The 137,740-nt window shown below is 40.5% G+C and overlaps 5 protein-coding genes and 1 long non-coding RNA gene across 8 annotated transcripts; 1 reads left to right on the top strand and 5 right to left on the bottom strand.

Annotated features, from left to right (window-relative positions):
- Positions 1-1,372: 1,372 nt before the first annotated feature.
- Positions 1,373-3,182, bottom strand: sst7 (somatostatin family member 7). Its single transcript, XM_040047942.1, has 2 exons — positions 2,467-3,182; positions 1,373-2,088 (listed from the first exon to the last, which is right to left on the bottom strand). Exons 1-2 carry the CDS (start codon positions 2,569-2,571, stop codon positions 1,861-1,863), a joined length of 333 nt encoding a protein of 110 aa, XP_039903876.1. The 5' UTR covers positions 2,572-3,182; the 3' UTR covers positions 1,373-1,860.
- Positions 3,183-5,137: 1,955 nt separating this feature from the next.
- srm (spermidine synthase) lies at positions 5,138-8,114 on the bottom strand. The gene is made up of 8 exons (XM_040047941.1): positions 7,915-8,114; positions 7,480-7,600; positions 7,311-7,403; positions 7,070-7,223; positions 6,866-6,949; positions 6,514-6,659; positions 6,237-6,359; positions 5,138-6,132 (listed from the first exon to the last, which is right to left on the bottom strand). The coding sequence occupies exons 1-8, from the start codon at positions 8,043-8,045 to the stop codon at positions 6,115-6,117; spliced, it is 870 nt and encodes a 289-aa protein (XP_039903875.1). The 5' UTR covers positions 8,046-8,114; the 3' UTR covers positions 5,138-6,114.
- Positions 8,115-14,945: 6,831 nt separating this feature from the next.
- On the bottom strand, positions 14,946-27,348 carry exosc10 (exosome component 10). Its single transcript, XM_040047940.1, has 25 exons — positions 27,147-27,348; positions 26,456-26,592; positions 23,951-24,074; positions 23,759-23,863; positions 23,411-23,570; positions 22,990-23,098; positions 22,821-22,896; positions 22,621-22,731; positions 22,352-22,495; positions 20,746-20,936; positions 20,479-20,635; positions 20,146-20,294; positions 19,930-19,980; positions 19,673-19,784; positions 19,477-19,524; positions 19,324-19,399; positions 19,124-19,224; positions 18,944-19,036; positions 18,783-18,851; positions 18,360-18,465; positions 18,200-18,273; positions 15,614-15,794; positions 15,425-15,489; positions 15,261-15,337; positions 14,946-15,168 (listed from the first exon to the last, which is right to left on the bottom strand). The coding sequence occupies exons 1-25, from the start codon at positions 27,270-27,272 to the stop codon at positions 15,138-15,140; spliced, it is 2,673 nt and encodes an 890-aa protein (XP_039903874.1). The 5' UTR covers positions 27,273-27,348; the 3' UTR covers positions 14,946-15,137.
- A 2,618-nt stretch (positions 27,349-29,966) lies between these two features.
- Positions 29,967-73,785, bottom strand: LOC120743843 (contactin-3-like). Its single transcript, XM_040047765.1, has 23 exons — positions 72,258-73,785; positions 69,585-69,724; positions 68,687-68,822; positions 62,523-62,698; positions 60,611-60,706; positions 60,246-60,449; positions 59,295-59,397; positions 58,433-58,617; positions 57,426-57,562; positions 56,284-56,413; positions 55,646-55,796; positions 55,234-55,361; positions 53,789-53,958; positions 52,328-52,445; positions 47,202-47,360; positions 42,044-42,193; positions 41,870-41,940; positions 40,997-41,231; positions 40,408-40,517; positions 38,789-38,975; positions 35,749-35,861; positions 35,453-35,621; positions 29,967-34,596 (listed from the first exon to the last, which is right to left on the bottom strand). The coding sequence occupies exons 2-23, from the start codon at positions 69,637-69,639 to the stop codon at positions 34,499-34,501; spliced, it is 3,081 nt and encodes a 1,026-aa protein (XP_039903699.1). The 5' UTR covers positions 69,640-69,724; positions 72,258-73,785; the 3' UTR covers positions 29,967-34,498.
- A 7,783-nt stretch (positions 73,786-81,568) lies between these two features.
- LOC120743614 lies at positions 81,569-84,074 on the bottom strand. Its single transcript, XR_005698242.1, has 2 exons — positions 84,028-84,074; positions 81,569-83,254 (listed from the first exon to the last, which is right to left on the bottom strand). It is a non-coding gene; the product is annotated as an uncharacterized LOC120743614 (long non-coding RNA).
- A 3,491-nt stretch (positions 84,075-87,565) lies between these two features.
- On the top strand, positions 87,566-136,473 carry LOC120743765 (neural cell adhesion molecule L1-like protein). Of its 3 annotated transcripts, XM_040047595.1 has the most exons (29): positions 87,566-87,773; positions 105,379-105,541; positions 105,909-106,017; positions 106,117-106,304; positions 106,407-106,529; positions 108,508-108,678; positions 109,026-109,064; positions 109,212-109,323; positions 109,429-109,610; positions 109,748-109,882; positions 110,408-110,548; positions 112,249-112,360; positions 113,393-113,556; positions 113,881-114,046; positions 114,393-114,517; positions 114,686-114,790; positions 116,822-117,019; positions 117,160-117,230; positions 117,340-117,562; positions 118,385-118,500; positions 118,907-119,111; positions 119,316-119,438; positions 121,175-121,360; positions 127,171-127,233; positions 127,683-127,796; positions 128,079-128,240; positions 128,568-128,699; positions 129,719-129,791; positions 135,432-136,473. In XM_040047595.1, exons 2-29 carry the CDS (start codon positions 105,460-105,462, stop codon positions 135,643-135,645), a joined length of 3,834 nt encoding a protein of 1,277 aa, XP_039903529.1. In that variant the 5' UTR covers positions 87,566-87,773; positions 105,379-105,459; the 3' UTR covers positions 135,646-136,473. The 3 variants fall into 3 exon arrangements, with proteins under 3 accessions (XP_039903529.1, XP_039903530.1, XP_039903531.1); XM_040047596.1 differs by lacking the exons at positions 127,683-127,796; positions 128,079-128,240 and having other exon boundaries at positions 87,569-87,773; positions 128,568-128,744; XM_040047597.1 differs by lacking the exons at positions 127,171-127,233; positions 127,683-127,796; positions 128,079-128,240 and having other exon boundaries at positions 87,571-87,773; positions 128,568-128,744.
- Positions 136,474-137,740: the final 1,267 nt, after the last annotated feature.

Consider the following 137,740-nt stretch of genomic DNA (forward strand, 5'->3'; position numbering starts at 1 on the left):
TCAGGATTTCTGTGGACTGTGGAGTAATGAAATTTAGGAATTGCCGTTTTTCATTTAAGTCTCTCATTTATGTTAGTGAGTGTAAAACTCTGCTAAGCATTGAGCAATAATTACTGCTGGCAGAGAAGTTCAAACGGCCCATTCTCCGTGGGTTAGTTGGGTAAATGTTGTTTTGATCCTTCATATGTACTTTGTGCTGCTAATGTGCCATTTTCTACCAGCCAAGTCTCAAATTTGAATACAGAACCACAGCAACTAAAGTATTCCTCATGCTTACAGTTTTATCATTTATGTAACAGACAGCTCGATGTGATCAGCATCAGAGTTTAACAAGTTGGCAAAACTTAAAGGAAAAGCCAGGGCAGTTAATTTTAAAACCCTTGAGCGGGCGAACATAATAATCATCAAAAGGTTCTCCTGTGATTGTTGCATTATTCAGCAGTGCTCTCTTAAACTGTTTGTTTTTGTTGCTCCGTTTTTATGATTGTTCATTTATTCACGTGTGAAAATAAACGGTTCGCTTGAACGGGCGCGAACAGCAGGACATTTCACCTGCATGTCATTTATCACAGGAAATCCATCAGTTCGCTAATAGGGGCCGTGGGCCCGAGTTGGAAGTCGATATTTGATTGCGGCCAGCACCAACTTCACTTTTTCCCTAAATAAGTGGTTAAGAAAAACTCATTTTACGGTGGTTGAGCGTGCCTGAAGGGCTGGAGGGTGTGGAGCAGTTGTAGCAGGACTGATTGAGAACTGGGCAGGCGTGCAGCTGACTGGGAGTCAGAATCAGAGAGAGTATTAGCAGGTTGATGGAGGTCTCGCTTCATTATCTTAACATGCAACCAAAGCCTTTTCTGGGCTTTTTCTATTAAACGCTGAGGTCAGACTGTCATCAGTGCAACATGATTTTTCTTGCTTATATTGACTTTACGCTCTTTTCATTTATTTCCTTCATTTATTGTTTTTTGTTGATGTGCTTTGACAGCCGTTCTCCTTTTCCCCCCACTTTGCTCATAATATTCTGAAACAGAGTATCATGATTGTGTGAACACGGGAGGAGCTTCTGATTTATATACTTTCCTATTATGCTGACATGTTTAACGATCTGTGATAAGTCACTGAAGCGTCTCCCTCAACCTGTGGTGAGGAATTAATAAGGACTAATACTCAAGCTACTTTGACTTAATTCACTTACGGTATAGTTTTATTTATAGATGAGTAAAAGGCTATTAATTTAAAAAGAAAAGGGGGCAGTTTATTCCTTTTTTAATGCTTCATAGTTATAGAAAATCCGGTCTTTGTAGCAGTATTGCTGCCCCTGGTTATTATTGTGTGTATGCCGGTAAAGTAGAAAGACTTAAAAGAAAATAATGTTTGATGTGCTTTTGAAAAAGAAGTTCCGTATCCACAGGGCACAGCTGCGCCTTAATGTTTCTTAGAAAGAAAAATATTCGCACACAGGAAAGCCGTGAAATATTTCGATTATTTTAGTCGCAAAGAAAAACACAGCTACAACACTTCTAAGAAATCTGCCTTTGCATTTGTTTTACAGAAGCAGGAGAAGGAAAATTTGACCTTCAAAAAACAAAAAGTAATTAACTGTTATCACCATTTTAAATATTATATCCATGCTTTATTGTTGACCCTGAAAGAAACTGTTACATACATTGTATACATAAATAGATACATAAATAATTAATATTCAAACAGACACACTGTCTCAGTGAAGTCCATCGATGTTGCATGTGTGACAGGTGTAGATGATATGTATAGCTGAGGTCTACCACAGTTTATGTAGAGCTGGAACAGAAGGAGTACCGGAGGCAGGCGGAGCCGAGTGGGGTTTTTTTTTGGGCACTGTTAGCAGGAGGTGAAAGTTTTCCAGAAGAAGTTTTTACAGGGAGCTTTGCGGTCACGCTGGGGAAGCGATAGCCTGTTATACACAGCTCTCTCCTCCAGACGAGACTCCAGCGGCTCCTCAAGCTCCACAGGTGTCGCTTCTCCCGGCAGCATGTTCGTGTCCAGAGCTCCATCCAACAAGCCAGACACCAGCTTTAGGATCAGCTCCTTGCGTTCTTTGCTCAGCTCCTAACCAGGAATCAGAAAGTAGAGATAATATTATCACGGAGGAAAAATCATGGAAGTGTGACTTTAAAACACTTGTCTGTGATGCTCACAGATCATTAATACTTTTCCCATTTTAAATTATATATACTGACAATATTAATCATGTCAGTTAAAAGCAGTTTTAATTCAATTTTTAAAAAGCCATTTTTAAATATCTTACTATTTATTTACATAACCACAGATTTTGTTTTATTGTAAGTTACATTTTTGTTTTCAAAATTCGAATCATTCAAACTATTTCCCATGTAGTAACTGGATACATTTATTGATAATTACACCTCAAAGTCATAAAAAAAAATACCATCAAACTAATATGAGCAATACGAACAATCTCCTCACCCTGTTCACATGGATGGGGCTCCTATCCTCCACAGGAAGCACGGCAGCTGCTCTAACGCTGAACACAACCCCCATGAGAGCTGCTAACACCACCAGGAGCTGCATGCTGTGACAGGAGTGCAGGTGACCGACCAGAGCTACAGTCACAGGAGCAGGAGGCTCACAAAGACAGTGTGGCTGTGTGTGTCTGTGTGTGTGTGTCTGAGCAGGAGAGTCTGAGCAGCTCAGACTAGCCGGAGATCCAGAGAAGAACGGTGGGGAAGAAAAAAGTGGAGTGCAGTTGGTGGCAGCTGCTCAGAAGATTTGATGTTTCTTCAGCTCTACCTCTAAAGCCCCTCACTCTTTTATACGCCTCTACCCCCTTCGTGTTTGCCACTGACGTAGAGGGTGGTGGGTGTATGACGGAGGGTGGAGGGTGGAGGGTGTGCGCGCGTGTGTGGATGTCGTTGGGGGTGTGTAGGAGAGCATGAAAGAGGAGGAGAGATGAAGAGGTCAGGACACAACAAATGGAACCGTTTAAAAGTTAACCTTTTTGACAAATTGTGAGATGGCTTGCGTACATGTGATTCATCGGGAGGAAACATCTGCAGCGCACGACGACGTCAATCGCCCGTTACCAGGTTTTGACATCAACTAATGCGTTCGCAGTTACGATAGACAATCTCAGAGAATACCTGTCAGACAGGTGGACGGACAATTCCACAGCTCATCTAAAGTGTGATACCAACGGATATGCCTGAACCATTTTTAGCACTTAAATAAAGCGGCCACATTTCCCTGTAGCAGGAGTCAAAGTAGATCTAAAAGAGATACAAATTGACCATGAGCCAGCTTATCTTCCACTCCCAACACAGGCCGCTGTTTGGCACCCTACCCCGGGCAAAATCCTATTCCTGTCATATTGCTTCTATATGCCTCTTTGACACCTGCAGATTGCAATTGAACGGTCTGACACTCGCACTGACTCGCCGAAATCTCTTCAGGAAATGCACATCACCAATCTCGTGGAGTTAGCATAGCTGTTAAAAAGGAAGCAGCAGTGTTCAGTAGTTTAGTGCCGATCCATAAGGATCTTGTGGTTATCTTTGCATTAACATGGGCCCCGTGATTTGATGCATGTGGCGTCTCTGAATCGAAAACGAATTAATGTCCTTTGCTTCACAATGGATACCAGACGCACTGCACAAGAAACGGATTCTAAAACTGCCACTGAGGTTTTCTACACAATACCATTAACTTACATTATAAGTAAAAATTAATTCCTCAACTCTTTACACAGGTTTAACTACTAATCAAGTTTGCTTACATAAAAAGTAATATTTTATAGGTCTAATATAGTGACATAACATAAACTTATTTACCAAAGAACACTATAAACTGTATTTTATGGCTTAACAAAAAAAACAAAACATTTAATACTATATATATTTAAAATGTGTACGAGGTAAATGTCTCACTGAAGTTAATTATGCTTTCTTGTCTGAGATGACATTGTTTCAAAGTGTGTGAGAATCTGCTGTCAACCTGTGAGACGTTTCATGAAAAAGCACAATTAAGTTGAGTTTACAGGATTCACTGTTTTGCTGCTGGCAGGGAACATGCGGCGCTCGTATTCCCGTATGCCTCGTTTGATATGTTCAAATGGATTTCTCATGCTTCCACAACAGTCTCTGGGTTGATTTCTGCAGATCTGAAGCTGGCCCAAAGCAAATCCAAAGATTAGCTGACTGTTAAAAATTGTTATATTGGCAGTTCAGTGTGTTTGAGGAATATACAGCAACGTCAGCTTAAAGGGATCTGCAGATGACACTGCAAGAGACTTCAAACACTTAAGGAACCCCCAGCGACTACTATAGGTGCTCCAAGATTGCATTAATGTACATTAAAATCTCCATTTTCATTATTACGTGTTGTTGAGTCACCACCTCAACAAGTAACTGAAATAGATGGCTGAGAATTAAGTGACTCACAGATCATATAAGGGTTTTATGCTTTTGTTATCAAACAAACAGGTGAATCTGTACACGTGGAAACAAGCCACCAATTTAGCTGTAGAAGAAATAAATTTTAATGTCAGTCTATTGTATTCCCAAGTTTTGTTCCTGTGGTATGGAGATTAAAACCCAGTCAAATTAAAAATTCATGGCTGTCGCTTCATTGGTGCTAACACAAGCCCATAGAGATGTGCTTCATTTCCTATATTACAGTATTAACACTCACAAGCACAAATTATCTTTATCATCCAGCTATGGGCACAGCTCCTGTGTAAAAGCAGCGTGACAACATAGCACTGAACTGCAGGTTGGTCCCATTATAATAAAAAATGAAAAAAATATTGGTGAAGACTGAGCTTTTGCACAGTAGTTTGAGTTGACGCAACTGAATGGTAAGTTCCACAGTGACACTTCCCATCATGAAACACCAAATAGCTCAGAGGGCCCGACTGCTTTTTACTCTAATTCAAAGAATTTCACCAGTATAATTCCAACGCGGAGACAGGCCTAAAACATAAAAGATTCGAGGATGCCACCTGGTGCCTGAATACCAAAGCTGCACGTGTCTCAACACTACACTGCTCCCAGATCCTGCTCACCATTTGCAGCAAACGGCACCTTGAAAGCGTGGTTGGAAAATGCAGACCTCGAAAAACAAAACATAACCCAGCCATTGATCCATTAATTTTGCGTTACCAGTTTATTACAGTTCATGATTCTTATAAAAAAGACAAATTCATTCATTCAGGTATAACAACATGTCCCAGTAAAGAGTCAAGGTAGCCATAGCTAACAGTAAATCATGTCTTACATTAGCTCAAATCACTGAACTATTACATTTCCATTTAAAGAAACGATCTCACATCCTGCAGTCAGACTCTTACACAGTACACCCTAGTAATCAAGACCCAATACTGCATGCTATAACTGCATAATGAATTCATATGTTAAGACTATTCGTGGACTGGACAGCTCTGGTAACATTTCTAAGTTTGCATGTAATGTGATCTCTTTACAGTATTCGATAACTGACGCTCAAAGCTGAGCCTTAACTAAACCAATTAGGTGCTTTTTTGTTTTGTTTAAAGGGATCTTTTTCCATTTAGCTTCTGAGTAGGAGACCATAAGACTGGTAGGTTATGCGCAACCAGTTTCAGGCACTATAGGGTTTCTGTGTAGTGGACAGTATTCTGAACCATGATTGTGACAAGATATCAAAATAATAAAAGGTCACAAAATAAATGTGCAGTAGAGGATTACATACACCAATCAGACACAATAAAATTGAAGCCACCTGCCAAAGTATTATTCACTTGACCTGTAAATGGTAGATCGGTTCCTATACGCCATGTAACAATTACACATGTTGTGCTATGTGTAATTTATTGTTTTACAGTAAACAGAATTAAAAACAAAAACAACATTTCAGAATGAGGTTAGGTTTGCTTCACAAAATGCAGATAAGACAATTACATGAAGTACTGAAAGACAACACAAGAGTGTGCAAGACCGGCTCAAAATCAATATTTTCTCTGAACTGAAAATCTTGGGATGACGACGTTTAACTACGTAGAGTTCAAGAAGCCATCGAAAAAGGTTGTTTATCCATGTTCTAAGGGTTGGCTGAAGGATGCACATGGCCCTTTGCTGCTGGTCATGCTTCTCTGAGCACCTGTCAGACAAGACACCAGGTGAAATGCAGAAAATACCCCTCGGCATTGTGTGGATTGCACTCCCAAGTGTGGGACAGACTATTAAAATTTGAAACCAACTTACCTTTCTTGCAAACTCTGGGAGAACGAACGACGCTTTGTGAATTTCAGGGTTGTAATATTTAAGGCTCATACTTTCCTTCTCTTCTTTTGACAGTGCTTTCACTGGTTCCCTGAAATTTGTTTCCTAAAAAACAAACAAGGCACAAGGATGATCAGGGAGAAACTGTTATGCTATGGAACATTTCTGCATTTTATTTTATTTTATTTTATTAGGCAATCCAAGAACACTTGGGGAAGTGTGGTGGATGACAAACTGAGAATGACAGTTTAACACCTACAGGATTTTTACTGCAGAGCATGAATCCAATTTGGCCACTGGGATAAGTTGGAATGGTGCTGTAGGCGTAGTCCACCACAGGGAATAGGGTTTTGCAGAAGGTCTGCATCTCCTTTATCAGCTCCAAATGGAGCCACTGACACTCTCCTGTCAGTTACAAAAGCAAGAGGCGGGGAGAGGGGGGGGGGGGAAAGTGTTACTTTCCCATCTTTTGGCATTACTCAATCTGAAGGGAACAACTCAACAGAAAGTAATCCATTCACTAACTGAATAACAGTAACATCTTCAGCAGACTCAAAATGTTACTTATTAGCCAGCTTTTAATGCACAAGTCCAGTGAAATATAAACTTACCCTGGGAACAAATAATTCCACCACTTCTCAATGCTGCCTTCATCAGCTGGTAGTAAGACTCCTTGAACAAGCTCTCAGCAGGTCCTGAAATAACGATTAAAGAGATTCTAATTGAGACTGCCTCCTTAAAGCGTGTCCCGTATTTGTGTTGTTTGATTAGTTCTTTGGGCACACAAGGATTGTGGGACTTTAAGCAGCACCTACCCACTGGGTCTGATGAATCTGTTATTATTATGTCAAAGGCGTCCTGATTCTGCTTCATGAATTCAAAGCCATCACCAATGTGGAGGGTGAGCTTGGGACTGAAAAACCCTTTGGCCATCCCTGGCAGGAACTTCTTTGACACATTAATCACATCCTAAAGAGAAGACAACATAAAAATGTCATCAAAGGCAGCAGAGAGGACAATCCCTACATCATAAATTAACAGAGTTGTTGCTCCTACCTCATCTATCTCACAAAGAACCGCTGATTCCACCAGCGGATGCTTCACCACTTCCCTTAGCACACCCCCGTCTCCGCCACCAATGATGAGCACCTGTGAAAATGCAAATATAACAGTCACAGCTGGAAATATCCCGAATGTACTGTTGTTTCACATTTACCAGAAATACCTTCTTAGGACAAGGATGGCTACACAGGGGAAGGTTTGCAATCATTTCCTGATAGGCAAACTCGTCCCTCTCTGTGCACTGGATCACTCCATCCAGCACCAGCACATTTCCGTAGGTTTTGCTGGAAAGTAGCATTACAGCACAGCATGAGGCAACAGGATCACTTTTACATAAGAGCTTCCGTAGGATTCAGATGTGTAACCACATGCTTAGTACCATTAAACAAATACATGTACCGCGACTTAAATGAATCTAGCGTTACCCTTAAAGTTTACACTAAAGTTTCAATGACATGCAAATCACGAGCCAAGCTTAAAAAACGTCGTATCTTTCAACCATCTGGGAAAAAAATCATGCTCTAGGTTGCTCATTCAGTGCGAGCACAGCTAACAGCTAGCAGCGTTAGCTAAGTGAAGTTAGCCTCACTGTTCTCACCTCTTGAAAACCATAACATCTTGAAATTTGGATTTCTTGTGGTAGAGGACCTCCTCTACTTGGAGACTCATTGCTTGCCCTGGCCATAGCGTACAAGACTCTGTAAACCATCCATCTTTAATGTGGTCCATGACAGCTGCCTAACGTGTTTGGAAGCGTGGCAGTGAAGAGTGACGACAAACACATTGCCTAACCGCGAGACTTGACGCCCTCTTCTTAAAGCGAATGGGAGGGCGCTGACGTAGCTGGGTCTTCACGACGCTAACCAATTGCGTGGCAGGGTCTCTCGTATAGTTTGTTTGACTTCACATCGGCCGCACGGCCCTGTATGCACGAGCTGAGCAGCCCACGTGAAGCGCAACCAAGTTGGCGTGTGAACACACCCGTGAGTTTGGACACCAGGGTGCGGGAGACAAGTGTATGCCTGTGTGATAGTTTCAAGGAAATTTAACAGTCAGTTGTTATGTTCACGAGTACTTTCCAGGGGCGGATCTTGAAGGGTGGCATGGGGTGGCATGTGCCACCCTAAAATGATCTCTTACACCCCTAGTGCCACCCTAGTTTTGCGTATGACAGTGTTGTTTATTAAAATAAGATTAATAAGAACATTTAACAGTGAAGATACATTCTAAAACTCCTTTGAATGAGCGTGCGTGAAAAAAAAAGTAGTACTCCACCCAAAACCTTTTGAGCAAATGCAAAAGTGGTCAAAGGTCTGAGTTTGGTTCATTTCTGCCTGTAAAACGAAACACTGTAAAGTAATAACTGTGCTCTGAAGCTTTTTTCAATCTAACTTTCGGATTGTGTCAGTCAAACATTACAGAGAGAAAACTTGTCTTAGCCAAGATTCAATTCACTCATATTCTAATTGTGACAGAGCTAACTTCACACAAATGACTGCATAAAATAAGAATAAAACAACAACAACAAACAACTCTAAACACTGTTCACTCTCTTGGGCAACTGCCTCTAAACTTTGGCAGTTACATGAACTTAGTTATATAAACAAGACATTGAAGGCTTAACAGCCAACACAACCACATTGGCTGTCTTGTGACAAATAGTGGTTGAAGGAAAGGGGTGCTGACCAAGTTGGTAACCAGCATGAGGAGGAGGTGGCAAGCCATTGCAGCTGTTTGTGGTTCTTCCACATGCAACAGAGGCCCCTGTTTGTTCAATCAATAAATTGTTAAATTGTCAGTGTGTCTTGTTTCGACTGTTTCGACTGTAATCATCCAATTCGGCACAGACGACACCAAACAAGGTGTTTGACATTCACGGAGAAAATATGGAATTTTTTCATAGGCGCAACCCACAAATGAAATTTTCCTTACAAAGGTGGCACCGTTTAAGGAAAAATAAAAACCTGGTTTCCAACGGTATAAGATTTATTGTAAAGAAGCATCGTTACAATAGAGTAATAATTGACCAAACATGAATTTTGTTACTTTTTGTGTTAAGTTTAGATCTTCTGTCCTGCTGGGTTGAAGATGCCTGTGTTAAAATCTATGTTTTAGAATTTGTAGCCTCGTTGTAGCAACACCCACCTTTTAGAGTATGGTTCACTGTCATGCAAAGACATACAAGAAATATTTATTTCCTTTTATTGTTTTGTTTCTTTCAAACTTAGACTTTAATACAGAAGACATACTGCACAAGAGCACCAAAGCTTAAACAGTAAATTTACATCATGTTTATTTATATATCAACATACCTGCATATGACCGGCTGACTATGGAAACTTGTGTCTGACACAGAATTTGTATTTTTATTTATTTATTTATTTATTTAATTTGCTGTGACTGAACAAAAACTGGTCAGTTTGGAGGTATTTTTCTTAGTAAGTCTCAGACCAACCCAAACCCTAATCCTAACCCCAATCTAACCAGAAATGATGTTAGTTACTTACTTGGATTAATTTCAATAGCATTTGAGTTTAAAACAGTAAAACGATTGTCTCAGACTGAAATGTCAATATCTGCAATTCCAGACATTCCAGTTCGACATCAGAACGGCCACTCTAAATGGACTGTGAGGACAGATCTCAGCTGTTATACTGCACAAGGCAACAGTGCACTCTTAGTCTGTTTACATTAGGCTCAGTATCTCCATGACAGAGTGTTATACCCAAAGGCAAAAGTTAGCTGAGCACACAATTCAAACTTGTCTAGGTAAGCCAAGAAAATTTACAAAAAAGTTCAAAGCTAAATAAAAAAAAGGCACCTCAATGGCTGCTGGCAGAAAAATGGAAATCTAATCCTCATACTCTAATCCTCAAACACAAACCTGAAATTCACACAGGCAGAGGCGTTTTATTTAGTTTCCTGTGAAAGTATGTTTGTATCTGTTTAAACAAGAACCTGTCATTGCTCAACAGAAAGTAAAATATGCTAAAGGGGAGCAAACAATTCAAACTTGAAGGGGCAAGCAACGAAAAATGAAAGCTAAGATCACAATCATATTAAAGTTTGTAACCTTAAGTCCATGTGATCCAAAGGTGCAGCGCAAACATATTGCTTGCAGTCTGTTACCAATAAAGCATTTTTAATGGTGCAGGCCAACTAAAACACAGCTAATAGGACAAGACATAGTACTAGATGTCGTATCAAAGCCTGCTGTTAGTGAAACATAAGATTCATTGTGCTGAAAATGAAAAACAGCAGTTATTTTATTATTTATTTTTTCCATTTGGGCCATGTGGTGAATTTTTACTTGACTCTCAATGTAAAGCTTGGGACCGCCAGTCAGACATTAATGAAAGGCCCCCTTGCGTCAAATTTGACATCTTCTCGCAATCATTTGTAACTAAGTTTTTTGTGACAAGCACAGAATCTGTAAAGGCTCACTGGCCATTTCATTAGGCACACCTTGGTACTATGAAGCTGGATCCTCTTTTGCTTTCAGAGCTGCTTTCTTTGCAGCGCAGATTCAACCATGCTTGGAAATATTACTCTGAGGTTAATCTTCCATTCCACATCATCCCACAGGTCCTTTCTTGGACTGAGATCTTGTGATTTGAGTACAATGAACTAAGTGTCATGTTCAAGAAAGTAGTTCGAGCTTTGGAACATAGTGTGTTATCCTGCTGGAAGAAGACATGAGAAGATGGCTATACTGTGGGGTGGACAACTTCTACTAAAGTCTGCCAATAAAATATCCTTCACACCATTACACCACCTCTAAGTCACCATTCACCAATTTTTGAAACTCAGAACAACCCATCTGACTCCAACAACCACGCCATGTTCAGAGTTACATATCATCTTTCTTCCTGATGCTCAGTCTGAGCTTCAGCAGGTTCTTTTGACTTTGTCTACATGGCATGTTATTGGTTGATTAGATATATTAGATGGATGTAGATATTATATTCTTTTCCCAGTGCTTCTCTACATAGTGTTGGCCCTAATGTTTGTTATTTCCAGAGGTTAAAATAAGCACTAAGTCAGCAAACAAGTTAAGTGTGCTCACCTTAATTCATGTTATAAACCCAAATTTTCAGTGTCACGCAACAGTAATGGGACTGTTTACTGCAATATTTACATTTTGTAAAACCTGTAAAACAACTTTAATGAAGTCAAATTTATTTGTTGAGGAGTCGTGGAACAGTTTATTGAAATATATGCAAGCCTCCATGGAAATACAGAATACAAGGCATAAACAGAGTCTGGGCAATTCTAACAATCTTGAAAGTCAATATTTGTTATGACCACCTTTATTCTTTTACAGCCTGATCTTAGGCAGCTGTCTTGTAATTTGTTTAAGTAGTCTTCAGGAATTGTTCTCCAGGCTTCTTGAAGGACATTCAAAGCTCTTCTTTGGATGTTGGCTGCTTTTGTTGCATTCTTTGTCAAGATGATCCACACTGCTTCAATGACGTCAGGGCCTGGGCTCCGTGGAGGCCAATCCATGACTAATAGTGTTTCACTGTCTATTAGGGCTGCCACGATTAGTCGACTAGTCACAATTACGTTGACTATTAAAATCGTCGACGACTAATTTAATAGTCGACGCGTCGTTTGAGGCTTTGTAAGATCCCAAAAGACGCAGGAATAAATAGTAGGATTTAAGAGTGTAATAACGGACTGAAACAGAAGATGGCAGCACTGCATGTACAAGGATGCCAGCTGCCGTTAAACCCCGAAGAAGAAGAAGAAGCTGTGTCCCAGAATTCATAGCGCGGCCCAGCTCAGTTGTCAACAATGGCGGCAGCTAGTCAGTTTTAATATTACTCTTATTATTCTTTCTGGGTCACAAAATAAACGATTAACATATTTTCAGGCGAGAATGTAGCTGTGTAAACCTCAAATATCTGCTCAGTTTATCAAGACACCACATATATTCAAAAGCGCTCCGACGTTTTCGGAGACGTCTGTTACCCACCAGCTAGCTCGATAGCTAGCCGGGGGCAAGGCTCACTAGAGCCGGTGAGAACACCGGACTCCCGGCAAATCATTTTCAAACCCACCGCCGTCTTTCGCTACTCAGGTTAAACATTATATATAAGTCACTTAGATAACTTAAAAATGTTATTGTTTGGCTTTTTTTTTTTTAGTATTTTATTGGTTCCTGATTAAATCGGTTTGGCTGAGATTAAAGTTAGAGTTTTTACACAGCTGAATAAATGTCAAGCAGATTAAACTCCATCGAAACAATCTGCAAGTGTCATTAAAATTTAATAAACTCTCATCTTGTCTTTATTTTTAGTTAGCACATACCTTAAACACTTAAAGCTGTAAGCTAATGATAGTTTTAAAAGAGCAGATGCATGCTGGTGCAATAAGCTGTATGTTTTACGTCCAATGGATGCATGATCTGATTAGTCGACTAATCGCAAAAATAATCAGCGACTAGTCGACTATCAAAATAATCATTTGTGGCAGCCCTACTGTCTATTTCTCTATCCACGTATGGTTCTGCTGCATTGAGTGTTTGTGATCACTATTATGCTGAAAAATCAAGCCAACCACATTCTTTCCAGGTAGTATTGCTTGGTGGATCAAAATCTGATGCCATTTTTGCACATTTATCCATTTTAAAAAGATCCCAAAACCACAGGCTCAAAATGCTGCTTGAAACCATGATCGCCCATCTGTTAAACAGATGGCTGCAGACATTCATTGTTGTACCCCACTCCTGACCTCCTCTGTACATACTGATGACAATATGGACCAAAAAGCTCAAATATTTATTCATCACTCCATAAAACCTGTCAACTGATCATTTCAGGCCAGTTCTTGCATAATTTGACATAACTCAGCCTTTTCTCACGGTTTCCCTTAAGAACGGCTTCTTGACAGTCACCTTTCTACTGAGACCATTCTCGATGAGGGTTCAGTGAAGAGAAGAGGGATCAGCTGAAGGTCCAGATGCATCTCAGGTCCCGTTTCAGGTCTTTACTGGATTGCTTTCCTATTTCTTAAGGACCTGCCATTCAGATACTCATCATCTGCTGTAGACAGTTCTTTTTTTTAGGCCTGAAATTTCTTTCATGTTTCACTTGTCAGGTTTCTTGTCAGTTGTCTGTTATGTATATACGGGTGACTTCTTAAAGCTTGAATGTGTCATAGGCCAGTGTTAAGTGGATTTACAGCCAGAAATAAAACATATTCCTTTAACCGTCAGGTACAAAGACTGAACTGTAAATGGACAATGACAGCCAATGAAAAACGTAGAAAGTCATTCAGAGATTGAACGATCCATTCACTTAACCTTATCAGCATCGAAGGGGGGCTACGATAGGGCAAGAGGAGGGTATACCCTGGACAGGTCGCCAGCCTGATGCAGCAGGGCTAACAGAGAGAGACAAACAACCATGTGCACTCACATTCACAACTATGGACAATTTCGATTCACCAACTAACCTAACCCCACAACCTGCATGTCTTTGGACTGCCAGAGGAAGCCAGAGTACCTGGAGAGAACCCCCAAAACACAGGGTGAACATGTAAAACTCCACACAGAAAGGCTTCAGCTGAGTGAAATTAGCTGAACTCAAGGCTTTCTTGCTGTGGTGCAACAGTGCTAATCGCTGCAGCGATTAGTGCTGCCCTCTTCAGAGACCTTGGGGAACTATTGAACAAAACAGCTTTAAAAAAAAAAAAAAAAAAAAAAAACCAAACAAACCAAGAAAGTTTGGCTACTTGGAAGCAAAATAGGAAGAAATGAAGTGTGGCTCTAGACTTTTGCACACTAGTGTCCACCATTTTTAGTTCATTCTTAACAAATGACTGCACACTTCCTTCCATCCATCCATCCATCCATCCATCCATCTTCTTCCGCTTTATCCGAGGCCGGGTCGCGGGGGCAGCAGCCTAAGCAGAGAGGCCCAGACCTCGCTCTCCCCAGCCACCTCCTCCAGCTTATCCGGGGGAACACTAAGGTGTTCCCAGGCCAGCCGAGAGATATAATCTCTCCAGCGTGTCCTGGGACTGCCCCAGGGCCTCCTCCCGGTGGGACATGCCCGGAACACCTCACCCAGGAGGCGCATCCTTGTCAGATGCCCGAACCACCTCAGCTGGCTCCTTTCGATGTGGAGGAGCAGCTGCTCTACTCTGAGCCCCTCCCGGATGGCCGAACTTCTCACCCTATCTCTAAGGGAGAGGCCAGCCACCCTTCGGAGGAAGCTCATTTCTGCCGCTTGTATCCGCGATCTCGTTCTTTCGGTCACTACCCACAGCTCGTGGCCATAGGTGAGGGTAGGGGCGTAGATCGACCGGTAAATTGAGAGCTTCGCTTTTACACTCAGCTCCCTCTTCACCATGATGGACTGGTGCAGCGTCCGCATCACTGCAGCAGACTGTACACTTGTAAAATCAAATCTAATAAAGAAGCTAAGCTCGGGAACTTTTGAAGTAAAGCTCTAGATTGATGCTGACACTAGTGCTTCAAAGAACACATGCAGCATAGTCCACACAAGCTAAGAAGGATAATGACCAATTTTATTAACTATTTATTAACTATTATTTTAATATCTGAGTTGGTAGTGATAATTCTACATAATACTGTTGCACAAATAAAAAAATAAGGCAGGGTTTACTTCTAAAACAATCTTTAATTAGGAAGTGTGCGCAGATAGAAAAAGACACTTTTTGATTCAAAATTCATTAAATTCTGAAATCCTGGATTTTACTTGGCTGCACAACAAGGACAAAAAAAAGACAAACACTGTTTCTGCAGGGTGAAAAGGTTTTAAAATGGAGACAGAAAATAGCATCAAAGACAGCCTATCTTTTGGGCCAGTTGTGCCGGAATCCTCTGTAAGGGGGAAGAAAAGGACAGAGTGGTTAATATTCTGTGAGTTTGAATTAGCAAGGCCAGAAAAACCTCTGTACGCTGAATATATTTACCGATCCGATTTTCCAGGCAGGTACGACATACTTCGGTTGCCAGCACCAGTGTTGTTTTTCTGTCCCTTAGGAGTTTTCTGTTACACAAAATGTAGCAATTCATTATTAAACATGAATATATTTGCATGTGGTTCGGTTAATAAATTATTTTAACAGAGCCATACTTTTCTCTTAAAATCGTGGGCTTGCCGGTTTGGATCAAACTGTGTGTTATCCTTTGATGTGTTACCTGTAGAAGAAAAGAGAGTGCACAGAATTTAAATTGTTTTTTTTTTTAGATTTTAAAACAACTGCAAATGAATGAAAAATAAGCCGTGGTTTCACCCAGTGTAATAAAAAAATGATATGCGTACCAGCAAAGACTTTGAGGTCTGACTGACTGTAGTCAAAGGGCTTGAAGCTGTCTTGAGGAGTTACTTCTGTCTTCTGGGGTTTCTCTGCAGATTTCATTAACTTCTTGCTTGGTTTGGGAGTCAAGTCTCCAACCTCACTGTCGACTCGCTCTCTTTTCTTTCCGCCGGCGTTTGATGATTCCTAATTAAATAGGTCAGTAACACTGCATTCAGTAAAATACAAAGAATGATCACTTTAATGAACACCTCTGTAAATGTAGACACTGTCAAACTAGTTAGAGTTTATCCCCAGTCTTGAATGCATGTGACCCCTTATTCTATATCTGATGATTTTTAGTTCAATGTTTTGCTGTTTAAACTTTTCACAGAGAACGGTCAAATTATGCAAAAATATCCAATGACCAGACTGCTTTGAGCTGACAGAAAGTCCAAAGAAACAAACAAAAAAAAAACCCCACTTGCTACAACCAAAAGAAGAGCATCTCTGAAAGCACAGTATGTTGAATCTTTAGGCAGATGGTCTTCAGTAGCAGAAGACCAGCAAACTGGCTACAATTCACTGAGGCTCACCAAAACTGGACAACAGGAGATTAGAATAAGACTGCCTGGTCTTCATTTCTGCCTCGACATTAAGATGGTAGGGTCAGAATTTGGTGTAAGCAACATGAAAGCACACATCCTTTGTATGAACATTTCAGGCTTCTGATGGAGGAATGGAGTGAGGAACATTTTCTTGGCACACTTGTGTTGATGATCCGCATATTTAATTTGGCCAAGATTTTATTCTGGATGCTTCCTGACACAACCCTCCCCATTTGCCACCATGAATTGGCACTATGGAGTACACTTCTTTGTGTGAAAGAGGAAGATGCTAGGGATAAGGTGATAAGGTGCTAGGGATAAGGCTGCGCAGAAGATCCTCTGTGACAACCACTAAAGGGAGGAGCTGAAAGAAAACGAGTACCACCAGCTGAGCATGGTTGAAATGCCACAGCCTGAGTACTGCTGCTGACTATCTCCACCTCTTTATCACCGTACTGTACTCTCTTCTGCTTCCAGCAGGACAACACAGCACGTCACAAAGCTCAGATGTTCAACATGACATCCTTTTGGGATGTGGTGGAACACGAGCTTCACAGTGCAACATGCTCTAAACGCTCTGCTGAGCTGCATTTATGCTGTGCCACCAAAATCTAAGAGGAATATTTCCAGCACCTTGTTGAATAAAAGGTGGATAACAAAAGAGTTGAGGCAGTTCTGAAGGCAAAAGGGGGCTAGGAAGGTGTACATAATGTAGTACCTGGTGAATGTATATATTTATGGTGTATACAAGCCTACATAGAATCTGTCTTCTGACAGTTTGCTTGTTACGAGTCAGCTGTATTAAGATTGGAGAATTACATAATGTTACAACGAAGATTATACGTTGTTTTTACTCCAAAGAAGCAGGACACTTGGATTTAAAGCTTACAAAATGAAAAGATTATTGTGAATAATTACCTTATAACCTAAAACACACATTTCTGTTTACATTGAAAATGCTACAGCAGTGCTTCCTTAAGCTAAACTGTTAATTTGCATATTTTATTTCCCAAGAAAATTAGTCTATTCAGCTCATTTCATTTTGCTCACTAGCAAGTTGTATTTTTCTCATGCCACTGTTGGTGAACAACCAAATCACTGCACAACCCTTTTGTAATATTATTTATATCACAGCAGCAGGAGCTTCCGAAAATCACTGAGCTTTCTTTCAAATAATTAGTAATTAGACAAGAAAACTTCATTGCCCAAGTGCCAGCTGAAACTGACAGTTAGCCGAAACTGCCAATGTTCTGCTGAAGTTGGCAAGTTGACGACTGTTACTTTCAAGCGTTGCTGCCAACATCTCCGACTACGATGCACGCCACCAGATGGTGCCAACGTGCTTATATGAGGGTGCCAATTCAGCAGGGAGTGCCTTAAAACCAAGTTTTCACTGAAACAGTCATCACACAGAGGATTAGTCTGGTGCACGCCATTAGTGTTCACTCAAACAAATGATGGCAAAGCCTCAGATGGTGAAAGGTAGAGGGGACAGAGTATTTAAAAAAGAAGGAGGAAGCACTATGGTGGAAAGACTGTGCATGAGTAACCAGGTGGGTGTAAAGCAGTAATCCCAGTAGATGGGCTTTTGGGCAGAAAGGAGCTATTGTCGCTCTCCAGGGGAGGGGAAAAAAAATAAAAAATAAAATAAAAATCACGTGATAAGTAAAGGATGAGTCTCTTAATGCTCTAGTCCCCCGCTGCGGATTCTGTTTCCCCAGACACATCATGTGACAGACATAAATATTAAAAGGCCACTTCAATGCCAGTGCTGCAGACTGGTAAAAGTGCTTTACTCGCTTATGAGTCACTGTATTTATGTGCAGAAAAACCAAAGGCATCATCAGAAAATGGGGGGCAGAGCAGAGGGTTAAACTGGCCATTAATGTAGCGGCTTTAACATGTTCTTGAGCGAGTATAACTCAGCTCTCACGCCACAGGGACACCGAAGCCCATCTAAAGTTGAAAAGAGAAAATGGCAGGAACAGAAAGTGAGTGACTCACTGCTACTTGCTGGCGAACTGTGGCGACGTTCTTGAGAGACTCCTGATAACTCTGTTTAGCCTTTGTCCTTTCCTCTATGGAAGTCAACATTAAAAACAATGAGGAACATGAATTATGGGTGAAAGAAAATGATCAATTTAGAGTAAATTAACCCGGTTACCTGTCTGCTTTTTTGCCATTTCTTTGGCTTCCTGCTTGGCTTTCTTCTTGGCCTCTAATTCAGTCTGTTGCTGTTCAACACTCTGTAGTTTCCACCTTTTACTGATCTGTCAAGGTGAGAAGTTTGTAGTTGTGAATGTTCAAACAGGGACGAGGTTTAAAAAAAAAAAAAGAAAAAAAAAAAAAAAGACAAAGAAGAAGAAAAAAAAAAAAAAAAAAAAAGACAAAGAAGAAGAAAAAAGAAAAAAAAAGACAAAGAAGAAGAAAAAAGAAAAACGAAAAAAAAAAAAAAAAAAAAGATGAAGAAAAAAAAAAAAAAAAAAAAAAAAAAAAAAGAAGAAAAAAAGAAAAACGAAAAAAAAAACCAAACAAAAAAAACAAAAAAAAACAGGATATGGATCAGTGAATAGAGCTCTTTGATTACCTCGAATATTTTTGAAGACGGGTCAAACTTGGCATTTTTGTTGACGTGCACATCAGTGGAGGGTAAATACTGAAATCCCAAAAGGAAGACAAATGAATACTGAACCTCAAGTTCGGTGGCACACAACCAGCACCGAGGGTAAATCACTGCCTGCCTCTTACCATTCTAAAGGGGTTTTCAAAGGACTCAATAATATGTCTGGCTTTCATCTGAGCCGCTGAGCTTGACTCCTGGTCATCCTTTATTTCCACCTCCTTTAACAAAAAGCAGAGATCTCACATTTCGCACCACAGTTACACACAAATCATCTCACTCTGAATAAACTAAATGTTAATCTCCACCTCAAACAGTGTGATTTTAGCTGATGCCACGAGACCGCTTTCTTTCTGTACATCTACGTCCTCATCCTCTGAGAACAGCATCCCCTGCTTAACTGGCAGATCTGAAAAAATAAATGAATGGATGCATCAATACAAAGCCTAATGGGCTGAAATCTGCTATCGTTTGAGCGATGCAAAGCACACACGAGCATGAAGCTTACCATCAGCAGAAATTTGAGGGGGGTCGCTCTCGGAAACCCTGGATGTATCATGGGGACCAAATAACGGGACCTCAGGCTGGAAAATGATATAAAACCACATTCATTTCACCTGCAGTCATTCAACCTCCAAAATCAACTGGAATTTAAGCAAACCTTTTTAATGGGCGTGAGTCCTTTCTTCTTCTGCGCTGCAATCTCAGCCTGTGTGAAATGCAAAAGATATTGCAATATTTGACTGATCCTGGTCCCTCAAATCATCAGTGACATCTCAAACATTGAACTTATAATACCAAGAGGGGAGAAAAAAACCCCAAAACACCCCCCCCTGCTGCCACTCATCTTTCCTCACCTTAAGGAGGGGCATTTCCCTGGCCTGCTGCACTAACAAATGGAGCTCATTGATGTACTGCCTCACCAGTGGGGGCACGGGGTTACAGCAGGCAATGATGCCCTGAGGCTCCCTGAGTAGGTAAAGACAAAATACTGAGCTGGAGGTTATGAATAAAAACATTAAATTCATCTGCTCCACAGTGAAAACAACAAGAACCGGAAAAAAGAAAAAGGAGAAAAAAAAGAGGAAAGAGAAGAGAAATATAGTCAACTTACCTTGGCAACTCCTCAGATATTTTGATCATCATGTGAGTGGGCAGGACGTATCTAAACACACAGGTAACACTGGATTAAAACATGTTACGACTTCCAAACCCTAAATCATTTGGACTGTAATATGTAGCTGGACAGGAAGGATAAGCTAGAGAGAGGGAGAAAAAAGCTCCAGCAAATTTCCAGAACAAGAAGTCCATCCATTTCCAGGCAGCCTACCCGGTGCTTTCATCTTCCTGCCTGGCCAGTTTGTCCCTCCAGGCAAACAGCAGTCTGAAGGCAGTGAGCTGCTGGGTGTTAAAAGACTTTTTCTGCTTCCTCTGCAGCTCCAAATATGACTCTTCTGTGTAGATAGGCTTCACATATTTCTGTTTGGGAAGAGAGGGGGGGGGGCACATGGCGAATCGTGACAAATGTCAGAAAATCTTGGGAGGTCATGGTGTGGAAATGTAAAAATTATGGAAGCATTAAAGACTCCAATGGAACTATTAGAATTGAACAAGACTATTAAGGAAGTGTCACTTTAATCTTCATGGTGTATGAAGTGCACACCTTGAGGGAAATGCTGCTGCTCTTGTTCCAGACACTCTGCAGCAAACCAGGCTGTCCGTGGTTGAAGTCGAGAAGCTGTACCCTCACGCAGTCGTAGATATAAAGAAGGTAGTGGGTGTCTGTCCGGGCATACTGCACCATCTCATCTGGCAAGGGGCTATGTGGACAAATGTGGACTATATTTAATTCCCCCAAAACAACCGTACAACGCTTGAAGCTAAGTGAAAAGTATAAAACTATGCATTCAATAACCAGGAGTCACCATACCGAACCCTCCAGTCAGCCAGCTGGTAACGTTTGTCAGAGTCCACGTTGCAGAAGTGTTTTAGCAAGTGGTCGAGGGAATGCCTGGCCAGGTTGAGAGCCCGGCTTGCCTGATGTGTGTCAAAAAGGTTGACAACATACAAGCCAAAGTCCCTCTGGAGCCATTCGATGTCAGAATCTGCACCGTGAAAAACCTACGAACAAAAAACCATGAAGTGTTGAAACCTCACCGGTGCAGAACCAGCTTATTTAATAAAGAAAAACAATTAAGACTCATTTTATATCTATATATTTTCTTTTGAAAAAAAGTGGAGACATGCTATGTAACATTTGGATCATTTTCGCAAATCTTTCAGTGGTTTAAAGCCTACGCACCACACTTTTTTCACAGGTGTCCTACAGTGAGTGAGTCATGTCTGCTCCCACACACACCGCGGGACGCTTGCCAACTTTATCGGATGTGTTTGAAAATAATAAGGACACCTCAAACAAATTCCGGCTCAGGGGGGTTTTAACTTTACAAACTTATAATCATTACACTGGTGAAGATTCTTTTTTTCCCCAAAAGGCCTCCATGTAATATCAAAAAGGAGATGATGAGATATAGCCCCAAGGAAGATATACTCCCTTGGGGCTATTTTAAGTGCATTTTCAGTTCTGAGATGTGGGAAAGTAATGGCTTTAAAAAACAGAAAGACAAGTAGTTAGACCACCAGACTGCTTCTCTTTAAATATGTATTTCACATTACAGGGAAATCATTCACATGTAGGTACAAACACCAAAAACTGGTATGTAAACCCATTTATGATTACTTTATTGATAGAGCTCATAAGCTATTTATAAATCCCAACAAGGTATATGATTTCTTCCCAAGATACAGTAAACTGGACTTGGCTTTTTGAATGACCTTAGTGTCAAATCATGCACTTTTAACCAATCAAAAGTCATATCAGGTCAATTCAATTTTATTTATATAGCGCCGAATCCCTACAGCAGTCACCTCAAGGTGCTTTACAAACAAACTGGTGATCATAAGGTGCCTGCTGGTGTGACAGTAAATTATTTTTCTGCCTCTTTGTGTGGGCCTGTTTAAAAAGAAAAAACACTTAAAGAAAAAGAAACTGATAACAAGAGCTGAGCAAAGGGTAAAAGAGTCTTCATGAACAGAATGCATGAAATTCACTGAGTTGCACAGGAATAAATTGGCACCAGAAGGATGTTAACTGGCTGAACCTAACTGTATGCATCATAGTGCTACCAAAGCTGTAAAAGGCAACCCTTGACCTGCATGACACACTGGTGCTGCAATTGTCATTGAACCGCTGGAACGACATAACACAGAGTATGCAGCACAAAAAAGTACATTTTCACACTTTAGACAGATTTTTTCCCCAGTTATCTGCTGCACTGATCATGTACCAGAACAACAGGTCATGCCTGTCCACTGCACTGTAACGAATTCAGAACTGAGATTAAAATTTTAAAAACAGCCGCCGACTGTGCAGCTGCCCACCTCAAACCAAATCTAACCAGACATGTAATCTCATCTGCTGTTGATAGAGCAGAGCAGGATACAGAGGGAAAATGATTGGGGAGTGTCTCCATTACCTTGACAATGGAGGGGTCGGTGAATGCCTCATTCAGGATGTACATCTCGCTGCGGAGCTCCAAGGTGTCGATGATGAAGTCCTCCTCTCTGGTGGAGATCTGCATCAGACAGGTGAGGCCGAGGAAACTTCTGTAGGAATGATGCTGCGATGAAGGACAAAGAAGAAAGTGAGCAGTGAAATTTGTCTGAAAATGTCCAAATAAATAAATTTGTGATGCAAAATGTTTACATTACAGGGACCCCAACACTATGAATATGAGCTCTGTACCTCCAGGTCCACTGCAAATTCAGACAATTTGCACAGCTTTTCATTTAGAGCTACCAAATCCTCCAGTGTATCAACAAATGACAACTTTGTCTCAGCTACTGGTTTGTGCATCTGAAAAGAAACCACAGATTAGACAGAGGCCTAACCAACAGTGACAGCATCATATTACAGGAATCACACATTACACATGAGTGTATTACCTGAGGTTCTGGCTTAGACAGAAGATTTTCTGGTATTGTAAGATGGTCCAGTTCATATTGGTATGGGTGTGCAAACCTGCATGGATCAAAATCCCAAGTATAGTTGCACAATAAAAATAAAAAATGGAACAAGATATGATGTGTATATTAAACAAGGTAGAATGCTTACATGTCATCAACATGTTCCTGAGTTCTTTGCTGGTGGATGAAGTCAGCCAGGGCAGCTGGGACATCAAGGTCCTCAGGCCTCTCTTTACGCATTTGTTTGTTGGTAAAATCTATGGATGGAGAACAGGAAAGGTAATAAGTTTGACACGCTAAAGCAGGAGTGTCAAACATAAGGCCTGGGGGTGAGAATCAGCTCACCCACAGGACGGCTTTGGAAAATTAGACTTTTTTTTTTTCCTTTAGGAGCATGCATCAAGACATTACATTTATAGTTAGACTTCTTTTCACTGACAGAAATGAGAGTTTCAGTGGTATAAAATGAGTTTGACATCCCTGCGTCAACGCGTTTATATTGTAATCAAAAGCTAACACGAGAAAACAATAGGATGAGGAAGAATATGAGAGTAAAAAGCATGTCTTACAAGATGGAAGTGGCTTTACTGCATTTGGCTTGATGAAGATCTTGGGTATAAAAGGCGTGTTGCTGTTGTCAACTTTTTCCTTGAATTTCAGCTGAGGTCGTGTGATGTTCTTGGCATGGAGCAGTCGAAATGTCTCGGAACGACTGCTAGGACTGGAACCCTGATCCATAAAAGCATTGTTTAGAAAAAGTGTAGAACAAACGTACTACTTTCAAAAAACTTTTTTTTGTGTGTGCGTGAGATTAAAGAAACGGCTGCCAGGTCTGGCACATATTGTTTCTTCTTGAATTCGGCCCAGAGCAGACACTGGCATCTGCAGTGTAATAGCGGAGAGGTTAATTAGCCAACCTTGCGATTCCAGCTGGAAACGACAACTTTTGGAGGCTGGAACCCTGCAGGCATGACAGGCTGCTGGCTCCTGTTCACCCCATCAGCTTCATCAAGAAGAATCCCCTGGAAATCAGACATGAGAGCTCAGGGTTACTTTGCAAAGACTTTTTCGTGTAGAAACTCATTCGACACCAAAGCTGCGGGTCATACCACTCTTTCGAGGATAACGTCATTTGAGTCCACGACCAAGTCGAACCTCTCCTCCAGCCCTGTCAGCTTGTTCCGGTCTCTCATGTGAGATCTGCATCCATGGTGCTGCATTATCTGACTCATACTAACACAGAGGCACAGTGAAAAGATTACATTTTGATTACTGATGCACAGCTAGTGACAGGTTAGTTATTCAATAAAACAACTCATCAGCATGCGTGTCAAAGGGTACGTCTGCACTAAAGCCTCGTGGGAGACGTCTGGAAACCTTTGCTGACCCCTGTTTAGTTTGAAAACTGCTACCTTGTGTTTTAATCTAGAAGTCCAGCAATTACGAGTTTCTAATAACAAGGCAGCCAGCCACGTCTGCATCCTGGATGGGTCTGATCGCTTACTAAGGCTGATAGATCTTTTGTTATGCCGCATTATTTATAATTATCACTGTGTTTTCGCTCTACTTGTGTAAGAAGTCCCAGTGCCATATGTCGCACAATTGTTTATCCACTTTTAGGAATCACCAGTCGATACACTTCATCTTTTGGTGTATTTATTAAAGCACTGGATGATTATGGATCTGTTCTGTTCAGAAAACAGTCTGCAAGCAGTTAGCAGCAGCCAATTTCCCAAAAAAGAGGAGATATCTAGGCATTACACAAAGTCTTATCTGAGAATGTGCATCTGTCTGATTGGTTAAAACAGGTGGGGAGAGTTGCTTGTTTTGCAGGAACTGAGGTGGCCGTGACCGATATCAGGCGCCAGTTATCGTGTCTACAGCTGCCCTCGTGCATTCTTTTGCACTGAGATGTCAGCAGATTTCTAATTAGTGCGAGCGACTAAGCGATAACTATCAGTCAGTAAAATACTACAGATCCTACTAATCCCAAACACATATCAAACCCAACACATAACAACTTAATACTGGTGTGTTACTTTCAGTTACGTTTATAACCCACCATCAGCCGAAGCAAACGATCACCGATCTTGTTTGCTAGAAGCATCACACGTACATGTAGAGTATGAGCAAAAGTCTTGAGTTCATTTTTTTGTATTTCGTTTCCAAGATGCCAGACCTTCTTGCTATTTTTTTTAAAGTGCTTTTCTCTTGAGCAACAGCTCTCCAGGCTTTCTCGAAGTATTTCAAAGGCTTTTGGACACTGGTTGCTTTTTTTACTGATTTTTAATCCAGTACTTGTATCTGATCATGTTCAGAGAAATATTTTTTAAGCCACTTAACACTGACCTATGAATCATGCAAGCTGAAACCCAACTGAAACGATGAACCAGTGCTGTGCCTACACATAGCTTGGCAAACAGCCAACTGTATCTTTAGGCATTTTGCTACTAGAAGCCTGCTTAAAAAACATCCTTTTGGTCTCATTTCTTTAGATGAATCTATGAAAAACGCTAGTTTATGCCCGTGAAACGAAATGTCTGACATAAAAATAGCATTTTTGCGCCAACAATGTGATTCCCACTGAGCTATTAGCTGAAAATTTGGCATACCCTGGCATGGTGTGGAGTATGTTGTTTAAAAAAAAAAAATGAAACTGGAAAAACGGAGGCCCAAGGAAATAGTGGTAGGCATTAAAAACTATGTACAACAGGTAAAGAGTATTAAAGTAATCAGAAACTGTCTCAGTGGAAGGGTGGTTGTCAGGAAGCCATTGTTAAGGAAAACAGGGAGGGAAGGGTGAGATATGACAAATTACACAAGAACTGGATTGAAAATCAGTGGCAACAGGTCTTACACCTTGAGTGTCTACAGCCACCTGAAAAACATGGTGGATCCTCTGTCATGAAACAGGGCAGCCAAAGACGAGCCCTGAATGTTTTCCAAGAAGCCTGGAGAACCATTATCGAAGACTACTTAAAGAAATGATAACAGAGCTTACCTAACAGATTTCAGGCTGTGTTGAAGGATAAAAACGATCATACCAAATGTTGACTTTCAAACTCATTAGAAATGTACCAACTGTCTCTGTCTTCTATACTGTATTTGTATCTACATTTGCATATTTCAGTAAATTTCTGCACTGACATGAAATGACGGGCGGCTTGAGACTTTTGCAAAATACACTTTAAAAATAATGATGGAAATGTAATATACATTTACAGGCAAGTGAGTATAGATGGAAATTACTTTTTAAAATGAGTTAATATATGTTTGGTATACAGATATGGTTTAAGAGATTCATGTGGTCTGATTATCATTAAGCTCGGTTTTCATTATAAGTGGAGTGTGCTGCTGCAAAACTGTAGTGTTGCCTCAAACCTCAACAACATAGTTTGTCAGGACTACACAATATATACATATGCATATATTGTGCTATGTCTTACTTCTTGTATTGTCTGTTTTTGTTACTGTTTGTACTGGAGCACTGTAATCAACATAATTTCCCCCAGAGATCAATAAAGTATTCTGATTCTGATCAACTCACTGAATGCATTGTTGAATCTGTGAATTTAAAAAAAATAAAATAATGCAACAACACACTATATTCTCACCAGTGCAGGAGCTTATCTCCTTGACTTTCACAGAACTCCTGGAATCCCGGGAAGCTCCGATAGAAATCATATTCATCCCCAGCTTGAGGCAGGCCGGCAGATGCTTTGGTGGCTGATAATACAGCACCAAACCCATGCTGTAGAGAAAAAGATTGAGCTGTTAGTTACTGTTTAAAGCCATTTTCAATATATTGAAATTGATTATAATTAAAAATAAAGGGCACGGAAACACTGCTGTTCCTTATTAGTTACTGTTATTACATCATATTGAGGGAACAATAAGGTTTATCCACAGGGAAAAGCAGCATGGATATAGTGCTTATTGAATAATTTAAAATGCTCTTACTTTGTCATTGCTGGCTCTGCTGACTTTATATAAACAGAGGCTATTTAACCAAAGACTTTAATAGAGTATGTGGTTGGTCCCAGGAGATACTTTAGGACTGGATTTCTATCACTTTTCGTCCGTTACTTGCAACACTGCATGATAATAACTGTTAACTACAGACTTCCACATTTCTAACGATTTAGCAAAGACACTCCAGACTCGTAACGTCGACCTTTACCTTTACAATCACCTGTATAAAAGTCATCTTGTCTCAACAGCTTGCTGTGGATGTTTTCAACCAGCTATCAGGCATCCACGTTGCTTTCTTGCCTGCTAGCATGAACTCCGGATTTGTTTACTTACTTTAACGAAAGCGTCCACGTCTCTGAAACCGGGGCACAATTCGGTTTTGTCCTCGTCGTTGGTGTCCAAATTACTGTCCTTAGGGCCACTGCTCTTTAAACCTTTCTTCTTTGAAGAAGCCATCATTTAATTTGGTGCTATGTACATGTGTAACGCAGGAAACAACTCGTTTCTTCGATGATTCTTCTGGGCCACTGGGAATGCCGAGGGACAGACAGCACCACCTAACGGTGTGGGGTGGAAGGGCCACTACCAGGCGGATCGTATCAGAGACCATCAGCCGAAGCAAACGATCACACATATTTTTACTTTAATTATGCTGCACTAGGCTTAGACTGCTGAGGGCTTCCCACGATGCACTGGGAAGCGTTTCTTTTTCATTCATCTATTTTCACACTCTGTGTTTATACACCACACCACAGCTATTAATAATGTCTGGCTCTCCTCCACAGTGTGTCTTTTCTCCTGACTTCCTCCCATCACTCCAAACAAATCGTGGCAGATGCCTGCCCCTACCCGAGCCTGATTCTGCCAGAGGTTTCGTCTCGTTAAAAGGTGGTTTTTCCTCCCCACCGTTGCCAAGTGCTTGCTCACAAAGGATTGTCTGTTTTGGGGATTTTCGCTCTATTATTGTAGGGTCATCATCTTACAATATAAAGAGCCTTAATGAGACTGTTATTGTGATTTGGCACTGTATGAATAAAATTAAACTGAACTGTCTTCCTCCCATCACCCCCATGATTGCCTCTCCCTGAGCCTGGTTTTGCTGCTGGCTTCTTTCTGTTGAAAGGGAGTTTTTCCTTCCCACCGTCACCAAGTGCTTTAACATAGGGGGTCGTCTGTTATTGTAGACTCTTTACCTTACAATATGAAGCCCCTTGAAGACACTGGTGTTGTGATATAACCTTCACTTAAATTCTTCAATTCTATTTCAATAATACTTTAAATATGTAAAAATTATGTACATATATGTAAAATATGTAAAAATTGTGTGTTTCTGTTCTGTGTCTTGTGTACTGTTTGTTTGTATATGTGTCTTTCTTGGTGCTGTTACACCCAAATTTCCCCTTGTGGGACAATTAAAGGATTATTCTACTGATTTTCTAGGTTAACCTCTACCTCTAAAACTGTGAACTGACTCAACATTGGGTATGAATCAGAATATGACTGCCTGTTCCGTCTCTGGTTCTCAGCGTACCTGTTCGGTGCAGTCATACTGCAGGCACTGCCTCATGTCCAGTTTACTGCCTCACACTGGAGAGATGCACTGGGATGGTGGGACCATTAGGGGGCAGTATTGACACTTGCAATCCGTAGCAACCGTGCCACAGCATCTGCTGCATTGGGAGGCAATATACACCAATCATGTCTCAGCCAATATCTCTCTAAGGGATATTTGAATGCGAAGCACTTTGCAGTTTTCGAGCTAAGGTGACCACCATGAGTATACTAATCGGACATAAATACATTCCCCTATAGTCTGGTGTAAAATTCCACTAATTGCAGACAAGTTACAGTGGCCTGATGCTCTTTAGTGGCCAGTGGTATGCGAGGAGCCCCGGCCAAAGTATTGACACACTAGCTCATTACGGATGATCTGTGGTATGTAGGGAGAAACCTATCTTTTCTTCACTTCCCCTTCATATTGATCTCTTCACAGGGTCCTCTCCCTCTTATTATCTTAAAAGCATCTCTGCAACACTGGGCTCAATCAATATTTCACAGCAGCTTTCCCTGTCATTCTGTTGTTTTAGTGGAAGGTATCTGAAGTTCAGCAAATACATGCTCTAATAATCCAGAAGAAATTCGGCAGTATTCTTTGTGAAGGCTACAGTAAAAAAGCCATCTGCTTGATGTGTGCTGTAGACTGTGTATTTTTTTGATACGGCGTGACGTTAGTATTCAAAGCATTTCATATCTGTGAGGGCAGTCGTTATTACACAGTGTAAGAATACAATTAGTATATGCAGCAAAAAACCAACAAAAAAACCCTTTAGATGTGTTCTTTAGCCACCGAAAAGGACATTACCGCTGACATTTACTTCCATTTATACGCTTTTTCATAATATTATGCATTTTATAGCTTTGACGGTGCCCCAAGACACCACTCAAAGTCTTCCTGCAGTAAAACACACTAAAACTGCTGATGCTGTAAATGACAGCAGCACACATATAATTCAGAAAAAAAAAATCCAAGACAGGAACCCTCAATGAATTGTTTTTATTAACTCCCTCATTTAGAAAACACAAATGCACCAAACGATATCATACATGCACAGCTTCAGCATATCAAGATCAGCTGATGACTTTTCAATGTGAAAACGCTGCTGCCACGATCTCATGGAGATCACCTCGACATGAACATTTTGAGGAGTCACGACAGAAAGGCCAAGCGTTGTAACCCAGAGCTGTAATCGTAAAGTCTGTCCGCACTTAGAAATCCAATGAAACTACTCGCACTTATTTTAGGATCAAATTAGCCTTTTCTGAAAATCGTAAAGCTGTATTGGTATAAAAAGACAAAAAGTACTCGTAAATAATACCACTCGTATTATCCACTGTGCACTGGCCGGCTACCTTGTAACAGGTAGGTGTTTGTGTCACTGCACCAAAAGGCTGTGTGTGATAGCAGCTGCTAGGAAATGTTACTCTCTGCTCATGTATTTTTCAGATTCAGGGTTTGACTGAGAATTACAATTGGAAGCAGCACTGTTTGGTTTCCCGGTTGGGGGAGGGCGGGGACGTTGCTAAAAAAGCCAAACGAAATACATACACTATGTACAGCATCATTTATGAAGGCAAGGGAGATCTCAGCGCACCAACTTTTGATTTAGAAATCTCTGGCTCTTAATTGTTCTGTTAAAAACAACACTTGACCTTTGTGCAGAATCTTTAGGGGGGAAAAAACCCAATCAGTAACCATATCAAACATTAAAAAAAAAGAAGAAGAAGATCAAAGTCAAACTCAAAACATCTCCACAGTACTGATACGTTACAAAACAGAGGTTGGCAATGCTTCTATGTACCCAAAGACACAAGTTCTTTTTTTTCAGTTCATATAATCAATAAATTAGCCAGAATAATGCATTTCCTGTGTAAACATCTGTTAGTCTAACATTTCATTCTGCGATGAAAGAATGTATACAGATTAACCACACGTAGAGCCACGAAAACAACGAAACACGATTCAAAGACAGCTTCAACACTCATCGGGGAAGTAAACCTTTACATTTAACGTGAGCTTTACCTGCCACATGCACCTGATGTGACCTTGGATTTGGGTCCCTTTCTGGTTTTTAAATCTTACTTAGTCCTTCGCTCCAGGAATCTGCGTTAAGTGGACAGACATTTCAACTCCTCCCTGAGTCAAACTCACTTTTTAAAAATCTCTACCTCCCACATTGACCTTGTTTTGCTCTCGTTCAATGTCCGCAATGCTTCAGTCGCACAAAGCTTTGAACCATAGCACAAGAAATGAGTTTAACCCCCCTCCTCCCTCCAAATAGATAAATGGTTGTCTGAAAGCACTTGTCCATGATGTGGCAGACTAAGGTAATAACCGTGCACAATCATGCTCGTACACATTTACGCACGCACCTTTCATCGTGTCGTCTTGATGAGATTGTCCTGATTTAGTCTTCCCTAAATCCTGATATATTCGCCTTCTGTGAGTGTCATTAGTACCATTACTCCTATGCCCTTTCCCCACAGAAACCCCGCAGGGCTGCTCTAATTTATTAAGATGTTTTAATGTCTGCTAAATCTTGGCACACATCAGGCTTTCCGTTCATCAAGTCAGACTGTTAAATAGACCCCTGTGTCCTGCGCTGACACATTTCAGATCTATCCGCTTCTGCCATCTCAGAGCTATTGAAAGATGAAGTGAAGCAGGTCTGAATACCTGAGCTGCGGGGTTTCGCTGAAATACATAAATAAACAATGACAACACGGACCACATAAAAAAAAAAAAACAACCAATACGACTGACAACAAAGGACAAATTCACAGAGTATTAAAAACACAGCTGACCACACATTTAGCCAAATAATGTCTAAGCTGGTGGCTAGATTTCAATTATCAGACTGGCACAATTGGCAGCGCTTTAAACCTCTCGTCCCGACTGCAATGGCTGTGAATATACGCTGACTGGCACTGGCTGTGTGGTCCCAGATGGATGTAGACTGGGGCTGCAACTGATGATTATTTTCGCTATTGATTAACCAGTCAGTTGTATTTCCCATTAATCACTCAGAAAACTGTGAACAATGTATATCCCTCTTACTCAGAGCTCGAGGCAACATCCAAAGATTGCTCATTTTGTTTGTTTCAAAGCTCAAACATATTGGATTTTCTTTTTCATGCCATACATTAAAGACATGAGAGTTCTGGATTGTGATTGGCCACTAGGTGTGTCTTCGTGTCTGGTAACCAGGCATCTGCTTTATTTTAAATTAGCTCATCAGCATTAAACTGGTTTGACAAAATAAGCTTCACCTATGGAGCTTTCAGTCGACATGAGGAGAGAAATACAGCTGAAATCTTCCAAACAAGCAAAGAGACTCCTTAGTTCAGATTATTTGTGTCATTTCTTTAAACTGTATTGCCTTACCTATATAACTCTATCATAGAGATGCTGTACCACCCTTGTGCGTGCATTCACAACAGAACCAGTGCCAGGCTCTGTCAGGAAAGAGCAAATTCAACCATGTCGGAAGCATAAGAATTTGTCTTTGACACCGCAGTGAGGTGTAAAATGCAATAATTGTCCAAGAGAGACTTTGAGTCTTTAACTGAAAGCACTGGTAATGTTTCAGTGTAAAAACCAGGTGTTTAACAAATAAAAAACGCGACAGAGAAGTTCAAACCCAGCTTACTTTCTCACCTCCACACGGCTGGCAAATCAGTGTGAAGTGGGTGTGAAGTGATTGTTGATATTGTCAGTTTAGTCAGATAGAGAAATTTGTTTGTTTCGACTACCTGACGTGCCCCATCTGATGAAGTAAACAAATAAGTAAGCTTCAGAGGTGCTGGCTGTGAATACTGGACAAAGTCAAGCTGACGGTTTGCTAAGCTATGCTTACGCACTGGTCCCATTGTCAATGTGCTAACATGAGAGTGGTATCAGTCTTCTCTTTTAACCAACCGTGGAAATATCAATTTGAATGTGACATTAGACTCAATGACATTTTGCTTTGCTCCGTGCTATCAAAGGTCAGTAACCAGCGGCCTGTACTACAAAGCAGGGGATTTCTATCCAGGTAACTTCAGGTTAACCCTGAGTTTTCTTTACTATGAAGGTGGTTCGCTTTTTATCGCCATAGTAACTCATGCTGTGAAGCTAAAGAAGCTTTTGTTCCATTTTAGCAACCAACAGGTATGAAGTCACCTCCTACTGATTGATGATCAATTCTCCAAAAACAGCATCATGATTCCTGAAACATCCCTCACATCTGTGGATAGCAGGAGGGTCTAAAGGGAAATCTTTGAATTTCTCTGATCAGCATCAGGAATAAATTGAACAACAATTTTATTGTTCTGAAAGCATTAATATGTAATCCTAAAATCCTAAAACAGAGGAGCTACTTGACTATTTTTTATATTTATTCTTAACTCTCAGACCGTTAAACACCACCAGCCCTGCAGCAGAAAGAATAAAACCTAAAACTGTCTTTTAAACATTAATTAAAGGGAATATTCGATTATAATCCATCAGATTCTCCTGTGTTTTAATGATAGAGCTGTGATATCGATAATAATTCAGTAAAGTTACACAGTGGGCATTTTTTCACTCCTGGCTTCAAACAGGCTAAACGCTCACGCTTTCATACAGCGCGTTTAATACTAAACGACTGTACAGCGCTTTTCCTCACGCTGCAGCAGCTGTGTTGGTTTCAGACTGTTTCATTTTTAACCTCTTCATTTTTTCCCATTGCATAGTTTTATCTTCTTTTCTCTGTGATTGGTCAAACGTGCAGATCATTTTGCGAGAACGTGCCGGTCAAACCCTGGGTTGACTTATCAAGTTGATGACCAGCTTACCAAGCGTAAGGATAACTGAATTCTGATATTGGAGAAATACCCGGAGTATGCTGAACTCACTTTGTAGTACAGGGTCCAGGCAAAACCTTTAGCCTAGCGAGATAAAGGAAATACTGCATATTTCAAAAATTAATGTGAAAACAGGAAAGTGAGATTAGAAAATCGATACAAAAGTAACTAGATCACCCTCTAATTTTGATTTCATATAGTGGTTTGTTGGCAGATCATTGCAATCCCATTCAAAGTTGAATACTGTGGAGGGAAATATAATAAAAGGTACACCTTGCTGTGTTTTACATCTTAAACAACAAAGTCTCACATCTGAGAAGCTGAAGCCGGTGAACATTTGTCATTTTCCTTTGATAAATGACTTCAATGACTGCTGTTTAAGTTCGCTGAAGCACTGGTGCTGCAAAAAAACGGAATTACATTGGCAGTTACACACCTCTGCCGGTACTACTGTATACAAGCAAATGTAAAATTTGTGAACGCAGAGCAAAGTCAAATCCATCATTCGGCAGGCTATAACTATAACTAGCGTGAGGCATTAAAATTTTTAGGAGCTTTCATGGTACATTCAGCTCCGCACAATCAAAAGATAAAAGGTAAATGGAGGACAACGGCACTATGAGGTGTTTTATGAGTTTCATCTGGGACACAACCGACTTTTAAAGGATCACGTAAAGATGGAGATGGCTGCAGTATGTTCTGAAACGCTAAGTACCACTAACCAGTGTCTATAAGTGACGCCGATACAAGAATCTCCAAGGCACGGGCACAGGTGAATGAACATGTCCCTACTTTCTGATTTTGGAGAGGAGAACTGAAAACTCAGAAATACAAGGAAACAAACAAACAATCATAAACTTCTCTGCAGGGCTTTCTGCAAGGTTCACTGAGACCTTCGTGATAAGAAAAGTGAGGAATAAAATGTTGAGGAAAGCATGTAGCTATCTTAGCAATAACAACGAGAAGGCTGAAACTACTTTGGCACATGAATGGAAGTAAGGCATCTGTATCATTCTAGAGTCAAAAAAGAGTTGAAATGGAGCATTGTTCCCAACCAGCAAAAATGTCAAAACAGACTTATGTAAGAAAAAAAAAGCAAGCGTTTACTGTTAATTAAGTGTCTGACAGCACACTCTTCTCTTGTGCTGCTGCATACTTGCAAAATAACACTGGGAGAAAAATATGCGGTACCTTAAAAAAATGCAAGAAAAGAAAAAACCTTGACCACTTTCACAAATTAAAGAAAACAAAACAAAACAAGAGCCAATAGTGAATGCTGAAAAACAGAGCAGAGTCTGTTTGTGTCACAACGATGACCTGAATGAGGATATTGCGATGGTGAGGAACAGGGAGAGGGGGGAGATCTCCACACTCCAGGCTCTGGAGCCACGGGCGCTCATACCTGGGAAACAAGAAAAACAAGGTAAAAGCACCGTGGCTGACATCCGTCTGAAACACACATTTCTAACCCAAAGTTTCAATTCTCTGCTCTGTCAGCTGCTGAGAATAACACGCTTAGGTTGTCAAAACATAAAATATGCATGCTGACGTTTCATGGGGTTACTTAAAATGTGGTGCAAACTCATTTGTGTGCTGGCTTTTAAGTGCATGGGTAAAAAATGTATTAGAGGAAGTGAGTGTAAAGGACCCAGAACACTGATGCAGTTTGCTTCAATCGCTGCTTTCTCACTACATAATATACTTGATAAAAATGATTCTGCCAGACAGCGCGTTTCCTGCTCCTCCGGGAATGATGAGCCCATTTAACAAAAAAATCCACGTTGAATTCTACCTCTTTCTGTTTTCAGGGATATGACACAAAAGTTCAACAATCCAAAGTAGCATTTAGGGCAGGGGAACAGCCCCCGCTGGAGTCCCACAGGACACCAATAGCATCTAGCCAAAGCGAGTCTGTGACAGAGATGGATTGTGTTGCATATTTCAGCAAACTATAAGCGCAGAAGAGCGCAGGGGAGGTGGGATGGGGCCTTGAGTAAGGGTGGGTCAGGGGAGGACAAAATGTCCCTGTCAGATTTACAGTGTTAAGTGACTTTATTTACAAAAATGGGCAAAAAAGAAAGAAAAAGGTCCCAGTGAATTCATATGTCAAATTTTGGCATTTGTCTATGTTCCTCTGGAGTATGAGAGCAGCATATTTTAAAGGGAAGGGCACGAGGAAAACTCCAATTATTCTTTCAGCCTTCCGTTTTTGACCATTTAACCACTGCAACTTCACAAAACATGAACACCGAGCTTACTTAGCTGGTGGATTCGTATGGGATCTGATGCCGGCCCTAATCCTCCTTCACTCAGTGTCTGCACAAAGATGATGTACTCCTCATCGTCCTCAGGGAGGGTCAGCTCTGCTGTTGCATTGACCGTTGTGAGTGTGATTACCTCTTTGTGTCGCTGCCTATGGTATGACAGCTGAAAGGGGAACACAAACAAGGTTGCAAATATGTTTTCTAACACCATGACAACTTCAAACGCATAAGCTTCGTGGTTACCCAGTGTACCAAGTTCCCGTGAAAGCAACTGAGAAAGTAAAACTCACTTGATAGCCCAAAACTTCTGATTCTGATTCCATTGCCACCACAGGTTCCCAGTAAACAGACAGCTGAGAGCCCATTAGGTTCCATCCCACATTCATTGGCGGCTGGGAAGGTGCTGCGTGATATAAAAATTATTAACAATTTTATATCACTGCAGAAACATTAGTGTCACATTGGTGTATAATCCCAATTTCAAAAATTTGGGACACTGTAAAATATAAATAAAAACCAATAGTGTATTCACAATAAAACAAGGCAAACATAACAGATAATTAAACTGAGACATTTTAATATTTCATAAAATATAATAGCTCATTTTGAATTTGATGGCAACAACACATCACATCAAAGTTGGGAAAGTAAGTGATATTAAAAAGAAACTACTAAACAGGTTTATGAGCAACAGGTCAGTGACATGACCGGGTATAAAAGGAGCATCTTAAAGAGGCAGAGCTCCTCTAAAGTAAAGATGGACAGAGGTTCATTGATCTGGGAAAAAAGTGTGTCTGCAAATTGTGGAACAATTTCAGAATGATGTTTGTCAAATTGTTAGGACTTTGAAAATCTCATCATCTGCAGTACATCATGCATGATGTCATGAAAGATTCGGGGAATCTGAAGAAATCTCTGTGCGCAAAGGATAAGGACAAAAATCAACGCTGCATGCACGTGATCTTCGTGCCCTCAGGCAACGCTGCACTAAAATCAGGCATGATTTAGTCATGGAAATCACAGCATGGGCTCAGGAACACTTCCAGAAATTGTCTGTGAGCACAGTTTGCTGTGCAGGTTAAAGCTTTATCGTGCAAAGAAGCTGTATGTGAACACGATCCAGAAGCATCTTCCCTGGAAAACTGTTCTGTGGTGAGACAAATTGAAACCCGAAAATCTTTCTGCAAAACACGGACACTACGTCCCCAGATTAAAAAGGAGAGGCATGATCAGTGATGGTATGGAGCTGCGTTTAGTGCCCATCTAGTACAACCGGAAATGAAATATGCGACAAACAAGACCCAGAAGTGTTGAGCACCACGAATCTTATATCAGACAAGAATAGGACAACATCAGTCCAGCAGCTTCTCTCCTCAGCTCACAGACATTTATGGACTGTTGTTAAAAGAAGACAGGATGCTGCTACACAGTAGTAAACATGGCCCTGTTACAACTTTTTTGAGACTTATTTCTGCTGTCAAATTCAAAATGAGCTAATATTTTTTCAGTTTAAACTTTTGAAATGACTTCTATGTTCTGCTTTGTACTAAATATGAGTTTATTGGAATTAGCTAACCATTGCATTCTGCTTTTATTTGCATTTTACACAGTACCCCAACTTGGTGAGATTGAACAAGAAAGATTTTATTTCACTTAAAGGATAACACAACTTTAAAAAGATTGAATTAAATACTATTATTATATGACACTAATCTTTGCCCAGTTTGGAAGTACAAATAAAGTGTGGATAAAAGCAGAATGGAACCAGTTCACTTTAAGGTGATTTGCTTTGCAGCTTCAAAATCATTTTGATGCTACACTGATCTGTTAAATGGCAGGTGGCATCTGTTTAATCCCCACTCCCTGACTACATTGTCCATTTTGGCAGTTAGTAAATTCAGTGAGAGGGTAACACCTCCTGGGAAATGCAAGTTGCCAAGGATAATAAAGGCAAAGCCCTGCAGATTGTGACTACTGAGGACACAAGGCCCTCGTCAGGGGACTGACAGATCAAGGTCCGGTTGCACAGAGTCAAGTGGAAGCAGTGTGCTTGGAAGCAGAAAAGATATAAGCGGGTCAGGCTGATGACTAAGCTAAAGGCTAACAAAACCATGTTGGCTATTCCTTCGGGGGGTTTTTGGAGGCAACTTTTGCTCACAGGGCATTAAATCAGACCTGCTTCAGCTCTTGTACAAAGCAAACTAATGGTGTATAAAACAGCTTTATTCGGGTTAAGCACGCTAATCTGCCTCCTGCTGCTGACTTGAAATTGTCGGCATTGAGATGAAGACTCTGTGTTTGTTACATGAACTGTTGCTAGTCTGTGTTCCAGCACGTCTCTAACCACTGCTCAACAAATCTTCATACTCCGCTTTAAATTGAAACTACTATGTCAAATGTGGTAAATGAGATGACTTAATGTTTTTGAATAATATGCGATCATTATGAACTTAATGTGTTTTTAAAGATTCGCAACAGGGCAACGTTTGCCACTTCATCTCCTTTTAAGAAGACTTTGCAAGCATTTGGGAATAAAGGGAGGCGGCAGTCCTAAGAAAGATATATTTTTTATATTTTTTGCATTAAATAGAAATCAACTGCTCGACAGCTCTGCGCCTCGATTATTTGCTATGTGATAAAATATGCCATCAACCTGGGAGGGACTACATATTAAAATGAGTCTATGTGGCTAAATCTGGAATATTTACATGATGAATTTAAGTGCTCATAGAGAAGTACAAGCTACTCACGCTATGTACGTGGACATGCATTTTTTGCATGCAGTGAAGAACCATGTCTATTTTGAATGCAGTGATACCCGAGGGCCTGCAGAGCATGGTGCTATCCAGACTGGTTTTCAGCCCTCTTCCCCTGCACACAAAGATTTCTCTGGGTTCTCTTAATCTTTTAATATTTTGTCCCGTCGATGATAAAATCCCCAAAGGCTTTACAATTTTACACAGAGTGATAAAACCCTCCCTATCTTTACATCCTCTCTGGGACTTTCCTTTTATATTTTTTTGATCTAACTTTTTTGGCACGTGTTCCTGTGAAAAAGACCATATTTTTTCACAACAATACAATCTCTCAGATTTAGCCTTTTATATTTGCATAGTTATCCTTTACATGCATTCTGTTTTTGTAACGCTGCACTGCGTTACTGGACTTGGATGCAGACACGTTTCAACACATGCTAGATTTCCCCAGCATTATTGGAAAAGCTAAGAATAGACTTCAATTAAACCACTAACTGTTTCCACCTCTGAATTCTAAGCAGTGTAGTCACAAAAATCAAACCCTTGAGCAGCAGTATTGTGTGCCGCAACTTACGTGGCTTTTTTGTGGTGACATTGATTGCAGGGAGGAATGGGCTAGTGCCTGCTGTATTGAAGGCGCTGACTGTTAGGAAATACTGTGTATTTCCTGCCAAGCCACTCACTGTGGCCGAGGTTTGGTTCCAAGGCACTCTAACTTTCCCCATGGTCTCTGGTTTAGTGTCATCTTCCCAGTAAGCCACCTATTTTCAGAAAGAGAGCACGTCATTCGGGATAGAAGGCTTTGGATTGGAGCAAAATGTGTACATCTATTCTTTATGTGCTTTCTAGCCCATGTGGCATAAAAGGATGCTTGCAAATACGCTACATTTGATGTCTTGAAAGAACTGTGGAATTTTAAATAAAAGGCTTTGATTGTATTCTCTGAAGAAAGATCACGGTTTTCTTTTACCTTTCCAGCTGGATATTTGATATCTCACATTACAAATCGTTACAGCTCCTAGAAACGGTTTAAAATGTACATACATTCGAACATAGATGAATGATTAGTCTCCTCGCTGATTAATTAGCATATATTAATTGCCAAAAAAATAATAAAAATATTCAGTGTAAAAGTGTTTTTCCAGCAAACACCAAAAAGAGAAAAGCAGCAAATACTCCCAAGTGTGGAGCAGGGAACTATAAAGCCTCTGTACTTAATGACTGAAACTATTCATTGATATTAAATTGCCAATCAATTCTTTTGGTTGTTGCTTGACTATCTAATTGTTTCAACAATACCTCATGGCTTTGTAATGTGGCAATATTTTTTTCTTTAATGGAAAGCTGCCTGATTAAAAATGGCTTTTAAACAGTTATGCTACAGATCGAGTGCCAGCAAAATGTATTTAAAATAAACGTAAGAGATTTTTGTTATTATCCAAACCATTAGCCTGGAAATAAATGATCCCAAATGAAATCCTTTTTAAGCAGTCATTCACTTTCCCGTCATTATTATTCAGTGTCTAATATCATAGAAGCAGCTCAGATATAAACAGCAACAAAAAAAAAAAAAAGAGTAAAAAAAGAAATCTACTTTTGCAGATGGATTTATGGAAACAACTTTGACTTTATTGAGCAAAAGAATAACAACATCTTTCATTAAAGCTCTTTGATCATCCTGATTATTCCATCAGAGGTATGTGGACGAGGCAATCAGGGTGTCCTAGTTTTTAAAGGTAAGAAGGGATGAAATCAGCAGTTCCTGGTTTGAAGTGTAACAGTTTAATGTTTTACTCAGAGGAAAGTAAAAACACACCACATCTAGACCCGTGTTGCTGCTGTGCTGTGCTCCATGCATTTCCAGTGTAGCATTTCCCAGTGCCGTGACACAAGGCCCGATATTGCTATCATGATATCCCATGAATGACAGCAACATGAAAAGGCATGTGGCCAGGCAATTTTCTTTTGTTCTCTTGAAAACGCTCTGACATGTTTTCCTGTTGTGTTGCCACAAAGAGCTGTATAATTTTGGCAATAACAGTCGGCCAAGTGAAACAGCCATTTCCATGGCGACGCAGAGTTTGGAAGTGATGGTTTTGAGGTACAACAGGGGTTGATGGTGAGCATTTGAATCGTGTTGCTTGTGAGAATGTGTGTGTGATTTCTATTTCCATTTAAAAGAGTAAAATGTACCTCATAGCCCAGAACCCTTTCAGGGATGAAGGAGAGAGCCTGCCAATTCACCTCAATCTCAGAGGCTGAGACACTTCTGGCCCTAACTCCCGCTGGCTTCTCACTTGGCTCTGAAAACAGACAACGGGAGACTGAGCTGTGCCGCCGTCTTCCAAAAGCACAGAAACGAGCAGAACAAATCTCTTCAATTTTTACATTTATAACTGTGCGCATTCTTTTGATCTCTACTCAGATGAATCATCACACACAGGTGCTGCTGGTAAATTGACTAACACTGCACTACACACAGAGACACCCCCCCCACCCCACACCCTTCAGCATACTGAGAGGTAGCACAGATCTAAATGCCAACCAGTTTTTATTGTGGCGCAGCATTTTAATACAGCGGTGATATTTGAAGGCAATCTGCTGGTTCGTACATAAATGTGTTCCCATGATTTTGTACCTCGTCCATATAAAGATATTTCTGCAGATTTATTTTTCTGCGTGTGTTTTTATCTACCGAGCAGTTTTAATCCAATCCGATAAAAAAACAAAAAAATCTACTTTGGGGGCTTTGCTCAGATTCCACTCACGTCCACTCTTTTACCTGTCTCCGCAGAGTAGATGGTGACCACGGGGCTGAAGGGACCCTGTCCTTTGCTGTTGTAAGTGCCAACCTTAACGTGAAACGGAGAGAAGGGCGCGATGCTGTCGTTGCGGTACACGTAGCGCGACGCGCCAGGGGCGGAGGTGGCCACGTGAGTCCAGCTAGCTTCTCCGAAGGCGCGGAAAGCGATGATGTAACCAAAGCTCTCACCATTCTGTAGTTCTTCGGGAACAGGCTGAGAGTGAAACACAAAACTATAGTGATATTAAAACATATACAAACCACTCACGTTCACACCACCGCCGGGCTCACGCAGTCACCACCGTCTCTCATAATGTCAAAAAAAGTGCATGACCCACAAATTGCTTTTGCAACCCACCTGATGAAATAAAAGGAGCAGTAAAAATGCCATTTTAAAAACCTGCGCTCATTACCGAGCATCCGTGCAGCTTTTAAAATGAAAAGTTATTCTGTATATAATGAAATGGGAAATCTCCAATGATGAGATAACACAGAAAGTAATGACTTGTACAATGCCAGCACTGTTATTCTTCCATTCGACTCCTTACTGCTATATTTGAGCATTGTAGATTAGTCTGAACAGTAATTCATCACAGATCCGAGACTCACAAATGAGAATATCTGTCAGATTTACTTCTCTGTTGTATACGCTGCTGCTGCCTTACATGCAAGCAATTTGAGAAATTACAGCGACGACAGACTCCCATTGACCCCAAATTTATGACACCCACAAGCAAAACAGAGCAGGTGCTTTGGTTTAGCGAGGAATATTTAGAACCTCGTTTAAGATGAAAACGACACTGACTCCGGGCACTTTGAATAACAGACTAGAGCATAAGACTGATGATTTACCTCCCACGTGATAACCAGTTCATATCTGCTTCCACCACCTCCACCCACATCACCTGGCACTGCATCTGGAACTACAAAACACAGACCATGATCACATTTCAGTATAAAAACACATATATATAAAGCCGCATAAAGGCAAGTTACAGCACAAAAAGGGAAATCAATACGCTGTACCTGCATCCTCTGTCCTGGTCTTCACGGACACTGGGCTGGGTTCTCCGACACCAACGCTGTTTTTTGCCAGTACCCGAAAGTCATATTCAACCCAGGCATTGAGGTCCACCACGGTGGCTGTCAGTGTGTTCCCATCGATTATCTCCGGGACTAAGAATAAAAGAAAACATTGCAGACGGAAGGTCTTTGCAAGAGCCTACATGTATACAAGTGAGCTACAACTAAAGCAAGAGAACAATTATGCACACATACACTGTTTAAGCAGCGTAGCCTGGTCAATAAAGTGTTGAATGCAAGCTGGTTTTGAGTCATGACTGTAGAAGGTGGCTGGAGGATAGCGGATTTCAAAGGACAAAGGACAGTAAATGGTTTAACTGTCAGCCCTGCTGTGTACAGCGGCGTCTTCCTTGATAGTAACACTGAGGGATCCAATGAAATGCCAATAAAAAACCTACAGCCATTGGCTTGAAACGTGCAATGACATTTGTTCGCTACTTCGGTACAGCACAAACAGCTACAGTGAAAAAGCTGACTCGTTGTGGTGTTCTCAAATGTCCATCTATCCATTCATTCTTTTCGTCTTATCCTTGTCCTTGTCAGGGGTCTGGAGCCTATCTGAGCTACGCTAGGGCGAGAGGCGGGGTACACCCTGGACAGGTCGCCAGCCTGACGCAGCTTCTCAGCAAACAGCTGCCAATGTACACCTCCAGCACATACAGGCCAATGTTAGATATCATAAGTGATTTCTCAGTTGTGTTGATCTCCAGTGTTTTCTCTCCTTTTAGCTTTGCTTTGCTCTCAGCTAATTCCGGAGGGAAACATCTAAGCCTTTTAGATGTGATTTTTTTTCCCCACCGCATTAACCAAGCAGTTGTTTTTTTGTGAAATGCAGCCTTTACACCGTTTTTACTTAAATTACAGGACTGTTTTAGCCATAATGAGATTGGATAAAACCAATAGGAGGGAACCAAAACAGGTGCAGTCCAGAAAACCAGAACAAGCTCTGTAGTGCTCAGAAAGTTCTGTGATCAGCATTTGACTTCGTCAATTCATCATGCCCCTTTTTTGTTACAAACAGTTGCAGGATTGGTAAAAATTTGATTACAGGAATTTTACCGTGAAGCAACTCCTTTCTCATTTAGGTCAAACTTTTCTATATAAAATCTGTACAATATACTTTTAAGTTAAACTCAATTGTCTCAAAAAAGCCTCACACATGCAACGATCCCCTATGAGCAAGCACTAGTTGACAGTGGGAAGGAAGAACTCCCTTTTAACAGGAAGAAACCTCCAGCCGACCCAGGCGCAGGAAGGGCCGGCCATCTGCCATGACTGGTAAAAATCTGCCTTTATGCTCACCCCAGCTGATTTATTGTTATTATAACTGTTATTATTTATACTGTTTATTATTATAAGCCTTACCCTTTTTAAGTAAACTAATAAAAACAACTGCAGTATATGCATTCAACCTTTTCTAGACACCTGGACCCAGATCATTAAGAATACAGAAAAAGCCTGGTATTTGCCTTTTTCATATAAACTCACATTTATAAGAGACAAATAAAAAATGACAGCATGTGCACCTATGTTTAAGTTTTCCCACATAAGTACAATGTAAAATGTTTCATTTAATGGATTAATGAAATTTACTTGATTGCAATGCATTGAGTTTATACCTTAATGATTAATTACTTGAATGAATAAACCTTTCGTTTTGTGCATCTCAGTTGCATTTTAATCAAAATTATTGCTTCATGTTTACTGAGGGTGAAGAACATTTTTTGAGTGTTACATTTTGAAAACCTTAGGAAAAAGCTGCAGCTGTGCGTAATGACTGTCTGTCTTTCTCCAAACTCCTCTTGCCTCTGGTCCTTTTCGTTCTTTGTTTATTTTCTGCTAGAGTCCTTTTACTCTGAACTTAACAGAGTTGATAGCTTCAGTTCTTTTTTCCCATTCAGTGGGTTTGATTCTGTTTGTATTTCCAAAGCTGAGGGTACCAAATAAAACATATTCCCTTTTCTCCACTTCTCAGATGAGTGTCTCAGTTTCACATTCAGTGAAATTGCTTGTTTGCTGTTTTGTTTCTTTGCTATGTCCAATAACTTCTGGTGGAAATGGCAATTTTATATGCAAATGATGTTTTCATCCATTCATGGCTGTGGATGGGAGTAGAAATTAGGCTTGTGTAGATGCTTCAGGACCAAGCTGTGACAAAAACAGACTTGACTTGAAAAGATGAAAAGGACGCTGGTGTTGACTTAGCATGAGTACACAGAAGGTCATCGAAGTGGCTAAAATGAAAAAGTAATAATGAAAAAAAATATGGAGCCACCAAAATAAGCCTCATCTCTTTATATTTTTCCTAAGTAGCCAGATTTTCTTGTCATTTTTAAAGTGGCCTTGAAGAACAGCTCCCCAGGATTTCAAAGTTCTCCACTGGACACTGGCAGATTTTTCACTCTTTTTTTAGTTCAGACCTTGCACCTGACCATATATATGTTTTTTTGTTTGTTAAGACACTTATCACTAGCATAAAAAGCCAGACAACTTGGAAATTTTTTATCGTTAGATAGTTTGTTAACAACAGACTGTCATAAGAACACATAATTTGTTCTCATTTCTTTAGTTGAATCTCCAAAAAATGCCAAAGATAACAGTTTGACAGGCATCAAATCATATTTTTTGCAGCAACAAGGTGATTCCCAAAGTGCTATTAGCTGAAAACTTGGCATATCTCAATGTGGTGTGCAGAGTGTCTTTAAAAGGACAAGTGGAAGACAGAAAAAGTGACAGGCCTAAGAAACTATCTACAGCAGACGAACAGTATCTGAAAATCATGCCCTTAAGAAATAGGAAAAAAATCCACCAGCTGATAGACCTGAGAGATGCATCCTGCCCTCCAGCTGATCCATCTGATTAGTCCAGATGATTTTGTTTTGTACCAGTAAATAGTTGGTTTTCAAACACATGAAGGTCTCTGTGTGGTGTTTGCAAGTCTTATTTCTAGAGAAAGAACTAGTGACCTAAGTGACTGTGTGATAGTAATAGTATAATAGTAATTGTTTAAAATATTATTTGCAGGTATTTGATTCATTGAGATATTATTCTTACTGTATCTCTTATATTTCTACTGTTCAGCACTTTGGTCAGCCTTGTGTGTTTTTAAAGTGCTATATAAATAAACTATGATGATGATGATGATGATGATGATGATGATATCAGGTTGCAGCAAAGCTGGTGCCAATCCCTGCACAGATCACTGGTACATCAACAACAGTTCACACTCTTACGTGATCTAATACTTATTTGTCTTTCCTGAACAAGTTTGCTCTTAAACTTAACTCCATTCTTGGAGTGTGAATCTTAACCCCTTAGCAGTCGGACGTACCGCCCACGGTACGTCCGACTCCTAACCCTTTTAGGCAAAATTTGTAGGACTGCTAAGGGGTTTTAATCTGCATCTGCTCAGCTCTGTTGAGAATCATTAAAGCAGTGGTTGGGACTTCTAGTCAGTAAATCAATCAATCAGTTAAAACAGATTATTATGGACTTCAAAATCTTATATGGGTTTCTTATGTACCTATTTTCAGTGATATCAACTTTAACAGCAGGAAACTAACCAGGTATATAATTCTTCCTTTCTCTATATTTGACAACAGCATAATAAAACTGGAAATTTTGTTTTTGGTGTGCCACCCCAATATTTTTAATGGCTCCTATATGGCCACTCCTATGAAAAAATTCTGGAGGCGTCCCTACAGGTCTTATTGAGACTCTGCAGGTCCAAATTTGACATTTTAGGTTCAAATTGTCATCGATGGGTAAGAAGGAGATCAACAGTGAGTGTCTATAGCCATCTGCAAAACACAGCAGAGGCTCTGTCACGGTTTGGGGCTTTATTTTAGCCAGTGGTGTTGTCAATCTTGTCAAAAATTAATTGAATTATGAACAGAGAAAAGTAAAATTTTGAGTCACCATGTAATACCACTTGGAAAGCTGATTGGCTTTTTGCAGTTGCCATTGCAGGAAAAATCATACCTGGATTGAAAAACACACAATGAAACAATATCATTTATGGACTGGTCTCCTCAGAACCCCAACAGTGAAGCAAGTGTGGGATCATCTAAAGGTATCTAACATGCAAAGAAGAGCTTTGAATGTCCTTCAAGAAGCCGGAAGAGCTATTCCTGGAGACTACTTAAAGAAATAACAAGAAGGTTTGCCTACGAGAGGCGATCATACCAGATATCAACTTTTAAGCTCATTAGAGTTGTACAAACTGTCTTATTGTCACGGTTCTGGGTCGTTCTGACCCAGCTTTTTGAGTTCTTGTGTTTTTATATTATGGTTTATGTTTTGAGTCCTTTGTTGTACTGTGTTTGTTATTTCCCCAGGTTTCAGTTATGGTTATCATAGTTTATTTCTTAGGTTTTGTAATATGGCTTCCCTGTGTTCCATGTTGTGTCCTACTGTGCCTTTCTGTACCATGTTTCAGGTTCCTATGTTCTGTCTCCCCAGTTGCTGTTAAGTTTACATGTCTAGAGTTCAGTCAGTGTGTTTCCTGTTTTACTTTGAAGGTCCGTGTCTCATGTCAGTGTTTCTAGTTTTGCTTCCCTTGTCTCGTCCAGCCTGATTACTCCCAGCTGTGCTCTCCTTCTGTGTTTCATTTCCTCGTTATCCCTCAGTATATTTAAGCCCTGTGTGTTTGTCAGTGTTGTAGTCTCCCTCATGGCTGTGTTTTCGTTATCCATGTCCCTGTTTAGTGTTGTTATATTTTTTTGTGCCATTCTGCAATAAAGCAGCTTTTTGGGTTTAATTCCTGTGTGGTGAGTTTTGCGTTTGGGTCCTTCTCCTGCCTGCACACAGCCATGACACTTATATTTTCATATATGTTTCCAATTTTCTCAACAACATATGAAAGAATCAGTGATCGCTCAACACTTTTGCACAGTACAGCAGCAAGAAGGACCTTTCACTGTCTTGAGTAAGAACATGAATCCGCACCATCTCTACCCTTTTTTCTAGCTGACCCCATACACTGACCCACCTGCCAACTGGGGAAGAGAAATAACAGCATTTCCCTGTGGACATCTGTGAATTATCTGAATAATATCTCATGTGCTATAAGATGAAAATTTATCGTCAAGTACTGTGTCACCTGTGTTAACCCTCTGCCAGCCCACAGTGAAGGGAGTTCGGGTTTGAATGAGGTAATTGGTGATGGGGCTGCCGTTGTCTCTGCCGGGGCTCCACGCCAGCTGGGCTGTACTGTCTGTCACCTCCTCCACCGTCACTGAGTCTGGAGGGCTGGGAGGGCCTGGCTCAATCACAAGAACAGATATTGTGAGGTATTCGCACATGCAGAGGCACAGACGACGCTACAGAATAGTATACTCGCACGTTTTGCAAGGAAAACATGACATTTAGTGGCATATAAAGGAAAAGCACACACACACACACGCATCGGCCAAAATGATATCGCTATATAGCCTTCATATCTTTCAATCAACATCAGCGAGAGAACATTCTGAAAAAAGCTTTCAGCTGAGAAGATGTAATGCCCTTCACGAAGTATTAAAAGTTAATTCAAGATTTATTCTCCAATATTCACCCAACTTGTAATCCTTCCCTTTCCCCGTAATCCTCCCGGTAATTGATCGATGAAACAGCAGACCTAAGTGGATGCAGGGAGTCAAATTAAAAGGTAAAAGATGAAAAAGGGGCCTCACAGCCCCAAGGAAACAGTTTTATCATTTATTTTTATTATCCCACCAATTAAGCGGTGTGATGTTTTACTTTAGTTTCATCTGCGGGTTCCTATTCTAATGAAGGTGTCAGCTCATCAGAAATAATAGACCACTAGAGAGCTGTGAGATAGACCGCAGAATAATAACGCCCCTTGCTCTGCTCGCACTCCCCACCAGCTCTGAAGTGGTTTCTAATCTGAAGCAAAATATACTAATTATTAAAGTGTAGCATGATTATTTTAGTAAACAATCAATTGTCTGGAAGCACAAATCCTTTTGTTTTCATATCTCCTGCAGCATGTATGTATATGTCTATGTATGCATGCAAGGATATATTGGATTAAGCTGAGCAAGTAACTGCTGAGCGACATCCTTTTGTTTACTGAAGCCTTGGACGTTACTGCCCTCATACATTTGGCCTTAAAACCGTGGCTTTAGAGATATTGATCTCTGTAAAACTCATTAGTGGCTATTGATGAAAAAAAAAGCAACTTTAATACACTGGCCTCATTAATACATATTAATAGGACACACAATCAAAGATCAATTCCTTATCCTCTTAATTACATTTCATTGGCTGAGGCAAGAGGCTCCTGTCAGTGTCTCGAGGGTGTTCAAATAATCTGTTATTAATATGGACAGACTATCTGAGCTTTCATTGTGAACTTGTCTGAGGGAAAATTAATAACCGGCTGTATTTACTGACACTGGCGATATTATTCCGATCTCAACCAAATATTTCCCAAATTCTCAGAATGTGCTGCAACACGTGCCAGAACTAAACAAGAGCATATCATAAGCGGGTCGAAATAACAGTGTGAAAACACATCGTTCTGAAGTGTTACATTGACTGTCATGAGTTGTATTTCCCTAAAAACTATCTCTCGGGATAATGATGATGATGGTGGTGGTGCAGCTGTCAAACAAGCACAAGTGTTCCCCAAGTGGTTCGAATGCTAATGACTGTGATATTATCCTTATATTGTGACCTTCTCCAGAGCCACCATCACCACCCAGTGGAGTGTTTGTGAGGCATCTAAAACGGGGTTTTTTCCACACCCATTGTGAAAAACAAGAACCCAGATGATCACTCAAGAGTCTTTGTGTCAGGAGCGATTATCATTGACCTTCAGCGCTGCGAGAGGAAAGGAGCGAAACCCGATTGTAAATAACACCCTGCAAAATTATCGAGCTGACTAATATACATGATTGTAACAATATGTTTGATGCCAGTAACGGCAACGATCACTGTTACCACGATCGTAAACGGCCATGCGTGCTGCTGCAGAATCCCGGTGAAAGGAGACGTCTTGCTGTTGTTTGTCTTAACATTAAAATAGATTTTTCTTTTTTTTTTAAGAACATGCAAATGCAGCCACTGGGGGAAGCTGGCTGCGCTTTCATGTTTCCTCACCTTCCTCTTAAATTATACAGCCACGCAGAATGGTTTGATCTTATTTGTCAAGGTTTTGAGCTATTTATCTCTAACATTTCGGCATCCTTCGCAAAAGAAAGGGGAGTGAATTTAAATTGGAAGAAAAAACTCTTTAAAAAAACATAAAAACAAAACCAAACAGCAGATTCAGTCTACCCGATGCTTTAAATATTGCTCACAACATGGGACAGTGTCTTTAGACAAATTAGTTCAATTAAAATCAGGGACAGACAAGGACAATTTCTCTGGGAAGATGAGAGGTGGCAGACAGTGCATTTAGTTGTGAATTTTATTTAAATAATGAGGTTCTTATTCTTTAATTGCCTCTTTGAATGATTAAAAAAAAAAAAAGAACTGTGCTACATTTCAAATGTAATGCGAAATAATCTTTTTTATAAGTTCAATAAGGGAGCCTCTGCTCCTCCTTACTGATTTGGACTATTACTACTATTTTTTTTGTCACTTTCATTTTCCCACGCTGTCAAACTCAGCTCTTTCTCAATTTCAACTCACTACTTTTGCCCAATTAGCCCGGAGACACTGTTCTCACTCTGCCTGTCAGCAGCCTGTCTATCACAAATGCTTCTTCCATTTCCACGAGTTGTCCAGGGTATCTTAACTGAACTCATCTGATTACTCTTCTCCACCATCATCAGGGTTTAGTCCTGTCACTATCTTCCACTTTCATCTGAGCCTCCGCTCTAAAGTTCTTATTAGATTTGATCAAACTGTAAATACTTACACCTGTGAGCTACATTTCCTTTCCTTCCAAATGACCTCTTTTCATTTAATAACACGTAGCTACAAGCTACAACAGTTTGAAGACAAACACCTAAACTGCAGGACATCCAGAAAGGCATGTTATCCTATATTTCCCCCCAAAAAACAAAGACTAGAAAAAATCTCAAGTACTAGCATAGACATGTATTATGATACTCTATCGATACAGGGACACTAAATATCAATATTTTATTACATAAATCTGAATATTCTGTGAATACTAAATACAAAAGGGCTAATTTCATGCACTAAAATCTTGAGTTAATGTTAGTCATGCTTACATCTAAAAATTAACAAAAGCAGCCGCCAGCTGTTTGTTTTGAATTTTCTTCACATTCTGGGACCGATTTCAGCTTCCGGTGACTAAATGGTTGCACAGAGCAATGTTGCACACTCACTACACATTTTGATTGCAAAGTGGTTGCACAGGTTGCCTGATAGGAGGTAACCTTTCTGCAAACAGTTGCAGTCTGATTTGGAGTGACTGCAATCACTCTCAGAAAGAATGTCGAAGGTTTGCAATTAATTGCTGTCTTATTGGTAACATGTTGCCATCAGTCTGAATGAGTCTCTGTCAAAGAGTTGAATGTTGTACTTTGATTGGTATGCTTGATCTAATTTTGCCTCAAAAAAACAAACAAAAACAAAAACAAAATTGCAGCGTGAGAACTTTATCTTCTTGGAAAAACAGATATTGACAAAGTTTAACTTTGAGGACATCATTTGCAGTTCAAAAAAATGTTGATAACTCACAATATATGTTATTGCAATGCTCATACTGCAATAATAATATTTGATTATGCCATGAGATATCTGGTGAGTCTTACCTGTATGAAATACACCGTTTTTGGAAAATGAAAATGAATTTAATGCCCCATGTTACCATGAAAATGACTTCAAATACATCTACTTTATATGCAAACCGCTGTTTACACATTGGTGCTTTGACAGTAAAACTGTCATTAATCCATTTTTCTGTCAAGCCACTGTTTTTTATTTGTTAGTTTTGATATTTTTCTTAAATTGACTATTTTATCATCACTGCATTGCTGCTTTCACCCATGTAAAAGGTGCATTTGAAAACCGGCTCTTATCTGTTGGTTTCTACTCCACGTGTTGTGTTAATATTTTGTATTTTGGGATGTCAACGTTTGCTTGCTGAATGGTTTATGTGGTGTTTTCCACCCAGAATTTGAAGCTATTCGATCCAAACTTTGAGACATCTGTGACAGCTGCCGCGAGCAGGAAGTGTAAATAATGCAAAATCTTGAGTCACACTCCTGTCTCCTGTCTCCAGTCAGGAGGCCAATCCATTTCCCTGGACTTGATATTGCTCCAGCTGGATAAACAGCATTACTTCGTATTTTTCTTTGTCCGCAGTCATTCGTAAAGAAATGCTTATTAAGAAGAGCTTCTGCGCCTCAAGTTCAATAGCAACTTGTTATCCTTGCAAGATAAAGCTATGGATTCAACCTTTTCAAATCCTGACACTAAAATCATCCCTCACCTCATCTGACATTTAGCATATTTGGGTGGTGTCAATTTGCTGGGCTATTTGGTGTATTGATTCCACCCCGAAACATCCCTCCTCCAATTCCACGAGCAACACAAACACACCCCTCCCTGAAATAAATAACAAAAGTTATTTTGTTCTGCCAAATGTAGCTCTCGACAATAATGTCTCTCAGGAGCTATACATACTGCATGAGTGAGCGCAGACAGGCATGTAAGCATTCTGCTGTCAAGTACACTGCAACAATATTGAAAACTGGTCATTAAAAGACAGGGAGAGGGAGAAAAAGGAACACATCCTAAAAAATGTATAGCTCGTACTCTTAGAATTTCACACAGTTTTGTGAAGTTTTCTTCCAAAAACATCTCTGAGCGCAAGAGAAAAGGAAAGCGCCTTCCTCTGTTTGATGTAATGAAGCGCCTTGTAGTAGAAATAAACACTCTGATGATATCCAGGGTGATTCTGATGAGAATATGGACACTTTGGTTGCACTGCAATCTCAATCTAAAACAAACCTATTTGAGTTTAAAAACCCTATCGAAAACTGCACGCCTCAAAAGATTTTTTATTTTAATTCTCAGCAAAGCATAGCGATGTAATCTCTCTGAAATCTCTTTAACACTGCTCTGCTCAGTAACACTTAAAGACTACTGACTTCTTTTTACTGAGGCTGCATCCATCATCCACTTTACGTTGAGTCTACTTTTTTTAATTTCTCTCTCTCCCTTTTTTTTTTTACCCATTAAACATCCCTGGCTGTAAGCCCTATTTTAATTGGTAACTGCAGAGCAGAGACGAGCTTTTCTTACCTTTCACAATCAATACAGCCACGGCTGATAGACTCTCCACGTCCGTGTCCACCACACAGATGTATTTGCCAGCATGGTAAAGCTGAATGTTCCTGATCATAAGATCTCCTGCTGTTCTCTATCGAAGGAGGAAAGAGAGCTTTATGTAGCATGAAAGATAATGGACCTCGTGACAGCTTATTAAAAAAGGTAGCAAAGCATATATAAAGACACAGTAAATAGCAGCTCTAAAAACCGTTTGCATATCCTTTAGTTACAGTACTTAGCTTGGAAATTGCTGAGGAAAAGTGGCTGCACAGTGTTTCTGGGAGAAATTCTGTGCATATACAGTATCAGGTCACAAACAGCTGTTCAACATGAGCTCGAATGAAAAAGAAAAAGGCCAAAATTCACAAAAACAACAGAGAGTAAATTGAGTTTTTGTGTCTGACAAGGTCTCGACTGCTTTACCCGCCTTTTGCAGAGGTCAGTGCTGTGACCTTCAAGACCTGTTGCAAGCAAGTACATAAATAAGCTTTTACTACTGAGTACAGCAGGCAGCTTTTGCTCATTTGGAGAAGAAAACAAAAAAAAAGAAAAGAAAAGGCTCTCATCTAAGAGGACACCCGTAAGCAGAAAATGGTAAATTAGTGGTGAAATCGTTCTCTTGGCTTTGGCAGGAAAACATGGCAGCACAGCCAATGTGGTTTAATTATGGAAATTAAATTCCCTGAAGCAGCAAAGTTAAGTTGATAATCTCTTTGGACTGGGGACATTTGAGCATTTCTGGGGAAGGAGTCTCTTTTCAGATAAGAACATTGTCAGTCAAACGCATACACACACACACCCAAGAAGAATGGTTAATCTCAAAGGGTGCGAGGATGTTCTCAAAGTGTTTTGTCGTTTGGGTCTCTGCCATGCTTTGATTCCTTTACAAGGCACCTCTAATAATACGTATTCCTTCCCGTTATGAAGAGGCTGTGCAGCAGGCCATGTCAAAGCAGAATTTGAAGAGACCAGCCAACGTATTAAAAAATAGATGACTTCAGAAGACTGAGCAAGAGTAAGAGAAGTGTGCTCAAATAGAAGACAACCTGTCACAATGGCTGAGCAACTAGCGCATTACCTACATGATGATTTCTATGTAGGAAGTGTATTTTGACACGACGGCTGCCATGTTTCCATTCACAAGAATACAATTAGAAGCTAAGAGGTCTTAAATGATCTAATAACGCTTCATTCCAAAGACTTTTCCCCAGCCTTCTTTGCCACCAGAGAGAAATTTAAGGATGGTATAACAGCAAGTGCAGCAAAACTTGCCATGCTCTATCTCTCCAAGAAATACCAGGGTGTCAAACCACAAGCTGTCCCTTTAAACTAATGGCAGGGATGAAGTGAAGCAAGATGGGGAGAGGTGCCAAGTGCCCATTCGCACATAAGAAAAAACAAAAACAAAAAAAACTACGGCTGTGGGTCACTCACCCCACCCACAAATTCAAAGTGACCGTCTCCCTTGGCGATGAGCTGTCCATTGAAGGCCCAGGAGAAAGAAACATCAAGGACGGGATCGCTGGTGACCTGGCAGGGTAACACAATGCTCTCGCCCACAATGATCTCTGTGTCCACTGGCCCCTGGATGATTCTGGTTGGATCTACCCAGGAAAAATAAAAACGTGAGAGCCAGCCATTTCTAAAGGGGAGGGTGGCAATCTTATGTGAGACATGAGACTTTTCACTTCCAGCAGATGAGCAGCCCTTTTGTTGATTTTCAGGAAATAGGAGCAGAGTAGTGACACAACACTTCCCGAGACACAAAAATCATGCTCCGCAATACAGTGAGTCACAGGCAGAGCAGTCTGTGTATATAAAGGAAGGTCTCATGAAAAACTCAGTCAAATAATGTGTGATAACATGCAGCCTTGCCACCACTAAAACGGCTCACATAATCTTCAGAAATCCTGATAGCAATTACAATACACCATGGATCAGATAAAACTTCATGTAATGAGCTGCTCTGCACAACCAGTACAACAACAAAAAAAAATAAAAAATGAAGAGCGCTGCTTTAAAGTCTGCTCTAGCAATCATTTGGCCTCCTGTGCTTCAAAAAGTCAAGATAATGAACGGCAGGAATCAAATCAAGAAGATACAACACAAAGCAAGTGGATTTGTACTCTCATATCTTACCTTGGAGAAGCTGTCAAGGGATAAAAAAAGCGTCCCCTCAGTTCTCAAGCTACTAATAATCAATGTGTGGGTCATGGCTCTGTGCCTCCGAATGCTTTACGGCTGTGAAAAAATACTCCGGTAATTTCAAAAAAAATAACTGGCCTTGGCAGTTACAGCGGCAGACAATATCATTCAGCACATTAATAAAAACCAATAACAAACTCACAGAACATTCAACTCCAATGAAAAAAACAACAACACGCTCAACAATAACAGCATCTGTAACACCACCTCACTAATGTGCTCACCGCTTCCACTCAGGGCACTTTCATTTATTGCACTAAATTGGTTGCCTCAACTGCTTTGAGGAAAACAATGATCGAGTGTTTCGTCAAACGCCTTCCAAGCGCATTACTGCAGCCGCTGCAAAATGCGTCCGGACAAAACGACTCAATAATGCACGCGTAAAGTTTTTTTTGTTTTTATTACATCCCTTCAAATAAAAACAAAACAATCAAATGATTATCTGAAATATTTAGTCTACTTAATCGCAAGACTAGAGACCTTACAAAGTGTAGACACACACCTCAGCACAAAACCTCAAAGTTTATTTATTTATTTTTTTTAAATTTAACTACAAGTTATTGACTCGGGTCCTCGCGGTACGCTAGCTCTCGTGTGTTAATCCATAGTGTGCATAAAATTCTGCTTACTAAGTGGAGCGCACAAACAATCTGCTATTTAACAGGAGAGCTTACCGGTAACAAGGAGCCTTCCAGTTGTACTTGACATGCCAAATCTATTCCTAGCAAAGCACGTATAGCTGCCTGCATCAGACTTGCTCACGTTGGCAAGCCTCAGCGTTCCATCTGGGGACAGTGTGATCCTATAGGAGTACACAAACAGTGAGAGCAGTTTACAATCCGACTGCCAAGAACAAAGACTCATTTTACCATCAGATAAACACCGACTTCTGGATTTTTCAGCATTCTACATAATGGACATCTTCCAGTTAGGCAGCATGTGTGTGTGTGTGGTGAATATTGATTAGACCAAAGATGGCTAAAGAGGAGTGTAGCTGGGATAGATAACTGGCTTATATACGGAAAAAACAAGCCTATAAAACTGTGTACATTGACTTTTTCAGAATAACGTTAACCCTGTTACTACCTGTCATTTGTGTGGATTGGCAGGTTGCCTTTCTTCCATAAAATGCTAGCGATGGGATAGGCCTGGGGTTTACATTCTAAAGTCACTGTAGTTCCTGTCTTGGCTTTGAGCAAAGCTCTGAGGAGGTTCCCTGTGAAGTCTGGAGGAGAAGCTGGTGGGAAACAGCAAACTGGCGTTAGTGCAAGACTGCAGCAAATCTCACTGAGCATTTCAAGCACCAGTTTGATCCATGAAAATCATCAAATCTTACAGTAATTGAAACACATCGTTTTTTTTAAAACTGACGAATCAAACCGGCATAAAAATCGACGCTGTAACGGTGTTTTTTAGCCAGTTTTATGTATTAATAAAAGAAGAAGCAGAAAATATTGTTATAACTTTTAATTGGTTTTGCAGTAAAAGTTCATGTTTACTATTCAGCTATGAGTTTGGAATCTATTACACCATCTTCATCCCCACATCAAAGTAAAGGGGGAAAAAAATATATATCTAAATGTGTCTGACCCCACAAAAACATCCACATTGACCCCATTATCTGCTAATCCAGACAACCTTTAAGAATGACAGAAAGATGACCTTTAAGATCCTTTTGGCAACAAAGATTTGAGGATTTAGAAGAGAGATAAATGCCATCCTACCTAAAACCATTAGTTCAGCAGCAAAATAGATGACACCGTGTTTATTCTCGGCCACACACTGGTACATGCCAGCGTCAGACAGGGTCAGCGCAGACACTGACAGGACTCCGTCCTCCACATGGATCCTGTCCTGTGAAGAAAAGGTTGAAAGAAAGCAATTATTCTCCTTACTCTTACAGGTAGCTTCTGCTTTCTGCGGCGCGCTCTGGCAAGTGCTGGATTTGTTTAGAAGTGCTGTCAATGGACGCGGATCAAATCAGGATGCTGTTGCAAAATAATTTATCGCTATGAGCACAAAGCACAATTTTGTTTTCTAAGTATGGAACATTCATTTTTTCCCCTATCCTGTGCACTTTTGGTCCAGTCTATGCAATATTTGAGCTTTTTGTATTATATCTGCACTTTTTCATTTATTTTCTCAGTATTAACCATATACAGTACAGCACCTACTAGTGTTTTTTTAATCATTAGCTATATTCTGTACTATAAATATGAAACAAATTAGATAAAAATGCAACTTTCATGGTGAAAATCATATTCTGAATCGTACAACAGTAAAAACAATAAACCTCAAATAAAATAAGGATATTTAAACATTAGTTTTGAACAACATCAGGATGGTTATTGCTACAGTATAATGCATGTAAGAGGTAAGAAATTAAGTGTCAGAGGCATATCGAGGTCAGCCAAATTTAAAAATCTCAAAATATGCAAGACCACATGTATTTCTCTGGTGGTCTAGAGTTAGGTGTAGTGCTATATACAGTATATTTCACAGAAGATTAAACCCATTGTCCCTCAATATGAAGGAGCTTAAACATGCACCATGAATAATGAAAAACAAGCACTGACTCCATTCAGATAAAATAGAGCAACCTCTCGGGAGCCGTACACATCCACTTTCTAAGACTCTGTAATCTGCCAAGGTAAAGCAGAATACGAGACAGTTACATCCATGTCTCATCACTGGCACACCTTAGTAAGATGTTTACCCTCTCCTCTCATCGCACTCTGAATTACACTCGGGAAAACAGCAGTGTGTTTTATGCCAGGCTCTCGGAAATGAAAGGAAGAGCTGAAGCTGAAGATTAAGTCTTTAAAATGAAACACTTGTAGGTGGCAGACGACAGCCGGTAATTTACCTCTGAGAGGAGCTGTTGGCCGTTCTTCAGCCACGTGTAGGAGGGTTTGGGCCTGCCGTTGGCTCGACACTCCCAGTAAAGTCTCTCCTCAATGGCTAGAGCCGTGTCTTTCATTGTCTGGACCCACTGAGGCTTTGCTGAGGACACAGAATTATCCTCGAGTGAATTATCTGACAAGAACCAGAGGGCAGATTTCGAGGAAGGAGCATTATCGTATTAAATAAGCTGCATCTAAATAAGTTCAAAGGAAAGCGTGTGCAGATTGGCAGCCCAAATTGGGGGGGGGGGGGTGTCGTCAATGGGTTTTCCTTTAAGAGGCTAGAGGAGAGAAAATTGAATGCAGTCTATCAGTTACATCTCTTAAATGTGTCAGCAGCCCGAGGCAACCCAAAGATTAACATTAAAACCCCGAACCACAAAGGAAGAAGCTCTCATGACCGGCGAACAGCACCCGATACCAGCACTCACCCCCCCAAACTGTCACCTTAATTCTGCGTATAATAAATGTCAGGTCCTGCTTGTTTCCCATCCAGCACACAACCCCCCCCTAAGTCTCTCATATATTTACAGCTTTCAGGAAATTTCATGGGTTTCATGAGTGCAATGCTCATAATAAGCACAGCTCACTTCGGTGGCACTGTACATACTGTCACTTCCAATTTCACAAGTGTCATTTTTCCCTCTTTCACAGATTCACAGGAAAACACAGCGGCTGAAGCAAGCCAAGAACCCAAAATGTAATAGCTGCAGTGAAACGCTTAAAATGCAGGAAGAAGGCAGAGATTTGTGTGTGCATTAAAGTAGCGTGTATAACAATGAGCTCTTGCTATTATAAAATTACTTATAGCTTTTAAACGATCACATTACAATTGTTGCCATTTACAAAGTCTAACGACGTGACAATTGTCGACGTTGCTGAAAGAAGCAGAGATATTGATTGTTTACCCATTTTGTCTAACTCAATTGTCTGTGGCGTCGTCTCAAAACTCAAACAAAAGTCGCAGTACCATAAAAAGCCAGCCGACCGGTGACTGTGTTCTTCCCCATCTTGTTCTCGGCCACGCACTCGTAACCGCCCGTGTCGTCCTGCTGAAAGCTGGGAATCTCCAGCACGGCGTTCGAGTACTTCATTTTGACTTTGCTGGGGAAGGGAACGCCGTTGGCCCTCCTCCAGGTGATTTCTGGGACGGGGCTGTGAGACACATGCGAAGGAAGAGCTCAGCGGGGAATCAGGTGCAGGTGTCTGTAACAATCTGTGGCAATAAAGCGTCAGATGGACTGCAGTACTCATTTTCTTCGTTTTGCTGATAAATGGTCAAGACCACGGGTGTCAAAACAGATTGGCTCAGCAAAGACTCCAATCTGGCCCACTGAGTGGTTTTGGAAAATAACTTTTGGGGACCTTTAACTTTATTTTTATACATTTTACAGCTTTTCCCACTGATGAAGACCTCCCCCACTGTCATTCATACTAAAACAAGTAATGAAGTAACAGATAAACAATTAAATGATCTTATCTACTACAGAAATGTCTTTATTTACAATGGGTGAGTAGAAAAAAAAAGACATTCTCTTGACAAAACCTTTGTTTTATAATTTATGATAATTTTACACACCTATTTCTTACAATTTAAGCCCAAAGAGTCATGTTGACAGATTTCCTGTGGGCTGTATGTGCCCCCAGGATATAAAATGAGTTTGTGATCCCTGGTCTGGACTTAACCCATTCCAACGACACGTTGCTTTCAGACCAATCGTGGCTTGATGCCACGCTCTAAGAACCATAATTGCTTAGAAATCCAGATGTTCCTTGTATGGAAAGAAAAGACAGTGAAAGATTAAAAACATGCTTGAGGAAATCCAGCTTACTTCCCAAGGGCGAAACATTCCAGCGTAACTGTTGATCCTTTCGCGGCGGGTACATTGTCTGGGAAATTAACTTCTATTTTCGGCTCGTATTCACCCATCACTCCTATGAGGACCAAGCACAAGAACTTGCTCAGTCTTCCATTATGCATGAGTTACAAGCATTACGGCTGGCATTATGGACCAAACAATAGCACTGGAAAGCTAACAGAGGAAAAAATGAAATGCACATGAGCAAACGCTCTCTCATGGGTAAACTAAACTCAAAATCGTGCATCGCTTAAGAGTACAGTCACCAGAGTGTAGCCAAAACCCAGCGAGGAATAATTTAAATACACCGAGCATTATTTTTCATCTAGAGATTTTTTTTTAATCTGCTATTTCAAAGCTTGAGTAGGCAGTTCCTAACCTCTGTTGTGTTTCATTGTTAATATCAGCATTCAGGAAAGGCACTCAAGATCGCGACCAGAAAGTGATGCAAGGGGATTTAAATTTATGCAGTTACATGTACAGTACACTGAGTAGAAACTGGCTGAACCACCAGAACACTCAATGTAATGGTCCACTGACGTATGACTTATGTTTAATTCATTCCCAAGGCAATCTTTATTCACTCGTTCTATGAAAGCATAACAGAGAACAGAACAACACGCCGCTGAGAACAGGCCCGAGAATTCATGTGAAAGCAAAGAGAAAGCTTTTAAAGGGACTGCGAATTATAAGAGAAGCTAAGTCAGCAAAGAAGAGATTTGGGTGCTTTGTTTGCTGGCCTACATTGAGGAGCAACTATTTACTTACAGGCATTAGCCCTCTGTGACTCAACTTCAGTGAGGTACAACGAGATAAAGAGCACTCTCGCTGGCGTAATGATTAAAGCCACCTTAAAATGAAAGGCCCATAATGCGAGGCTGAAAGGCAATACTTGTCACGTCAAAGGCACAAGCTGTGTCTTACCATCTGTCCTGAGGATCAGAGACGTGGGGGAGCTCTGAACCTTGCCCTTTGTGATGCTGTTCATCACTACACACGTGTAGTTGCCCACATCAGAGGGCTCCACCTTGGCAATGTAAAGGTTTCCCGTCTGCTGGGAGACGAAGCGCCGATTGTCTTGCTGAACGAAGTACGGGTACTCATTGAAGATCCATGCATAAGTAAGGTCTGGAAGGCAAACAAGGAAGCGCGTGAGACGATCCTGGATGCTCTCTGATATTAAATGTGATTAAGAGAATTAACTGTGATTAGAAAAGGGGCTAATCAGTGGCAGCAAGATTATGTTTTAATCACACTTCAGCAGGACTCAAAACAACAGCAGAGTTTACCTCCTGAGGAAGTGGGCGTTCCACAGAGCAACACCACTCCTTGTCCCTCTCGGACGGACACTGCGCTTCTGGTGTGAACTTTGAAATGATCTAAGTCTGACAGGGGGGGAAAAAATGAAAAGGAAGCTTACTGTAGGATGTCACATATCAGGGGAGTGGAAAAGAGGCTGAGTAAAAGCTTTCTGGAAGACACTGACACAAACCCATAAGAAAGCTGTAATGAAAATTGCACTTCTGCAAGGCCTGAGGGAGAACAAAAGCAACTGAGACAAGTGAGGCTCTGAAACAGAAGAGTTTAGACAGACTGCTGAACCCAGGGCCTGAATGAGATATGAGCGATATGCCATTTTATGAAAAAAAGGAACTTGGATGTGAAAACCTGCCACTAACTTAATTTATGTACATGTTTGTGTAAGCGCTGAAATCACAAGACTTGACTTAGCACAGAATCTCAAATAGAAATCTATCCCGCAGCAGCAGAGATGGCCGAACAGGTAAACACACGAGCCAATCATGTTGCTGAACTGCGGCTCGTGCACAGAAGAGGTTCATGACGGTTCATAGCCTCTGTATGAATCGTGTAAATTAGCCTGGCATATGTTCAAGGCTCTGGTGGGAGGAGCGAGAGCCATTTGTTACATCTGCACTCTGAATTGAGTCGTGATGAAGTCTGTAAGGCTGTGCAACTTTGCATGTGCCAAGCAGAATTACAATTTGAGGCTTTATAAACTTCATACTTCAACCTTTACAGTTTTTTCTTAAATCAGTGCTTTACAAGGTAGAGTTTGTCCATTGTAAGAATAAACTTTTGGATCTCTCTCTATTCATTTTATAGTGGTTTCAAAATAGCTGCCCAAAACTGCCTGAGGGGGACCAAGACATTAATATACCATGACGAGATATGCTGCAAGAGCTCATAACACTATAAGAAAAAAGTTGAAACGACTGAAAACTTTTTTTATTGAGCTACACCTTAAGGTATATGTACCTAGTAATATTTTTTTCTTGTTATTATTCTATAGTGTTGCATCCAAATATTGCTAAGAGAATCTGAAAAAGAAAAAGAACTATAGTTTTTCATTGGAGACTCCTTTGAAGGTTAATAAAATGACTCAAACTTTTTTCAGAGAGGTTAGATTATCCATTATCCGGTCATTATTCTCAAGTCATTGTTGTTAAGTTATTAAAATGTCATTATTCCATTTTTTCTGACCGCCCCATATCTTAAAAGCTTGTCAAAAAAGACCTAAAACATCTGCACGGCAAGATACCACCACCGAGTGAAGGTGTGAAAAGGCGCTTTGTTGCGATCTGCATGAAAGGAAGCCTTAATGAATAGTATAGAAGTAATAAGTATTCATTTGGTTATTCATTTGAGTTGTTTACCTGCTTCACCAGCAGGAACGTGATGTGAAAGTACATTTTTTTTACTGCCTAAATTATTATTTTTGTAGCAATGCATTGTAGTATAGTTTGCACTGCAGCTTATATTCATTTGCTTTGTTCTTCCTTTTTCATAAAAGTGCAGGTATGCTGTGTTCTGTTCTTTTTTTTTTATTCTTCAGGCTCCAGTCCTTATTAAGTTATTCTTCAAACACTACTTGTGCAATTTGGTAGACTACTTTACCCCAGAGTGCATCCAACGAAACTGGAATGACTTCTGATTGAAGCAAACAACACAAAGTGAAATAGCAACTCTTAGTCTGCATGACCATAAGTAAGGAACCGTCATCGCACTCAGATTCTTCCCATGTTACGTTAACATTTAATGCGGCTCCCCACTGAACTTGCTGCGTGCTGATAAATACTGCAAATAAAGCGCTTCCATTTTAGTGTACGTCTGCATTATTTGTAGTTAAGAGCATTTACACACCCGTGGTTTTTTGTAGTTAAAACTCTGACTGTAACTTACAGGCAAACTGAAGACTTGCTCTTCTGCTGAGGATAGCTCCTACTGTGTTGTAGGCCATACACTGGTACATCCCTACATCCTGGTAGCGGTCCAGGCTGCTTATAATGAGGTTGCCCCCAGACAGACGCCGCCGACGATCCAGACCCAGATTTATGAGAGTCCCATTCAGTGACCATCTGTGAGGGCAAAGACACCATCAGTCCCTGGCAAAACACGCAGTCCCCTTCTTCCTTCCAACCAAGGTGGTCTGACAGGAGGTGAGTGGAGAACACAATTCACTGTGGTAACTCACTTGGAATAAGAATAATACACTTTATGTGGTGTGATTTGCGATGGTGCCGAGGATTTTAAAAGGTTGCTAGTTGAAATGAACTCTTGTGGTTAGGACTTTGGCCAACGATTCTTTTCGGCTGTGATTAAACTTCCTTAAAAACAAACAAATCTGCAAACACAACTGTGTTGTGTTCAGGGTTAAGGACAATGGAGTTGATACATGTGTGACTGCTGGCAAATTATGGACAGTTCTGTGCATCAACTTGATAAACTTTGCTTGCAGTCATTTGAAAAGAAAGTACACCCTCTTTAAATTCTAAGGCTCGTGCATCAGGACACAATGAAAATTAATTGATTCAAAGTTGATACAAGGTTACTACAGGCTCAGACAAACAGATGACGACATATTATGCCATGCCATTATATATTGAAAAAAACAAAAACAAATCCCCACCCCAGCAAAATGCAGAAGCATGAAAAAACTAAGTACACCCTTACTGATTCCCCAGGAATTAAGAGGATGAGAAACAGCCAAGTGCTGCTAATCCAGTCCACTTGATTAAGTGATGATCAGCAAGTGTAAGCACCTCTATAAAAGAAAAGATTTTTGGCAGTTGGTCTGTAAAGTTCAGGTGTGTGTTAGCAAAATGCCAAGGAGGAAAGACATCAGCAGTGATCTGGGAGAAGCTGCTGACCATTAAACTAGGAAGGGTCTAAAGGACATTCCCCCACAATTTTAAGTCCATCATTCTACAGTAAGAATGATTATTCACAAGTGGAAAAAACTCAAGACAGCTGCTAGTCTTCCCAGGAGTGGGAGTGCCAGCAAATTCACCCAAGGTCAGACAGGTGACCTGCGAAAACCTCAAAGCAACATCTGAGTTAGCATTAAAAGTTAAAGTTCATGACAACTCAATTAGAAAAAGGCAAGTATGGCTTGGTTGGAAGAGCTGCCAGGAGAAAACCCTCTTCTCTCTAAAAATAACACGGCTGCTCAGCTAAAGTTTGCAAAGCTGCATCTGCAGAAACCACAAGACTTCTGAAACAATGTCCTGTGGACAGGCAAGACCGTTGTTTGGCCACATTGCACTGTGCCACATTTGGAGAAAACCAAACGCCGAATATCAGCACAAACACCTCAAACCAGCTGTCAGTGAGTCGACAATGAACTCTTCCAGACTTCAAGCTGACTGAAACCCTGTGGTGGGACCTTAAGAGAGCTGTGCATAAACAACAGTCTACAAACTTTGATGAACTGAATCAATGCTGTAAAGAAGAGTGAATCAAAATTCCTCCACAACAATGTGAGAGACTGATAAAGTCACGCAAAAAACTATTCATTCATGTTATTGTGGTTATAGTTATTACCAAAATGCAGAAACATTTTGCAGAAACCAAAATGTTTCTGCATTTTAGCTTATTTTTGTTAAAATAAATAAACAATATATCATATATTGTTCTACATCTGAGGTTGTATTTAAGTAACTTTAGAAGCTGATAAGAACCCTATGAGTTTATTATCTGCTGAAATTTACCACCTTAGGATTAAAAGAGAGTGTACTTTGTTTTTCGAGACTGTATGCTGCTTGAGCGAATCATATTTTTTTGTACCTGCAGTCTAACAGTACCGTAATCATGCTGCCATGTCTATATATCATTAATTTACTCACCTAACAGATGTCCTTTGTGTCTGTATAAACCTTGAAGTGCAAATTTCTTTACGATGTTGTATTTTTTCCATTTTTCTTTATTTAGCTCTGCTACTACTTGCTGCTGCAGTTATCCCATTTTCCCCACAGGGATCATTAAAGTTTAATCTAGGGGTATCATACACAAAGCTGTCCTTCGCTATTTAAGGGGAGCGGAGGACAAAGGTTTTAGAAGCCATTCTGGACAATGATCATCAGTCTAACCATAATCACCTCGTCTCTGTCACATTAGATTTACATAATGTGATATTATTCCACCTTTGACTCCTCATCAGGACTAAACATTACCACCTGGCAAGAGGTAACAATGGCTCAATGTATCAAAGGAGGCCTTTTAAACTCCTTTTCACCCTTTATTATATCTTTCCAACACTTAGCAGGAGGAAGAATTAAAAAAAGAAGAAGCTCTGTGAAGCAGGTTACGACGGTGCTATCAAATAAATGAAGCACCTAAAAGAACTCTTAAAAACTTAAGGTTAATTCATTGATTCAAGCAAGTCTCATTATTCATTTTCATTCCCCGCCACCGCAAAAACTCTATCTCCTTTTAAATGCTATTCAAAAGCTGAGCATTGATGGGTTCAAGGACAGAGCACTTTTCAAGAATGTTCCATCGTTTGTCTTTAAGAAAAAAACATAACCCTTTCTTTCACTTAGCAAAACACTTCCTTTCTTGCTTTACTTAAGTGGCAACAAGTGGCAACAGACATGTGGGAAACACAATGGATGACTTTTCAAAAGCATATATGTTTCGCTTCCCAGTAAAAGAGAGAAGAAAAAGAAAACATTCTTAAAGAATAATTAGCGATCAGGTGCAACAATATCAACATTGGAATAACACTGGTCATTAAAATGCACCACTGAATTCATGTGGATTTTACTTTAATGCTTTACATGGTTGCAGACTCATGACAATTGCAGTGGCTTCCTCCAGCCTCAGTAGAGCAATGCGCTCCACTGCATTTTAAAAAAAAGGTGGTGGGAACATTTTGGGAGTATTACAAAAATCGTTTTCACACATTAACTCTGGAAAAAGTTGGCAGTACTTGGGAAGATGCCGTCTTCTCTCACATGCAGTACACATGGAGATCGCTCGTGCCAGCCATGTTCTCGATGCTGGAAATATTCAGTTTGGTTTAGAGTAGAGATCTTCCTGTGCAGAGCGTCCACAAGGCAGCACATAGGGCTCGCTAGCTGTGCATTCACCAGGGTATTATCTGTGCTGTTCTCACAATCTGTGCAAACCAGAACCCACTGCGTGGGACATTTGCATTCTCACATGCACCTCCGTCAGGTAATATTTCGAAAAGTTGAGGGCTCATATCCCAATCTGTTCAAGCATCTGTGGGATGCCCAATCCAATAAGAGCTCTTAACCCAGCGGACCTCGAGGATCTGCTACCAATGAGCTAGACTCAGAGGTCCTGAATCCATGCCCAAAAAGGTCAGTGCTGTTTTGATGCATCTAAACAATAGAGGAGGTTTTAATGGCTGATCAGTGCACGTTTATCATGCTGCACAATGAGTTTGTGACTTAACCAATGCCTCTCTGCCTGAAATCTTTCCACAGCGCTGCACATAGATTGCTTACACAGAATGCAGACTGGCAGATCAATTTGCTCTCACATCTATGGTATATGTGTATGTGGACATCCTGGAAAGGAGAGAGTGGTTGTTTATTTGACACCACAGCCTGATTGACAGCTTTCCCACCAACTTGAGCAAAAAAAAAGCAAGCGCTCGATAACACCTTTGTTTTTTAAACTAATGAAATATGACTCTTCATGAACCGTCTGTGCTGCAGAAACAAAGCAATAAAAAGGGCAGAAACTTGAAGTGGCAGGCAAAACTGCCCACTGGTTTCAGAAACATCAAATAACTTTGAAAAATAAAGCAAAATATCTCCTTTGCCAAGAAAGGGAAGCATAACAGAAACATTTGTGCGAAAAGACAGACATAAACAAGATGATGAAGTCGCTGGAGACGGAAAGGCGAAGAAAGACTCGACTACAAATATCCTGATGCCAGGACTTCCCCAGAAATCCCACGTCCATGCTCTGAGGGGACCGTGTTGCTTTGACGCCACGAGGCAGACCTACACAAGATCAGGCAGGTGGTTTTAATGTTGTGGCCGATCAATACACATGCAGCTTGGTCACTGTATGCAATGAGGTTAACCCTATTACTCTTTGGTCGCTTACGATGAACACCTAAAGGGCTGGAATGACTAGTGATACATGCCTGCATGTTTGTGTAGGTGTCCATGTCCACTCTTACATTCAGCTCTTAATCCCTTAGCCACCGTTTTCACCTCTTTTTGACCTGCTCTGAAGTGCCTCTGCTGTTCAGTGGTGCCACGAACATAGGGCAGGTGATTGAATGGCAACTGGAAAACTGAATTACTCCGCTTGAAACTCATTTTGTGAACACATGTTGTCTGACCACAGAGAAATCCGAGTATTCTGGATGATCTACCGGTCTAGAGCCACAGACTTCAAACCTCAGGTCAAGTAAAGGGTAGACAAGTCACCTTCTGTTTACGTTTAAGACACTCACACAGTGTAACTTTTATAGCCTGCAGCAGCAACGATGCTTTTCTATAGAAGATCTGATTTTCTCCCACGAGTTTTTAAATCAGTGCTGTGCGCATAGTATGAAAGTCTCATATCTCTGTGAGTGACAGGAGTGGCAGAGGAAAGGGAAAAGGGGGAAAAGAGAAGAAGGGGGATGGGAGAGAGCAGTGTGAGCCCATTTATACTTCAAGAGAGGAGCCAGAGAGGTGCTGAGGGCATACAGAGCCTAGCACAGCCAGCGTGACAAGACACCCCGTTAAACATGCTCATCTCACCTTTAATCAGTACATGGAAATACCTGGTCTTAGATGGGGAATGTGAAGAGCCTGAAATAATGAATGTACATACTCCACACCACTGTCATTCATTTCATCTGCGCCGGCTGTGCTGCAGTAATTCCAACGTCGAACGCCAAAGACACTTGTAATCAATGTCTGTTGGTGCCAACCGATGTCTAGCAACCTGCATCGGCCTCATTGTGTTTTATAAGAGGAGACGATCATTAAGATGCTACACATGTGTCACTAAGATACTATCTGGTAAGACAAGAGGCAGATTGGCGGTGTGTTAGTCAATATGAATTAGTAAAGCCATAATGACACTGCTGCACAGAGTGTCTATGTGCATTTCAGTCTAATTTGGAGAAAATTAATAGAAAGGAAAGCGGCTTGCTTTTCCACATGAAAACTATAATCTAAATTGGCTTTGCAAGAATGGCAAGCTGGGAGCAGCCAGGAGTATAAAAAGGTGTCTGCATCTGTATTACTTTTCTTTTCTGGGGTAAAAAGTCACTGAGAATATCCAGATGAGTACATCACTTCTTCCTTTCCCTCATCTTCTTTTTCCATTTAGATTGCGATCATGTCTCAATGCAGCTTTTATGTTTGCTCAACTAATCATTTACTTTAAACAAGCTCCTCTTTTGACGTTGACAGTTGAGAAAATACCGTCGGTGATGAAAGCGAAAGAGTGGAGAAAGTGCAAGTAACTGCTTATGAGGTGGAGAACGAGTCCGCCTGTGTTATTTTAAACAAAAGAGCAATACGGCGTTGATAATGTGCTAACTGAACTGCAGTTCAGTTAGGACGCTGGATCTTTATTTCCATCAGTTTATATTTGAAAGCTGTGTTCTGGCATCTCACTCCCATGAGTGAATGAATGTACTAAGCTGGAAGTGAGCACAAGCGGGACCCAACACAGAGTCATGCATCAGTGACTATAGATGGGACATTTAATAAGTCAGGTACAGCACAAGACGAAGTGATGGGGTGCAGGCGGGTTGCGAAGCGCCTTGCAGGTGCAAACATTGGGGAATGAGGCAAACGTGGGCAGGCTAAAGCAGCTCTAATAGTGTGTCCTAAGTGAGATTTGCCAGTTAAATGTATGGAAGAGCATCGGCAAGGCTGTCAGCTGATGTTGGCGAACGTTGAGATCAGCTGAGCTGCTGGGATTCTGCTGAGCTCGACTTCTTATAAATGACTGCTACGTTAAACCCAACGAAATCTTGCAAATAATGATTTCTAAATCAGTCTTTCACCCATTTTAATAACCCCAAACTAACATTTTTGAAAACCTGAAGAATAAAAACCTAAACGTGAATGTGCTCCTACCTGTACTGAGGAGATGGTGTTCCCTTTGCGTCACAAGTCAGAGTAGCTTCCTCTTCTATGGAGTCAATGGGAATGAACAAATCACCCGGCTCCATTCTCCATCTCGGACCATGGAATGATCCACTGTCCAGGCAATCTGACAGAGACACAGTTCCAGCGTGAGCATGAAGACAGAATAGAAATCACTGTAATGGAGTCGGGACTCCATTATTACCTGATTTTTCTTAGATGGAAAAGTGTCATAAAGAGGCTTTTAAAACAGGGAAGCGAGTCTCATATCTTTGCGGGTGTTGCAAAGTGTTCTTGCAAACAAATAGATTTTTAAAAAATGAACTTCTCACAGCGTTCCCCGGTACCAGGAAGCCATTTCTGTCATTTTAAAAGTGTCACTGCTCCAGCATTAAAAAAAATAAAATACACACCTCTAGTTTAACAAATTCACAAGAAAACTTTTTTAATCATTTACTAACAAACTTTTTGTCTATGCTTGGTAAATACAAACATTACATGATTATTATTCATAGAAAATCATTCCCAGCAGAAGGGGAAATCTTTACTCTCTTTTTATGTTACTTAAGTGTTTTTGACTAAGTGAAAAAGGAAAAGAAAAGTAAAACGCCTCATCATCAGGTGAAAGTGATGACGAAGATTGAGAGTATTGTGTCTGGATTGTGAGTGGAAGCCAATACTGCAGAGTGCTCCTATAAACCTGAGCCATCATCCTCTCTGACACTATTTTTGTCTCATTCCACAGCTGTAAATGTCCAAACGTGAAGACACACACACACACACACAGACACACACACACACACACACACACACACAGACACACGTGCGCACGCACCAGAAACCCCCCCCCAAAAATCCATCACTCGTAAAAAAAAAAAAGGTAGTTTACCTGTCAAACAGTCGATGATTGATAACAGTAGAAGCTGTTTCCATGGCAACGTCATATTTGGCAGCCAGGGGTAAATGAGACTTTCATCCAATAAGCTTTGAAATGGCACTTGTGTTCTCCGAGAGAGAGAGGAGCTTGACCTGTTGAAACGAGAATCTCCTTGTAAAATACCAAAAACTCCACCACTGCCAGCGTAACATCTTTTAATCACCTTTCAAGCTAAGACAGGGAAAGTGTCAGAATTTTTCTGTCAGCGGAAACATAATCACTGTAAAACTGGAGGAACAGTTTGGTGCCGGATAGCCCTCACATCTCTAATCAGCAATGATCCAGGCAATGTCACTTTGCGCCCTGTAGTGTGGCCAACTTGAACCCAGAGATGTCTGAGGGTGATACCAGAGGCATATGGGAGGAAGTCCATGCCAATCTATTAGGGGAGCAACCAACGCCTAGGCTCATCCTTCACTTGGACAGATTCACTCTCTGGCTGCCTGAGGAGACTTGGACCTGGGAATTGGGTGCCATCCAATCAATTAGATTCACCCACAGCAGCATGTGTCTTCCCACATGCTGGGGTGAATCAAGACAGCCTGATGAGGAAGCCATTCCACCCAGGTCCGTAATCAAGGGCAAGAGTCTGACTGCTTGTAGCATGTGTTGCAAATTGCGATGCGCGCGCTTCTTGCAGGAGGGGACCGAGCGCGTAATGATGCAATTACAAAATGTCAAACATTCACACAATGAAGAGCAGGCAATAACACAGCAAATAAGGGAGCGGTCTCATACACACACACATACACATATTACGAGTGCGCAGCGTATGGGAAGATTTGTGTATATTACTCTGCGCATGCATAAAAGGGAAGCGTATATGAATAAGTCGGGTCTGAAAATACAAGTTTCTTCAAGAGGTGTTGCGGCCGTATTAAGGGCAGGGGCAGATAATAACATCAATCTGCTAAATGTCACACAGCCCACACACACCTACACACTAAAGTTGCTTTCTCACCATGTACGAAACACATGTAACAGCCAGCCAGCCTCCACACACACACACACACACACACACATACCCTCACTTTCCATTTAGAAGACATAAGCTGTGACGTGCGGCTCATTTGTGGTCTAATCCCAAGGCGAGTCTGGTTCAGAGTGCTACTTATGGAGGGTCTAATTGTTTGTTAGCTGCCTGCATGTCAAATCAGACACGTTGGGGTCTCAGCCAAGATTTTATTTCCTACCTTTCATGTTTTCTCGCCCCCCCCCCTTCCCAAAGTCTGCTAAATTGGATTGGTATGCCTCCTCTCTAGAAGACTCCTGCATGCCTTACCTCAGTAATAGGCCCACAGTGTAAAGTGCTGGCATCTCAAGACTGAAAATTGGTGTGTGTAAAAGGTATGGAGGGTATTACAGTACAGTCAACTTCGCATGTTGCATGGTTTGCATTTGCAGCGGGGTTTTACAGGGATGGCTCTGAGTTACATGTGTTCCTCTTTTCCCCCTACACATCCAATAAATCGTTTAAAAATGCAAATTGGAGGATTAGAGAATTACACCAGTGTAACACATGCTGTATAGAGCTGTCCACACACAGATGCAAGCTGACCCACCCACCCACTCACACAGACACACACACACACACACACACACACACACACACACACACACACACACATAAGCACACATTCACACTGCTTGCAATAATGGTGCTAACAGGATGGTGACAGAAGGTGGTGAGAAAGCTTTGGGGGGGATCGGTCTCAATCAAGAAGGGTACTTTCTGGAACCAATACACCACTGGCTTAACTGACACTTAAAAAAAGAATAAATGTATAAACACATATCTACCACCTACATCACACTCTGCCTGCATCCAAGTAACATGCTGATTGAACAAACAGCCCAGCTGGAAAGAGTAGGAGAGTACTTAGTTTGAAGGCCTGAGCTGCATTCATCACAGATTGTTCAGCTGACATTGTGGCATTAAAGTATGCAATTACCTTGTGAACGCTGCAAGGTAGAAACTGTGTGTGTGTGTGTGTGTACACCTTTGCACTCAGTGGATCACATAAAGGATAAAGCCCATAATTGCTGATACTTCTGAAGTTTTTCTGTTTTTTTTTTTTTTTTTACTTAAAATACAGCCAAAAGAACCGTAATTACACGTTTCTTACTTTTCTTTCTTCTATGTTTTAGTGCATGCAAGTCCACCCAAGCCCCATTCAGCCCTTAAAAAATGTACTGGTCTTTGGCCTGTAGGTTAGCTCTATTTCACGGGGTGAGCTGCAGTGTGGCACCACACCAGGTAAGTACCACAGGAGCAGTTAGGGGGCTGAAATGCCAGGCTGTGACTAACTGCACCCCTTACATCACTTTGACAAAGAAAGGCAGGCATGTTGGAGCCAACTCCTTAATAAAAAAGAAAAGAAAAGAAAAAGAAGTCTCCTCTTTCTAGATTGCCTCTTTAAAAAAAAAAAAAAAATCAGCCTGCTCAGTGTGCAGGAATTGGCCGCAGTTGGGAGGTCACGTCACGTTGCTCGAGTCTAAAACAAACAATTATTCTCAAATAAAAGGCATTAGGAGCGGACGGTGCTGTCGGGAACAGCATAAAAACAGGCCGACGTGGTGGCAACAGCATCCCCGTCGCTATTTATATAAATTACACAGTCTTACCTGTTATCCCGAAATATCTTGACACCAATAGGAACCAAATTCAGCCCTCACGGATAAAACGACAAACTGCTCCTCCATGGAAACCTCGTTAGAAGAATTTCGGTCGCAATTGCAAGGTCGTTCGTACAGGTGAAACTGAGCCGGTGGTCAGTCACAGATAACGGGTAACGAAGGAGACATAAACACACGCGTTTCATATCGCTGCTCTCTCCCCACCTCCTCCTCCTTCTCCTCCACTCCCCACCAAAAAAAAAGAAAAGAAAAGAAAAAAAGAAAAAGCACACACGCGCGCGCGCGCGCTCGCACGCACAACACCCACGTTGTTTGCTGTGCTGAATCACATTTGCTACATCCACAGTTACGAGGCTTGACTCTCGCCCGTGTCTGCGCTCCAGTGCGAGTAAGTATGAAATGGGGCTTGAAAAAGGAACCTCGCGAGGATGATTTATTGTGCGCGTCAGAGTCCCGCTCTCCCCGCGAAGGAAGGAGGAGTGGGCTGCACGGCGGGGAGAAGGTCGATAAAGCAGCCAGAACGTGCAGCGATGGGATGGGAAGGTGGTGCGGGGAGGGAGGCAGGGAAGAAGGCGCACCTGGCGGGGAACTGCGCCCCCCTGCGTCTTCAATTGGTACAGTCCTCCTGGCACACGTGCAGCCTACAGACATTAGTTTAAATTAAGCTAATTCTCCCACAGTGCCTGTTTGTGTAGTGTTTAGAAATGACAGAAAACATTAATCAGAAAACAAACACAAAACTTGGATAAACAGTTAAAATGACAAGTAGCGTTAAACAAGTATCAGGAAGTTTATTTTATTTTTGTACACGGGGCCAGACTTCTTTAATTTATACCGCTGCATAGGAAAACTTTAATTTGAGAATGATAGATAAAGACACAAAAACAGACGTTTTTAATTCCAATGGGAGAAATTCACATGTTACAGAAGCACAGGGGTCTGCAAGAAAGAGTGAATTAGAGACATATTAGACAAATAAATAAGGAAAAAATGTGTAAAAGTGTACAAATACAAAAAGCCAAAAATGATAGATAGATAGATAGATAGATAGATAGATAAGAAGGTTCTGAAACATATCTATCCATTAACAATGAAGCTACAGTGAGGAGGCAGAGAGCCTCTGGTTCGGGGTAACACAGTGCACCAAACCTCCTAAACCACAATGAGATTGAAACGAGGCAGGAGCAGCAACTTGTGTTTTTTTACACTGCCGTTTTTGTGCAGAATAAACAAAGGAGACCACAAAGTGTTAATTACTGAGCTTTAAACATGTCACTTCTGTTTTTGTGTTAAACGAGCTTAAAAGCTGCTGGCTCTCTCTACTCATTCATCCAGTATTCACATCTTTTCTGAAAGAGTTTTTGAAAACCGTGCCGAACTATTCGCTTAACAATGTCCAAAACAGAATTTTTGTTCTCACACCAGTAGTGAAAATATATGTCCACCTTTGTCTCAGAGCAGATATTTTGACATGTTGTAATAGGTAGCGCACAGGTGCAGTTATAAAAAAAAATGGTTGATTTTATTTGTGTAGTTACTTTGCATCATGTTGGAGTGATTTATTGCAGTAGCACTTGGTAATGTTATTAGTTCCACCTGTGCTCTCTCTGTCATTTGATTTTTATAGGTTAATATAAAAAGAAAAGCTTAATGCATCTAAATATAGAAACAGTATATAATAACCCAGAGACCCTCTGTTAAAGAGAATAATTACTTTGTCAAACATCAGGGGATAATCTGCAATTTTGCTCTTTTGCTCTGTAACATTGCATGTTTGTCTAATAGGAATTACTCGTCAGTTGCCTTTCCTCGGGTCTGTTTCCTTTCTTTCTCTGAGGAGGAGCGATTTCACTTCCAAATCAAGGTCTGCAGGGAGAAGACAGTGAAGTAAATGTCTTTCAAGCAAATTTGTGCTATTAGCCTGCCTAATAATTGACTTTACTTGTCCTATTTTCAGCAAACTTCAAATGTTCAAAGACCCTAATAGGACCAAACTTATGCTATTTATTACTTCTATTTATGACTTATTTGTTTTTCTTTGTTCTTGATATTTATTTTCTTTAAGGAAGAACAGATTTTCTACCACCAGGGGTCACAAAGTGTTAAAGAAGAAAAAGAAAATTAGTTCTGCTCTGCCTTGTTTTTAACTTTCTTTATCATTTACTTGTTTATTTCAACAAGCCTCCATTTTACGCTAAACAGGCGGCATAAAGGTGGGTGGACTTGTGCAAGCTTTTGAGATAGGAGTGGCTACCTGTCATAATATGTGGGGTTGGTGAGAGCCATTAGGACTCAAGTATACATGTACCAGAAAACCAATGTAATGAGCTGTAAGTGGCTGAAAACATGGCAGAGTGGGGTGTTCAAATTACTCCAAAATATGTCGATGTGGCTTCTCCTTTGTGTGCAGTTGGGGCATGCATGGAGGCCGAGTGACATCCCTCAAACTAGTTTCTGATGGGATGAGATTGGAGTGGTGTGGGTACAACTGAACCTCTCTTTTTCCCACAGTACCAATCACGGTACAGAAAAAGCACCTGGTTGTCATGGAAATGTAATGGAGCCCTAACCCGTGGTTAAAAGCTATTAAAAACAATATGATAGTTCACCTGAGCTTTTGTGGAGATACAGTATGGACAGCATAGATAAAATATAGAGACAGCGAATCTTCCACACCCTCAGACATGCAACTTCCACTACACTCTGAAGATCTGGCTGGAAGACAGACTCCATAAACTAAAAGCTGCAAAGTTGGCCAAAGTAATTATTTGATCCCCTGCTGACTTTTTAAAGTTTGCTCAAGAAATGAACTCTCTATTTATGGTAGTTTTATTTTAATGCAAAGAGACATAATATCAACCAAAAATAGAGAAAAAACACACGACAAAAGTTATAAATTGATTTGCATCTCATTGAATGAAATAAGCTTTTGGTTCACTGCAACCCAGCCAGAATTCTGGCTCTGGCAGATTGGCTGTGTGCCCATGTGGCACAGAGATTCCAATCAATCAATCAATTATAGATATTGACTAAACTACACACCTCTCCATGTAATCAATTTCCATTTTAATATTCACCACCTAAGAGCTGTCAAAGGACATCAGGGACAAGACTGTAGACTTGCACAATGGTGGAATGGGCTAAAAGATTAGCAGCAAGAAGCTTGGTGAGAAGCTGCTAACTGTTGGTGGAAGAAACATAAATTGACCTTGACCTTCGGTCTGGAGCTCTATACAGCATCTTGCCCAATGGGGTAATGATGATCATGAGAAAGGTTGTGGATTTGTTCAAAACTACCAAAGTCACTAACAACAGCACTGGTAGCACACTATGCTGTAGTGGGCAGTAATCGTACAACATCCACAAAGTCCCCCTGCTCAAGATGGCACACGTACAGATCTCTTTTAGGTTTCCCAGTGAACATCTAAATGATTCAGAGAAGGCCTCAGAGACAGTGCTCAGTGTCAGATGAAACAAAAAAATGCTCTTTGGCATCAACTTGAACCACTGTGTTTGGAGGAAGAGACATGCCGAGTATGACGCAAAGATAGGGTGACTAACCGTCCTCTTTTCTCCGGAGGAGAAGGTCGACAACTAAATGTGTTTCAAAGTATGTCTAAAAACATTCTGTCCGTGTGTCCAGGGGGATTTTCAAGATTGATGGAAATGTCTGGGTTTTCCTATAGGCCTAAAGAGGACCTATATGTGTGACGTTATTTGATTTGATTTGATTTGATATACCTTTATTAGTCCCACAAAGGGAAATTTCATAAGGCTGCCGACCTATTGCACGCAATGGCGGCGCCATCTTACCCTCCGACCATACATACATTACACAAAACATCACATGGGGAAGACAGGTCAGAGAGGTATAACAATGGAAAATGCACCACATGAGGAAAGATAAGGAGAAAAAAAACACCTCTGCACATAGCACATGAAAAAACTCTTAATACACCAAAGAAACACATGACAAGCAACAGGGGTGGGTAAAGGGTGAGAGACAGCCGATTTAAACAGTACATCCGGGCCTGCAGCCTGTGCGCTGGTCTCCTTGATCCACTGTCAGCATCGGAAGGGAATAAGCGTCGAAGGCGTTATCCCGTAGTTGCTGCTTTGTGAGTGGTTGTTCTGTGCTCACAGATGGGACAGACAGCATGAAGCAACGCGCCTGATGATGTTTAAAAGATGCCAAAGCGCAAGTACATCTTTTCAGATGAACTACAAAAGAAATTTCCCTCATACCATCCCAGTACTGGTAATTTTTTTAATACAGATGAGGCATTATTTCTGTATCATTATTTAATTCCACAGGGTTATAAGTTATTTTTTGCACTTGTTAACTTGTAAAAGCCTTTAGGACATTTTATATTTCACCATTCGTTAACCGCACAGAGAAGGCAGCGTTTAAATATGTTAAAATTTTCTTTAAGCAAACAGTATTATTAAAGTTCTTCATGACTGGGGCAAGTGTCCTCTTTTCTGGAAATCAAAATATGGTCACCCTACCAAAGAAAACCAACCCTGTTCATACTGTAAATATGAACATAATTTCCAGGATGAACATCATGCTGTATTGAAGAGTACTTGAACGTATCAACTCAGACTATAAGCTTCTTAGTAAGATGTTAAATGAGGCATTAAAATCAACTAAAAAGTAGAATAAATGGCCTCATAGACCTCTATACGATCACACTTGATTTTGCAATCATAGGAGTCATCCCCTGCTGGCACTTGTTCATGGGCTGCATTGACTTATTTATTTATCTTTCAACAGCGCCCAAGGCTATGTCTATCCTTTAAATATAGTCTATTCCTCAGACACACAGGAGGAAAAACTCAACCGATCCTTTCACCCACGAATAAAAGACATCATGGTCACATGGGACAAAAAAGATTTACTCATGTTTATTTTACTTAATTTACTTAATACTGTCATTGTGACTTAGCGGTTTATTGTCTTTCTCACTGAATTCTAGCATCAGGAAAAACCTGTGCTCTCACTGCCCAACTCTCACAAGTGCCGACCCACAGAGAGTTAAACTCTGACCTGCATATATAAATTTAATATAACAGAACACAGAAAAACAGAGATAATTCATAGTTCGTGGTGGAGAATACAAAATTCAATTGCAGCTCTGCTGATTTAAACAGTCTGTAGGTTTTAACATATAATTGCACTCAGGCACTGGTTAACTCCCAGCAGCCTTTGCTACTACTTTTAAAACTGGCCAACCTCTAAAACAGGATTTATTGCTCACTGCTCCTTAGTAGGTTTTACTTTTTCCACTCATTATTTGTTCTCTTTGCTTTATCCAAATCTATGGATAAAATGAAAGTTTAAACTGCACTGATTCTAAAGTCGTCTGAAAGAAATTTCGAGCTGCAGAAAGAAAACTTATTAGACTATGATTCAAGTTTGTTTCACCGACTGAAAAGGCCTGTTGTAGGTACTGAGTTGCAGAAGGCTGATGTTTGAGTGTTCTTGATAAGCATCCGCTGACAGCTTTGGTTCATTGTGAAAGGATGCATTTCCCATGACAAAGACTGCAGGAAAACTGCTTTCTCTTCCAGTTCCAGCTCTCTCGGCTTCTCTTTCTAGTCACATTCTCCCGCTCTTACAGATAAACAACTTCCCTGCCTCTGTCAGTCTCTTCTTTTCTATCTGTCTGTGTCTTTCTCTCAGACAAAAACACTGAACGCCCTTACGCACTTCCTTATACTACTGTAATCAGGTTACCCTTTTGGACATTACCAATCTTCCTCCAAAACACAAACACATGGGTCAATATCTTCGCTGAACTTCAGTGAAGTCTAACTATATTATTTAAGTCTCATAGACCCTCAGTCTAATAGGAACCCCATTAAACTTACATTGATCATCCTCATTCCAGGCCCAGGTTTCTTTAACATGTCCAGAACATCGTTAATAATGTTCCATACAGCAGCCATTTGACATTTCCTTTAATTAGGCCTGTAATTTATTCATGCACTTGATCCTAGGAGCTTGTTGTGAAAAGCTTCCTTGAGGAATATTTTATCCTGCTCCTCTGGAGGCTCGTGGATTAACCATCTTAATAGCAAACCCCTAAAGGTATTACTTTCTTCTCTGTCTGTATGCGTGCGTGTGTGTGTGTGCGTATGATGGCAATGAGGATTGTGCCTTGAATGCGTATGTTAAGCTGCAAAAAGTCATTAGGTCTTATTTCTCAACCATTCAGGAGACTCAGTAAATTCTCTCTTATAACTCCTGTCTTGTCTAATTTTGCGCGAGAGCATAAAGAAAAGAGCAAACGGTTGCAAGATGTGCGCTTATCGCACAATGCAGCGACCCCCATGTTTAACCCAGTTTTTGCGGAGGAAAAACATCACTGCTTAATTTGCTCACTCTGCAGGTTGGTTAACAGACAGCGAAACACAGCAATTTCCCACAAAGTAGAGCAGGAAATCTCAAATGCACACACACACACCGGCGCATGCACGCACACACTTGAAATGGGATTTAAGATGTTAATTATGATGTTTCTTGATCATAGAACATTGCTCAAATCCTGACTGCACACCTGACAGAATCTCTTAAGGCAGTGAGGGGGAAAATGCATGCATTCAAAGATTGGGAAGTAAAGGCTCTTGCATGAATGGGACACACACACACACACACATAGAGGTAGAAAGGAAGGCAATTTGTCACTCGTAAATGGAATTTAATTTGACAATTTGTCATTTGTCGGGAGTGGAGGCAACACTATAGCATACTTTATTATTTCATGAAAAATTTAACAGCTATTGCTGCAAATATGTAAACCTATATCATCTTCACCTTTTTTATGTAATCATTTTTCACAAAAAACATAAATCCTCCTCCTGTTTTTTTTTTTTTTTCATCTATTTGTTCTGTGTGGTAATACATCCAGACACAAAAAACATCTCTCGCCTTTACAGCAGTCAATCTAAAGCAACTTGGGTGTTTTCTTCACATCACTTAAACGTATATCACACAGCCACTTTGTGGGAGGGAGGGCTCGCTCTTTCTCTCTCTGCTATCAACTAACACAGGATTTTTTTTTCTTTCTTTTTTTTTAGCATTTCTGGTAGCTTTAGTTCATTAGCTAGCTAGGCTCCTTTCAAGAGCCTTACATAGAAGACTAATTGGCCAGCATACCTTTTATTGCATACAGCAGTTCCACGGCTGTGGAGGATCAAGAAGGGAAAGATCCACTTTGAGATAAATCCGCCTTTTATTCAATAAGAAATTCACTTGCCTACAGAAGACACCTGCAATTAGAAACCAGCTTGTGAGGTCTGACACGGGGTGTACCGAGAAAAAAAGGCAATGCATCTGTTTATCTGTGGAAATGCATATGAAGGCAATTCATTTATTACAAGGCAGCAGAAATAAATTTAATATCTTATGGTAAACAGCAAGAAGAAATACGGCTTATAGAAAAGGGATAATCACATAGACAGACATTTTGCACCACTTAGAAGAGATACTGTTTTGTACCATAAATTGCTACTATTGTACATAACACTGCCTCGTTAAAGATGTCAAGGTAAGTGTATGAAGTATAACTATATTCAATATCGATACCACTGCTGTTTAGTTGCAGCTCTAGATGACATTTATTTTCCTTTTACACGCCAAAGGCAGAGTAAAGACAAATTTGGGAAAATTCATAATGATTAGATGTGCCAGAGACCATGGGAGGTGTTGTTTCAGCTCAATGGTCATTCAGAGGATACGGTTTGTAGTGTCATTAAGCAACTGTCCTGTTAAGTGTTTTCAGTCGGTTGTTGCTGAGGGTGTACTTGTGACTGCTGGTGCACCTTACTATAGCGTTCAATATGTTTATTGTGACGTTCCATTTGGTGTATTATATAATTTCACGGCTCGAATGATGCCCCAGAAATTTTAGCAGTGACAACTGCTAAAACAAAACAAAACAAAACAAAAAAAGCCGGCTTCACACAAGTGAGTCATTTTTTAAGCTGAATACCAACCAAGCAAGAGTGTTGCCTGGTGTAGTGTAACAGTGTTCTGACAATCTCAGTTTTTATTGTAAGTTTTCAATCAGCATAAGGCAGCTTAAAGAGGCACAAAGACGCCGAAAAGTCTCTTAAGCAGTACATTACCCCTGCAGTAATTTGGGGTTTAGTGCCTTACTCAAGGGCCCTTTCGCAGTGTTTGTGGTCTGTAACAACTGACACCTTGCAGTTGATAGCTTGCACAGTTAATAGCCTACACTCCTTTCCCAGTGCCAGAGATGAAGCCAGCACAGTATCTTACAGTAGTTTATTGATAGTCAGTATCTCTATCTCTACGCCAACCTTGAAGTTTTGACAAGATTAAACTGCGCTGACATCATTATCGTCATCTCTTGGTATCTTTACGGTCCTGGTAAGAGGTCCCTAAATCCTAAACTCGTGGTGCAGACGGAGTTAGACTTAACGCCTGTAGCCCCTCACTGCTGTGCAGCAACACTGGGAAAAGAGCAGGTGGCAGGAGACATCACTGCCCACGTCCTCATGCTAGTCTGAACAGGCATTTCCAGTGCAGCTGATTTAGATATAAACTCTGCCAATGGCAACACATGAAGTGATAGCCGTGTCAAAATTGCCTTAATGCTTTCATTTCAGTTGAGAGAGGGGAGGGGACGAGAAGGGAGGTGTTAAGTGTGGTAACGGGTGAGAAGAGAAAATTGTTAAATGGGACAACTCGCCACGTGTTAGGAATTTTCAGAGAGGCAGTCTGTTCTACTTTCCGACTTTATGTGACATTAAGAATGGGATATACAGATCTAACAAATTTTTTTAAAACAATGAAACTCTTTGTGTCCATAGCGACTGACAAGTCTCATAAACCGCGTGTATATACTCATGTATACATCCTCAGCGCTTAGGTTGTACGGCAGTCCCATTTATTTAGGCAGCCATAAATATTTTAAAATGTATTCTGTTGTGAAGGCATTATACGCAAGCAGTCTCAGCTGAATATTCATGACCTATAAATATTTTAGCTCTCATTTCACCAGCTTTCCATTGACTCATCTTATATGGGTGTGTTCGCATGCGTGTATGTGTTAATACCTATGAAGATGATGTTTTCAGTGTTCACTTTGTGCTGCCTGATATCTGCAATCAGTAAAGTAAGGCTTCCTCACATGATGCTGTCAGATTTCCTCTCACAAAGAAAAAAAATTGCGCACAATTCCACGTTCTTTGGTTGTGTGCATGTTTACATTTATGTAGAGAGTCAATATTTACTTCGCTCATGCAACGAGGTCAATGAAAAGAGCAAATTGATGCATTAATATTTATTGTTTTGTACTTACATAAAACTTACAAGCAAATTGTTTATTTTTGGATCCACAGAGAAGAAGGCTCAGTGCTATGAAAATGAAGCAAGACCTATTTGCAGGCAATGTAAGGTTACAAGATTTTTGTCTCCAGCTTCATCCAACTTGCTTAACCGAGCATGTGCTGCCTTGGTCCCGTAGCGTGCCTCCTTAAATGAAATGTTTGCCTCCATCATGAGAAAACAAGGCAGTTTGGAGTTGTGTTTGCTTTCATTTTGAGAGCATTACGGGCTTATATGTATGTGAACCCCGCTATATAATGGAGCAAACAGTGGGAATGTCACCCAAGCGAGGTATCTATACCATCCATTTCCTCTTTGGAGAGATCTCCGACACAGAAACACACATCACGAGTGTTCACCTAACACACACCCATACGCTCCCGCTGTTTGCCTTCACACATTGCTCTCAAGTGTTCAATGAAAAGATCTACCCCGGGTGACTGAGATTCAGATATGTAAAGATCCATGCAGCAGGCAGCTTCATGGATTTTCAATAGTCTCTTCTCAGCGCGTGTTTTCACTCGGTACTTCCCAGCGACACGATGATCCCCTGCATTTAGCACATTTAAGAAGCTGGGAGCATTAACAGCTTGAGCATAAAACCAAATTTTTCAGAGATGTACTTTGGTCGCAATTAAACACCAACATCGACACACAACATGTGGCGCTCGAAACAGTCTCTTCAGCATGCTCGAGAAAATGAGGAGTTACAATTAACCTCAAACAGCTGGTAACAAGTGACTACGATGCAATTCTCAAGTGTTAAGTTGCACATTGGAGACAAATGAGCCAGAAATAGGTTAAAAAAAAACTTGCAAAGTTTGATCATTACAGCCACTGTGAACGGCATTTCTGCTTGGCTCTCCAATTTTTATGGACAGCCATTAGCCGGTTAAGGGTGAACACATCTGTTTCCTGATGCTTTTGTCTAGCTTGACATCTTGGTGTCAAACCCATGAATTATTCAAGCGTCTTAATTAACATAAAGGGTACGATGACGCTAACATGCTGGATAATAAGTGTAAGGTCTGTGCTGAACGAGTATTAGGATTAAACTCTGGTGCACTGATAACACGCTAGTTATAAATATATATGAAAACAACGTATAAATGCCGTTCTGTTGTATTAGTTCATATTGATAAACGTATCAAATTTAATTTTTCCCCTGGGGACCAATAATCTTATGAACTGCCTGTAATATTGTTAAGTGGTGATGATGTAAGTTCTCGTATTGCACAGCAACACTGATATTACAGCACTCTCGCACACATTCACACTCCTGGGTATTGAGTCAATAAATGAAGGCAGCTGCCTCTGACTGCACTTATCAGTCAACATTTATTCCCGGTCCGTCTCCATGTAGCTCCCACTGCATGGTTGTTATCTCAATTTCTTTCTTTTTTTCTGTGCATGATGCTCACAGTGTAGTCTACACAAAAGGAGCAGTCATTAAAATACCCACACAGCGCAGGCATTCTTTGTAAGTATGAGACACATCTCTCTTTTTTCCGACACCTTTGTCTTCCACTGTGGCTCTCTTTTCTCAGTCACCTGACACGTTGGAACCCCTCGGCTTCTGCATTATAGTATATCAGAAAAATCCCTGACATCTGCAGGTCAGCGTGATCTGCAACACAAAGAAATTAATAACCTGAAGAGTTTATAATGTATGCAACAATACTGCTTTGGTTTGAATAACCACTGAAACACTGTTATTATTCCCAGTCTGTACGACAGCCTGCCCAAAGGACTAGCCAGTGTGTTTGCAGCTGTAGTGTCTGTGATTTTACTGCACCAACATCTTTTTTTTAAATTATTTGTTTATTTTTTGCTTTTTGATAACATTATATATATTTTATATATCTCTAAATTCCTTATCTTTGAGTTCACCTCTTTAAATAGATGGATGAGCAGCAAAATATCTTCCTTATTAGTAATTAATGATAAGAAGAGTAGTTTGGAGAGCTGCTTTAACACCTGGATGTCTGTGCTGTGACTACACACAGAGCAGTGTGGCAAAGAAAAAAGAACTCAGGCGCTCCCTCTGGTGTTAATACATAAAATATTTCCATAACAGACCAGTGGAAACAGAACGAAACCCAGAATTTCCCAGCTATCAAAGGCTAAAACAGCGGGAACGGAAGGGCTTTTGCAGCTTCTGGAAAACATGGTTTTCTACTAAGATAAAGTCCACCCAGTGAGGTGCAGCGAGCCAGTGAAAGAGCGTTAAATCTCATTTAGATATCATTCAGATTTCAGCTTAATTAACCAGTTTGCGTCTCCCTGCCCGTCGCCACAGATGGCATCAAGGAGTAATGCTTGTATCCCGCACACAGACACACAGACACACGCATGCACAAAGAGGTCTGGTTAAACGATTTCAAAGCTTTCCGAACTTACTGAATAAGACGACTTCGGATTGTGCCTCTGCTTCCCTGGTGTGCAGAGCCATCTAAGATATCACTAGGGGGCATTGTTACACCGCAGGAGGAAAGGCCGCCAATCAAATATAAGTAGATTTCCATGGCAACTACATTTTCTACACTCCTTTATCTGTCGAATATATTCCGTGTGTTTCCACTGTAAGTCAAAACCTTAAGACAGAGTACAGTGTGAACTACAATTGTGAACATCCTTTAAAAGAATGCAAAATGATCAGATTTATCACTTTGAATAATCAGCATTCAACTTGGGTGAAGTGTTGTTTTTTGTTTTTTTTAAATATACATTGGAAATAATGTTATTATTAGTACTTGGGTCTATACAGACTCAGATGTGGAGAGGTATCAACAGCCCTCGCTTATTTGCAGTGAAGTGTTTTGAGATGGAGAGAAACACAACTCGAGGTCAAGATTACAGGTCAGTGCAGCACAATGGCCCCATAATGGGTGAAAATGTGTGATGTCCTGGCAGTGTTCTGGTGCCTCTCTCAATTGGGGCTGATGTCAAGGTTCAGGACTCAGTGTTCACTGCTGGTTTGAGTGGTAATTGGAATGTAAGCTACTTCTCTATAGCTCTACGATTGAGCTTAGTCCTTATGGGAACAGAGAGTGGCACAAATAGAAAGTGAAGAGCTCCATTTTCTTCTCTTCTTATTGATCGGGGTGCTGTTTTGTCTTTTTTATTCTCTATTTTTACTTCATGAAGGGCACTAGATTGAGATCAATGTTTTAAAATTATAACATGCTTATTCGTGTTTCCATTAGAAGTGTAAACTTTGGTTTTGTCACAAGGACACAGTGAGGTACCTGCAAATATAAAACTTCTTAAACCTGATTCTGAGTAAGAGTTAACAGATGTGAGAGAGGCAATAATGATGCATCAACACTATGCAGATTGCATATAGTAACACTTTTATTGTATAGCGGGTTTTTTTTAGCATGTGCATGGCAAAATGAGCACAATGAACAAACTGATTTATTGTCTGTTTAGGTTTGGTTAAATGTTCCAGGTGTCTTCAAAACCTTCTGTGTGCACGGTCACGCAACATGCTTGGCAATCAACAAATCAATCAGATTATTAAATCTGGCACTGGGTGCTCATCTTTTATACAAATATCCAAGAAAGTCTTTGCTTCCTCAAAACTAAAAAAAAAAAAGATGACATGAACTGTGTGATGTGACAGTCAGCTTTTGATACCTTCACACCAGCCCAGCCTTGACATAAGCATATACTATGCCATGTGTTGTATAATGCAACATACACTCACCATGTGCATCTTGCTAGTACCAACAGGGACCTGGTTTTGCCTTAAGAACTGCCGTAATTCTTTGTGTCATAGATTCAGCAAGCTGCTGGAAACATTCCTCAGAGATTTGGGTCCATGGCATCACACAGTTGAAGCAGATTTGTGGGCTTGCACATCAGTGATGTGAATCTCCTGTTTCACCACATCCCCACGGTGTTCTGTTGGACTCAAATCTGTGGAGACCGTTTGAGTACAGTGAACTCAGTCATGTTCAAGAAACCGGTTTGATACGATCCGCACTTTGTGACATCCTGCTGGTAGCAGCCGTCAGAAGATGGGTACACTGTGGTTATAAAAAGATGGACGCGATCAGCAGCAAAACTCAGGTAGGCTGTGGCATTAAAATTATGCTCAGTTGGTACTGAAAAGTCCAAAGTGTACCAAGAAAATATCCCCCACACCACTGAAACACTTATACAAGACAGGATGGATCCATGCTTTCATACTGTTTATGACAGTTTGTGTAGATGCTGTAGCTTATCTGCTTCAAGGTTTGATGCCCTTTAAGTTCAGAGAGGCTCTCATCATACCTCGGTTGTAACAAGTGGTTATTTGAGTTAATATTGCCTATCAGATTGAAGCAGTCTGGCCATTCTCCTCTGACCTCTGGGATCAACAACACATTTCCTCTCAGGGAACTGCAGCCTACTGGATGTTTTCTGTTTTTTGGACCATTCTCTGTAAACCGTAGATATACTCAGACCAACTCTGGTACAAGCAATGCCACTTAAATCTCCTTTCTAAGCTATTCCGATGCACAGCTTGAACTACATGTATACACTGCTTTGATCAGTTTTTTTGTGTTAAAGTGTAAAGAACTAAAATAAAATGTCCTTTTAGCACACTTTGAAATTATTTCATTTATTGTTATGCAACAGGACTCAAATGACTTAGCCCAGCGTCGTCACAATAATCATGTTTTATGCTAGAATTTGCCTAAATCAAAGTAACTGATAGATTAAAATGCTCAGAATCCAAAAGTTTAATAATTTGAGGAAACTTTAAATTAAACAAACAAAAACATCTAAACACAGTCTGCAGTTTAGTACTTATAATAGCCTTTGTCCACTTGTGTTTATGTCAAAGAATATTCTACACACTCAATAAATAAATAAATAAATAAATCTGTCCAAAATGCTGAATTTGACTAATTTAATTGCATGTAAATTTTATATGTCATTTTGTCACATAGGTACAGTCTAAAATGTTGCCTCTAATGGATCCTGGTCAGATGAAATTTACTTGACATTCAGTTTATACCAGGCACATTTTCCTTAATTATTTTATTATATGACTTAAAAAACAAACAAACAAACAAACATTGTTTTCATACATTTCATTTGGACTTAACTCAAAACTACTGCTTCATGTTTGCAGAGGGTAAACAGCATGTTTTTGTTTTTTCAGCGCCTATCTGCACTTCACATTCTTGTTCATGCTCATGAAAAATAACTTCAGGCGACAGTGTCTGTCAAGTGCATGGTTGCAGACAGTTGACACACACAGCCCATCTTTATTTGCATTTGTAACCCGTATTATTCACTTATTACGCTGATATCAGTTGCACGTGGGTGTGGACTCAGTTTTACATACTGTACAAACTTTTTAACCTACATCCTCTCTGTGGACATAAAAAGAGCAGGACTGGGTAACTGTATTCTCTAGCGGTATCGACTTCAAATTCAAGCAGGTAAAATGGTTGATATGCGTCGATGGGGAAAGTAAGGTCCACTCAGCAGCCATTCACCCTCTTTATATATCGGGAAAGGGCAATTACGTGCATGAATGAGCAGTAATTGTGCTTTGAATTCACCAATAAAGAGGCTCAACTGTTTTGAATATTAGAAATGGGCGCCCCGTGTGTGTGCAGGTACAGTATGCGTGGGAGTGACGAACCCTTGGGCTCGGGCTTTTTGCCTCGATTGATTGACATGCCACAGACTCGCGCGCACGCACATGCGGACAAAAATATTTCCCAAGGTTTTCTATATGCGCATATTTAACTCCAAGCCCAGGTGCCGATATATGACAGACAGCAGTCCACACACACACATGCACAGACTTGTCCTTTGACCTCTGAAGCTTCCAAAATAGAAGAAAGACCTTGTGGAGACTTGTTGCAGTTGTTGACTCCGCACTTCTTGGCTGTCATTCAAAAAAAAAAAAAAGTTTCTCACAAGCGGAGGATGAGGTGGAGGAAAAAAAGTGCGCATGCAGCTAACTTGACGTAAAGTCTTCCAGAGGGAGATGTTTGTCATACCGTCAGCGCTTAATCATAGCGTGGACTAAAAAGTTGTCATCCACTTAAAATGTTAAATAACAGAAGCGCCTACCGTGAAAGCTGAGGGCAAATCCCTGATAGATTGATTCATCACTCCAGCTGCTCTTCTTCGTAGGGGTGAGTAGTAGAACAAAAAATGTGACTGCTTTATGTTATTTTAGTCTGACTTGCAGAAGAAAGAGGCGTTCAGCTTTGTAATAGAGGGATATAATGCGAGAAGAGTGGATGGGCTATTTATCAGTGTTTATGTACAGAGGCAGACTTTTAAAAACCTGCACCTTTACCTCAGCATGATACCGGAGCTCAAGTGCCAAATCATGTAGTGAAGATAGAGAGCCACAAGTGCCTGCAAAGGTTCTCATTAGACTCTTAGCTTCTTACTTTAATGTTAAAGTCACCTGCCCACTTTCCTTACATCTCTTCCAAATGGAGGAAGCTTTACGTGCAAACGGTTCATAGCCAATAAAGGGGGCAAAAGATCCAGCACTGGTACTGGTATCTGATCCGTATTTTGTTTCTATCCCTTGCTATATACATGCACAAGCCTTTTAGTGTCACCTGTCACACCTAAAGTGCTTTAGAGACAGATACATTTAAATTCCATCTCTCCCCCCCCAAAAAAACGTAAAAGAAGAAAAAAAAAGGTTCAGAATACGTGAAATAGTGAAAGGTGTGTTGCGTTGTATCATTTATCTATTTATTGTGGAAATTAAGCCATTTAGTGGTCATTAAATGTTTAAAATGCACAAATTGATGTTGATTCATCTCATAAATCATGGCACAATGCTACCCCCTAAATAAGCTGCCTTTATATGTTAAAAATATTGCAATCAGATCCGTACTAAAATTTGTAGTATGGCCCAGCACTAATAGTGCATTTCACTCTCTGTTACTCGGTTACTACGCCTCTGAGAGGGTGAGGAGCAGTGGTGGGTTAGTGGGTGAGTCGCCCAGAGCATTAGCCAGGCTTAGTCCTGTGAAGCTGGCCTATTCAGGACTCTGCAGCTTTGTCATGGTGAAATGGGTCGCATCTCTTTCTTTGCGTGACCCAACATGACTGAAATGTGGTAATTGGGGAATCCTGCGGTCCTCACTCCCTGTGGTGATGTTTGTACAAAGCTTTCAATAAAGTAATTTACAGTAGAACAGGCTGTGGCACGAGAACAGGGTCAGCTTTTAATTTTAAAAAAACATCCTGTGTTGCGATTGTTGTCAGCTTTTTCAGCTTTTTCTCGCGTGTCAAGGGTCCTGTAGTCTCAGCCGATGGAAACACACACTGTGAATATGTGCATACAGATGCTCTTTGCAGATGTCTTTACTGTTTCTGTTCGGAAATGTGAAACACACGCGCACACGCACACGCACACGCACACGCACACGCACACGCACACACGAATGCTTTTATGGGACAACAATGTTGTTTGGTCTGTCTGATGGGTGGCCTGCAATCAATCATAAGGAGACATATTTATGTGTACAGTAGCAACTACTATATATCTCTCTTTTTTAATGAAGACCATCTTTAAAGGACAAATCATAATTTTGATGACCACCGCAGATAGGACAACATTTTCCAAGATGTAGAAATCACCCATGACTGGTTACCTTATGACTAATGACAGAATTCAGCCTCCGGTGCTCAGTTTTACATGCTGGTCTACATCCTCAAGTCCAGCTGCAGATTTTTAACCTTCAACAGTAGGGTAAGCAGTTTATACTGAAAAAATATTTACTGGTCAAACAAAACCAGACATTCGATTTTCTCACATTTAAAAACATAAAAAATTTCAAACACCCACTGCAGTTTCCCTGAATCCAAACTGAAGCTTGCATTTGATGTTTTTTATGCAATCAAAGTCAAAGATCCTCAGTTCAGGATAGAATTTTGGTGAAGAAACGACTGCAAACAATACGCTGATCAAACTAGTCAGTTCAATTTTCTATTGTTGGCTCAAACAGTGCACAGAAACACTCAGTTATTTTGGCTCTTCCCAGTTTAGTTTTTTTTTTATCATCCAGGTTGTTTTAAATAAATGCTTCCAGAACAACATGAATTGAACCTTCCACATTCATGACTCACCGGCATTTTCTGGTTTATTACAGGCACAGAAAGGATGGTAAATTTGAAATGTCAGATGGTGAGTGGTTTTTCTGAGTGCACTTATTGTGAAGCAAGTGACTGAATGCAAACTGATGGTGGATTCATGCAGGAAATGTCATAACACTTTGACACTGTGAAATAAAAATCAAAACTTTCAAAAGCAAACACGGGAGCTCCACAGTGGCACCAATGAGACACCATAAATGAAACGGGGTGCCAGGAAAGCACCTCCTGCTCCTGCTTTTCACAGGTTGTACAATGCATTGTCACCCCGGTACCGGCATTTCAGCATGTGTTGTAACATGCTAGGCATGTTGTCTCCACCTATCTCAGCTACCTTTTGAGGCAAAAGACGAGATAATTGCTTTTTTGGCAACCTACATAACCCTCTACTGCATACATATACTCTACTGCATTGTATAATTGGAGCCTGCTGCATTAGTAAATCATGTCCTTCTAGTCAGAGGCTGAAACTTGACAGAGACACCTCCATAACTCTGTAACATACACATTTTATTGACTTAATGTTACACTCTAATATCCTGTTGTACATGGCATATGTTTCCAACAGTCAGCTGTTGCTTTATAGATCGCGTGGATTTAATATCTTGCCAAATGTGTTGTGACAGAACAGAGTATATTTAGCTGCCGTCAGCATTTGAGCAGCTCATGGTTATCCATTAGAAGCAGATAGTTTAATGTAAGAGCCTTACCAGGCAGGGGGTGAATTTCTCAGCCACTTAATCAGTGATGCATGGGGAAGAGTAAAACTCCATGCCAGTCACTTATAGTCAACAAAATTATGGTATCAACATGAGGCCACTGCTTGAATGACTATAACATAACCCAATAATCAAATTTAATGGTAGAACAGACCTGATTACTAATGGCTTTGCTTTTCTGTCGCTTCCAGAGACATTTCAGGCAGTTTAATGTGCGCGTTTCTTGTTTTCAACAGAAATTGATTTCTGTTTTGAAGCTGCTGATGAGGCGGTTGGAGGTTGCCATTGTGAGAAAGTGAAAGAACAAAGTCAAATAAAATTTTCAGATCTGCGATTAGCTGTTTATCATAATGGTCTTTGTGACTTAATGGGCAGAAGATGTTAAATGGTTTTGTGTGCACAGCTATGCAGCCACAGTAAATTGTAAACTAATAAATTCTTTGCTGCATAAGTTAAGTTACAGATAATTCACAGAAGGCTTCAAACAATTCATCTGTTTGAGGGGAACAAATTAAAGTTACTGTTTTAAAGTAGACGGTATAGGCAGCAGGATACTGCAGCAAAAAGGAATGTGACCGAAACAGGGATGTTTACTATCCTAGAGAAGCACAGCGATCACATCTTTTGCATATTAGTAGACTCAGAGAACACGTTTGTGTGGATTCACTGGTAATCTGAGAATACTGCATATATGAATAAATTAAGAGGAGCATGTGTGTGTCTGTGTGCTTCTGAACTTGTTCTTTAGAATAGAGAATGAAGATAACAGCTGTGAGAATAGTGTCTTGATTGATCTTGGCAGGTTTAACTAATGCTTTGTGCAAACTGTATTTGTATATTTTTCTTGCATTTGATTCACTATCGAGTACCACGGCGCCATACGCGATCTGTGCACAGCCTTTGATACAAAACAAATCGACCAAAGAAAATGAAAGAAAACCTCTGAAAGAGGTTTTTAAAGTTCGACAAACGTGGCTCTTTTTGCTCCAAGTATTAGTTTTTGTGTCGCAATTTCCAAAGGACAGGCAGACGTTGCTTTTAAACTTGGTCGATAATTTAGTTCTGCTTCGTTGGTCCGCGTTAATTAGAAGATGACCACTGAAGATGCACTACAGCTCTGTGCGTATTTGGTGGGGGAATTTATTGCTTTGCTCCAAGGACAGCCAGTCCACCTTTGGAATGCTCGTAAAATATTTACAGCAGGCACTGACACAGGGAGTCACTGCGCATCAACACAGTGGTTTAAAATAGCGGGGGCACTGCAGCGTGAGAAACTGATTGTGTCTTCAGATTGTCTATCTTGCCATCTATTTAAACAATTGGTGACAGCTTTTGCAGGCATCAAACTTTCACTCATCATGGGATAAAGCTTTTATTCTCTGGAAATCCCTTACAAATTCCCAGTAAATCTTCCCGACATAGATACCAGTATTTCTGTTACCATGGTTGTTTGGCTTTCTGCCTTTCAGCTCTGGCAGTTCCTAACTACCAGGAGCAAAGGTCATGACTGCTCCAGCCGACAAATGTTGGGTGAAATCAACGCCTCACGCAGGGGGCACAAATAACTTTGGACCCCGTCTAAATTGGAGCAACTGATACTTCTACACGAGAAGGTTGGGATGATCTGGCTTTGAGAGCGGTCACGAAGGCTGTGCTCAGCCTACTTTAACCCCCCATGCCGCACCTTCAAGAGTTTTTCGACAAGTTCAGTTGACAATAGGATGAATTCCTTCCAGTGAGTGGGGAGCATGGTGTGTTGGCACTTGAAATGCTCTTCACAGCATTCTGTTGGACTCTCGCTTTTGAACACTGCCCTCACTGTTAAACCCCTTTTCCAGGACAAAAACATACTTTTAGACAGAAGGGACAGAAATAAGATGCGCCATCTTCAGCACATCGCCCTGTTGACTGGGACAGCGTGTTCCTGTTCCCGGCTATGAAGTAAACATCCTCTCTATGTGTGGCCGCCTCCAGCAAAATATATCATTGGAGTTTTGTTGTTTTCCTGGAACCTGGAGAGAGATGTGCACCTTTAGATAGACTTCAGCAAAGTTAGGGCATATCACAAAACCAAAACAAAGTCTGAGATTGCACTTGGGTCACAAATGTGAAAATGTAGAGTGCTTTTGTTGAACAGGAGTCAAGAAAATTTGCCTATGACACATACCTTCTGTGTTCTTACATGTTGCCCTGCTTTGAGACTGATTTACATGAGCCAGGACAAGTTCACACTACACAACAAGAAGGCTGAAAGCAATACTTTTAGACTTCATTCTTCTCTGCTCACATGACTCATTTATTTGGCAGTATTCCTTGATGTTCACAAAAAGGATAGACTTTTGTGAAAGGAATATTTACAATGCTCTATATTAAAGATTGTGTGTAAATAAAAGCCACTGTTTTATCAGGTTTCCCTCCAATTAGTAGTAACTCTATATCATTTGATTACTATTTCTTATTTATGTGTTAAAATAATTATCATTTGATTATAATCACATAGTTGTAGCTAGTCAGCATGGGGCCCATTTTATTTAAAGTGGGAAATCTACAAATCTACAACCATTTCAACATTTTCAGATCTAAGGTAAGGTAATTAAAGGTAATTAAAGCATTTTTAGATGATGAAAATAGTCAATGTTTGCACTGAAAGAGCTAGTGAGGATAACCAGTAACAGAGGCCAGTGACTGTTTGTCCCAACTAACTGTTCAGTTGATTGCAGTAAACGCCTAATGTCATTATTGCTAATTAATGTTATTACCATATATTAAAATTAAACTCAGGGGCTTCTTTAATATTCAAAAGCAGTGATGCCTTTCAGAGTTTAACTGCTCTGTGCACATTACAACAGTAATACCACAGTATGCAATAATAATACTTTTTTGCAATAATTGTTATCTTTCCCAGGTTTCTGAAATATTAAGCTCTCCATTTGTTGCAAAGATTAGCTTTGACCATAACATTCAGTGCAATAATTTCACTAACAACAGTCCTGAACTCAGTGTCTGTCTTTTCCGCCTGCTGGAATTCAATTCAAATGCTAATGAGCAGAATCCCCATGGATTTCTCTCTCCTGTGCCATAGATATCACCTCCCCAAAACTCAACAACACAGCCCCCCCCCCCTGCTTTCTTTCTGTTTTTGTCTCTCTCGTACTCTCTAACTTTCATTCTTTGTCAGGGTCGAAACCTTGCTCACAGCAATCTGGCACTAAACTGGTAGTACCCAGCGCTACCTTTCCGGCAGGTATTAATATGCATATGCATCACCATCAGGTCATGCAGCGGCTCTGAAAAATCAACTGCTATTTTCCTTCTTGCCAGAGATGCTACTTTCCCATGAAGATAAGATGGCTTAATATTTCTATTCAGATAAAATTTTTCTTTTGGGGGACATAATTTATTTATTTATGGTGGAGAAATCCCCTAAAACTCCAGTGCAAAAAGACTGTGGCTCACATTTGCTACTTAAAAAAATGACAGTTATAGCAATAAATTTCTTTTAGACCTGTTTAATTGTATGAAAATGGTGATTGTGTATCCTCCACAGTTATTCACTGTTTGACTTTTTCATCATGAGCTATTGCCAAAACTGAATAAACAGCACTAGTAACCATATGACTACTGTCCATGGGCTCCATCTAACTGTAATTGTAGCAGTAACATGTGTTTTAAAATGTGTACTTGTAACTACTTAAAAAAACTATTAAAACTGTCAGACTTCTTTCTTCATGGCAATATTTTGTGCTACCTTGAAGTCTCATTTTTCACTGCTAAGCTACCAGAGTGCTTCCTCAGTCCTAGTAGTAACCTTGTGTGAGAAGTGGAGGTATTTGCTAATTGCGAGCTAGCAGAGTTGCTTGGGGGGATGTTGCAATCTCTGAGGTGCAGTTATGAGACTTCACTTGATACTTGGCTCTGAATGTGGGACGAGCCGCCCTGGTTTTAATCACAGCTTGCCAACTTGTTGAGTGTTTGTTGAAACATTTACTATTCTGATTGCTGTTGTCACATGTTACGCGGCGCACCTGTTCGTGACTGAAAGACGCGAAGCAGTGTGTTGTCTTCATATAAACTAATGTAGGTGGAGGGTAAAGGTAGCGTCGTGTCTGTCTGTCCTTTTTCGTCCATCTTCTGGCGCTTTCCTCTTTACACCAGCTCCCAAACTTCCGACCTAACACAGAAGAGCCCCTAAAACACTCTTTAATGGACCCTTTCAATTGGACGCACAAACCAGAACAAACACTTTCATTCATGGTGTTCCAAAAATGCTAATGAAGCAAGGCCCTGACACTTTCACAGGGGTACCCCTGTCATGAGCCTGTGTTAGACAGCAGTGATGCTTTTGCTCAGACAGAGAGATGCAAGGTACAGCTCTTATGGTAGTTGTCCCAACAGTAACTTAAACCTACCAAGGCGAACGATCTTCTCAAGTGCACCTGGCACTGAGCCATGGCATATATGGAAGAAATCAGGGGAAAAACCAGATTGAAATTCTGAAGAACTAATTGTCTCCTTTTCTCAAACAATTCTTGAAATTCCCCAGTTGCCTTTTACGCTGTCAACGATGTGGACAGTGCCAAGAATTTCTATATGTCATAGTTGAGATACGTAACATTTTCCAGGGAATCGCTGTATGCAAGTGACAGCCAACATTTGGTGATGATCTTCATACCTCAGCAGATAACTGCATGCGCTGCTGTGCTGCACTCACCAAGCTGCAGAGAAGACCATGGATTCCCAAGTGTGGTCAAAGTCCATATTGTAGAGGTTAATCTGCAGGTTGAGAGACTTCTCATCATTTAATCGATGATATACACTAACCGGACACATTATTAGGTACACCTGTTCATTAACACAAATATCGAATCACTCAATCATATGACAGCAGCTTTATGCATTAAGCCATGTAGACATCGTCAAGATAATCTGCTGTAGCTCAAACTGAGCATCAGAAAGGGGAACAAAGGTAATTTAAGTAACTTTATATTCACATGTAGTGCTTTTCTACTCTTCCGGAGTACTCAAAGCACGCTATGCAACATGCCACATTCACCCATTCACACAAGCACTGTCTTCTATGCTTTTTAAGTGCTTACTAACTACCATTCACAAACACTCCGATGGCTGCACTCATGCAACTTGAGCCAGAGATCGAACCACTAACCATCTGATCAGTAGGTGACCTGCTCTACCTCCTGAGCTACATTACAACTAAGGTGATTTCCCCATATAATTAATTATCCTAGAGTTTACAGAGAAGGGCCCAAAAGAGAAAAGTTCGCTTGGTGAAAAGATGGCTTTGAGGGAACAGTAACTCAAATAACAGCCAAGCTATGCAGAAGAGCATCTCCAAACACAAATGGACTATGACAGCAGAAGACCACACTGCGTGCCCTATGCTAAGAACTGAAGCTGCAAATCACTCAGGCTCACCCAAAATTAATGGACTTCTGCATTTTGATGGTAGGGTCAGAGTTTGACATAAACAACATGAAATCATGGATCCATCCTGCCTTGTATTAATGGTTCAAGCTGATGCTGGTTGTGCAGTGGTGTGGGGGAAAGTCTTGGCTCACTTTAGACCCCTTAGTACTAAATGAGCATCATTTAAACACCACAGTCTACCTGAGTTGTTGTAGTCCATAACCATCCCTTTATGATCACAGTGTATCAGTCCAATGATGGCTGCTTCCAGCAGGATAGCTGACCATGTTGCAAAGCTCAGATTACCTCAAACTGGTTTCCTAAACACGACAGAGCATTGAGTGTACTGAAATGCCCTCAACAGTCACCAAATGGACATTATTTACATTTTACCCAGCATTTTACTTGGACAAGTACAAACCTCGATTTTCAAAATCAGATTGCATTTGACTGAAAGTGATCACCACGTGAAGTAGACGACGATAACATCTTTTTCGGTTGGTTTCTAAATAGCTTTGTAGTTATCTAACTGAGTTACTGGGATCCGCAGATTTCTGCGGTATAGGTTTGAGGGAAAACTTCGAAGTGACTCACGAGCCTTATTCTCTTGACATGTTGCAGCAGATGCTTTGAAACTCATTTATTTCCAGCTCATCAACAATAGGCAGACAACTAATTTATTTCTGATGAGTTTCTCACGAGTGAATTCTTTTTTAAATTAGTTGATACATAATAAATTACCTTTGCTTGTGGTATTTGTTTATTTTTTGGCTGTTATAGATATAATCCACGTTCTGTGCTGGTTACTCATGTCACTTCTTATTCTCACACACATATGAAAGTGACCTGAACTGTGTCTGTGAATGCTTTTCTTAACTGAGGAGGCTGCGGGCTGAATTTGTTTGAAGCGAGATAGAATAATTTATGTTTTTTAAAATGATACAAAGATTGCTGTTTTAACAGCCAGAAACTGTGTTTTGAGTCTTTAAAAGGCGAGGTGAGAGGTGATGTTGAGTAGAGTGAGGGTGTCCGCAATTATGTGTTCATCCTACAAGATGAGGCAAGTTTCATTTTTCTGTGAGGATTTATTACTTTGTCTGTGGAACTGATTTCTTTTTACACTTACAAACAGTGGATCCATATGGATCCATCACAAAATACTTGATGCACTATGACAAAACTACAGATTGAATACACATATTCTCTGGCATTTCAAAAAGAATTAATTATGACTGAAAACCACATTCTCATTTGTTACTTTCTTTCACAAACAGTGACAGCAATGTGTTTATGGGCCACTGGAAACATTGCTTTGAATGAAATGAAATTTGCTGCCAATGTGAATTATGTGTTCTCCCAATAGCTAAAAAAAGCCACACTGACACCTAAAACTGAGTTGATCATTTTTAGTACATTACAAACAGAAGCCAATAGGGGCATATTAAATGATTTCCTTCTAATGTCTTCAATAATAGTAATTCTGTTGTAATATAGAAACATATAATGTCAAAAGTCGGTCAGAATGTAAACATTGTGCTTTAACTGACAACTTTTGCAAGTTTGTTAAGCAAACTAACGAAGGACAGCTGCTGCACAGATGACTGTTTTGAAGCAAAAACTCTTACAAGACTTTACTAACCCAGCTAAATACCACTTTAGGCCTTCGAGATTATCCCATAAACTAATTACCAGCTTAGTTCAGACAACAGAGCACAGCACTGCTCCTTTATCTGCCTCTCTGCAACGGTGATGAACAATGTTTTGAGATGAAGGCAGGTTTGATGAGGTCTTCTTGTGGCCTCACTGTCTGAAGGGAGGAAGTTGAGTGTGACAGCTTGTCTCCAAACTGTCTGTCTCTTTGCTGCTAGCTATGGAAACTGATTAAGCTTCTGAATGCCACCCTTTGTCACCCTACAACTGCAAGGGACATATTTCAATAGTGATTCATGTTCTTTTATAGGCTGTCTCACTCAGAGGACTTTGACTTTTTCTATGAATGGAAATTCAGTTTATCTAGCAGTTTTTTTTTAAAGAAAATACATCATTTCTTTTGAGATGAAAGATCTGCAAATGAACTATCCTGCGCATAGTGAAATTTAGAGACTGTGGGTTGAGTATTAGGAATTTATAATCCTTATAGCGTGCGTGGAATGCGTGCCATTTTCGTGCCAGACTAGCTCTTGTTTATTGAGGCAGCTCTTCACATGTCACTCCACAAATCACTGTGTTCCACAGCGGGAAGCACTTAAAGCACAACTGAGTGAGCTTGGCAGCACTTTCATGAGCAACGCGCACTCATCAGGCCTGCGCAAAGCACATGTGCTTTGCAAGTTACATTCACATTAGGCAGTGACGCAAGGAAACCTCTGTTGTGGTGCTAAACTGAATGAGCATGTGTTAATGACTGAAAATCTGTGTGGTGTTTGAAATTTCATAACAAATCTGCGGAGGAGATGAATTTCAGGAAACGAGCACAAAGACAAGTGTGTTTACAGGAGAGTGATTAATAGCACAAGGAGCATTTTTATGTGTAACTTGCCACGTGCCTTTGTATGCATTACAATGTTTTTTTTGTAGCTTTTTCTAGTTTCGAATGTGAGCTGCTGCACATCTGTGGTTTTAAACCTGTTATGCCTGTATAGAGTGTAAAGCGGAGAGCTCCGGCCTCTTTACATAACACCGGCAGCACAGGTTTGATGTAGAAATGTTTGATGTATGTCAGGGAGCTGTTTGTGTGAATTCCGGGCATAGATGATTACCGGCATGTTTAATTGCTTGAAGGACTTAAAGTGAAACGATGAAACCAACAAGTTACTACAGATCAACGCTTTGAATGTGGAGGTAGGAGCAGGCACGTTGTTGCTGTTGACAGGGGAAACAGGTCAGTTAAGGCCACATTACATATCACTAATGCTAATATTGTATTACAGCCACTTTGAGCTGGAACTGTACCAGTTTACTGGTGAGTACAGGTAGTTTTTAAGATGGCTCTGTATTTTTGAATACATTTTTTTGTTTTTTAATACTATTACAGCCGGAATGAGTGGCCTACCGATACTTACCCATCAGCGAGATTGAGTAGGTAAAGAAATCATAGAAAGAAACCAGTCATTATCTGAAGAGATCTCAGGTTTTGTCATAATTGTGGACAGTTGAAATATCACTTCCACTTCCACAAAACATTGCTTACACTTATTTTGTCTGGGTGTTAGTTTTTTTTCTCCAATTTTGTAGATCAAACTCTAAACAATCTGAATAGAACGGCAGCTTGGATTAGTTATAATAGTTAATCTAACCAAATAACTATTATTTACTATGAAATCAAAGGTACTCTGTAACATAGTAGTTCTGATTCAAATATTCTTCATGATTATATTGTTTTCTGAAGAAGTTGTTTGTCAGCAGATGTTTGTCAGAAACCCGATAGCTGCCATTTCAATGCTGACAGCAAAACTAGTCATGCTTTCCTCTGCGCTTTTGTCACCTGACACATTGAAATTGTAACTCAACATCTAAGAATGTGAAAGAATGAGTTACAATCTTAGCTGCCGTTGCGACTTAAAGCATAGGTGTGCCTCTCTTCGATGATACTCATTGTATGCACGTCACAGACATGTATTGTTGTTTTAACCTAGTCATCTCGTACTACGCGCCCTGCTCCATTATTGTATCTCAAGCTTTTTTGAAGGCAAGTTTGTTTGGTAGATATTTTGCAATTACCATGAAGTCTGTAGAAAGAAGCCTTGTAATTATCAGAAAGTACCAAGAAGGTTAGAGAGGACATGCATTATGACAAAGGTACTGGGGAGGGCTACGCTGCAGGGAACCGAAAGTCTCCTTAAAACATGAAAGGGTGGAATTTGCAAATGACGTGTTTCTGTCGTTTGTTTTAAAAGCTATGCGTGGATTTAACAAACACAGTGAAGCTGGTCATGAGCAGAGACTCTGAAAACACTTTTTTTGTCCATTCTCCTGGAACGCTCTTTATTTATTTGTGTAGCAGCTTTGCTAAGCTGAGTCATTTATGGAGTGGGCTATAATTAGAATAATGATACTGTGAATCTGGAGTATATCATTTCTTTTCTTTTTGTCAGTTAACACAGTTTAATAGCAAATATTTGGTCCTGTCTAGTTTAAGAAAGAGCAAGGCTGTTAGACTTAGAGTTGGGAAGGTGCGGGTGACTGTCCCAATCACTAGAATTTGATGGGGTTTAGTTAGCAAATAGCCGAAAGACTAAAACACAGTGGACAATATATTAGGTCAATGCCACAAAACATAAAATTCTCAGGAGAATTTTTAAGCAATCGGCGGGCAACCTGCCTTATTTCATGGACACACACATGCTGAGAGACACACACACACACACACGCATGCACACACATGTCGGGTATTCATATCTTGTGGGGACATCTAATTGACATAATGCCTTGCTAGTCCCTTACCCTAACCCTAACCATAACCCTGACACTAAAACCACATTTTGAGTCTCAAAAATGCCTTCAAACTTATGGGGGACCAGGATTTTGGTCCTCATAAGGGCTGTTGGTCCCCACAAGTATAGTAAACTTCCAATTTTGGTCCCCACAAAAATGTTAATATCCGTATACACACACACACACAGACACACACGCACACACACTCACAAACGTACACAGTCTCTCCTCTCTCCTTTTCATCGGGCTGTAATTCGTGCCTGCTGCAGCCACCTTTAACGAGGTAACTCTATACTGGATGTATTTACTTAGATCAGATAAGTGGTCGTGCTACAGCGATTGTCTTTTTATTCACGTTAATCTGAATGCCCATTCAGCCTAATAGCATGTCAAACGATGACTGAATTCGGAAGTCTGTAAGAGGCTTGGCCTTTTAAGTTTTTATGTGTTTACAGGAACTGTGCTCTTCTAAACATGGAATAGGTTCATTTAAAGCGATGACAGCTCTCTTAAATGAAGTGCATAATTATGTCCAGCCCTTCAGTGCTAAAAGCGACTTTAGGTTAAACTGTAGTCAAGTGAATAAAACGCTTTGATTTAAAAGTAAAAAAGCTGAACAGTAAAACTAAAAAGTGCAGCTTCCTGAGGTTTCTTTCTTTATTCAAAAAAGAAAAGTCTAAATGTAATTGTAGACAGATTGTTAAGATATTTAGACTTCTAATTTTAGTGCAAATGCTTTTCTTTTTTTTCTTTAATTGCTTATTTTTACTTTTTAATTGGGGTTATAGATGTCCTAAAAGTGAGAGAATATTGTGTAAGCCAAGCAAGGAGCTTACACTAGCAGTCTTCAGACTTTAATATACTAGAGAGTAAATGTCAGCTCTTTTTCCTGCTTGGATGACCCTACAAGGCACCATGAGAATTCTTCACCCTCTTAGTTCAGTCATTATGTCTCCATTAGAATAAAAAAAATGATGTCTAAGGTAGAGTATTGTAAAACAAATCTGGAACAAACTCAAGACCAATTTAATATGTCTTGCCCATATTGCAAATCCCTGCTTTTTTTTTTTTTTTTTTACTTGGAATATAAACAAGACCTGCTGAGGGAACTACAGTTAGATAATATCAGAGGCTCTACATACGAGGAATATTTGTTTGAATAGCTGAATGAGAAATGCAACCTTCGTAACATATCTCCAGATAAGAAACTACCTTGAGAAAATACAGGAAGGTAAAGCCAAGTCATGCCTTTTATCAGTGCCATCGAGTCTGTTTCAGACATGTTTTTCCATGCCTCCGTCTATCAATACCCTGGAGCACTGCATGGGAATGAAAGTACACTTCCACAAAAGATCTGGCCTTCTGAGAGAAGATGACTCCGTTCTCTTTTCAATGAAGCTAAGACACACTGCATTAAAATCATTGAGACCGAGCCCGGTGTAAATGGGCGTGCATAGTTTGTAGAGGGCAGGATGGAAAGATCAAGGAAAAAGGGTGAGAGAGAGTGAGCTGGAGAGGGGGACAGACATGCCTGCGCTTCCTCTCCACCCATTCTTTAATGCTTACTGAGTAGCCCCGCAGTGCACCCTTTGTCCCAGTTATTGTCACAGGCTTAGAGAGCTTCTTTGCCAAGTGAGAGGCTTTGGCGACATATGTCACTTCAGTGAGTCTCCTGTCGCTCCTTGAGCTGCTTGAGTAGAGGGGCGGGCAGGGAGGCGTGTCTGTGTACCAGGAGGGGAGCAACGTGAGGTGGAGGAGGAAAGGACATGTCAGAGATGTTGATTCAGAGAGAGTTGTTGGAATGATCCCCTGGAGGTCCTGTACTTTTTATGCGGACTTGTAGGGCTGCTGCCTTGAGCCTCTGCTAGAGGTGGACATAAGATGTCAAATGACTCAAAAAACTGTAAGTATTGGTTACTTCATGAACAGGCTAATTTGTAGTCCTTGGGAAATGGTTGGTTTCTGTGCTTACTCCCTCTGTATTTGAGTGGAATGACATAAAATCAGTTGTCTGTAAGTTTGCAGCCTGTACTCTGCAGCTACACATGCACAGTCTGCAGAGCTTCTGGTCTGTCCGAGGAAAGGCTGTACTAAGTTTGCTTTTAAGGAAGTAGAGGAGATCATTGTATACAGTGTGGGCTGACAAGGATTAGTCATGTAGAAGACACACTCTCTTCTGGCCAGGTATTAGCCTGGGTTACACAATCCCTGTGGATTTGTGGCTATGAGCTGTCATGTGTCAGGTAATGCATCTCTCAGCTCCGAAAACAAATCCTTTGTTATGTGTTTACATAGTGACTCCACCCCATTTATGCTCCAAGGATTTTTGAAATGGACTATGTCAGCTTTGTTTGAGTTCTCAGTGAAGTGGCAGGTTTGCAGATCTCGACGTGTGTGCAGAGTTGAGTAATTTGCCTGACCAACAAAGCAACCAACAGTGCATTTGTACCACATGAATGAAATTGGCCTAAAATCTGTTGTCGTGTCGTTAGGATAACTGAAAATCTTTTCAAAAGCTCGAGGTTCCTTTCCTTCCCCCTCCTGTGTCACTTGAGGACTTGCGGGCCTCTTGCCTGAAGACGACTTTGCAGAGTCTGTTTGGCTGATGGAGTTTTCTTCCTGTCACATAAATCTCAACACTGTCACTAAAGTTGCTTTTAATGCCAGTGCAGTGGTACTCTGGGTGGTCTCCAGTGGAAAAACTTTATCTGTGTGTGCCGGTGTGCGAGTGTGTGTTTTCCTCTGGGCTTGAAATACACACTACTGTTGTACCAGACTAGAATAAGCGTGGCTTCCAGCTTCACTGCAGCATGAAAATGTTTGTTCACTCCACTGGAACAAACATCTAACAAGCTTTGTAACTGTTCCAACTCAGGAAAGATAATCACAATAAGACCTTATTGCAAACAATACTTTGCAGCAATCTCTCTTAATTTGTTTAATTGGTTCTAAATTCGAGTGGCTTAATCCTAAATCGAGTCTATAACAATCACCACATTAACCTTGCTCACTAAGTGGGAGCAGCACATGCAGCCATGTGTCCTTAGAAGAACCCAGAGTAGCGCTCAGCCATTGTTAAGCAGCGTACTGTATGACTGCTGGAGCTCACCGACTTCATTCTACTGATAGCAGGATTAACTGGAGGGTGAACCCATTTGGCATTGCCGGTGCTGCTGCCACAGTCTCAACACTGTGAGAGCTAAGCCGTGAAACAGTGACGGGCTTAGACCAATTTATAAACTGCCATCTTGGATCTAGCGATCGTTGCAGACAGCAGCTTAGCTTTTGTGCCAGTCGGGTTTACTGTAAGCATGTCATGCGATGCCACCAGCCAGGCTTTACAGTTCAAAGGGTAATCACAAAACAAGTGCTCTGCCACAACTTCACAACAATGAAGGACATGAAATGGCTGTTGTCTTCAATAGGATATCTTGCATCAAGCAGTCACAGCTTCTTTAAACTGACCGTTTTCAGAATATTAAGTTTGCTTTGTTTTGTAATCCATTGATATTTATCATGGAGCCTGTTCAGAAATCATTCAGCATATTTAAAATAACAAACTAAGGAAAAACATTTAATATATTTTTAACTGGGATTGTTATTGCATTATGTGTTTTCAACAACACCTTTGATGACTTTCAGAAATGAGCCTGTCTGTGCTTTATCAATCAATCAAAATTTATTTATATAGCACATTTTAAAGACCGAAGTACACCAAAGTGCTTTCCAGTAAAATCATAAGTACAGATAAAAATCACAATATAAAATATAAATTACAGATATAAATAAAATATAAAATAATTACATAATCTAAATGCAAAGCCAGATGTAAATTACCCTAATTAGCCTTGAATGCCAGGTTAAACAAATAAGTTTTTAGACCTGATTTAAAAGACTGAATGGAATCTGATGCGCGCATATGAAGAGGAAGAGTATTTCATAACCTGGGTGCGGCAACGGCAAAGGCACGGTCTCCTCTGGTCTTCAGCCAAGACCAGGTTGCACTAAGAGCAGTTGGCCCGATCTTAGTGCTCTCTGAGGGCTATACAGACACAGGAGATCAGCTAGGTAGACAGGTGCCATATTGTTTAGGATTTTATAAGTAAACAATAACATTTTAAAAATCAATTCGATATTTAATAGGGAGCCAATGTAAGTTGTCCAGAACAGGGGTGATAGAATCATACTTTCTAGTGCCGGTCAAGAGACGTGCTGCAGCATTTTGGACCAGCTGCAATCGCTGAAGAAGAGAAGATTGTAGGCCCAAGTAGAGAGAATTACAATAATCCAGTCTTGAAGTGATGAAAGCATGAATGAGTTTCTACAGATCTTTGCGTGGTATATAAGGTTTAGCCTTAGAAATTAGGCGTAGTTGGTGAAAGCTGGTTTTTACCACAGTAGAAACCTGTTTATCTAGTTTGAAGGAACTATCCATGAAAACTCCAAGATTCCTAGCAGCATCAGTGAGGTGGTTAGCAACAGGCCCGAGCGTGCCAGTCAGTTGTCCCAGAGGCATATTTCTATCATTTAAAGTAAGAAAGTTACGTGATAACCAGTCTTTGACATCCCTCAGACAATCAAACAGAGGATGTAGTGAAGATGAAACATCCCCAGTCAGGTGGAGGTAGATTTGAATATCATCAGCTTAGCAGTGAAAAGAGACATTATGTTTTTCAAAAATGGAGCCCAAGGGCAGCATGTACAGAGAAAACAACACAGGACCCAATGCCGAGCCCTGGGGCACACCACAGCGAAAAAGGGCAGAAGAAGAGGAATATTTTCCCATCATGACAGAGAACGACTTCTCAGAGAAATATGATTTAAACCATGATAGAACATTTCCTTTAAGGCCTACTACTTGTTCCAACCTTGCCAAAAGGATATCATGGTCAACCGTGTCAAAGGCTGAAGTCAAATCCAATAGAACTAAGGCCGCAGAGCGCCCAGAGTCAGCGATTAGAAGAAGGTCATTGAAAACTCTTTGTAGGGCTTTTATGGTTGAATTACTGAGCGTAGGACTTCTGTTTTCTGACTCTTACAGGTCCTCTTTGCCTTCCAAATTACAAGTGACAGCAGTTGACCAACACATTCTCCTGATCTCTGTTGTCTCCAGTGGAGGGTGATGACTTTGGCAGGGAGCCTGTCGCTTCGTCTGCTTTTGGCCTTGACCACCATGGCCTCAGGGCTTAATATCCCTCTAGAAGGTATGAATGTCATGACACAAGTGCTTGCTAGTTCTTACTTGTGCTGTGCTGAAATATGAAGAGTCATTTAACACAGTTAAATTCACATGGAATGCCTGTGCTCTGCTTCATGTGAATACCGTAAGATCCACAGAATCAACACTCATTTTTACGGCTTTTTAAAGCTAAATGACATAAACTGAGTAAGAGTAAGTTTGTGTTTATTATTATTATTATTATTATTATCATTGTGTTTGAGCGTTCAAGGCTTTATTTGTGCAGTATGGCTGGCATACACTTGTGTGTATTATATCTTATTTACTTCAACAACTTTAGTGTTACCTGTCACCGTTCAGTAACGATTTTTGTATGTGGCTTTATTTCATAGTGGAACAGCCTCCGACCATAATAACGTATACATCAGGTCCCATAATTGTACTTCATTTTGACACGGCCATTACTGTCAAGTGTAAAGCCCGGGGCAATCCACCACCAGAGTAAGTGTTGTCAAGTGACATGAGTTGAAAAAAACAAACAAGCCAAACATTGAAGCCTTGATCAGTTGCATGGATGTGAATCGTATTTTGCTCTAACAGGTACAGATGGGAAAAGGATGGCCAAGCATTTGTCCCCCCAAACTTCCAAACAATCAGAGCAAACCAGACAAAGGGCTTACTTGTGCTTCAGAGTGAGGACATGTCTGAGTTCGAGGGAAAATACAGATGCTACGCATCGAACAAGTTGGGAACTGCTATGACAAATGAGATCGAGATTAAAGCTTTCAGTAAGTAATCTTTAGATAAAAAAGATCAAAACCCAGAATTTTGCATTTCAATGTCATCACTGTTTTGTTTTTCATGTTGTTGAACATTTGCTTTTCAACTAGGTATCCCTAAGTTTCCAAAGGAAACCCTCAGTCCCATTGTTGTTAGTGAGGGAGAACCAATCACCCTGAAATGCAACCCACCAGAAGGTGTGGCCCCACGTCTTATCTACTGGATGACTGTTGGTAAGCCATGAGGCGGTTTATCATTTTTGTGATTTATATATTGCGTATTCCAGTTTATTAATTTGTTAAAAAGAAAAAAACAACTCTTATTACTGCTTCAAAGCAGTTTTTCTAAAAGTGACTGGGGGACGGCTGAACGATTATTACCCCGCTCCAGGCTCGCACTCATGTTTGTGACGAACCAGATGCTGTATTTAATGCAGTAATAAATACAGCCCCAGCTTCTCCACAGGAACTTGGAGCTGTATTGATCACCAGGGTCTCCACAAACAGGAGTGTAAGATTGGAGAGGGGTGACTGTTGTTCAGCTGTCCTTCAGTCCAGTCATAGCTCTCCTTCACCGGGTGGAGCTGGCTATGCAAGACCAACCAAAGGTCCACAACACTACAGTATCACTGCGTCTAGGCAGGATTGTGATATTGAGGCATTCAGTCATAATGGTAGCTCCTCAACATTGGGGCGCCAGCTGAGTGCATAAACTAGATGTCTAAATCTACAATTTCTCTCATACTGAACTGGATTATTATTGCAGCAGTGCTTCATCAGTAGGCTGACCTGCCTAATGATAGTCTAACGATGAACATTTTTCCAGGAAATGCTTTAAAAGCACTGCTTAAAAGATCACAGCAACACTCAAGCTAGTGTTTTTAATTTTTCCTCAATGGTTTGTAGATGAAAAAGGAAAAAGGCACACTAACTATTGTATTTTTACATGATAAAGCCCCACTTTTTAGTAAAGTTGGTCATATGTTCTAATGAGTGCTATTGAAATTGTTCAAATAGGCACCCAGAAATTCAGGAAAAAGGAGTAGTGTCTCAGGAAGAGCTTAACCACATGCTTTGATCTGCTTTGCACACTTGGGGCATAAATGTGCCAACCACATAATATAAAGATTCCTGGCTTCCTAATTTTCCACATATCCGGTCAATTACAGCATAATTGTCAGTGTGGTCAAATGACTACTGCAGTCTATTACTGTCTATGATTGACATGTTGCATCTAGTAGTTCGGAAGGTGTTTGACGTAACAAAAAGTACTTAGTTTAAACCATAACGGTGCCTTCGCTGTTCCTGAGTTTGTTATTGGACTTGCACTGTGGAGCGCTCAAAGCTGGGGTAGTTTTAGATAGTGTGAATCTCCATCTGACTGCACCAGAAAATCCCCACAGATGAATGTGGCTGGTGACACATTGTATCCTCCGGCTATCAGCAAAGTTAGCAGTGACAGTAAAGACAGTTCAGGTAAAGGTACACACTTGAGGTCCAAGTGTTTATTGCACATCGGGGTCCTTTTCCCTCCACCACCGCCAGAGAAAGTGATTCACTGTGTATAAGGTCACCTCAGTTGTGTCTGAAGTACTTCACTGAAGATCCTCAACCTCCTCCAACAAACCTGACTGATGTCAGGAAGAAAAAGTTAAGAGGCTTTCAGCTGCTCAGAAGGATAGATCCAAAGCCATAGGGCAGAATGAATGAAAACACTTGTGCAGAGCTGTTGTTTTATATTATGTTTCAATCTGGGTTTTTTTTATTAGTTTCTTGATACAAGATGCAATGTGGAATCGAAAGGCTGCCATTAAGCTTAAAAAACTAAACAGATGTTGTCCATCTGGTGACATCTCTGTGTCTGCTTTGCGTCCACAGTTGTGCGTGTCACCGATCCATTATTGAAATACTGGCTATATATACCTTATATTCTGTTGCAGTGCACTTATGAGTTCACCAGGTCTTTGCAAGAACACTCTTTAGAGAATAACTTCCATATAAGATATTAGGCCACACTGCAGTTAATTTTCAGGCATGGCTGATTTGACGTGTTATCATCTAAAAAAAGTCCCTCTGATGCACCCTTTAAAAGTTTCTGTCCAATTGGCACCTTCTTATCAGCCAACATGAATTTCCTAGGCACATGCTATGAAGAGTTACAATTGTTGTAACAGTGATTTCACATTATTTATACAACTATGTTGTTTTCCAGATCTCCAGCACATTGAGCAGAATGAGAGGGTTTCCATGGGAACTGATGGCAACCTGTACTTCTCTAATGCCTTAAAGAATGACAGTCGCCAGGATTACGGTTGCTTTGCTGCCTTCAACAGGATACGCACAATTGTCCAGAAAAACGCCATGGTTGTCGTGGTCAAACGCTGTAGGTTTATGACAAAGTCTCTCTGGCTTGGAAACTGCACTGTAGCTCACTTGTTTAGCATTTTGTCAATATCAGACCTGCAAAAATGTTACGTGTGGTACATCTCATCTTATCACACAATCGAAGATGACCAAATCACTACGACTTCTTCAAAGCAACTTTTGATCTTGTAATGAAGCAGGGCTTGCCTTGTCATGTTGATGCTGAAGGAAGTTTTTGTTATGACTCAGACTGATGACTGATATTGCTGATTGTGTAACTTTTGTTGGTGAAAACAACAACAACAACAACACTCTTACTTCCAGTAAAATTGCTCCTGTATTTTATTATGTTTTTTTATGTTCCAGTAAAACCTGCCAATGACTCTTCAGAGAGCAGCCACACTCGTGAGTGATAACCACACATCAAAGCTTTCTTTCATATTATCTGAACAGCCACTAGAAATTGACAATAAAGCGTGTGTGCAGTTTAGAAAATAAGTGGATAAAATTATACATCAGAGCAAGAAATGATATTGTCTGCTTTCGATGCAGCTGTGGCCCCCCCAGCGAGAATACCCAGCCTTTTGCTGCCCTCTGGTGTTCAGACTGAGAAGGTGTTGTTGAAGGGAGAGGATCTACAGCTCGAATGTATACCCGAGGGATTGTAAGTGCACATTCTGCATCATCGCTTCTGCAGTCATGTTGTCACCATATATAAATAACCGTTTTGTTCGTTACGGTGTTAACACGCTATTGTCTCACAATCTAGCCCTACACCATCTGTGAAGTGGATGAAAATGGGAGAAGTCATGAGTCCTCGGGTAAAATTTAACAACTACAACAAGCTGTTGAGCTTATCAGCAGTGGAAGAGAGTGATGAGGGGAAGTACATGTGCACAGCTGAGAACTCTGCTGGGAAGGCTGTCCACTACTTTGATGTAATAGTGGAAGGTTAGTCAACATCAGGAGCTAATTACGCTTCTATTTGTGGGCACATTTGTTTATTTGCATCAAAGAGAAAGCTCTTGACACGTGGATGGCTGTTTGTTTTATCTGAAATCATCATGACTCCTCTTAACATCTCCCAGAGCCACCAAAGTGGCTGACAGAGCCTCCTCAGAGCCAGCTCACTGTGATTGGGTCTGATGTGCACATCAAGTGCTCCGTCAGTGGAAAACCACAACCAGCAATAACGTGGAGGAGGAATGGAGTAATGTTCAGAGGTGAGTGAGAATAATTGTTGATGTGGTTTAATTCATATTGCGCCTCCGGGCAGGAGGGCAGTGCAATGAGCAGCTATCCCTGACGTCAAGCTGGAGTAATGTGACAGGCAACAGTCTGCTTAGTGTTTGAAATGATGAGATAACAGATTTTATTTTTCTCCTTCAGAAGTTGAAAGGCAAGGTATGCTGAACAGAAGCATGCGCTAATTAAAAGTAGTTGGTGCCTTCTCTTGTACAGTGTCTGAGTAGGAATCATTTGTTTTGAATATTATTAAATTTCTCAAAAGGAAATGTGTTGTGGCAATGTGGCAATATACACATAATTACATGGGTTTTTAAAAGGTTATATTAAAGAGAAGCTGCTATCTGACTCTTATATATTTAAGTTGTATTCAAAACATCTAGATTTTTTACAGAATTATCCAACACTGATGCTGGTGCTATCCTGAAAAGAACATGTTGATATATTGAGTTGCTTTTATGATGATAAAATTGGTAATTTATTTATGTCTGTGTTGCTGTCAGATGACCCAGATAAGAGGATGCAAGTGTTTGATGACACTGTGATACTTTTCAATGCCAAAGCAGAGGACAGTGGCGTCTACCAGTGTGAAGCCTCCAACAGACACGGAAATATTCTAGCCAACGTTAACATCGTGATCATGAGTAAGTTCTGTGTTGTAGTGCTTTACCTAAAAAGTAGCTCATAATATAACATCTTATAATAATATGCTATAAGGAACTGTACTGGAAGCCAGTTTTCTTTAGCCAGTCTCATTATTTTTGCTGATAGAGATTGTTTTCCTGGTATGATTCATAAGAAGAAACACTTACACCCACTGCTTCATAGCCCTGAGATTTTCTCCAGTATCTTATCATTGTACATCTAAGATCCACATCTAATCATTATTTGCCTATTAGGGTGAATGTAGAGTTTTCTTTCAGCTGAAGTCTGAGTGGACTTCCATTTTTTGTAGTATTCTTTAGAAATGATAATGGAGCCTTTATCCAAAGCACCTCTTTTCTTTCTTTCCTCTCATTCACACAGTGGTGGCAAGGAGCTCTAATGCAAGCGTAGCCTGATCATCAGGAGCAATTTCAGGGTTCAGCGTATTGACTAACTGCAGTGTAACTGATTTCTTAGTTATTTGAGTATTTGTTATGCTTAAACGATTTAGATCATTAAGCACATTTTAATATTACACAAAGATAACCCCAGTAAATACAAATGTAGTTTTCAAATGATCATTTTAAAAAGTTCTTCAAAGATACCTGGAGGAAAAAGCAACTACTGGTCTGTGCCAGTCTTAGCAGCAAGAATTGCTTAGGTTGGACAGCCTTGAATAAAAACTCCTTTCTTAGATTATCCAGTTTTTAAGGTTGAGTAACTAATTTACTACATTTTAACACTTGGTTAATGTTAGTTGTTAATATTACTTCTAAGGCATGAGTCACCAGGAGACATTAAAGGACCAGTGTGAAAAATTTAGCAACACTTTAGGAGGAATTTGTAGATTTCAGCCAAATAAATACATAAAATAAATTAAGATTATTCTAATACTTATTATACTTATTCGGTAAAAGGACTACGTGTTAGAATCCCTGATAATGCTTTGCTTCAAATGGAGACAATCTTGAGGGATGGCTGTTATGAGGAAAGGCAGCCCAGAAACTTTACCAGCGAAACACATCGTTGTGTGCCTCAACTTCACACGTGTTTCGGTCTTTTACCCAAGCTAATCTGCCTTTTTTTTTTACCTTCCTTGGTTATGGTTTAGGGATTAGAGATCTGATCTAGTTTTCTACAATTTTCAGTTGCTAGTTCCTGGACTCACTGAATGATCTTTGTAAGTTTTGGACTGATACAGCATCAAAAACAATGATAAAACAGCATATGTGTTAGAGTGGACCTGCCTTGTGTCTCTATCTTCACATCTGGTTTCAAGACCGCAGGACACCAACAGCATTTTGTTCCTTTTAGCTATTATCTTAGCTGCCTCAAATGACCAAAATGCGGTGATCTTATATGTGCAAATTACTTTCATGATCAATTATCAATCACGAATATGTGAAAATTAGAAAAGTCATTCGAAAGATGGAACTAAATTTAGTGATGATGAAGATCACGTCCGTTTAGTTCGTGTCCAGTAAAGTATTGTTTAACAGGCAAATAGTTTTATCTCTACAGCCGTGTTTGATCCAGCTGTGGGGACTTGACATAACTAACTGGTGTGTATCTATGGATTAGGGCACAGGACTGAGAAAGTTCATGTTCTTGGATCAGTAGAATTGTGCAGTGTTACCAGAGCCTGTGATTATCTGTATTTTCTTTGGCATTTGAGTCAGCTCCTTCCTCTTGCTTTTAGATATGGCTCCGCTTATACTGACAGAGAACAACCAGGAGTATGCTGCAGTAGTAGGAAAGGAAATCACCATGAACTGCAGTGTTTTCAGCTCTCCACCATCCAGCATCTCTTGGTAAGTAGAGCTGGGTTTGTCTTAACAAGTAAGACAAGCAAGCAAGTTAAAAGCGTCATTAGTAATTTACACATGCCTGCCTTTTAAAATATAAGAAATAGCCACTTTTACATATTAATGTGGAAGAGTGTAAAGAGAAGCAGTCTAAAGAATGAACCCGAGAGCACTATCACAGCAGTGAGTCATGCTATCACTCCCACACTGCTTCAGGTGTCTGTATGACACGCTGTGATGTTGACACTTATGTCTGGTTAATGAGATAATCATCTTCTGTTCCTTGAAATTGGGCAACATGAATCCCATTTACTATCACTGCTGCTCAAAAGAGAAACAGACAGTCCGAGGCAAGACACAGACGATGCCACAAATGCCAAATATTAAGATAGAACTTGTCATTGTAGAAAACCTGCGCTTCAATTCTAATCAGCAACCCTGTATGTTGCTTTAATTAAGTAAACTGTGTAGCCCATCTGTTAAAGTTTAGTGGTGGCCTTGGGAGCTTGAAAAACTTCTTCATCCCAAGGATAAAGGAGTGCTTGGAGCTCTACACTGGAGAAATCAAACAGCCACTCCACAAACAACATAGAAGAGCCACCTCCATAGGATGAGACTCACCTGTACATTTACACCTAAAGGGCAAAAAATATTTTGAGGATGGCAAAGTTCTCATTTTTGCATCAAGATGGTTTGAAAAAGGAGTAAAGGAGGCCATCTTTGTCTGCTGTGAATGACCATCGTTGACCTACATCAGCCACCTACAACGCAGTCCTTTGAATACTTCAACCCCCACTCACACCTTGTCTCAGGTGACCTCAATAGGTCACATGATAGGATCTAGTTGCCTCCTATTTTTCAAGCCCTTAAAAATAAAACACGGAATAATATATGACATTCTTTAAAGTCGCAAAAGTGAAAACACCAGACGCTTTCAAACTCCGAACTTGCAGCAAATCGGCACCTTTTGATTTGCATTTGAGGTGTTGGATAAGTTGTGTGGAAGCGCCAAGTAAAGTTGAAAACTTTCTCTCCTAGGACCAAAGATGAAAAAGCCATCGAGGGGGAAGGTTTCCTTGCTTTTGAGAGCGGACAATCATTGAAAATCATTAACGCAGAAAAAGGTGACAGCGGGAAATACATCTGCGTTGCGAGTAACATGGAGGGCTCGTCGGCTGTCACTGCTGTGCTGGATGTGAAAGGTATCTCAGCAACATAATTACTGCTTTTTGTAGGCAGGGATATTCGTAGTCGCTGCGCACAAAGGTAAAAAGAAGAAAAGAAGGAATGTATTTCTTTTGAATATTCTGTGCTTTAAGTAGTTCAATAAGTAGTTAAAGCTAGGCAGTCTCTCTCATATATATATGTTGAATGTATGTTGAAGGAAGTTCCAGCCATAAACAGTCATTTATGAAATCGATGATTTGGCTCAATTTCAGAGACTCACATTGCTATTTAAATCAAGCTGGGCTTGTGAGGATTATTTCACTTGTGTTTTTCCCCCCTGGTTTTTGTGTTATCTTTAGACGCTACAAAAATTGTAGGTCCACCTCAGAACACGCAGGTTGACAGTGGGAAGTTGGCCAAATTGATGTGCAAGACTGAATATGATGCAAGTCTGCAGGACACGTTTGAGCTGGTGTGGAGAAAGGAAAACAAGGAGATCCCACTTTCCTCTGAGAAAAATTCCAGGTAACTGGTTTTGCTTTGATGGTGCTTTTATGCTGATGCTCTTACTGAGTAGAATAATAAATTCATCAATATAAACTTTTATGTGTATCTTGATCGGAGGATGCATTTTGCTGACATATTGTCTGCTCATCTCTATCTATCGTTTAACATGCTACGGTTTTAGTTACAGACATTAGAAAGTTAGGCTGTAGCATCAACCAGTGCACTTACTGGATAATAAAAGGCTAGCATGACTAAATTATGCATGACTTTAAATTCTCTTTTATTATGCAGCTTTGGTGGAGGGGCCTCTGCTTGAGAGGTGGATTGAAATGACTTACTCTGACAAATCTTCACTTATGTTCAGATACTCTGTGAAAGGTGCCATGCTGGAGATCATGAATGTAAACCTGAGTGATCAGGGAACATATACATGCACTGCTAGAACAAGCCTAGATGAGGACTCTGCCACTGCAGTACTCACTGTACGGGGTAAGATGAATTATGTATGGTTAAATATTTATCGCACATTTTTGGAAATGATTTGGCTTCAAACAGTTAAATAAATATTCTGGTATTTGTTCATTAACACATTTGAGATTCTCTAGATGTTTTAGTTATCACGTTGACGGTTGACGGCTCTTTTGTTCTGCACGGCAGATGTTCCTGATGCTCCGATAAAGTTAGACCTGTCCGAACTTGACAGTCCAAGGAATGTTGTTTTGTCTTGGATACCTGGAAGCGATCATAACAGCACCGTAACAGGTAAAAGTTAATGGGCAAAAAGCAGAAAGCCTGGAAGAAGGTTTTTGTGTATTGTTGTAAATACTTGTTAATAAAGATAGGATAACAAAAAAATGGAACGTGACTGAATACTTTTCATTTATTAGTTACTTTTACATGTAAGACACACCCTAACTGAACAGAGTATTCAATTCAGTTCAATACTATTCATTTACATAGCACCAATTCACAATAAGAGTCACCTCAAGGCACTTCATGCTCTAAAGTAAAGACCCTGCAATGTTAGAACACAACCCCAACCATCAGATGAGAGTCCAATATCATTGTCTAGTTCTGCAGTTCTTTAGCCTCGCCACTGGGAAAAAGAATCGTATAATGCATAATCAGTAAACAAAGCATATAAAATGCATGCACACAGCTGTAGTGCCTCCATAGTGTAGTAGTTTGCACTTTTGCTTGGTAAGAGAAAGGTCACTTGTTTGATTCTAGCTGAAGACACAAAACCCTTTGGTACTGCGTCAGGAACACCTCCAGTGTAGAGCTCTGCCAAATCAAAACATCCAGGGCGATTCGATGTTGCGACCCCTTGTGACAAGGGAGCAACTGAAATTAGCATTCAGGCACACCTGTGCTGTACGTGCATGCACTGACCAGAGCCCGAGTATGCGGACTAAAGCTGCTTCACAGTTGGGAAAAAGTCTGCAGGTTATTATTAAAAACTGAAATTGTTTTTTCGATGCAACTTTCAAGTGATTTACTGCAAATCACTGAGTGTTTTCATGCTTCCCGTGTGAAAAAGAGATTTAGTTGATGCTGTGATCACTTAAACAAGTGAAGAAAGCTGCAAAGCGCTGAGAATCCCAGCAGGGGAGCTTGTCTCTCATTTAGGCTTCAAAAGGGAGGGTGAAATTATTTTTGGTGGTAAGAATTTGTATGGGTTCATCAGTGTTGTGTTATTAATATTCTTAGCTGTGATGGTTGTTACAGTGGGGAAAAAATGGCTGTTTTTTGTGACTGAAATCAGATAAATCTTTTAGAACAAAAAGCATTTTCAATCCCGTGATACTCATCAATAAGTGTTAATATTTAACAAGGATGACAGCATTTTTTCTTAGAAGAATCTTTCATTATAGCCATTTTTACTAGTTTCATTCTTCCTTTCTTTCTTTTTTTGTATCATTTCTAGGTTTTTTGGCACATAATCACCACCTGTTGATCAGGAACAACATAACGCCTTTTTTTTAACAAAACAAAAAAAAACCCAGATTATTTACAAAGTCACCCACAGGCTCATGGGGGCACTTTCAAAAGACACACAAAACATTAGCAATAAAAAAACCTATATACTACATATCTATACAGAGTTTATTTAAGTGCATGCTAATGAACATCATAACCAAAAATATAGGATTGAAAGAAAACTGTAAAGTAATGAACATAATTAGTCTTTAGGAAGATAACAAAATCAGAAGCACAAAAATATACAATGGACAGGAGGCTTTTAGCTCTTTCTGTGATGTGCCAATTTGTCTTTCTGATCGCTGTTAATGACAGCGTGGTAAAGCGCCTTCTCACTATCCCCTTCAGCTCTGGCCCTAGCGTTAATACCACTGTCAGTTCTTAATTTAATAAATTCAAATTAGAGAAGGTAGCACAACCCTTAATCCTAGAAGTTTCGTGGCACAGAAAGGGTGATAAAAGGGGTTAATATGAATCATCTATCTGAGAATTCATAATACCACCAGAAATCCTTTTCTCCCTGGTACTTTTTTTCTTACTCACATTGTACTACACTAATGGTCCCTGCCTCCAGGTTCATAATTAGAAATGCATGAGTGGTATTGGTAATCTCATTTAACACTCATATAAGATAATGTTGAATTATTCATTTATCAAGAAAGGGGTAAATCAGCACTCATAGATACTGATCGGCGGTGTAGATAACCTCTCTATATGATATAATCTAAGCAAAAGTATAAAAGCCTAATATATGCTTTAAATAATCAGTGGTATTGTCACAACTGCGTGTGTCCTCTCTCTTTGTGAGCACAGAATTTGTAGTGGAGTATGAAGAGAACCGCTGGGAGCCTGGAAGGTGGAAGGAGCTACAGAGAGTCACCGGTAACCAAGCAACAGCTGAGCTAAAACTATACGGGAACCTTAACTACCAGTTCAGAGTGTATGCTGTTAACGCCATTGGACCCGGACCCCCGAGTGAGCCGACTGAACGACACAAAACACCCCCTGCTGGTGAGACCAGCTCCTATTTATTAAAAAATGTCTCTCTGGTTATGTGTAACGTGTCAAAGCATGCAAGTTTTAGTATTAAAAATGGGATCTTTTTTATTCTGCAAAAAGTTATTTATACAAATGCACACATGTCTCCAAAGCACCCGATAGGAACCCAGAAAACATCAAAATTCAAGGCCATCATCCTCATCAAATGGAAATCAGTTGGGAGGTATGAGAATTGTTTATTCATTTAAATTTAAAAGACTTGTTATCTGTAAGAATTTTCACTAGAAGTTGTTATAGGATTGTAACAATTTCTCTGCACTGTCATATTGTAGCCGCTGTCACCTGTTGAGCGCAACGGCCCAGGCTTTGAGTACAAAGTGAAGTACCGCCAACTCGGGGTGGAAGATAGCTTCACGGAGCACATGGTCAACAGATCTGTGTTTCTCGTGAACAACACGCCCACCTTTGTCCCCTACGAGATTAAAATCCTGAGCAGAAACAGCTACGGCTGGGGGCCAGAGCCTAAGCCTGTTACAGGTTACTCTGGGGAAGATGGTGAGTAGTATGTATTAATATATTTCAGCGTACGATATAATTACCTGCAACTGACTTCATTACAACATACCCCAAAGCTGAACTGGCATATTTGTCTGTTGGTTTTCTTTTAACTCTGAACTTCTCGTGTTATGATTCTTTGCCGTGTTCTCAGTTGTCTTTTGGCATTGTCTGCGGGAAAATGTGTCAGGTTAAGTTCTTTTCTTTTTCTCCCCCCCTCCACTTACCCAAGGTTTTAACCCTGTGCAGGTGGTGCAGTAGTGACTTTTCCTTCCTTCTGTAAAAGGAAAAACAAAAAAACACCACTGCTAGCAGGTGGCAGATAACCTTTGTAGAGGAGAGGGATGTCAAATTTCCACTTCTGTCTCAGAAGCTGTTGGGGATTTGATAGATCACGACACGCTTTGCGCTGTAGGCCTACTGAGGCACGATGGCTGCTTCACTTTCCAGTGTCTGCCGTGCTCCTGTCGTTACAGTAACGCGTAGAGTAGAAAATATTTACAGTGCCATTTTGTGTCTGGTGTGGATTTCCCCCCTGCTTTCAGTAGCTAATTTGCTTCATTTTGCATGTAGCTCAGCATATTTTCCGTGCACTTTCTTGGCTTTTTATACCAGCACCAATGTTTTGACTCATCAATTCATCAAGCAACAGAACACCATTCCTCAGCTTAAAACACTGTATTAATCTAACAAGGTCGATGTATTTTGTAACTTTCTGCAACTACAAACATTTTATTTTCAATATGTTGGGGAAAAAGTCGGAATAAAGGTCTGCTGTTCACAGACTTTCTGTGTTTCTCAACTTCCTCCCACCGTCTTTAGTTCCTACTGCGGCACCACGGGACATTGCTGTGGAGGTGATCAACACCACTGTTCTGAGGGTTAGCTGGACCCCAGTTCCACCTGCCACGGTGCGAGGTCGCCTGGGTGGTTATAATGTAAGTTGTCAGCTTCTCAAACATCTCTGCATTTTCAATTCCAGCAAAGGAACTTCAAACAGCAGCGTGTTTTTCTCGGTATTTGAAAATCCTCCAATGTCTGCTTTCTGAATAGCGCGCATTTTTCTGGTGGAATGATTTTTGTCATTTGGAGGACAAACTCTAAAATGAGATCTCTGCATGTACTCTCATCGTGACAGCACATTTTGAGAGTTTTACTTTTGGTTGGATATAATTTTTAAACATTTTTTAAAAAATTATACCCAAATTTATCATTTAAGGAGTTTTAATGCTGTACTTGTGTTGAAAGTTTGAAGGATGCACAGTGGCAAAGTAAAAGAGTGACAAAAAGATCTTTCATTATCTTACTGTCCTTCTTGTTGTTTTATATTCCACCCTCTCACAGGTTCACTGGGTGAGGAGAAGAAGTCTCCTGAATCCCGACAAGATTTTAGATTTGAGTCACTCCATGTCCTTTTCTGGAAACAGAAGTCATGTCATTGTGCCAGGACTCGAACCTTTTTCTGAATACAAACTCACTGTTTATGTTTTCAACAAGAAGGGCAATGGACCCAAGAGTGATCCGGTGACCTTCAATACACCAGAGGGAGGTGAGGTGATACTGTGATCACACACGCTAAACAACCCATGCTTCAGGTGTTTATGCACACGTGCTGAAAACTGTACAAACTATGAATTCAGCTTTAAAATGAATTGCATCCTTGTGACAAGATCGGTTTTAAATCAGTGTGTTTTTCATCCCAGTTTTTTAAAAAAAATGTGTGCTTATCTTACCACTGTTGTTGTTTGTGTAGTTCCAGAGCAAGTTACCGTCCTGACTTCCTCCATCATCCAGAGAGATTCAGTTAGGCTGGAATGGGCACAGCCGTCAAAGTCAAATGGCATCCTCACCGGTTACCTCCTGCAGTACCACCTCAGTATGTAAACACACCACACTTTGTAGACCTACATGAGGTTTTCCATCATAACAGAGTTGTCTCTGCTGTAACTCAGGGCTTTGTCTGTAGTGTTACAGTGGGCGAAGTGTAAACAGTCGTTCAACAGCAGCGTCGGTAAAGGGGACGCAAGAGAGGAAAAGATTATTAAAGAGAGAAGGAGGTGTAGAGGGGGTGGATATGTGATACTACAGCTTCGATTTACACATATGGAGGTTTAATTTCGATTTAAAAAGCATTGTTGCATACACTATCATCTGCACATCACCTTTTTCCCTTCTAATCTCGTGTGGCGTCGTCCCAGACAGTAGGTGGCACTGTGTGACACTGAACCCTCCTCCAGTCTGCAACGGCCTAATTGTTTCAAGATACTTTAGCCCGTGGCTTGACACTTTCCTCTGTGTTTCTTATCTCATATCCTCCTGCAAACCAGTGCTCTATGTGCCTCTTGTGCTATTTTATTTTTATTTATTTATTTTTGCATTTATCACTCAGAAGCTTTTCTTTTTGCAAAAGAAAAAGAAAAAGCACCTTTATGCTGGAGTACAGTAAGAATGGACAAGTGAGTGAGGGGCTTTCATTACACTCTCTGTTTTCAAAGCCTACACTCTCGTTGGCTGACATTTCTGAAGTCTTTTGTGTAAAATGTGAAGGCAGAGACAGCCCTGTGCCGCCTCCACCAGCACCCACAGAGTCTGGCCAGCTCTTCAATACACTCTGTCCCTCTATTTCTGCCTTTTTTTTTTTTCCCATATCAGATGTAAGACTTTACACAGTTATTCCCACACACTGCAATCTGTGGGTGTGTTTTTTTTTTAGTTTTTTTTTTAGTTGAACTGATTCACCATATCACTTAAATGAAAATTTGGTTCCTATGAATAAATAATATATGTTGCGCTGTATGTGCAGTATCCTTTGGTTTCCTGACAGCGCTGTGTGATCTGTTATCGGCAACGTAAAATATCCTGTGCTCTCTACTGCCGCTGCAACCCCCCCCCCCCCCCCCCAAAAAAAAAAACCCCAAACATTGTTTTTGCAAAGTGGTACAATGGGCTTGGCACATCAGCTCTCACCTGTGGTTCGGTATTGGCACAGTAATGGCATCACTGAGGGAGGTTTCAAAAGAAGTGTTGCTTTCAGCAGTGCACACATACTGTACTTTGATCTATAATGCATATTTGGTGATATGTTGTGCTACTTGTGATTGTAGCTCTTCTGGTTTCCTTCTACTGCTTCCTTATGCATTCTTCCCCCTCATTGTCTTCCTTCCCATCACTTGTTTTTGTAATTTTTTCTTCCTTTTACGCAGAGTTAAAAAAATCCCTTCATAGTCTCTGCTCGGTTACCACTTCCTATTGCTTTTCACTTTTCTCATCTTCTCCACCTCCTCTTTTCATCCGTGCCCTGCCACTTGTTTACACCCCCCCCCCCCTCCTCTTGAGCTCTTTATTTCCCTCTTTCATCTTCTCTCTTCTTTCCTCATAATGTATTCCTCCTCAGCTTACCTGTCACAACATGTATCTGCTATATTCACTTCCTTCATGAGACAGCATAAAATCTCTTCATCTCTTCCTTCCCTCGACCGCTGACCCTCATTATAGCCGTGTTACGCTAACCTCCCGCACGACCCAGCTGCGATGACTTCTTCTGCATCGATACATCGTAGGCTCGCTCTCAGCACGTGAACCGACCTGACCATCTTTCTTCTTCGTCTACAGTTAATGAGACTGCACTCGAGGTGATTGATTCCAAAGAGATCAACATTACCGGGGCTGACACCAACCATTGGACACTTCAGGGATTAAAGGGGGACAGCCTTTACCGCTTCGACCTCAGAGCGTGCACTCGAGCAGGTTGTGGGCCTCCACAGGCCGAAGAGAGCCGAACTGATTTTCCAGAGCCAGGTGAGCTAATGAAATGCATTTAACTTGGGTGGTAGTGTGCCTGTTTATTGGATTAATATATGAAAATCCCACAGATAAAACACAGCACTGCTGTGATGTATTCATTCATACAAGGGAGAAACATCATTATTAAGGCCAAAACTACTTTGTATAATTCAAGTGAGTACAGATCAGACTTTGAAGAGGTCATACTGTCATTTTTGTGCATACAAGCTGTGTTTTAAAAGAAGGGATTGTCCTGATAGTGATATTGGACTTAACTGAACTTAGAAACCATCTAAGAAAGATGAGATTAGAAAGAACCTCTGTGTTGAAATATTACTTCCTCTCTAGAGCCTCACTCATCACAGCTTAACCTCTCCAATAAGGAGTGTTTGTCAGACACTGTTTAACAATCTAGCACCAGTTTTTGTTTAATTCAGCAGAATATAGTAATATTTGTAGTAGAATCCACTTTGAAATCACATCAGAAATTTGTGATATTTTCATGCAAAGCTGAGAACAACTACATTTAAATCATTAAAAAACACAAGGTGTAACAATTTCAAGGTCAGCAATAAAACTAAAGGGCAATTTTACAACATTTTTAGCTCTTTTGTACAAATCCTTCAGTTGAGAATGTCCTTCAAGATACTAAGGTGGGTTTGATGTGCTTGTCTAGGGCAGAAATGTACAAATATGTCTGTGGCTCAAGGACTAATTGGTATTTTGATAGGGGGAAACATGACATTGTAACTAACTAAAGTGTTAGAAGTCAGATTGTTATTCAGAGCAAATGTTTCTAAAGGGGCTAAAACACTGCTTGAACTCAGATGTATCCAAAACACAATCAGGCAGACCAAAAGAGACCACACCATCAGAGGATCAATACACGACGCTTTGTTCACTGAGAAAATGAGAATTAATAAATTTGCTAACTAAAGAAAGCGAGACCCCTATCAGAAAAGTCCTATCAAAAACATCTGTCTTGTTGTGGTCTTAGTGGATCATTAATGCGTCTCTAAACCAATTCTCAGGAGGGGAAACGAAGCCAAATACTTGGGGTGGGCTAAGATGTGCCAGCACTGCACAGAGGATGACTGGAAACAAATCCTATTTGCTAATGAATCCCACTTCAATCAGAAATGTGTATGTATGAAGAGAAGAGAGGATGAAAAAGCAGTTTATCAAACCCGCACCTGCATTGCATCAACTCCAGATGACGTAGCACTCCAGCATGACATGCTGCGCTCTGTGGTTTGCATCTTTGTGGAGAAGGCTTCATACCACTGAAGGATAATGAGCCCAACACAACTCAAAGCTTTGTAGAACTACTTGAATACCAAAAGAAGCTCAAAAGCCACGGAGCATTGAATCATACCAGGTTATCAGGCTTTGCACCAGCTTGTCCATTCCAGCTCAAGTGCACAATGCCATTAAAGCAAAAGCTGGGCAGAGCATTGAGTATATTACAGAATTCTAGAATTTATGTACATGTTTTGAAGATTAAACTTTTTCCCCAAATTTATAAGCTCATATCATTTTTTAATGAGAAAAGCTGTATTGAATGCGAAGCAAATGCAAAATAGAAGTATCTTCACAAGCCCCATCAGACTGTAAATTATATATATAAGATGAGGGAGTTACTGTAACCGAAACGGGCAAATTAAGTGTCAAGCTGCTGCCTTAAAAAGCTCGGTGAAATTGCCTCCCTAATGTCCTTGTAAATGCTTTCCGCAGTTTGCATATAAAAAGGTACATCTCCAGTTTTCGTGTGACAGCGGCTGTGAATATTCAACAAACCTGCGAGCAGAGGATCCGAGTGAACCTCCGAGTCTGCGGTTTAGTCTTGAGCCAGTTAGAGTTTAAAAGCAAAACGACGATTTGGAAATTTTGAAAGGATACGCTGAGCATATTGAGTGCAGCTCATTTAAAACCGGAGCGCTGTGGTTCCTCTTTTTGACTTTGTTTTGAAGTCTGGCGGCGGACGTGTGCAAATATTTTATCCTTTAAAGACTCTTTTAAATAAAGCGATGTGAGAAATTACAATAATGTGATTAAAGAGACTGTAAGTGAAAGGAGGAATTAAGCTGGTGCCACTTTGCTAACTAAGAAATGCCTGCACCCTCACAAAAGTCTTAGAATTAAGGGCTAACTTGACTCATGTTATACCAAATGAATTTATCAGAGGAGCCAGAAGTTGTAGACTTGGAGCAGATCACTTGCTTAGCCTTGATGTCAGGTAGAAGCAAATCAGTCACATGAAAACATAATAAAGCTTATATTTGACAAAAAATGCTCACTAATTCACAAATAACTACACAGATGGTGGTGGCTTTAATTTATATCTTGAATAAAATCCTCTCCACGAGCTCCTCCTTCTAGTGCTTAGCATCCATTTGCTGGCTCTGCATATTTTGATAAAAGTTATTCAGTCTTCCTGAGCTTTTATGCTTCCTTTGAGAAGCTCTGCATCTTGTAGGTGGATGTCCGGCCCGAGAGCCATTAGATGCATTGTTTGTAAATATGGTTGAGTAGAGGCTCGATGCGGAGATAAAATAGCTCTGTTTGAGAGAGCTGTCCTCGGGGCACGTTAGTCACAATGCAGTGGAGGAGATTTATGGAGACCAACAGCACAGAGCAGGGGCAGAGTGAATTTAGAGACGTTAACGGGGAGTGATGGAGTGACAGCAGGGCAAAAAAGAAAGATGAATGCACGGGAGCTAGTGAGGTCAGGCGCTGAAGTAGTCCTTTTATAGTTCACCTTTTTGACTGAATAAGCTTTTAATGCCTCTCACCATTTAGCTAGGATAAACAGCTGCCTGCCTTGAAAATATTCTGGACAAATCACAGAGTGACATGTCTGAACTACAACAATTACGCAGACCCGTGCACGCGTCCACATGTCTGTGCTTGAAAAGCTTGCAATGCCAGTGAGTTTCTGGAGGGCAAGCCAAAAAAAGGGGGGGAAAAAAAGGGTAAAAGAATGTGTTGAAACATGAGAAACACGAGCAGGAAAAAAAACGGGAGAAAAAAACAAAGCTAACAGCCACAGAGAACAGCGTGGCACACAGTAGGAAAAATATCTATTTTTCTCCATCAGGTCTCAGGAGATAACAAAGGAGCAAAGATAAAGCAGGCTGCAAACTTGACAAAAAGCACAGAGGAGCACATGCCTCAAAAGTCACACAAAAATAACCAGTTTCTCTGGAGATTAAATTATTGCTCCCCGACACAGCACTTGAACACCTAAGTTGTTATCGGCAACAAATTTGCTAATGGCTCGAACGCATCTATTTATTTACTTTGAGTTTCTTTAGAAAAACAATCACAGTCTGAACTTATACCTCGGATATCTATGTACACCCCCCCCCCGGCTATCCAGTGTTCAGTCTGCAGATTTTCTTGTTATTTAAACTTTTGCTTGCATGCTGCGCTCTGTTTTTGGATCCTGGATATTTTAATGTAAGCTCAGGTAGCGGCACACTTAATTCGCACCAAATGATGTGAGAGATAATACATTCAGGAATTCACCGCATTCACAAATGAGGTAATATGTGTGCCACAGGTAAAGATACCTTTTTTCCTCCCCAGTTAGAAATTCAAACCTTGTTTAAATTCATATAACTATGAATAATGTAAACATGCAGGGCTGTTTCTAGCTGTTTGGTGGGCCCAATGCAAGATGTGGTGGGGGGGGGTGCGGCTAGATTGGTAAATCTAAATTCAACAATCTCCGGTTGACCGAGAAAATAATAATAAAAGGTAAACTGTGAGGCTCCAGGTGCTGCATTTTAATCAGAAAAATAGTTATTTTTTTTAATTTAGGAAACAAAATTCTTCAACATGAGAAAACAATAAAACAATAAGTAAATAAACTGGGCTGTGGTCCAGATGAACACAAACTAAATGAAACCATTACTTGGAATGAAAATGTAACCAGCGTTCTTGCAAATGTGCGGACGGCAACACAAGATGAAAGGAAAACAAAATAGCATATTAAAATGCAATAAACGAGCATCTGTTTTGAAGTGCAAGTAGTAAAACCACAGGCAGAGCAGTGTTTATGTTGCAGTTTAAAAGGAACCGCGTGTAACTGTGAACACAGCCTTTATCATCCACAACATGTCTGCTTGCTGACATTTTTTTAGCAAGGCGGCTCAAACACTGGCTCCCCCTTCCACCTCACAAGCGAATCTACATTGTTAACAAATGCCTTACCTTTACCCCGTACACATTACTCATCTTCATTTCCCTCCTTTTTAAATTTTTGGGCTCAAGCTGAATCGGGATAAACCCTTTCGATGCCATTCAGCAATCACTGTTATTCTCCTGCTGAGGTGATGTGCGGCTGTCGACTATCCCATCATACATGCCGACACATCACTCATTACCTGACGGCTGATGATGAGGAGTTTGAATTACCCCACAAACACAAGGCGCAGCTTCGTTTTCTTTGTAGCTTAGTTTGAGGTTATATCCTACATTTAATACTTAATTGCTTCACACATGAAGGGTTTAGCTGGCTATAAATGAAGACAGGTCATTTTAATTGAGGCTGAGCATCTGCATCTGTGTATTCCACATATTTAAAGAAACAGCTCTGAAATAAACAACGCAGCATTTCAGACATAAAAGGGTGAAAAATGTCAAAATTGTTAAATAACCTCAATTAACCAATAACTATATTGCTAGCTATAATTATATACTTTGCTGGTATTGTTGCTGGTGCTTTTCACCTCTCCAGATGTTATCCTCTTCTCTGTTCTCCATGGAAACACCTCTGTAGCACATGTTTAGCTTCATTGTATGAAGACCAGCCCTCAATATAAGGGACTAAATTACAATACTGGTTATTACCAAAATCATTTTTTATGTTTGTATGTGCAAGCTCTTTGTTCAAAATGACGAATCAGAGAAGCCAGATCAAATTTAGGCAAAAAACAGGAATTCAGTCATTTTTAAAAAACTAAAACTTTTTAGACAGATTTAAAAAATATTTGTGTTTTCTTGTTTTTATTTGCTATATATGCACGTATCCTCACTAGAATAAGGTTATTAGTAATTTTCCGTAGGTAACTGTCAGAAAAAAAAAAATAGGTGTCATCTTTTGGTTGCACAGTGCCCTCTAGTGGTGCAGATGTCAACCAGACTTCAAATCCAAACAGCACTTGATGCAGCTACACACACAGAGCTTGTATATGTTTGTGAGAATGCACTTTTGTTCTCCGGTGGCCCTGCAAATGTGTCAGCATGTGTTTGTGTGCCTGGTCTATAAACCTTAAAGCGGGATTTTCATAAACATGTAATCTTCTGCTTCTTCGATTTCTTTTTATCCCTCTGAAGATTTGTCCCAGACTCCAGCTGTGGCCCCTGCTCAGAGCAGTATGTATCACCGCCTGCAGCTGGTGTAGCTAGCCAACATAGAAGTGGTGGTAGAGACAGACGAGGTTGTAGGCGTGTTGGTGTAGCAAGTAGCTTTCCATAGCCTCAGCAAAAACATGTCCTTTATAGTTGTACAAATATAATTTGGGTGAGTCCTGTATACCACTTCGGGAGAGACAGAAAGACATTTCTTTGTGCAAATCACTTGTCGGAAAGTGACAGTTGTGGTTTAAATTTGCAAGTCAGATTTATTGTTGTGCTGCAGTTACAGGGTGTCTACCGCGGTATAAGTTGCGCTGTGCTTGTGCAGTTACTGCCATTAATGCAGTTTTCCCAGTCGCTCTAACAAATTCCGCCTTTATGTATTCTCGCTTGTTGCACAATATATTAGACTTGACAGCTTTTGTAGAAGAAATCTAACATCTGAGGTTTCTCTTTCATTCCAGGCTACAACTGCTCTCTCTCTGTTCCCAGCTCTATCTCAGGCAATTCTACTCATCCTCCTTTAGGTATATAGCTCACACTCACACATGCGCAGCCAATATTAAGCCTGTGAGCTCGTCTTGATGTACTTGAACTTTCAAGTAACAACAGTATTCGAGGCAAGGAGTTGTTTCAATCTGCTCTGATATCTACTCGTGGTGGTGGGGGGTGCGCCACGAAATGCCAGCTTTATTTAACGTAGAGGGAAAACTAGATGTCACTCCCGCCCACGATCTATATATCTACCCTTTATGAGCCCAAATCCAACTCCACTCAATTAAGTCTGGGGCCGGGAAATGCCTTTTGAACTGTCTTTTTGAAGGGTTTCTGCTAGACGGATTGTTCTCAAGCTGCAGGGGATCCTATTTGCCTCTGCTAATCCTCTTTTCCTGCCTTCTCTCTCCTTTTCTCTCTGCCTGTCTGTGTTTTCCTTTCCTCCTTATTTACTTCCCCCTATTTCTTCTTTCTTTATCAGTTCCAGCCCTGTTGAACATAAGCTCTTACGTGAGTGACACCTTTGCCAAAATCAGCTGGACTGCCAGAGAAGAGCAGCGGAGCTTGCAGCTTTATGTGGCTTATATGAATAACCGTAAGCTACTTTTCCTGTCCCCGCCTTGCTAAAAATTGATAGGAATTTAAGGTTGTATCATGTTCAGGTACACCTAGGGATGTTTTACATTAACACCTAAAAATATAGCGTAAGCCTCCGTGGTTGCTTCAATCCCTTCCCTTTAAAAATGGATTCAGATGTGTTTAAGTTATATTTAGTGTAACCATAATACTGGAAAACCATTTATTAGTCGCCAACAGCACATCCTCTTCTGCTAATACAGACTTGCTGCTTGTGCACTTCCTGTGCTTGGCTGTGTAGGTGATGGGAACTGGCGGATTTCAGAGGCTGTAAACGCTTCTCAAAGTTTCCACATAATTGACGGGCTCGAACCGGGGACGGTGTACACTGTGCGCCTCATGGCTAAGAGGCTGCTCGATAACGCTAGCATTTTCGAAGACGTTATCGAGACACGCACCAAAGGTGAGAGAAGCAAAGACTGTCAGCGTCAGTAGATTTTAGTGATAACAACACCAGCATATCATTATCAAACCGACTGAGTGAGTGACTGACTGTGCTGAACGTGTGAATTTATTCGTTTCTTTCTTATGAATCCTTGCGCATTTGCTTTTGTCTTCTTCCTGTCTAACATCTGAGTAAAGAGTCAGTGTGACATCAAACCTGAGCTCATCACATTTTTTTTTTTTTCAATCAAAGATCAAGTTGTTTAAGAGTGCTCGAGTGGTTGGGCCCACCTAATAGAGCCGGTGTGTAAAGCTGGTTCTTGAGCTCTCTTTCACTTGTTTTCAGGTGCTGCAAGTCAGGAGAGCAGCTTTTCAACCCACGGCTGGATGATTGGGACCATGTGCGCTGTGGCACTGCTCACCCTTGTTGTGGTCATTGCCTGCTTTCTGCGGAAAAACAAAGGTGGCAAGTATGCAGGTACGCCATCGCCACAGCGACAAGAAAAGCTCGCCATGGAAAAAGGTCAGTTAGTCCTTAGCCAGGGTTGAGTCCCCCAAGTCATTTTGAGCTAAAATTGAAATCCTAAAACTACTACCAATTTATCAGGATGATGCTTTTTTTTATAACTTGGGCCTCAACCCTGAGCTCAAACCTGTTTATGCATGTGGGTCACCTTTGCACGGCAGCTACAAGCTGCAAACAATTGGTGCGGCCGTGTTAGTTGTCTTAGTACCGCTGATTTCATACTTGTCAAGACAGACAAGCGGGAATCAGCTGCCTTTGTTGCACTCCTCTCCACTGCTCACCTGAGGAGACCTTCCGAGCTCTTCCATCTCACTATTGTGCTGCCATGTATCAGAGTCAAATTCAGTCTCACAATGGGCCTGCCTGCAAAGTGTCTGTTCACTCTGTTTCTTTCCTCTGAACCTTTATGCTTCCCCATCTTCTGCCTACTCCACTTCTTTGCCTGTTGTAGCTGTAGACAAAAAGCACTGAATTTTTCATCAGCTCCTTTGGATTCCCCCCTTTTGCCCATCCAGTTCTTTTCAAGGAACCCCTCTTTTAGCTTTCTCAAACGCAACTGGTCTTTTCAAAGTGTTGTTTGCACAAAGAGCTGACATCCAGCACTTTGTGCTAGACAAGCAGAAGAGAGGGTTTCCATGTAAAGACTTAATGTAATGTTTACACAGATTTAGCTGTTCTCAGATGCTTTTGGTCGTGACTTCTCAATTTCTAATCTTACTAGTGTTGAGATTGCGTATCGCTAAGTGGATCTTTTAAGCTTAGATATGTTCAGTTTTGACAGTTCTGCAGTTTCCAGAAATACTGCTGTTTGAGTTATTTTCCCTTTGTAGGATGGTAAAGACAAAATCTTCTAAAATAAATCTGAATCTGGAGACTTATGGATGCACACACGAGTAAAATGTGATTGCATCTTTGTGTGAAAGTGCTGCACTAACAATGGTGCTGAAGTGCCTGTCTTGCCCTCTCTGCAGTGAAAGAAAAGGAAGAGCCCCACTCTGACACGGAGTCACAGAAAATGAATGATGACACCTTCTGTGACTACAGGTGAGCTATACCCCTTTTCTGCACGCTGCAGTGAGAAATATCTATTTTTTATTATCTCAAAAATCACTATGCTGTAGTCAAATTAATATGTTGTTCATATGTTAAATGTTTTCTGGCTGAAAAATATTTTTTTTGTCATGTATCACTGTGATGTCTTTCCCTCCCAACCTAAAAGCAAACCACGCATTCATGAGCTTTACCAGGATGAACCTAGAAGCCAGTGTTCTCGTCATTTAATGGGCTAGGTAATCACACGGTGTAGTTAAAAGTAGTGGTTAACACACAGCACAAGCTTTGTTCCCTTTTAGTTGGAATTATGTTCTTTTACTCCTGATGACGTGCATGTGTCTGTTCTGCAAAGTGCTTAAGTCACGTAGTTGCTTTAGGCATCACTAGGCCATTTGTGTGCTAGTCTGTGTATGCTTTTATATAGACATTAATATTTTGGGGGGGGGGAATATTTGTGCACTGCTTGCCTCCTTTTGTGTGTGCGTTTGAGTGTTTTATTGGTGTTTTTTTATTTTTAATTTGCTGTCATTCTATGTAACGCAACTTACTGCATATATTTCTTTGAGAGAAATGCTGCAATTTTTAGTCAAAAGGTCTAAATATTACAATTATTCCATAGACTTCTAATGTCCATAGTTTTTGCCCTCCCTTATGAAAATTCTCAGGTAAAAAGTTAACAAACACCCTTGACTGCAGCTGGGGCAGGCTGGAGGCATCAACAAACCTCGAAATGCATTTGTTTACTTGGCATTTGCACGGCTTCAATATCCAGCAGAGAAAAGATTTATAGACATGATCAGTCTTTAAAAGATCTTTTTCAGACAGCAGTTCTGATACCAGCTATGTAAACATTTTTTTTTTTTGTAAATCTAGACAACAATTAAACTGTGATTTCACTGCAGTCTCACACTGCTGACACAAGCCTGTGTTACTGACAAAGTTCTCCTTTCAAACACAGTTGTGTTGCGTAAAAAGTTAGACATTTGCAGTCGGCCGCATAGTGAAAGACACGCCATACTGTTAAGACTGGATTCCACTTAGAAACAGGAAGCTTGTTTAGTTTGCAAGTCTTGTTCTCTTTCATGCTTCTTGTTTTTACAAAAGGAAGTTTTAATTTCAGTTTAGCTTTAAGTCTTAGACCCACTAATAGTTCTTCCTGTTTAAAGGGAGTTCTTCCTTCCCACTGTTGCCAAGTGCTTGCTCATATGTATATATAAAATAGTTTAGCAAACTTTAACATGGAAAGATGACTTTAGGGATAATAAAGGTTATTGAAACATAACTAGTTCCTGTCTGTAGTGCCTCAGCTTACTTGGGAACTTAATAGATGCAGATTTACTTAAATAATTTTAAGTAGTTTTAAAAAAGAGGAAGCTCCTACTGCACACGCACAGATTCTGGATACACGATAATTGCTGATGGAAAATATACGGTGAAAAACCAGGCCTTTGAGCCCGAGGCAGGCAGCTGTTGTACTTTATAATAGCTGTTGAATTTCCATTGTTTGCATTGTTTAGCTGCTACGGTGATAATTTTGGGGAATCGAGCGAATCCTATTTTGCTTGACAGCATTGCGGCAACTGTGTGACAATGGTGTGTTTGTTTGTGCAGAAAGCACCTAAAATAGCCTCTTCTGCCTGCTTTGATTCTTCTCGTCATCGTATTATTCAGAACATGATTACTCACAATTGTGTGGTTGCTGCCAATTGCGTTCCTGTGCTTCTTGCCAAGACTGTAATTCTGTTAAACAGGAAAGAATGGATTGTCCAGTGTCCATGACCCTGTTTTTGTATTACGGACCACAGTTACTTTGTGGCTCAGATTTGCTTGATGTTGCAATTGTGATAAAAAGTGCCAATGGGAGTGAAAAGTGTTGCAGGAAATCTACTAAATGAACAGATGCAGTCGGTTCGTTTCAGTAATGAAAACAAATTAGCAAGAGACGTGTAAATTAGCAGGTCAAAAATGAGCGGACCTGATGATAGAGCAAGAAATTGACTAAGAAAAAACGCCATCCATGCGTTTCCTGAGAAAGCTGTTCGTTCTGGAGCAAGGGGAAACGCCTGTGGGGTCTCAGAGGCTGTGGCAGCTGTTCTCTTGGTAAATCCAATCGCTCAGTCGGAGTGTTTATCCAGAGTAGGCATCCCTGTTTTGTTTTTTGTTTTTTCGTGCATGCCGTGTGAAGCTGCAGCTATTTATTAAGTCAAATCAAGGAATCTTACTCTCAGCCAGCTGTGGGAACAATCACTTTCTGTAAGATTACAGTTAAAATTACAAGGACATATTCTAACATGCTCCAGGTCTGAGCATCTAGAGACATTTTTGATACTATCCATCCATTTATTTATTTTTAACCCAGTGCTGTCAAACTCAATTTACAACCTGCGCCACATATGGGACCCACTTGTGATAAATGTGTAAATTTACAGAAAACTATGTTACTCCATTTCCACAGCTGGCCTGTAATTATAAAAATTATAAAATATAAAGTTTTCATTAATTCACAGAAAATTCATTATAAAAACGAGTAAAAATTCATTTTACTGTAATAGTAGGAAAACAAGAACGTCCCTGTTATTTCATTGTTTATCTGTTAGTGTTTGGTGTAAGGGAGCAGTCTTTGTCAGGAAACACTGTAAAACTTAAAACTGTAAAAAATATACTTAAAAGTGCTAAATCTATGCACTCCTTCACATTTTCTAAAGCTCTTTAACGTGCTGGATTGGAGACTTTGGTGGGCCGATTCTGGCTCCCGGGCCTTATGTTTAACATCCCTGGTTCACCTGCTATCCAGTTCATGGGAGACTGGGGCCTTTCTTGGCCATCATAGGGCAAGAGACAAGGTACGCAGTGGACACCTCTATTACAGGGTCAGTATAAACAGTTGTAAAGGTACCTGGCACATATGCGTTTTTAAAATTTAATTAAATTTCGTTTTTTTTTCCTGGACAGCTGTTCTCTTCCTGATGCTCCACATGAAGTTCTGCTCTGTTGAATCAAAGTAGCAGTATTACTGACGACCACAAATATGTTGGGGCACAGCTCCAAATAATCACGGTGAAGTGGTAGAGGACAGAGCCAAAGCTTTGGCACAGCACTCACAGCTTTGGGCCATCCACCAGTCCTATTTATATGCTCATTCTCATAACTTCTCCCCCTGACTTTCCAAATAAATTAACACTCTTAGCAGCAACTATCGCAGCCAAATCAGCTGCCAGATAAGAAATGGTGCAACGTGCAGTAAACTGCTAGCCACAAACTTTAATAAATCACATTTGTGTGATTCTGTACTCTGAAGATTTTGCACTCTGAAAGAGAAACGCTCACACAGTGAGGGCAAGCAAGAAATAACTGTGTCCACACCCTCTGAGTGACTCATTTCTAGTAGTTTTGCGACTGTATTATGCATTAATTGGCTCAATATAGGTTACATGTATTCATTTAGGGCTGCATGCTTTAAAAAAAAAGAAAAAATGAAGTGGTGGCTACGATTCTGCATAGGTGCTGCAAGACTTCCAGGCATCCTTTTGGTAAAGTACTATTTTCTGCAAGGTTGATGAAATGGTACAGAAAGTCTCATGAATGTGCCCAAGTTTTTTTTTTTTTCTTTTTTTCCACATGTGAGGAAAGAACTGGCAAAAAAAGGAGAATGCTGTGATATTGAATTTCTTTCTGACAAACTTTATTTCGGAGCTCGCCGGGCAGGAGAAACCCTGGTGTTTGTTTGTGAGCCAGTGCAGATGCTTTGCTGCAACTATCTGTTTAGAATGCTTCTCATGGTTAGTTTCATGAGTCTGTTCTGACTACTGTCCCCCCAGAGTGCCCTTAGCCTTACTATGATGTTGTTTTCCTGGCTTTAGAGCTGGATTCAGGGCTCTGTAGTGCCCTTTGAATCTCTAAAGGCAATAGACCACCCACCGGTATGCCACGTGTCTGGGGAGCTGACAAGTGGTAATTATGCTTCAGATGATTTCTCTTTGTAGACAGCCCTCTATTGCTTTGCCCCTCTGTCCACTGCAAGAACAGCAGGTGTCATGGCTGGAGCAGGCCGTTAGCCAAGCGTGTGATGCAATTTTTTCCTCAGCCAGTTTATGTGTTTCTTTTTCTTTTTTTCCCCTTCCTAGCCTGGTGAAAGCTCTCATGTTCTCATACTGCTCATATTTTTATGAGCAATTTGGGAGAAGGCAGCAGATGCAGGGAAGTTATTTCTCCAGACACCTTGAAACTAGAATACAAACAACTTCAGCTTCACGATCGGGAAAAATACACCTTGCACCTGAAGTTTTGCTGCCCCCACTCTACCCAACCCCACAAAACCAAGTCAACATAGGTCAACAGGAAGACAAATTTAATTACCTTCTGCCCCCCCCCTCTCCCTTTTCCACCTGTAGCTTTTGAGTGAGGGGCTCAAAAGCACTCAGCCCCATTTTATCATGGCATTCAAAGTCACTGTGGGCGGGCTGCAGCGGCGGTGGCATTCCACTGCTCTTAGATAACAGCCACTTATCTGCAGCACTCTAGAGTCGTCAGAGAAAGAAGGTTTGATAAGAGCTGAAATGTGGACCTTATGTGGCTTGCATTGTAAACGGCCTCATGAAAACGGGCAGATAAGATTGGTTATTAAAAAATCCCTGCGAAGGAGAGCCATTTTAAAATCTCAGCTTGAACCGGGTCTCTGTGCTAAAATCCTGCTCAAAATGTTGAGCTTTTGTTTGACACAGGTGTCAACTGCAATATGCCTCAAATGGCGCTATCATGCATGTGCCACCTGAGCAACGCAGACGCTCTGTGTTATGAATACAAAGAGAGAGAGAGCGGGCGCGCGCGCGAGAGAGGGATAGAGGTGTTGCCAAACACTGATCGTTTAGGGAATTTGAAAAGAAAGACGGGGAGGAAAAATATCCTCAGTGCTTTGAGGTGACCCCCACGTCTTGTAGCAAGACACCTGCAAGTTGGCCAGTCGCCCAGCCTTAAATTGGCATCTAATCTCCTCAGCCGGAGTGTGGGCCCATGGGAATACTACGAATGACAGGCTGTTTGTCTGGGATTGCATATGCCCCACCTCCACTCCTCTCTTCCTTCTCCCTTTCTCAGCCTTTACCCTCCACTCCGCCCTCCACCCCAATACACAAACACACACACACACACACATACACCTCCCTCTCGGCTTCTTTCTCACTGCTCTCTGGCAATTTCCATTGCTGGCTCTAAAGAGATTTGAAATTGCCTTCGGTCCTGAAGCCCTGGCAATTAGCAATTAGTGAAGTGATTGTACCAACCCGTTCCTGCCTCCCTTGTGCTCCCTTTCCTGCTGTGCAGGCGCTGGATCCACCCCTGCCTACTGCCTCTAGTGATGTATTGAAACCATAAGAACTTGCTTCATGAGCCCGTGTTTCTCTTAGCAAGTATTTGGCAGTCTATATGTGCTGATTATTCTCTGTTTGCTGGTGTTTGTGTGTGTAGCTTTTAATTTCGTGTGAAATACATAGTGTGCAGTGTGCTCGTGTCAAAGACGGCCTCTTAAGGCGACATGTTTTGCGCTCAAAACTGTTTGATGTGCTATACCACGAGTTTATTTTACCCACTGCACCGCTGACCTCAGCCATCCTTCTCTGTTCTTCTTAATGACAGCGACAGCGATGAAAAGCCACTGAAGGGCGGTAGCCTGTGTTCCCTGAAAGGAGATGATGCAACTGGGGACAGTGTCAGCAGATACACCCTAGGCGACTATGCAGACGGTGGAAGAGAGTTCAATGAGGACGGCTCATTTATTGGGGAGTACTCTGGACACAGGCATAGAGGCTCTGTTAGCGAGCCCAACGGACCCAGTCTTGTGAACGTATAAAAGCCGAGCTCCAACTGAACTGACTTCTACTTGAGATCCTTTCAGGATACTTTTTCATTCAGATTCCCAACATTCAGTAAAGCTCAAACAGCCAAATAAGGGAACTGACTCAAGCAAAAAAAAAAAAGCGGGTAGAAGTTTTGCCCACAGCCTTTAATGGTAAGAAAAAAGGGGGGAAAGTGTGTTTTTGTACATCCTGTATGAAAAGTGATTAATGTAAGATTTTAAAGTTTGATAATTTTATTAATGATGAAGTGTTTTTAACCTTTCAGCCACAGTTTTACATCTACATTGTTATTTTTTTTTGTTTTTTACTGTAACAAAGGCATAAGATAAATCACTTTCCACAGAGTAAGTGTGCATTTAAACGTCAAAACATTTTTTTACACAGCAGATGAAACTAACACATACAGTAGATATGCTTATGTGTTTGCAGCATGTTTACATATTCATGCCGTATAGTTCAACGCAGGGTGTCATATTTATTGAAGACAGAATCACTCTTTTGATTACAATACTGTTCTTTTACTGTACAGTTTGGTTGTTAATATGCAAATGTCAAAGTTGATCATTTGTAATTTTTTTTATAATCAAAATGTTGATGTTCTTTTTGTGTCAATATATCAAACGTGTGCTTTCTTGCTTTTATATATCAAACAGACAAATGTTTCAGCAGCATTTATTAGTTTTTAGAAAGACAGATGAGTTATCTTCTTGCATTTGCAGTGGAGTGCAATCATGGAAAAAAAGAAAAAAGAAAAAGGTTTCACCCCAAGCCCTCAGCACTCACAAGTACAACAATGTGTCATAAACCTATTTGTAATTTTTTGGGACTTTTTCAGTTATGTGCCTTAAATATCCAGGATATAACAGGATGAATCACTCTACATCCTCGAAGAATTACCGGGAAGCAAGACTTTTTTTTTCCCTGTCAAATTCTTAATGTCGGGTACATTCTCTTCTTTTTCCACTTGGTGCAATGACTCATCAGCATCAGTTCATTTTTGGCAACTTAGAAAAAATCCCGTTGAAGTTGAAGAGAGATGTCCTCTCATTGGACGAGGGATGGAAATACATCATGGAAACCCATTCTTTGTGAAATTTCGTTCACAAAGCAACACTGAAAAATGATACACTCACGGCTGAATTAAGCTCGACTTTATGAAAGGTCAAACACACTCTAAATCCCCACAATATTTTTCCCGTTATCTCTGCAGTACGTGCTGCAAATCGCCACATGCATAATGCATGTTGCTAAAATATTCATTAGGAATATAACTCAAAGTTGAAATTTGACCTATTCGATAAGCAGAACTAAGAAAACTGGGATACAGCAGTGCTAAAGGTTTCTTTGGTTAGATGCTCGTTTTTAGGTGCAAGATTAACCTTTGAACCCTCTTAAGGTACAAAGACCATTTGAAAACTAAAGGAGATCCTTGTGGAAAGCATATCACTTACATACCTATACTTATAGAACTGCAACTATTTAAAATAGATTAAAGACAAACATTTGCACACGTACTAAAGAACATGAGAAAAGAACAGTGGATAATAAAGAGAGCGTTAGACTTAAAAACAACACGAGAGGTGATGTGGTAGAAAGTTTAGTTGTGAAATATAGTCAACTTTTTAGTCAATCTCTTTCCCATTACTGTACCAGGTCCCAAGGCTCCAATTATCTGAACCAAAGCGATACTTGCACTTCCCTTCAAGTTCTGAGGGGAAAATGTTGCACCTTTGATGAGGCAGAAATTCCAACTAACGAAGACGGGAGATGATCGACTAATCTGTCATTTGGTGGGAGCCTCTTTAAATCACTCAGCCCAGCTACCCCTCTGCTTCACTCTGTTATTTTTGAGCTGTTCAAAAAAAAACAAAAAAAACAGCCAACAGCTTTCTTCCATATTTACCATATTTGTTTGTTTCAAAATCAAAAAATAAGTAACTAAAAAAAAAATCAACAGCTTTCAAATGTGAGTTTAAAATTCACAAGACAGCGAGATGGGTAGTAGTTACACATTTTTGTAAGTCACAATCTGAGCATTTAGTAAACTTTTCTATTATTATTATTTTGGAGCAGCGTTCCACTTGGCTT

This window comes from Simochromis diagramma, unplaced genomic scaffold (assembly GCF_900408965.1).
Source record: "Simochromis diagramma unplaced genomic scaffold, fSimDia1.1 OVJJ01000387.1, whole genome shotgun sequence".
Taxonomy (NCBI): Eukaryota; Metazoa; Chordata; class Actinopteri; order Cichliformes; family Cichlidae; genus Simochromis; species Simochromis diagramma.

What these genes read in the sequence shown, in the direction of transcription:
- sst7 (XM_040047942.1), bottom strand. Translation starts at nt 2,571, where the DNA reads ATGCAGCTCCTGGTGGTGTTAGCAGCTCTCATGGGGGTTGTGTTCAGC. An exon ending in GCCCCATCCATGTGAACAGG is followed by an intron (nt 2,089 to 2,466) that starts GTGAGGAGATTG and finishes ATTCCTGGTTAG; the next exon opens with GAGCTGAGCAAAGAACGCAA.
- srm (XM_040047941.1), bottom strand. Translation starts at nt 8,045, where the DNA reads ATGGACCACATTAAAGATGGATGGTTTACAGAGTCTTGTACGCTATGG. An exon ending in TTCTTTGTGAGATAGATGAG is followed by an intron (nt 7,224 to 7,310) that starts GTAGGAGCAACA and finishes TCTTCTCTTTAG; the next exon opens with GATGTGATTAATGTGTCAAA. An exon ending in TGCTCTGCAGTAAAAATCCT is followed by an intron (nt 6,360 to 6,513) that starts GTAGGTGTTAAA and finishes TTTGTTTTTTAG; the next exon opens with GAAACAAATTTCAGGGAACC.
- exosc10 (XM_040047940.1), bottom strand. Translation starts at nt 27,272, where the DNA reads ATGATGGCTTCTTCAAAGAAGAAAGGTTTAAAGAGCAGTGGCCCTAAG. An exon ending in GCAGCAGCATTTCCCTCAAG is followed by an intron (nt 20,295 to 20,478) that starts GTGTGCACTTCA and finishes CTTCCCAAACAG; the next exon opens with AAATATGTGAAGCCTATCTA. An exon ending in TTGAAAACCCCTTTAGAATG is followed by an intron (nt 18,852 to 18,943) that starts GTAAGAGGCAGG and finishes TTGGGATTTCAG; the next exon opens with TATTTACCCTCCACTGATGT.
- LOC120743843 (XM_040047765.1), bottom strand. Translation starts at nt 69,639, where the DNA reads ATGACGTTGCCATGGAAACAGCTTCTACTGTTATCAATCATCGACTGT. An exon ending in AGCAAGTCTTCAGTTTGCCT is followed by an intron (nt 60,707 to 62,522) that starts GTAAGTTACAGT and finishes CCCCCCTGTCAG; the next exon opens with ACTTAGATCATTTCAAAGTT. An exon ending in CGGTCGGCTGGCTTTTTATG is followed by an intron (nt 57,563 to 58,432) that starts GTACTGCGACTT and finishes CTGTGTCCTCAG; the next exon opens with CAAAGCCTCAGTGGGTCCAG.
- LOC120743765 (XM_040047595.1), top strand. Translation starts at nt 105,460, where the DNA reads ATGACTTTGGCAGGGAGCCTGTCGCTTCGTCTGCTTTTGGCCTTGACC. An exon ending in GCTTAATATCCCTCTAGAAG is followed by an intron (nt 105,542 to 105,908) that starts GTATGAATGTCA and finishes TTTATTTCATAG; the next exon opens with TGGAACAGCCTCCGACCATA. An exon ending in GACACCTTCTGTGACTACAG is followed by an intron (nt 129,792 to 135,431) that starts GTGAGCTATACC and finishes TCTTAATGACAG; the next exon opens with CGACAGCGATGAAAAGCCAC.